This window comes from Corythoichthys intestinalis, chromosome 1 (assembly GCF_030265065.1).
Source record: "Corythoichthys intestinalis isolate RoL2023-P3 chromosome 1, ASM3026506v1, whole genome shotgun sequence".
Taxonomy (NCBI): Eukaryota; Metazoa; Chordata; class Actinopteri; order Syngnathiformes; family Syngnathidae; genus Corythoichthys; species Corythoichthys intestinalis.
Window position 1 is genome coordinate 57,297,800 of NC_080395.1, and position 144,179 is coordinate 57,441,978.

General features: G+C 39.2%; 4 protein-coding genes and 1 long non-coding RNA gene across 11 annotated transcripts; 3 read left to right on the forward strand and 2 right to left on the reverse strand.

Annotated features, from left to right (window-relative positions):
• The first annotated feature begins 3,614 nt into the window (after positions 1-3,614).
• slc35c1 (solute carrier family 35 member C1) lies at positions 3,615-19,486 on the forward strand. The gene is made up of 2 exons (XM_057849296.1): positions 3,615-4,210; positions 18,607-19,486. Exons 1-2 carry the CDS (start codon positions 3,670-3,672, stop codon positions 19,182-19,184), a joined length of 1,119 nt encoding a protein of 372 aa, XP_057705279.1. The 5' UTR covers positions 3,615-3,669; the 3' UTR covers positions 19,185-19,486.
• Positions 19,487-27,668: 8,182 nt separating this feature from the next.
• On the forward strand, positions 27,669-55,334 carry LOC130917466 (excitatory amino acid transporter 2-like). 2 transcript variants are annotated; one of them, XM_057838918.1, is made up of 12 exons: positions 27,669-27,853; positions 36,223-36,534; positions 45,353-45,492; positions 45,663-45,815; positions 46,377-46,627; positions 46,737-46,845; positions 46,952-47,078; positions 47,173-47,406; positions 48,073-48,267; positions 48,381-48,515; positions 51,931-52,141; positions 53,032-55,334. In XM_057838918.1, exons 3-12 carry the CDS (start codon positions 45,363-45,365, stop codon positions 53,101-53,103), a joined length of 1,617 nt encoding a protein of 538 aa, XP_057694901.1. In that variant the 5' UTR covers positions 27,669-27,853; positions 36,223-36,534; positions 45,353-45,362; the 3' UTR covers positions 53,104-55,334. The 2 variants fall into 2 exon arrangements, with proteins under 2 accessions (XP_057694901.1, XP_057694894.1); XM_057838911.1 differs by lacking the exon at positions 36,223-36,534 and having other exon boundaries at positions 27,670-27,853.
• A 181-nt stretch (positions 55,335-55,515) lies between these two features.
• LOC130917480 (uncharacterized) lies at positions 55,516-79,160 on the reverse strand. Of its 3 annotated transcripts, none has more exons than XM_057838945.1 (5): positions 79,073-79,160; positions 56,655-57,221; positions 56,510-56,560; positions 56,340-56,418; positions 55,516-56,240 (listed from the first exon to the last, which is right to left on the reverse strand). In XM_057838945.1, exons 2-5 carry the CDS (start codon positions 57,169-57,171, stop codon positions 56,069-56,071), a joined length of 819 nt encoding a protein of 272 aa, XP_057694928.1. In that variant the 5' UTR covers positions 57,172-57,221; positions 79,073-79,160; the 3' UTR covers positions 55,516-56,068. The 3 variants fall into 3 exon arrangements, with proteins under 3 accessions (XP_057694928.1, XP_057694913.1, XP_057694918.1); XM_057838930.1 differs by lacking the exon at positions 79,073-79,160 and adding an exon at positions 58,053-58,185; XM_057838935.1 differs by lacking the exon at positions 79,073-79,160 and adding an exon at positions 57,385-57,465.
• Positions 69,226-99,556, forward strand: apip (APAF1 interacting protein). 4 transcript variants are annotated; one of them, XM_057838966.1, is made up of 9 exons: positions 76,411-76,550; positions 77,285-77,353; positions 86,363-86,463; positions 93,247-93,295; positions 93,399-93,516; positions 94,170-94,305; positions 97,303-97,470; positions 97,565-97,698; positions 97,776-99,556. In XM_057838966.1, exons 1-8 carry the CDS (start codon positions 76,503-76,505, stop codon positions 97,662-97,664), a joined length of 789 nt encoding a protein of 262 aa, XP_057694949.1. In that variant the 5' UTR covers positions 76,411-76,502; the 3' UTR covers positions 97,665-97,698; positions 97,776-99,556. The 4 variants fall into 4 exon arrangements, with proteins under 4 accessions (XP_057694964.1, XP_057694956.1, XP_057694949.1 ...); XM_057838981.1 differs by lacking the exon at positions 76,411-76,550 and adding an exon at positions 69,226-69,248 and having other exon boundaries at positions 97,565-99,556; XM_057838973.1 differs by lacking the exon at positions 76,411-76,550 and adding an exon at positions 75,289-75,366 and having other exon boundaries at positions 97,565-99,556.
• LOC130917513 (uncharacterized) lies at positions 83,649-85,830 on the reverse strand. Its single transcript, XR_009063481.1, has 4 exons — positions 85,380-85,830; positions 85,096-85,260; positions 84,867-84,956; positions 83,649-84,584 (listed from the first exon to the last, which is right to left on the reverse strand). It is a non-coding gene; the product is annotated as an uncharacterized LOC130917513 (long non-coding RNA).
• Positions 99,557-144,179: the final 44,623 nt, after the last annotated feature.

Sequence of the window (144,179 nt, forward strand, 5' to 3'; positions counted from 1 at the left end):
CTTCATGGGTTGTAGTGGAGATCTCACATGACTACTTTGTATGCTTTTACATGTGTGTGTGTTTTATTTTTTATTGTTTTATTCTCAATGCCTCTCTTGCTATAGTGCCTTTCATCTGACCTTGAAACCAGAGATGGAATGTTGCAGTTGGTGGAAAACTTCAGCATTATAATACATTTTTCCCTCTTATGCCCAGTTAAAGGTGGAGATTATCCAATGACAAATTGGTGATTCGTATCAGAAAGGTTTGAAGAAAAAAAAAAGTCTTACTTGGAATGTTTAAATTTCGTGGGAAATCATATGTACATAATCTGGAGGTTGAAGTCATAATATAGCTACAGTTAGATAAAGCTGTGTTTGAATTTTAATTAAATTACTCCTCAACATCCCACATATTGTTTCCTGAAATGATTATGAAGTTTATTTGGGTAATTTAAAGAAAAACAATCCAAAAGAAACACAAGGCGGAAAACACAAACAAGACAGAAAAAGCAGTTTCTGCTCTTGCTCCCCTCTTTAAAATAAACTGCTGTATTTTAAGCCAAAAGAACTGTTGTGTTTGATAGAACAATATGTCTATATGCTGCTGTAGCAGATTCATGGCTTACTAAGCCTCCGAACTATTTTTAATTTGTCCGTTTTACCCTGAAAACCCCCGTTTACGGATGTCGCGCAACCGCTTTTGTTTCAACCTAGCCATAAAAAGAAGCTAATACCCCTTTCCCACTGGCCAAAAAACCCATGTCAGCCCACTTACAATCGGCTTTTGGTGGCTGTGGGAAAGGTGCAGCTACCCGCCTCGACCCGTGTCAATCAACCCGCCAAGCGACCCGCGTTAAAATCACCTCGGCTCTGATCGTCATGCAGTGTGAAAGCAAAACCCCGGGTCAACATTCAACACCCTAATCTACGTGGTGACGTAGGCTCTTACTGGATGCGTCATAACAACGTGCCAGTCACCTCCCATTTAACACGCCCCACAACCGTAGTTACGTCGATGCTCACAACAAAGCTAGTAGAAGAAGAAGGAGGCAGTAATGCACCACAGTGAACAACATGTCCCAGCATTGGAAAGATGATGAGACCTGCCAGCTCCTTTCCATCCGTGGAGAAAGGAGGCTTCCATGTTGCTCTGCATTGTTTACTTTCTTGAAATGAATGAATTCGGTCGCACTTGTCGAAGCACATCTCAGCGTGGTGACGTCACGTAACCTTACGCACGGCTGAGGAGGGGTGGGGGGTTACACGGGTGAAAAAAAAAGGACGGCTTTTTTTTGTCAATGGGAAAGGTGCCAAATGCCAATTTCTAGTGGGCTGCTTGGTCGGCTTGAAAAAAATGTGCGTTGACCCACTACTTTCAGTAGGGCATAAGTATTTGTATTTATTATTTAAAATGTCTGTCATTTTTAGCTTAGAATCATTCATTGATCTCTAGTATTTAGTTTAAAAAAACAAAACAACTTGAAAAAATTATTCACTTGCATATTTTAAACTTTTAAACAAATAATGTCACAATGAAAAATTTCGCGTCTGTAAAAAAGTCACGGATATCTACCTCATAACTATCGCTTCATTGTATTTTTTTTTTGTTACTGTTGCATTTTCACAGATATGTTACATGATAAATAATCGATCCAAACAAAGAAAATTTGAAAAATAACATTTAAAAGGGTAACTATATGAAAAAGAAAATCTCAACTACTCCTTGTTGTCTGCGGTTTCTGCATCGCGACCCTTGTTATATCACCATTTTTCACCCATAAAATCCCCCCAAAATCCAACTGTGGCCATTCACAGCTGTGTCTTGACACTCGGTGATACATGTTACATGGAGTTTTTGGATTGAAACAAGGAAAGTACACAATAATATTTGCCTGGTACACCAGACTCACCGCTGTTCCAGCTATTGAGTCTGGCCACCATTCACGCGGATTCAATTTCCAGGGCGGAGCAAGCCACAGCAAACAGACAGCGGAGTGGACCAATCAGCGACGGGCAGACGTGACGTTAGTAAAATGACGAGGGCAGGACGAGGGACTTGCGCGCGGAAGTAAACATACGAAGAGAGCGGAGTTCAACATGGCTAGCGCGAGACAGACTGTTATCAATGACTCGTGTCGATGTGTTTTTGGTCATTTAAAACTGATTTTACCGTGGATTGAAACATATTCTCGGCTCTCCCGTTCACCATCTGTGTTGTTGTGGAGACGACTTTCAACGCGCAAGAGTGACGTTGCTCGTTAAGAACACGTCATGCAAATAAACCAATCTGATTTGTCAATTGATTTTGTACCTGCTCGAGAGGCCGTTAATGGGCTGGTTCCCAGACTATACTCTCAGTGTTTGAAAAATACAGGGAGAACAGTCTGGCAGAGCCAGGCAACAATAATATATTGTTGAAATCGAGGCATTTTTAATTCTGCTCTCGTGTGCTCTCACCTTCAGTTAGGGTTTTGCTGTTTTTTTTTTTTTTTTTTTTTTAATGCTCTCCTGTTCAATATTTTTCTTCCCCCAGAAAATTGAGATTTTAAGCATTGCAATTATGTAGCTATCACACATGCAAATAGGACAATTTTGAAATTTGGCCAAATTGGGGGTCTCAGAGCAGAACTTCAAGTCACCTTAGTGCTTTCCGCCATAACGATCAGATCAAGGATGGGCATGAAGGCGACGTGGGGGGAGGGAAATAAATACTTTGCTGCCATCTTGTGTTCTACAGGCAAATTAGATAGGATTCACAACATCAACAACACTACCTGGTTAAAAATACTGTAAAAGGAGAAGAAAAAAAAAGAGAGCAAACAAGATTTTTTTTTTAAATCTCAAAAGAAAAATTAATTCGTTCTTGTAACCTAATTACCATGTCATAATCTAACTGCGACAAAAAGAATACCTGTTTACAATTTCAAAACTGCATGAAGCGAGGGTGGAATTCGTTTGTAGTTACGCATAAACCCGCCGTTTATACAGTTCGAAAATTGATTAGTTCGAAGGAAGGACACCATAGCTGTGTCCGTCTCAATTCGGACAGCACTGCGTGCGCAACTTGGAGCACCCCACCTGAGAAGAAAGGACATTAAACGGAGGACACTCCTGACAGCTGGGGGAATCATTTTCTTACGTCGTTTTAAACCTTAAATCTGTAAGAATTAAATAAAATTTGAACCTCATATATTTAAAAGTCATATTTGTATTGCGTCAAGAAAACATAGCCGTGGCGTGGAGTATCATTCCAAATAGTCACATGGCTTATAGTTACATGGCTTATAAGGAGTGCATGAATAACGTGTCCTTCTGGTTTAATGTATTTGGATGCTGTGACGTCACTCCCTCAACAGACCCAAGTCGTACAACTACGACGTGTGAAAGCAAGCTCAAACAAGGAAGTCAAAAGGTTTGTTTGACTTCCGCTTGCAATACAATATTACCTTTCAAGATAAAAGTGTGGAAATAAATGCTTTGCATTTACCGTAGAATGGCCTTTCGAATAAAAGGCGTGGTGTTTAAAAGTTTTTTTTAATCCTTATTTTTGTAGAATATTGTGCAGATCATTTTACATAAATGACATATTACAAAAATGAGGGTTTTATTTTGCTTTCAAACCGACAGTGACGTTCCTGTTGCCACTTCTGAGTCTAATAGTCGCAAACTACTTTTTGTTTCATTTAAATGAGCGGCCAGACTTCATTTTCAATGATGAACAGGACCCAGCTGAAAAGGTCCAGTATTTTGAGGATGGCTGGTGTTGAAATGGTTGACCGAGATGGGATCGGAGAAACCTTTATTCTGCGGGCTGCAAAGATAGCAGCTGTAGTAGTGCTGTACTGGTTCGTCTCCATAACAATGGTGTTCTTAAATAATTACTTGCTGGACAACGGCGACCTGAACGCGCCACTGTTTGTGACTTTCTACCAATGTCTTGTGACAGTGGGGTTGTGCTGGCTGATGCAGCTGTTTTCTGCAGCGTTCCCACAATTGATTGACTTCCCGTCAGTCAAATTTGATTTGAAGACGTCCCGTGAAGTTCTGCCTCTTTCAGTGGTCTTTATTGGCATGATATCCTTCAACAATCTATGCCTGAAAGAAGTTGGAGTGGCCTTCTACACCGTGGGACGTTCGCTCAGCACTGTCTTTAATGTTTTTCTGTCATATATCATCCTGAAACAGACCACTTCTTTCAAAGCCATGTTATGCTGTGGGATCATTATAGGTAAGTGGGTGCATCTATTCTATTCTATTCTATTCTATTCTATTCTATTCTATTCTATTCTATTCTATTCTATTCTATTCTATTCTATTCTATTCTAAAGACCTGTCAATTCGCCACTCTGGTTGTTCTTGTGCAGTAACAGTTCATTTTTTAAATGACCCTGGTTCGCAGGGGCGTCACTAGGTTTTAAGAACAGAGGAGGCTTAGCCCCCAGGAGTTACATAGGATTTAAGTGAATGTAGCGTACAAGCACAAAACTTCACAAAGGCTAACAAAGACTGATAACTTATATATATATATATATATATATATTCATTCATTCATTCATTCATTTCCCATGCCGCTTCTCCTCACGAGGGTCGCGGAGATGCTGGAGCTTATCCCAGCTAACTATGGGCAGTAGGCAGGGGACACTCTGAACTGGTTGCCAGCCAATCGCAGGGCACAAGGAGACATACAACCATTCACGCACACACTCATACCTACGGACAATTTAGAGTGTTCAATCAGCCTACCATGCATGTTTTTGGGATGTGGGAGGAAACCGGAGTTCCCGGAGGAAACCCACGCAGGCACGGGGAGAACATGCAAACTCCACACAGGAAGGCCGAAATGTATATATATATATATATATATATATTAGGGCTGTCAAAATTATTGCGTTAACAGGCGGTAATTAATGTTTTTGATTAATCACGTTAAAATATTTGACGCAATTAACGCACATACCCCGCTCAAACAGACTAAAATGACAGTACAGTGTAATGTCCGCTTGTTACTTGTTTTTTGGTGTTTGGCGCCCTCTGCTGGCGTTTGGGTCAAACTGATTTTATGGGTTAGTACCATGAGTGAGCATGGTGTAATTATTGACATCAACAATGGCGAGCTACTAGTTTATTTTTTGATTGAAAATTTTACAAATTTTAATAAAACGAAAACATTAAGAGGGGTTTTGATATAAAATTTCTATAACTTGTACTAACATTTATCTTTTAAGAACTAGAAGTCTTTCTATCCATGGATCGCTTTAAGAGAATGTTAATAATGTTAATGCTATCTTGTTGATTTATTGTTGTAATAAACAAATACAGTACTTATGTACCGTATGTTAAATGTATCTATCCGTCTTGCGTCTTATCTTTCCATTCCAACAATAATTTACAGAAAAATATGGCATATTGTATTTTAAACCAAAAGAACTTGTGTTTGATAGAACAATATGTCTATATGCTGCAATAGCAGATTCATGGCGCATTAAGCCCCCGAACTGTTTTATAATTTGTCCGTTTTACCCTGGAGACCCCCGTTTACAGACTTCACGCAACCGCTTTTGTTTCAACCAAGCCATAAAAAGAAGGTAAGTAATTATATTTATTATTCGAAATGTCTGTAATTTTTATCTTAGAATCATTAATTGATGTCTAATATTTTGTTTAAAAAAACAACTTAAAAAATTATTCATTGGCATATTTAAAACTTATAACAAATTACGTCATAAAAAAAAATAGTGTCTGTAAACTAGTCACGGATAACTACCTCATAACCATCGCCTAATTGTAAAATTTTTGTTACTGTCACATTTTCCCCGATATTTTAGATGAAAAATTTATAAATCCAAACAAAGAAAAATTGAAAAAAGAATAAAACTTTTAAAAGGGTAAATATTTGAAAATAAAAATATCGACCACTCCTTGATGTCTGCGATTTTGTGCATCGTGACCCATGTTATATTGCCATGTTTCACCCATAAAATCCCTCCAAAATCCGGCCGTGGCCATTCACAGCTGTGTCTTGACACTTGGTGATACATGCTACATGGAGTTTTTGGTTCGAAAACAGGTAAGTACACGATATCTTGTTAAACTCATGGCGTCTTTAATTATGGTCTCTCATGCTGTCCCCTCCAGTTAGGGTTTTGCTGTTTAATTTTTTTTTCTTTTTAAAAATGCCCTCCTGTTGACGTTTTTTCTTCCCAAAGAAAATTGAGATTTTAAGCTTTCCAATTATGTATCACACATGCATATCAGACAATTTTGAAATTTGGCCAAATTGGGGGTGTCAGAGCGGAACTTCAAGTCACCCAGTGTTTTCCGCCATATATATATATAATATATATAAAATCATACAGGCTAATACAATGACTTTCACTCACAACACAGTCATTTTTTGTTCCCTAATATTTGTGAGTCGCACAGATAACATTTTGGGGCCTTATGTAACAAAGATGATGTAATTTCAAACCCAGAAAAATACTACTAATTGCTTGAATTTAAGTAATTTCTGGGTCAGGCTAATTTGCTTTAAACCCCCCCCACACACACACACACACACACAAACATAGCCAAACATTATGCATAAATACAGTACAAGCCAAAACTTTGGACACGCCTCACCCAATACAACACAAGTCCCATTGATAAACCAATAAATTCCACTAATTAACCCCGAAAAGGCATAACTGTGACGTGAACAAACATTTTAGGTGACTCCTTGAAGCTCATAAAGAGAATGGCAACAGTGTGCAAAAAAAAAGTGGTCAGAGCAAAGGGTTCTACTTTGAAGGTACTAGAATATTACACATTTTTAGTTATTTCACCTTTTTTTTGCTAAGTACATAAGTACTTACTGACATACTAAGTGCTTCATAATTTTATTACCTTCAGTGACCATTTACAATGTAAATAGTCATGAAAATAAAGAAAACGCACAAATGACTAGGTGTGTCCAAACTTTTGGCTTGTACTGTATATGTGTGTAGGGGGGTGGGTGTGGGGGTGTATGTATGCTAATATATTATTCTTAGCTTTCTCCACTTTCAAATCATTACTCTCCAACTCCTCTTTTAAATAGAGATGTATCCCGTCACCCTCTTTGCTCCTCTGCTCTGACTCTTACAGGTCAGTAAAGGTGGTGGGATGATTATTATTAGTGTATTATTATGACTATCGGCTGATGATAATCATACGTGAATAATCTCAGCTCCTGTACTCATCTATGCGTAAAGTGAGAAACACAGCTGCTGCTCCAGAAGGAAGTCACCCCAAAAATAGTGGTTAAAAAGAGTGCACACTTAACTCTACTAGGACCTTCACAATGCATTTCAGACTAACTAGCTCACAGCAGCTAAGTAGCAACGTTATTTTATAGCTGGGATGCAACCTTTGACTGCAAAACTACAAATATAAGACGTGTGCAGAGATTTTCTGTAGTGTGCACGCCAGGTTTTTATTTGTCAAACATGGAGCATTTGGTTTATTAATCACATGGGACTTTCTGCTGTTAGCTTGGGGCTGGAGCCAACTAACTGTTACTAACAACAATGATAAATACTCACTTTCTTGAAAAACCTTATGTCCATCCTTTACCCATCTATTCATCTATTCTATGTGTGTCAGATGTCCACACACACATGCTGCAGGTCACATCGAAAACCTGGACTGGATTTTCAGAGATGTGTGCGTTCTTTAATAAACAAGTGGAATGGATTGGATAGTGGCGTACTGAAGGGGCTCTCCACCTTACTCTATGAAGTTAGGGAAAACTGACAGATTTATGATCATGTTTACGTAAATAATGACAGGTTTATATGATTATTGACTTAAACCAGTGTTTCTCAATTATTTTCTGTTACGCCCCCCCAGGAAGACGTAAATGTTTTGCGCCCCCCCAACTCTCTGCCGCCACTGTAAATTGTATCCTTTGTCTACAAATTACTATTATAAGTACACTGCATAACATTGTGTCCTTTTTAATATTATAAAAAAAAACTATACAGCTCAACTTACAATAAAATGTAGAAAAGACACATCCAATCTGTAAAAATAAATTGACTGTACATTTTTAGACTATTTTATACTGAAAAAAAAAATGGATAAAATCAATCAATAAATAATAATAAATTCAAATAACCGTTGACCGAAAAAAAAAAAAAAATCAAACAAAAACAACAGTGTCATTGGACAGTGAGACAATTTTTATTTTAGCTATTTTGCACTGAGCAACTTGGTATGCCACCTTTTATGATGCTAACAGCGCTCGCTTGTTTACTGATGTAACACTGCAAAACAAAGCGGGATGATTGTTGGCAATATTCGGCACGTCTTGGCTGAAAAAATATCAAGTGGCTTATCAATGTGAGTGAGGTCTAATGTTTATAAGTGACATCTTATTTGATGTGGCTTCCAGACTGTTCTTTTCTCATCTCCCACTGTATTAAAAGACAAACGCTACATACGCTTAGTCATATTTCCTCGTCTTAACGCTTCATTTCTCCGGTGCTCTTTGCTGTGTGCTCTTGTTTTGTTAAAAAATACTGCGCACACTCGGAAAATGATACATTATTCTGGTATGGCAAAAAATATGTTCTATGTTCCCCGAGGTCACATGCGCCACCCCTGGCATCACTCTGCCCCCCCAAGGGGGGCCCGCCCCACTATTTGAGAAATACTGACTTAAACTAATATTCTGCCATCTTCATAGTGAATATGGCAGCACTTTTTTTTTTTTTTTTTTTTTAATTCAATAAAACACCAAATTATTTAGTGGGGCTTCAGAATATTTTAGGGGGCTTTGGCCTAACGATGCCACCAATAGTTCGTCTGTTTCCGTCAATGGCAGCCAATGAGTAAACAGCTAATTGCATCATATGGAGGGAACATACAGAGTATTTCATCCCAGTGTTGAGAAATAATACCACACTTTAGAGCTGTTTGAGTTTGCCTCACAAGAAAATCCTGATTATTTTCAATTTTCCGATATTGTTTATGATATCATGGGAAAATAAAAATAATGACAAATAAATAATTCAGAAATATTTCCATTGAAACTTTTTTTCTTCATTAGAACTGAGTGCCACAGAATTGAACTCTGTTAATACACACAGAACTATCTCTTGGGATTAACAGCATGTTATTTATCCACCAAACTCCAGCTCTGTTCTTAATTAAAACAATAATTAAAGAAGCAAGTGCATATACAGTTGTGGTCAAAAGTTTACATACACTTGTGAAGAACATAATGTCATGGCTCTCTTGAGTTTCCAGTTATTTCTACAACTCTGATTTTTCTCGGATAGAGTGATTGGAACAGATACTTCTTTGTCACAAAAAACATTCATGAAGTTTGATTCTTTTATGACTTTATTATGGGTGAACAGAAAAAAGTGATCAAATCTGCTGGGTCAAAAATATACATACAGCAGTGCTAATATTTGGTAACATGTCCCTTGGTCATTTTCACTTCAATTAGGCGCTTTTGGTAGCCATCCACAAGCTTCTGGCAAGCTTCTGGTTGAATCTTTGACCACTCCTCTTGACAGAATTGGTGCAGTTCAGTTAAATTTGATGGCTTTCTGACATGGACTTGTTTTTCAGCATTGTCCACAAGTTCTCAAATCAAATCAAATCAAATTTATTTATATAGCCCTTTACAAAACCCGAAAGGTCCCCAAAGTGCTTTACAACAAAGACAAACATGGCACATAGTAAATAAAAGGCAGGAAAGTATTATACAATGACATTAGGAAGAAAAGAAAAGAAAAAAAGAAACGAAACATCGCATCACGATTAGTCAGACAGCAAACAAAACAATAAAACAGATAAAATCCGAAAACATTAAAAACCCTAAGGAAATAAAACCAGGCTAAACTAATCTTGGGGAAAGGCGAGTCTAAAAAGGTGTGTCTTTAAACGAGATTTAAAAAGGCCCAAATTTGTAGTGGTGCGGATCTCCGGGGGAAGACTATTCCATAACCTGGGTGCAGCAACCGCAAAAGATCGGTCTCCCCACTGTTTGAGTTTGGACCTTGGGACTTGCAAATGAAGTTGGCCGGTAGAGCGAAGAGTCCTGCCAGAGTTACGGATGGTTAAAATTTCTGATAAGTAAGAAGGAGCCTGGCCATTAATAGAATTAAAAACAAACAGTAAAAGTTTAAAATCAATTCTAAAATGGACTGGAAGCCAGTGGAGCGATGATAGCACGGGGGTAATATGTTCACGTCTAGGTGTATCTGTTAAAAATTGAGCAGCAGCATTTTGAACAAGTTGGAGACGAGAAACTGAGGACTTGGGAAGACCAACATAAAGTGCGTTGCAGTAATCCAGCCTCGAGCTTATAAAAGCGTGAATTGCTTTTTCCAAGTTGTGGCGAGTAAGAAAAGGCTTCACTTTGGCCAAGAGACGGAGCTGGAAAAAACTTGCTCTTACAACAGAACTAATCTGTTTTTCAAAGTTGAGCCTGCAATCGAATATCACTCCGAGATTTTTAACATGTGTTTTAGAAAAGGGAGCCAGAGTGCCAGGGTTGGGCTCAAGGGCATTTAACATAGAAGGTGTGCCAAAAGTAATATATTCAGTTTTGCTTTCGTTAAGATGTAAAAAGTTTTGCGCGAGCCACTGCTTCACATCGGATATGCACTCCATTAATTTAGTGAGAGCAGTTTGTTCGTTGGGTCTCAGGGGGAGATACAGCTGCAGGTCATCAGCATAAAAATGAAAAGAGATATTATGTTTTTTTATAACTGATCCTAAAGGTAGGAGATAAAGTGCAAAGAGAACAGGCCCTAAAATGGAGCCTTGTGGCACCCCACAAGACAGAGAGGTTTGTGAGGAGGAAAATTCCCCAACCATTACTGAGAAGGTCCTATGTTCCAGGTACGATTTAAACCACTGTAGAGCTTTACCATGGATACCTATAAAGTGTTCTAGACGAGATACAAGGACTGTGTGGTCGACTGTATCAAATGCTGCTGTGAGATCTAGTAAAACAAGGATTGCTGGGTTTCCATTATCTACAGAAAGGGAAATGTCGTTGTGCACTTTTAACAGTGCTGACTCAGTGCTATGTCTGGACCTGAAGCCTGATTGAAACTTGTCAAGGATGGAGTTTGTCTCTAGAAATGTTTGCAATTGAATAAAAACAACTTTTTCTAAAACTTTAGAAAGGAAAGACAAGTGGGAGACGGGTCTAAAATTGGACAGCACGGAGGAGTCGAGATGGGGTTTTTTAAGAAGGGGTCTGACTACAGCCTGTTTGAAGGCAGCTGGGACAGAACCGGTACTGAGAGAGTTATTTATAAGAGCCAGCAGACTTGGTCCGAGGCAACTAAAGACTTCCTTTAGAAGGCCAGCTGGAATTATATCTAACGGACAGTTAGTGGGTTTCATGCCACTAACTATTTCAGATAGAGATGACAATGAAAGGAGATCAAATTGTTCAAAAACAGTGAGCAGTTCTGGAGGATGTAGATTATCTGATGAGATACCCGAATTGCAGACATTTTGCCTAACCGAAGAGACTTTGTTTTGAAAGAAAGCGAGAAACTCCTCACAAGTGGCACCTGACACATCAGTTAAGACAGTGGGGTGCGGGTTTAAAACAGAGTCAATTGTGTTAAAAAGCAGTCTTGGATGGCTGGAGCTGTTATTTATAATAGAAGATAAATAATTCGACTTGGCCTGTTTTAGGGCCTCCTGATAGGCAGCCAAGGTGTCCCTCAGCAATTCCAAAGAAACATGGAGTTTGTCCTTTTTCCATTGACGTTCAGCCCGCCTGCATTTTTGCCTGAGCAGGCGGGTATAGTCATTAAACCATGGAGTGGCTTTGGGTTTGGAACTTTTTTGCCGTAGAGGGGCAATGGAGTCCAAAACAGCAGTGCAGGTGGAACAAAAAATGGAGAGAAGACTGTCTGAGCAGACAGGAGAAGGCAGAACGGCGTCAGGATGCTGCTGTAGGTCTCCAAATGCAGTCACAAACTCTCCTGCTGTGGATGGAGTGATGCGCCGGCGGTAACAAGCTGGAGAAATTTGCTTTTCTGCAGACAAAGGGGCAGCAAAGTCAAAAATGATGGGAAGGTGGTCCGAGATGGCAGTATCCACTATTTCTCTGATGGAGACTGAAAGTCCAAGCGAAATCACCAGATCCAAAGTGTGACCATGCTCATGAGTTGGTGCATTCACAGACTGGGTGAGGCCAAATGAGTCCAGAAGTCCTTTAAACTCATTCGCCAGCTGATTTGCAGAGCAGCAGACGTGAATGTTAAAATCCCCGCAAATTAAAACCCTGCCAAATGTTGGAATAAAGTCTGATAAAAACTCAGAGAACTCCTGGATAAAATCCTTGTTAAAACCAGGGGGCCGATAAATAGTGGCACAAAGCAATGGGGGAGAAAGCCCGATAGAGAATAACTGCAGTTCAAAACTTGAATAATTATGAGCAGTTATGGTCCTACATTTGAACTTGTCCTTGAATACAGCAGCCAGGCCGCCACCACGGCCAGACGCTCGCGGGGTGCTGAAAAAACAGCAGCCAGATGGGAGGAGCTCCGAAAAGGCGCTGCATTCACCTGGTTTCAGCCAGGTCTCCGTTAGAAAAAGGAAATCCAAATGATGTGTCGAAAAGAAGTCGTTCAAAATAAACGTCTTATTCGTAAGGGACCTTGTGTTAATTAGCGCTGAGTGAACCAGGGAGTGCTCAGCTGTGGGGGTGAAGCCGCGGAGCGGGCGAAGGTTCCCCGGCACAGAGCCACGCAGGGAAAGCCTCACCGGCCGACAATGCGGAAGTAGCGTCCCGACGTCCCGGTTAGTCAGCCGAAGCCACCGATAACGGAACTCCAAGGAACTCCGTAGATCATATCCCTTGAAGGCAGTCAGGGGTCTAGCCGGTGGATGATAGCGATCGCAGCGATAGGACGCCAGGTAGGCTTTTAATTTGACTGCAATTCCTCCCCGCTTTCCACGTCTCCGGCGGCGGTAGGTACGAGGCAACCAACAAGGAAGACGCCGTAGATGTGGTGGTAAAAACGCCAAAAAAGGCGGCGGTGACTTTGAGTGACTATAGCCACCATACGGCAACTTTTCCAACGTGTCACGTATATTTAAAAGTGTCAGGCGATCGTACATGTGCAGCGGTGACACTGTCCGTATAACAAGTAGTAAATACAGGCAAAATAACAATACATCGAGCAGAGTGAGACGGCCAGCCAAACACAGGGGCGCCATCTTGCACTGTCACTCTTAATAGAGTCACAGTCTCAATGGGGTTTAAGTCAGGACTTTGGGAAGGCCATGCAAAAACTCTAATTCTAGCCTGATTTAGCCATTCCATTACCACTTTTGATGTGTGTTTGGGGTCATTGTCCTGTTGGAACACCCAACTGCGCCCAAGACCCAATCTTCGGGCTGATGACGTTAGGTTATCTTGAAGAATTTGAAGGTAATCCTCCTTCTTCACTATCCCATTTACTCTCTGTAAAGCACCAATTCCATTGGCAGCAAAACAGCCCCACAGCATAATACTACCACCACCGTGCTTGACGGTAGGCATGGTGTACTTGGGGTTAAAGGCCTTGCTGGGCATTGTGGCCAAACAGCTCGATTTTTGTTTCGTCTGACCACAGAATCTTCCTCCAGAAGGTCTTATCTTTGTCCATGTGATCAGCAGCAAACTTCAGTCGAGCCTTAAGGTGCCGCTTTTGGAGCAAGGGCTTCCTTCTTGCACGGCAGCCTCTCAGTCCATGGAGATGCAAAACACGCTTGACTGTGGACACTGACACCTGTGTTCCAGCTGCTTCTATTCTAATTCTTGGCAGATCTGCTTTTTGGTGATTCTCGGTTGAATCTTCACCCTTGACCAATTTTCTCTCAGCAGCAGGTGATAGCTTGTGTTTTCTTCCTGATCGTGGCAGTGACAAAACAGTGCCATGCACTTTATACTTACAATTGTTTGCACTGTTGCTCTTGGGACCTGCAGCTGCTTTGAAATGGCTCCAAGTGACTTTCCTGACTTGTTCAAGTCAATGATTCGCTTTTTCAGATCCATGTATGTATATTTTTGACCCAGCAGATTTGATCACTTTTTCTGTTAACCCATAATAAAGTCATAAAAGAACCAAACTTCATGAATGTTTTTTGTGACAAAGAAGTATCTTTTCCAATCACTCTATCGGAGAAAAATCAGAGTTGTAGAAATAACTGGAAACTCAAGAGAGCCATGACATTATGTTCTTCACAAGTGTATGTAAACTTTTGACCACAACTGTACCAGCTGAAACAAAATCATACATGAGAAAACTAGACAGTCAGTCTGTAAATCAAGTAGTCTGTCTGCAAATCAGTTTGCCAACCAGCCAGCCAGCCAGTCTATCAAGACAGTCAGGTGAAGTAGGTAGGCAGCCAGGCATGTGGTAATGTGTGACATTTCTCTCTGGTACTTACTTATATAAATCAATGATTAGCGGAAAACTGTGACTCAATAATAACAGTATGCAAGGTAGCAATCACCTTGTCTAAACAAACACAAATATGCACCCTAGTGAAGGTAACAAACAGAATGATCCCTTAGGTTAATGAGCACCTCATCATTACAAATGACATCAGATCAAACACCTTAATGGGCCAATGACACTACTATACTACTACTTCTCTGCGTAGCAACAGACTTAGTACTTTGAAACAATCGAGTATCCCAAATGCTAGACATCAAACTTATAATGACACTTTTGTTTTGAAAAAATATTCTAAACATTTGCTTTTGTATCGCTGATGTAGGCCAGCATTAAAATCGTGTTTAGCACATCTGCCTCACAGTTTCAAGGCTCAGAATTTGATTTTTAGGTTCAGCATGTTGTTGAGATGGCTCTTGAGTGTGTTTTCGCTGACTACTCCCTCTCACCCAAATTTTACACATCAGATAATTAAAGACTGAGGAATCTGTGTGTGAATATTTGTCTACAAGTTGTGTTGAATCGATATCGATTTTTTGGCTCCTGATACCGAATCTGACACCGAGCTGTGTCATTGTGTACAGCACGATTTAATTTTTATTTTAACGTTTAATTACTGCATGCTCACTTGAATGTAATGGAATTGCTATGATGGCTTGTTCAGACACTACTTAACTCATTGCCTGCCATTGATGGTGTTAGTTAGACTTTTAATGTATTGCAAGTCTGAGGGCTGCCAGCGAATGAATGAACCTTCATTTGTTGCCATTTTGGGATGTGCTGGAAAAGGCTTTGAGTAGCGCTCCGACTCTACCATAGTACCATCATCAATGCAAGGTCATGGTGTAAACATAATACAACACTGGCTGGAAATAAATCTTGTCATTGACATTGCAGAATCATATCGAAACAATGCCACTGTGAATGCATGCTGAAATCAAAGCTAAATGAGGTCCAACAAAATATTGGATTGTATCACCTTATATTTTTTTTGGGTGGTGATTTTTTGGGCGGCCAGGCATTGTAAACACATGTACTGAAATGATTGTCACATGTGAACAATTGGATAGAAATCTTTAAATGGAATGATTTCAACCTAAATGACAACAAAGTTTGCATGTATATCCGGCTACTGAAAGTGAGAAGGACTCGCTTAGCATGCAAAACACTGAGTCAGAAGAGAGTTGAAGAAGATCCAGGAGCCATTGCAGATTGCTAAGCAACTGTGAAATGTTCGAAGTAAAAGTCTTATGTGGTCTCCCTGTCACATTCTAAAATTATATCATTTTTGAGTTGTACTAGTACATTAATGTTGATTTAAGAAAAAATATTGTTATTGAAGAAAAGTAGTCGTATGAAGAACTGCCAAAAACGACTTCTGTGTCTGAGGTTCTTTTATTCTCTTGAGTGGACAAGAACTGAAGACACACAATTCTGGAGTACCAAAGAAAATACCAAGTTTACATTTATTTAGGAAAGAAGCTGGCTAACCAGGACATTCCACAGATACGTCTCGAGCAGAAGTGTCCTGACCTTCAATATCATATCGTTTATATTTGCGTAACAAGCAGTGAAGAAACTCAGTGGGCAGCCTAGTGCCGCCTCTTAGATAAGACTGAACAGACATATCAGGCTTAACTTGTGGAGGGTAGAACTCCTTGTATGACCTCAAGCAGCACAAAGTACTATGGGAGATGGCCGCTGAGTAGATAAAATACAATGTTGTTAAAGAATACTATGCGAGTGTGGGAAAAGGTTATATGCAGGCATGAAAATCTCTCACCTTTCGGCGAAATTCGCCGTTTTGAAGTCAAAAAGGGCGACCTACGTGAATTGCGTAGATCCGAGGAGAAATTATTTTTGGGAGGGGGGTGGGGGTCGGGAGGTTGTATTTAATTATTATTATCATCCTGTGATTAATTTAGTACGCAAACTGAGCACTTAAGAACACAGTCAGCAAATCCTTCTAGACGCTTCGCTGACGAGAACCAATCATCGGCCCAAGCTGCGTTCCATTATTCCGAACGCGCGCACGCCATACGTGTACATGGAGTGCTCGGAGAGCCTTTGGTTGGATTGCAAAACTGCGAAAACAAAAAGCAGGCCTTACCCACACCGGGGCAGACCAGAGCGCAGCATACACACTTGCCTGTATTTGCCAGCAGATTGAATTTGGCGAGTAATGGTTTCAATCGTTTTCACATTTTGCGATATAAAAAAGTTACTGCCATTCGTTGCAGCTTGCGTTGAACACTGCCAGAGCTAGCCAAATCTCCCATGAAAAAGAATAGCTCCCGTTAAATTGGCGTCAAGCTTGTGTATTTAGCGGTAATATAAATGAAGAAACACACTGTTGAGTCAAATTAAGCGACTGCTCTCGGATGGAGGGGGGCGCGTCGTATCGCTCCCGTTGTTCGCCTGAGACGCGTTATTTTCGGCTGGGACTTGAGCTGACGGCCGGTGTCGGCACAACACCGGCCCGACGAGTGGTAGGAATGACTCTTGCTTCTTAAAGCTTTTCAGAAATACAGGGATCCCTCGTTTTTTGCGGTTAATGGGGACCAGAACTCGCCCCAATAAGTGAAAACCGCGAAGTAGCACCCCCCCCCCCATATTTTTGTGCGTGTTCAATGTATTTATTCAGATTTTACATTGGAAAAAAGATACATGTATATAAGACATGTTTTTTCACTTTTTTCACCAAAGTATCATTTATAAATGGTTTTCAAGCACTTCAAAATGTAAGAATTATAAGTTTTAAACATGTTACTGCCCCACCGAATTATTTTTAAACAAGAATAAAGTAGTAAGAAAATGCTTGGCTTTATTAAAAGCTTCATAGTGAGTCTACTCAAACCCTTTCAGGCTTTGGTAAACGGTGATTGACACATGTGCAAAGTTTTTCTTTTTATATATATTTTTTTGTTTGAAGCAACTTATTTGATTGAATAATAAAGACACAAATGTCCTCGCCAAAATGTGGCCCAAACACAAAACAACATTACTTCAAAGGAAACATTTGTTTCAATCAAGAAAAATAGTTTTCAAATGCTTTTTTGTCTCAAATTTATTTTTGCAATCAAAAACAATTTTTTTTATTGAGGTGACTTTTTTGGGATTAAAAGTATATACTGTATTTTGATTGAAGCAACTTTGTTTTTGATAGAAGTAACTTTGTTTTTGATAGAAGTAACTTTGTTTTTTGATTGAATAATAAAAACACAAATCTACCTCCATCGTTATTGAGAGAAAGAAATTAAGAAAGCTTTAAAACTAAAAGCTTTTTTATTTATTTATTTATTTATTTATTTATTTTAATATTTATATTTCATTACATAGACATGCCTCGTAGGGAAAGGAGATTGAGGGATAAAAAAAGGAGTTGGATGAGGCTGCTAAAGGCAGTGGATACCTCATCAGCTGGGTGAATAGCAGACCTAGTAAGAACAAGTTTGCAAGGATAGTCGGGTATTAAATACAATTATAAACGCAATTACAATGTTATTTTTCTATAAGATTTTATGTCATTGCTTTATTAATCATTAGGTGCTAGAGTTGTTAAGTATGGATAATAATGAGATAATAGTTTTGAGAAAACTGTGCTGTTGGTGGCTCAGTGACCATCTGATGTGGTTTGTTTGTTCTCAGATGAACAAGTTGAGGAAGGAAATTTTGATGCAGAGGTTGAAGGAAGAAAAGAGGCAGACTGACTGAGTCACAGCCAGAAAGTGTTGATGAAAGTTATGATTTCTATTCACTGTTGCCCCCTCCCAATTAAAGTATGTCACAGTCGCAGCCAATTACTATCTAAAGCTGGTTAAAATTGAAGTTATGTTGTTTAAGGTGTATTAAATACTTGTTCATGTGCCCCTTTTGATCTACGAGCACCTGCCCCTCCACCGGTCTCTGCACGGCCCTGCTGAAACACAGTGTGGGTTGACAGAGCTCAATATTTTGTTGGGGTGTACAGTGTACTGGAACATATTTCCTCCACACCCTTCTCACCTTTTTAACCCCTGACCCATTTTCATGCCTGTATATGGCTGGTTAAATATATGGCATATATGTGAATAAATGGAAATACAGTATATACTGTATGTACATTTTCATACATAATAAATCTTGCATTTAAACAAGTATCTGAAGATCTCATTCTCCATGTGATTTTGTTTCTCAGGTGGATTCTTGCTTGGTGTGGACCAGGAAGGCATAGCGGGGTCACTATCCTGGTCTGGTGTCTTCTTTGGTGTGATGGCCAGTGCCTGTGTGTCCCTTTACGCCATATTCACTAAGAAAGTGATGCCTGCAGTGGATGGAAATATCTGGAAACTGTCCTACTATAACAATATCAATGCATCCGTCCTTTTTCTCCCACTCATTATTTTGTTTGGAGAGGTGGAGCGCATCGTCTCGTATAGTCACCTCACTGATCTGTGGTTTTGGAGCATGATGACACTTGGAGGAGCATTTGGCTTTGCCATTGGTTATGTCACTGGCCTGCAGATCAAGTATACCAGTCCGCTGACGCACAATGTCTCGGGGACTGCTAAAGCCTGTACTCAGACTGTGATAGCAGTGGTTTACAACTATCACAGCAAAAGTCATCTATGGTGGACCAGTAACATGTTGGTTCTTGGTGGTTCTTCAGCCTACTCGTGGGTCAAGAGCCATGAAATGAAGATACTGCCGTCCAAGCAGCCTAATGATTCAACTCAAGAGAAACTATTTGGGGAGAAAGGAAACATGGGGGTATAGTACACACACACACACACATTGAGGTGAAAAAAAAATCCAAAATGTTTTTATCCTTTATGTTTTGTTTCTGAATTTTTAGTGTACAGTAGTACAGTACATGATGGCAGATGTATATGTATGGTAATGTGGGATGTTATACTGTGGGTTTATGGTTTAGACAGTCATGTGATGTAGTGGTGTGAACAAATTTAAATGTGTTGCAATTAAAATGGTGCCTTGACGTTACTGTTCGAGCATTCTGTAAAAATGAGTTTGTAATTTACTGTTAACTGAAAAAAAAAAAAAAAAAAAAAAAAAAACAATATCTGTACCTTGGCAAACATGAAACTGCAAAGTTTTGGTATGACTATTTTTTATAGGGGAGGAAGTTTTGAATTGTCATTACAATGACCAGCAAAACTCGAGATGTGGCCCTTGGGTCAGACGTAATAGGTACCTTCATATAACAGTGAAATCATCAGGATGCACTGTAAATTTAGAAACCTCAGTTGTAATATTTTTGGGACATCTAACCAATAGATAAAACTAGAACATTCACAATTTATTTTTCCCCATATTGGTTTTATTTCTTTACACTTTTGCGCTTTCAACAATAGGAACATTGGCCTATACAAAGCTAGAATTCTGCTCAAAAAGTAGCGGGTATTTAAAGATAATAATCCAACAACAATTATGAACGGTTTTCAAAAGCTTTACTGGTGGATTTTCTCAAGTTAAAGCGCCACACAGAAATTAATAAATTTAATTGTTTAAGCAGGATCTGTGTATCATTCTTATTATTTAATTACAGGTGTTTTAGCTCATTTCAATTTATTTTATTTAAATGGGCTATTATTTATTTTATTATGTGTCTATATTTTACAAATGTGATGTAGTATTCATTTATAGTGTATATTTTATGTTGTATAACTTTAGTTCCTATGTGAATATTAGTTCCTACTTGTTTTGTTGTGGTAGGAGGGTTTTGTATTGAACACGGGGCCGTGTTGGTTATTATTATAGCAGAGAAGACAGCAGTGAATCAACAAAGACAAGTCGACTGTGCCCCGATCTACCACTCAAGAGATCTGATGGACTCAAAAAGTGGGTTACGATTGCATATTAGTTAGAAAATCAACCGGATCCACTGTATTTTTACACTAGTGACTTCCGGTCTTCCCAATCCTAGCTAGTAGTATTGACGCAGGAGGGCCGCCTCTTGCGTCGTATAATAAACTCTGCCATTCTTTTTGCATGCGTCGCGTAGAGCCGCTTCTGGGATGCATCTAACACGCGGCCGCACTGCGACTGGTGTGCATTGGCTGATTGACTTTAACGCCTGCGTTTCACTGCGTTCTCGTGACGGCCACGTTGTCGCACCGTTGACATTTCTGGGTTATATACTGTCCTACCGTGTTAGTCCTCATTATAGTAGAGAAGACGGAGTAAATATAATCTACACAAAGAAACTCACCCGATCGACTCACAGCCTCGAAAAGTAAGGGTTACATTATGTCAGAAACTCGTTCGGTACGCCTCCGTTCCAAACCGAGCACCCCGTACCGAAACTGTTGAATACAAATATATGTACCTTTACACCCTTAAAATATATATACATATCTATCTATCTATCTATCTATCTATCTATCTATCTATCTATCTATCTATCTATCTATCTATCTATCTATCTATCTATCTATCTATCTATCTATCTATCTATCTATCTATCTATCTATCTATCTATCTATCTATCTATCTATCTATCTATCTATCTATCTATCTATCTATCTATAATATTATTATTATTATATGTATTTATTTTAAAAACTCTCACTTCGAACCTCTGTCTAATTTTAGCTTCCAAGTAATGCTTGTCTCCTTTAAACCAAAAAACTACAGCACTGTAAATTCTTTAAACCTCTCCTTAATGAGACACACGGACTTTTCTCCCCATTAGTATCCCCCGAAAATTCTCATCTCTTATACACCCTCCACTTCTCTCGCCAGTTAGTGGTCTTCCTTTAATGTACATCAGAACAATTCAGAACATGAGCACTGAACAGTGATTTTCTAAATGTAGGTTTTTATAATCAGCCATATACAGTACATTTATATATACAGTGGTACCTCTACATACGAAGTTAATCCGTTCCAGGACCTTGTTTGTAAATCGAAATGGTCGTATGTCGAGCAGGATTTTCCCATAGGAATACATTATAATTCCATTAATTCGTTCCACAGCCCAAAAACCTGCACTAAATCCTTAAAAAATACTGCTGGTACTATTACAAATGGCAATTACATATAGCAAGACAAATAAATAAAAATCGGATTAATAATATAATAATACAGGTAATTCTCCTGTAATAGTGTAACGAAACGGGTTCTAATAAGGCGGACGTTTTTTTCTGTACCTGAAGGCACCGCGGGGCTGACGTGACAAAGAGGGAGGGGAGCGGGTGAGAGTTTACTTTCGCTTTCAATGCTTTCTTGAGAACATCGTTAATTGCGGCAGACAGCAGGCGTTTTGTGTTGAATAAGTTGTGAAAGAAATGATGAAAACGTGGCGAAGCTGGCGATTTCTCTGGAGATGTTACCACAATAAGAATTGTCAGCTTAACTCATAAAGACTGGCGAACGATGGTCGGAGGAGGACCGTGGAGATGTATTGTTGAGCCATTTCACCCCACGCTCATATTTTTCTGTCATTTTCATCTTCATTTAGAAGGTAAGCGTCAACTTTTTCCTTGTTTCACCACCTGTACCAACCTTTTCTGAAACCTGTGTTGATTTGTCACACAAGAAAATCCGCAGTGCATTCGTCTGCGGTGCTGCCATTGTCGTCGGATGTAGAAACAAATGGCGAGTCAAATTTTACGTCGGATGTCGAAAAGTTCGTGTGTCGAAGCGATCGTATGTAGAGGTACCACTGTATATATATATATATATATATATATATATATATATATATATATATATATATGCTGGACTGTCTCAGAAAATTAGAATACACAATATTCTAATTTTCTGAGACAGTCCTGTACATTAATCCACCATTTAAAGCAGGGGTGTCCAAACTTTTTGCAAAGGGGACCAGATTTGGCGTGGTAAAAATGTGGGGGGCCGACCTTGGCTGACGTCCTTTACATAGAACAATATACAGGACTGTCTCAGAAAATTAGAATATTGTGTATTCTAATTTTCTGAGACAGTCCAGTATATATATATATATATAGTATGTATATGGCGGAAAACACTCTTGGCCAAATTTAAAAATTGTCTGATATTCACATGTGATACATCTTTGGAAAGCTTAAAATCTCAATTTTTCTGGGGAAAGAAAATTTTTGAACAGGACGGCATTAAAAAAAAAAAAAAAAAAAACAGCAAAACCCTTACTGGAGGGGAGAGCATGAGAGAGCATAATTGAAGACGCCATGATTTTAGAGATATTATCACGTGCTCTTTTCGGTCCAAAAACTCCATGTAGCATGTATCACAGAGTGTCAAGACACAGTTGTGAATGGCCACAGCTGGATTTTGGGGGGATTTTATGGGTGAAACATGGTAATATAACAAGGGTCTCGATCCAGAAATCGCAGGCATTAAGGAGTGATAGAGATTTTCATATATTTACCCTTTTAAACGTTTTTTTTTTTTTTTCAATTCTTCTTTGTTTGGATCGATTATCATCTAAAATATTGGGGGAAATGAGACAGTAACGAAATAAATACAATTAATCGATAATTACGAGGTACATATCCGTGATTTATTTACAGAAGCTAATTTTTTCATTTTGACGAAATTTGTTTAAAAGTTTAAAATATGCAAGTGAATAATTTTTTTAAGTCTTTTTTTTTTTTTAACGATATTAGACATCAATTAATGATTCTGTGCTAAAAATGACAGACATTTCGAATAAAAATACGATTACTTACCTTCTTTTTATGGCTAGGTTGAAACAAAAGTGGTTGTGCGACATCTGTAAACTGGGGTTTCCAGGGTAAAATGGACAAATTAAAAATAGGGGGCTTAATGTACCATGAATCTGCAATGGCAGTAAGTCGAAATCCAGCCTAGGGCTACTGCACCTTAAAACATGTTTTGTTTTCTCCTTGAGATAACTGTTGTTGTTATTTGGTCTAAACAATTAAAAGTTGATTTTATTTTATTTGACTTAGAACACATCCATAACTGAACAATATGGACATGCAGGTGACAATGTTTTTTTTAGGTAACCTATTGTGGTTCCTCGGTGTTGTTGTTATTATTGTTGTAGGTATTCTTTGTTCCACAGCCCCTTTGAGCTCAATTTGACCCCCTTATAACGCTTCAAAATGCACCAAAATTGTCAGGCAGGTCAAGACAGGTGCAATCTTTGATACCGTGTAAAGACAAATTCCAAATAGTTGCGCCCCCTAGCAGTCATTCTTTGTCCCGCCGACGCTTTGAGCCCTACTTTGACCCCCTCAGAAGGCTTCGAAACTCAACAGCCAGGTGAACACTGGTGAAAACTTCGATAAAATGTAAAAAAAAAATCAAAATATGCGTAAATGTGTGTAGCGCCCCCTAGGAACAAAACCAACTTTTCATCATTTTTTTTTTTTAAGGTGAAAGAGGAGGTAACAACGCAAAGGTTAAAACCTAGAACACATCAGTACTATATGAATGGGATACCAGACACGGTGCCCTGACTGCCGTTAGTACTACATCCAGTTTTCTTTGGGTGGGCAGAGCGTGTCCGTGGATGGGCACTGCCCACCCCTGCCTTCCCCTTGGTAACGCCCCTGTTCTGGAAGTTTTTTTTGTTTTGTTTTGTTTTTTTTCATCTGACATTCCCGCTCTCTCTCTTGCAATGAGTGGGTAGATCCGGGTAGATCAAGAGATGGCGTACATTGCGGCGTGGTGCATTCAGGTGCATTGCAAAATGACAAATTGATTTAAAAATATATATATATTTGGTAATTTAACACTGGGTTACAAATACAAGTAATAATGACAAATGAGGTTGCTTGACCATAAAACATCGCTGCTATTAAAGGCTCTGCGAAGCATACCTTTAAATATAGCTATCCTAAAATGAGGCGTTTCCAGTGGAGTTCGTTCGAGGTGAGTCGCTGTCTTACCGGTCAACACAACTATTTTTCAACCAAAACTCCAGCTCATCCATAATTCAACAATTTTTCAATCATATTTCCCGGTCAATCATACATCAACTATTTGTCGACATTAGTTCATCAACTATAAAACAATGTTGACCCAACCATGGCCTGACATACCAAAGAACATTGTTGTTTCAATGTGATTGCCATGTGTCATCGGTATTTGCAACATTGATTCAACATTATTTATCATCGAAAATTTTGATGTCAACCATACTGATGATTTTGATGGAAAATCAACTTTTATTCAATGTCGGTCTGCTATCTTGGATATTTCCATTTATTCAAATAGCCATATGTCTGGCCAGTCATATGGCCTTTTCCCATGGTCACACAGTCTTTCTTTGTTCTTTGTGCTTCGTTAGACTAATATGGGGAGGAATTCTCTGCTCACATCCTTGACTGGCGCGGGGAGTTCTAACCTTCCCAAGTTAAGCCTGCCTGAGATGTTTATTTACTATCTTATCTAGGAGGTGGGACTCGGCTGCCCACTAGTTCTCTTCACTGTTTGTTACGCAAATATAAACTGTATGATATCGAATTTCGGGAGACTTCTACTCGAGACACCTCGGTAGACTCTCCTGGCTACCCAGTATCTTTCCTACTCCTGAATTGTGTGTCATCATCTCCTGTTCGTCAAAATTAGAATTAGAATTAAAGAACCTGTAAAAAGGAAAATCGACTGTTTTTTCCTTCAAGTTCCATCAAACATATTTTAAATTAAGATTACAGACTGTAAATTAAAAAAAAAAAAAAAAAAAAAAAACCTGCAACTGATGGGATTGTCATATTTAGCAAGTATGAAAAAATAAAACATTTGAAGGTTCAGCAGGAGATTTTTTTTTTTTTTTTTTAATTCTCTGTATTACGAGGCAGATCAAGGATGGGACATTATAAAAATAGTAATACTGTAATTTGTGTCGTCCTCACATTTTCCTTGCGGTCACTACTTAGCTGTTGTAATTCAGCATAATGACACTTGATGGCAATAACACTTCATTTCAGTCCCTGGTACGGCCAGAGCCAAATGATATCTGCTGAAAATGTAATAAAACCCTACAGTATCTTGCAGGAAATAATACATTTTGCAACCACCACTCTATAGGCAAAATGAATACTTGTATTTTATTCTAAGTTCAATAAAAAATCAGAGATGGTGAATTACTTGAAAATATTTTCAATGCAGGTCTGTTAACTGGAGAAGCGAAGACTTGTGTCTACCTTTTCCATGGCTAAAGCAGCAATTGTCACTTCGAGTAGCTGTCAGTTTGACAAACATGGAAACAATTAGAGACCTTGTGCATTTTATTCTTTTGGATAGAAAACCATACCTGTGGATGAATTGTCTGCTGTTTTTTTTCTCTTTTTTTAACTATTGTGTGGAGTAGAATCAGAATACTCTACATTTGTGGATCTTTTATATATAATTTTGTGCATTCAAAATATGCTTGTCAAATGTCATATTGTGATTTGTGATATGTGATTTTCAGCAATAGACAATAAACAATAGACAGGAATGTGAGCAAGCCTGCTGAGGCTTTATTCAGTAGTCTAGGGGTCGCTAAATGGAGAGTAGGCCATGTTTGACATAGCTGATGTGTTTTCAGTTTCCATGACAAGCATACAATTTAATCTCAACCACAGCAAGTTGCATTATTCATTATCCCTATATTTTTTTCCCAGTTGGACTTTTCTAGTCCTCTGATCATGGATGAGTTTTCTCATTTTTATGTTCTCATGGGGATTCAATCTTTCAGAGACTAGTTGTAACCGGTAATTAAAGTCTAATGATTACTTAACAGACTGCTAAACTGCTGACCACCTGCACTCAACACATTTTACTTGTTATGTTTTTTAAAGGGCTGATAAATTGGTGGATTTCAGACCAAAATTTAGGCAAATATTGTTTTTGCTTTATTATAGTTTTAAGCAAACTCATTAGTTTTCAACACACAGTTGCATTACACTGTATCTATTCTAAATGTATGATTAAAGTCTACCTTTGATGTTTAATATGAGTGGATAAATATGCTTGTCTAATCCAAATATATACAAATATATGCATTGTTGATGTTTTGCACTTGTCCCATTTTGTAGAAATTGTGTATTGTTTATCAAACAAGCACACTTACCTAATTTAAATGAATTGCAGTCGAGTGAATATAAAAGCCACAACAGAAAACAGTAAAAGAAACTGCACCTTTTTAAAATGCAGACAAAAAACTGTTTTACAGTTTTAGGGCATTACATTGATCTTAAAAAAATCTGGGAAGACTTAATTAAATTTGTCAATGATCGTCTTTGTTTATGTTGTAAAAAACAACAAAATCATTCGACTTCAATAATCAGCTGAAAAAAGGAATTCATGTCTTGCTGTTTTTATGATTTAAACACATGGTCAAAAATACCCTTCTATTAAATACAGTCAGTAGTCAGAGAAACGTACACTGCCCCTAATTTGAAACATCCGTTATGTTTTGGGGCTTCTTTGCTTGGTACATTTTGCACAGGATATTTGTTGTGAAACTAGTGTATTAAATGGCTTGAAAACAATCGACATTTTTTTTTTTTTTTTTTTTTTGGAGGGACTGTTCAAAATCTGCCAAACTAGTCAGTTTCCAACAGCAGCAGGTTATGTTATTAATACGTAACGGCTGATCACCAAGATTGGCCTCAAAAAAATATTTGATCTATGATCTTGATCTTGACATCGCCCAGGCCAACTGTCGATATTGTCTCGGACCGATGACAACATTTTAGTTTGTAAGGATAAATGTGCACAGTACCATCCTTAAAGTGTGCATCAAAGCATGCTTGCATGTGAGGTCAGGTGTTCTTGAGTTTTCCTGCAGACTGCTCAACATGTGCTGTCATTGAGGAACACACTGAGAGGATTTGCTAAACATAGTGCTTACGCCTAAGATGCAGACACCTGCCACGTTCATTTGCAACTTTGAACAGGACATAGCACAATTAAACAATAAAAAGGGCTCTTGTCAATTTCTACAACTTGGAAAGAAAAAAAAATATGTGGTAGCACACAATTTGAAGTTTATGGATACTCAACGCAAAATGGTTCAGTACTACAGATTGTACATCACTGCAACATTACAAAGACAATCACAAAACCAATGCAATTGATGTATATGTATATACTGTTTTTTTCCCCCTTATTGCGCGTGCCGAGTTGAACACTTAATATTTCCTCCTCAAATTGATTGTGAGAGAACGTTACTGGTTACACATTTGAACTCTCCACCCTTTGCCTATGCATCAGGGTTCACATAGCGCATGTGCTGGGAAAGAGTATTCACTCATTGGAGTTTGAAAATAGGGAGGAGCCAGGACCTCCTCTGCACACATTTGCAGAGGAACCTGCTCCAATATACACTATATTTCATTCTATGTAAAACAATAATAAATAACAATGTTTTCAAAAATTAGACAAAGATATTAGAAATTTACAAAGTACATTTGCAAATATATTTAAATTGAAGATAGTTTTGAAGAAAAGAAGACAACCAAAAGGTGAGCAAATTTCATTGGGAATTTTTGAATGGATATTTCTGGATTCACATAAGCAGGAATCAATCCATTTAAATCAGGGAATATATGGGTCTATATTAGCGGAGGATGGGAGTCTGGCCGTATCAATTACAACTTAGTTAAATGTTTTATAAATTCATGCTCTCTCCTTTGAATGTCATTGGTAGCACACTGATGTGCAGTTTATGTATACCTGGTCATGAATTTTGAAGTTACACAGGACTGCATGCCCTGCTAAGAGAAGGTATTACAGCAGGTCAAATGACGAAGCTGATAAATTCTTACCTTTTAGATCATTAAAGTCAAAAAATAAAACTGTGTGATCCTTATCCGGCTAGCACTCCAAAAATGTCAATGGTAAATTGCAGAGGGTAAAAGCTTTACACCTTGTAATTGTCTGTTTCTGTAAGCAGAGCAAAGAGATGTTAATTTCCATGACATTTCACAGCATTTGTCAGAAGATAGAAGTTAATTTGTATTAAAATGCCTTTGTAACTCAATGGTGATGATCAAAAAGTGCTCTTATTTTTATTTCATTAAATGCTCAACTTTATAACCTAAGATGGAGTGATGCTGACATCAGATAAACCCCAGAATAACAGTTTTATTAAGAACGTCAAAGTGTGTAATGTTTGAATTTAATCATTTCTACTACTTAAAAATATTAATTCCAAATTAAATGTCTCGCAACTGTCCTATGTGCTAAAATGCAAATAATATGTAATGCCACAATAAATGAGTATACTTTTCTCATTAATTGACTAATACGATGCAACAAGAAGGCAGTACTCAATTAGTAGTATTAAATTTAATTTTATCAATGCTAATTTGATACATGCAAATTCCAATATAGCATTCGTATCTCAGCATAAAAACATGTTTTGAGCATTTGTGAAAAAGCGTAGGAATGATTTTACATGGAGACTATGCTTCATTTCATGGTCTTCATTATCAACGCATGGACTATTTGACCTCAGTGTTTTGGTTTTGTTGCCCAGGACGGTGGACTGGGATTGGTTTTAAGCATCTATGTCAATAATGTTGATGCGACGCAGGGGCGCTGTTAGTCACTCACAGCAGTGGTGTTGAGAATCTTATTTTTTTTGTTTCCCATCCAAAAACAGCTGTTTCGGTCCAAATTTGTCGTGCTCACGCCTTTTTTTCCATACAAGGTGTGCACAACGGCAGTACACACTCATGCTGGATTGTTTACGTTATACTACTAAGCTACTACAAAGACACCGTTCTGTTTCACCTACAGTGTGTGTTAGAGTTTTTGTATAGGAAATAAAAGCGTGCATGTATTATAATGAAAATCCCCGGAGCAACGGCGCAATGACACACAAACACATTTGAAAACTAACAGGTCCAATAAACCTCAGTTTAACACCCACTTTTCACAACACTCAAATAAATTGCAAATGAATATCAAACAGCACTCTCCATGGCGGCAGCTCAACAGCAACAACAAACAATAATATGACTACAATGCAAGCTATTTGAACTTCTCTACGGTCTAAGTCTGCAGCTAACTTTTCCTCGCTGGGCACTGTTATAAACCATCATAATCGTCTTCATTTTTGACCTCGACTTGAATTTTAGAAAATTTTGCTGTTTTTGTAAAGAAAAAAATTGGTAATTCTTTTTTGAGCCATGATAACGCCTCTTCTGTCAACAGTTAACTTTTCCGTCCAGTAGCGCCTTATCCAATCTAACCTGGTTGCAAACAAGGTGTCAAGTGGTGACCATGTTATTAACAAAGAACTAACTTTTCTACATATACATTTTAATCCCAAAAGATAAACACGCTATTGTTTCAATGTTTTTATTTTTTCTAAGAAAAAAGAAAGAATCAGCCCCCCACTTCCGATGTCGCTGATGGGATGCCAGGCAATCTTGAAGCTGTAAACTCATAGAATCTGAATTCTTATTGGACGGAAATAAATTTTAAGGCGCTATATGGAGTTAGTCATTTTTTTCTTTTTTACTCGCGACTATGACCTGCGCCCTAAAGAGTAACTGCAGCCTGTGTTAAGATCATCCATGGTGCACATACTTGTACGAGCACGAACATAAAGCACAGAGCGTCTGGCCCATCAAATCAACACCAGAAACGTGAAAATAGAAAACGGGTTTGTTTACTGTTAGTGTGGGTTAGGAAAGTGTTTTGCCAAGTGAAGAGTAGGTGGAGTCTGGGTTAAACAGTGGTCCTGCCGCGGGAATGCGCATAGAGTACGAATTCGCCCAGAGTGTTATTTTCACTCTATTGAAGGTGAAAATAAGGGCTTTTAGGGAAAGTCTCAGGTTAAATTTCAGGACTCATATGGGGAATTGATGGAGCATGCATGGAGAACAAAAGTATTTTAAATTAACATTTAAATTTTTTTTTTTATAAAACCTTTAACCCAGAAACAACTGGAAGCTGCAAAATCTGTTGGAAACAAATTACCAGAATTTTTTAACGATAGAATGCATTGGACTATGAAATACAGGTGTCTATTTACATCAAAACACATGCATCTCATTTGCTTGAAAAAAAAAAAAAATAGGGCCATGTCTACACGTAGCAGGGTATTTGGCAAAAAGAAGAACTTATACGGTGTGGCCTATTATCCACACGGACACTCAAATTTAAACCAGGCTTCTTAAAAACTGTGTCTAAAGTTAAGATGTGCGAATTCTGCGTTTTTGGCGGCATCATGTAGACACTGATAACCGAAGATGTAACTGTGGAAACGTCACTGACTGCGACAAACTTTGTGCCAAAGTCACACATGAGAGAAATGTTTACATTTGGAGTTTGCTTCCATTTATTTATAAACTCTTGCAGTTCTTCATATTGAAGAACACGTAAAGAATTGGGGTACTGTGGACAGTTATTTTTTGTGCATTGTTATGAATGTACTTAAAAATGAACGAATGGGGTTGGCTGTGGAAGCTACGTGCTGATGTGGACTTAATTATTTTCCGACGTTTTTTCCACTTGGGCAGGATCCTCGGTTTAAAAAAAAAAAAAATACCTGGTAGGTGTAGACATGGCCTAGGTTTTGATGGGTCCTTAGGGGACTGCACTGATAAATTGATGAATCCACTTCTCAGGGGATTATCAGACATGTACTTTGAAGGCATGTTTTATTGTCACGATGAAAGGTCACTTCCAACTCTGTCTTTCTGTCATGCAAAATAATGCCACCAAATGCACACTATGAGGGGCATGCAACTTTCATCACCGACACAATATACCACCACAGATCATGTGTTTTTGGTCTGTTGCGTGCTCACCTTAAATATGATTAGACTTTTCATGTTATTTGGACCTCTTCAAATATGAATGAACTGGTATTGGTTTGTCTGGGCACTCTGGCAAATTACAACACAAAAGTAGTGAACTAACATGCAAAGATCTCTGCAACAACAGTCTAGAAAAGACACTTTGTCCACTTTAGAATTGGAGATACAGTATATCTTGTAGTACCTGATTTATACCGTCGCTTGGCTTTTCATGTATAGCCCTAAAATCATCATGATGCAACTTGATTTACAACTGTGAGGTGAAATGGTTGTTTTGTATATTCTGCAGAATTAATACTTTAAATTCTCTACTCGTAGCCACATTCTCTGAGTGTGTCTGATCCATCTCTATGTGTGCTGGATTAGGATGGCTCACGACGGATTAGTTAATTATAGACACCTGCTGTCTAAGCATGGTGTGTGTTGTCAGGTGTTGCAGCATGAGGTTGGCTTGGTGTTGAGTGCAGAGGGGAAAGGCTGAGTGAGGTGTGAAATTGCATGGACAAATGGTTTGCCATGTGCGTTGAGCGTGTCTGTTTTCTCACTTTCTAATCTGTGACTGCTTATCTGTCAATGCATTCACACTAATGAAATCCTGGTTTCTAACTAAGTTTTACACGTAGTGAGCTGAACATTATGACCAATGACCATAAGGTCTGATATATTATATATATATATATATATATCAAACATGTCTTTCACCTTTTGTTGTGCAAGATTGCTCACTTTATGAATGAAGAAACCAATCGAATTTATAAAATCATATTTATTTGTTTAAATGTTTTCTTTGTCTGAATTATCAATTTGAACTCGTGTTACTTCATATTTCAATCAATCATTCAGTCAGCTCTATGATTATATTGCACTTTTCATGTATACAAATTGCGGCACTTTAGCACTTTTCATAACGCATCAGAAACAAAAGCAGAACAAATGCCATGTGGGCATAAAAACACACACACACACGTTTTACACTCTGTTTTTACTCACATGCGTATTTTAGAAAGATAAAATGAAGTGAAATGTACAAATGAAATTCTCCCTTTTACAGTGGTATGGAAAACTATCTGTACCTTTTGGAATTTTTCACATTTCTGCGTAAAATCACCATCAAATGTGACTTGATCTTTGTCAAAATCACACAGATGAAAAAACAATGGCTGCTTTAACTAAAACCACCCAAACATTTATAGGTTTTCATATTTTAATTAGGATAATATGCAAACTATGACAGAAGGGGGGAAAAGCATTACATTTAATAAGTTGTGCCCCCCCCCCTCCTTTGGCAGCAATAACTTCAACCAGACACTTCCAGTGGCTGCAGATCAGTTTGGCACATCGATCAGGACTAATCCTGGCCCATTCCTCTCTAGAAAACTGGCATGAATCACTGTCATGCCACAGCATCTCAATAGGGTTCAAGTTTGGACTGGACTTGGCCACTCCAGAACAAGTGTTTTTTTCTTCTGAAACCATTCGGAAGTTGATTTGCTTCTGTATTTTTGGATCATTGTCTTGTTGCAGCATCCATCCTCTTTTTAGCTTCAACTGTCTAACAGACGGCCTCAGGTTTTCCTGCAAAACATTCTGATACACTTTTGAATTCATTCTTCCATTAATGATTTGAGTTGTCCAGGCCCTGAGGCAGAAAAACAGCCCCAAATCATGATACTCTCCCCACCATGCTTCACAGTGGGGATGAGGTGTTGACGTTGGTGAGCTGTTCCATTTTTCCTCCACACATGTCGTAGAGTATTACTCCCAAACAATTCAACTTTGGTTCAACATCAGTCCACAAAATATTTCGCCAAAACTTTTGTGGAGTGTCCAAGTGCCTTTTTGCGAACATTAAGCGAGCAACAATGCTTTTTTTTTTTTTTTTTAGACAGCAGTGGCTTCCTCCGTGAATTCCTCCCATGAACACCATTCTTTGCCATAGTTTTACATATAGTTGATGGATGCACAGAGATATTGGACTTTGCCAGTGATTTCTGTAAATCTTTAGCAGACACCCTATGGTTCTTTTTTACCTCTCTGAGTATTCTGCGCTGAACTGTCATCTTTGGTGGACGGCCATTCCCTGGAGAAAAGCAACAGTGCCAAACTTTTTCCATTTGTAAACAACTTCTTTGCCTGTCGATTGATGAACATCCGGACTTTTAGAGATAGTTTTGTAACCTTTCCCAGCTTTATACAAATCAACAATCCTTGATCACAGGTCTTTAGACAGCTCTTTTGGCCGAGCTGTGATGCACATCAGAAAATGCTTCTCATCTTGTTTCTTACCAGGTGTGTGTTTTATAGTGGGCAGGGCAGCTTTAAACCACCTATCGGTGATTTGGCACACACCTGACTTAAAATGTTTGGTAAAAATTGGTTTTAATTGCTCTTTTAAGTCTCCATAGGCAGAGGGTTCATGTACTTATTTCCCCCCTTCTGTCATTGTTTGCATGCTATCCTCATTAAAATATGAAAAGCTATAAATGTTTGGGGTGGTTTTAATTAAAGCAGACACTGTATTTTCATATGTGTGATTTTGACAAAAATCAGATCACATTTGATGGTGCTTTTATGCAGAAATGCGAGAAATTCCAAAAGGTCCGGATACTTTTTCATACCACTGTAAGTTTAAAATGAATACTGTCTCTGGTTTTGGTGACTCATGCCATAGTTGGGAGTGGGAAGACTGGATAGGTGTCCCTTTTAGATTGCAGTCACCCCAGATAACCTATATATAATCAGTTGGGTAAAAGCAAAGCATTAGTTGTGAGTTAATGACGACAGACTGCATCGCTGAAGCTGTTGTTCTATTTAAAGTGTGCACTTGATTTGTAAGCAAAGGAACTGTACATCCTATGAACAATGTGCATAAAGGGCACACCAAAAGCTTAAATTTAAAACTGCTCAAACCTTAACCGTTTGTATATGGGACATCATCTGCCATCCAGCCCTGGTCCTATGGGAAAAGTCCAGTGGCCTATAGTGCTCTCTTATTGGCCAATTTGATGCATGGTGCACGTGATGTCAGTCAAAAGTTAAGGTTTGAGCAAATACGAATGCGATGAAAAGGTACGAGTAGGAAAGGAGTTGCAGTTTTGCTTGTATCATATGTCTATGTCACATTGTGTTTTAACCCTTTTATTTTAGATTTAAGAAAAAAAGAATGCACATGTAGTCATGTTTCGCATAAAAAAACGGTGAATACAAACTTGCTTAGGAGATGGAAGTTCTAGGCACTGACTTAAAGTCACCTTAAAATGGATGTTTAGGCTTTGAAAGTCATTGTTTAAACTCGCATGTTTAGCTACAATACTGCTGACATTGATAAAATGCCAACCCACTGTTTTTCTTTCCTTCTTTCTTTCTTTCTTTCTTTCTTTCTTTGGTTTCTGTCTTTTTCATTTGTTTAACTTTCAGAAAGACCAATATGATACAAGAATGCAAAACCAAAGTTAACTATTGGAAACTCATAAGTCATATGAACTTACTACCCATACCATAGGTTATTTTGTGCACTGACTGCAAGAATTGACCAGTGTTTTCTAACCTTTTTTTAAGCCAATGCACATATTTCAAATTGAAATCAAACTGAAATAATTCTCTAAGCACTTATTACCACTTACTGAAACATTACAAAACACAGATACAGAAGATTGATTAATGTCATTGGCATAGATAGATGAACAAAAATGTTTTGTTTTTGTAAGTAATTAATAGATTTAATCCTTAATTTCATCCAAGTAAGTACTGCAGCATGCTTATGTATCTCTTATGGTACATTAATTTTGCACTGGTAGAGAATAAGTGGTCAAATATTGTTTAGTAGTTAAACAAATAATAAAGTCTTGTCTTTATTGATTCAATAAATGCCTGTGGAGAAAACAAAATTAAACTTTTCAATGTAATAAAAACATATAACACTTAAATACACTACATATTAATAGCAGATACATGGGTATTAGTAAAAAGTACATTTTATGCAAATTTAGAGAATGGTCAAGTTTCAATTTAGCCACTACATTCTTGGTACAATAGTTTGGTTCAGTCTCGGTTGTGATCTGCACCCCTTCCCATTGACCAGTACCAGGGTATAGAAAGTGGGTGGGTGGGTGGATGGATGGATGGATGGATGGATGGATGGATGGATGGATGGATGGATGGATGGATGGATGGATGGATGGATGGATGGATGGATGGATGGATGGATGGATGGATGGATGGATGGATGGATGGATGATAATCGGTCGTGGCGCAGTTGGTAGCTAGAGTTGTCCTTGAACTGAAGGGTCAGTGGTTCGATTCCCTGCTACGACTGTCCACTGTCGAAGTGCCCTTGGGCAAGGCACTGAACCCCGATTTGCCTCCAATGGGTTGACATTGACAGCGCCTTGCATGGCAGCAGCCCTATTGGTGTGTGAATGTGTGTGTGAATGGGTAAATGTGTGCTAATGTAAAGCGCTTTGGGCATGGTAACCATGCAGATAAATGTGCTATATAAGTACAGTCCATTTACCATAATGTATTAATTGTTTATATTTAAAATTTTCTTTACATTGTGGGAAAATCAAATACATTAATGTTTGGTATATTTTAATACTATTATTACATAAATATATCATTTGCGTAAATAACTGCTAATATTTTGTAAAATGTTTAAAAATGTAGATTTATTTCTATTGTACATTGTAAAATACAACTGTGCATACTGCACTAGCAGAAGTTCTAAGCTTTCGAAAAGCAGTTATTTTTTAAGGGCCAATCGTGGAAGGAATATTATTAGAAATTCAGTTTTTTTTATAGGGTGCAAACTTTACACAAAAAAACATTACTATTAACTCCAAAATGATCACTTTAGTTGCATACCTAGTTTCTTTCTCGATTATTTATGACAGCTACCTGTTCAACTACTTTGACAGCATTCATATTGACATCATCTCATAAAACAATTATAATTGTGTTTAAAAAAAAAAAAACTAACTAAAAGGGATGATGTTGATAGGGACAGAAAGGACAAAATGATAATAACAACAAGGATTTTGTTCAATGACTAATCTTTGCAGGTTGACTCCACCCTCTTTGTCTGGTTGTGATCTGTCAGACCTCTAGGAAAGCCAGTTTACCTTTTCGCAAATCACTGCAACTGCATACCCAAGCATCTGAGAGTCTGGATATATTTCACAAGCTGAACAGGATCTACAACTTTTTAAAGGCTGAAGAACATTCTGAAGCATTATTATATATATATATATATTTGGGTTCCGGGGTTCTAGTTGGATTTACCAACACACAAGCAATGACTTACTTCATTTTCACCTGACAGACAACGGTGCAGTCACCCTCACAAACAAGTCAAATTCTTAACAAATCAACAGGTAAGTCGCATTTTAAGCATTTTGAATGAATGCATTGTGCACAATAATGGAATTCAGAAGTTCCTGTGATTAGCTATAAAAAACATTACAGTCAATCTTTTTTCAAACTATTGTTGAATACTGATTTCATATTAGTCATGCAGGTGTACCTTTGTTGACATGACAACATGCATTATTTCTTATACTCCATATAATGTGCTTTTGTATACAATGGAATATGAAATCAAATCCGCTCCATCATTTTTATGATTACTTTACGAATGTTTAGGCAGGGTTTGCTCTTCACAGCAAAATCAATCTACTTACAATGAAAAATACCCCCCCCCCCCTTCTTTGTTCACAACATATGTCATTGGTTTAATGTTCATGCATTCAGTGCTGTACTTGTCCTAGCAAAACACAGAAAAAGAGCAACAAATCTCATCTTCATAATCTCTTACATTGCATTGACCAGGCCCACCTTGATGGCACCTTGACTTTTCGCGGCAAGCCCATTTTCTGTTACGTAACACAATTTACTTGTGTGCTGCTGGAGATGCTAATTTTATCCTCTTGAAAAGCCTTAAGTCTTATTAATACTGGAGCACTTCGTATCAGACTAACGTGATGGACTTGCTAGCTGTTTTCACTTTACATTAAATGTTCTTTCGATCATGTCGTGCCAAAAGTCATTATACGTCATTATACTGTAGAGTGTACAGAGAGTAGATTCAGTCAATGTTTCACATGTAATAAAATGTCTTTTCACACTTAAAAAACACATTACACTGGGTGAATGATTCTGTACTATTTTACCTTTTCAGACCAAAATTTAGAATGTCCATATATTGCTTGCTCTCAAAATTTGATAATCCAGGTGTTAAAGTCAAGAAGGTCAAGCATCTCAATGACATGAGCTTTGTTACATAACAGTAAACGTCTGTACTCTACAGTAGATTTAAAGGCCACAATGGGGAGAGATGATCTCTAAGTCCAAGAAGCTTTACACCAGACCATAACAAACCAAGATGTTGCATCAGTTGTGTGCTGAAGCAGCATGATGAAAAGCTTGCATCAGCAGTAACCTGTGAGATTTGTAAGCAACAAAATGACCATAAACAGACCCTTTAGAACTTTCGACATGGTAGAAGTAAGCTATTGTACTTATATATTTTCATTAAGTGAAGGTTTAATTACCTCCACTAGGATGTTGACTTTTTTTTCTTAGCTGGATTGTGGAAACACTTCTGAAACAAGTTCGATTAAACTTCGGGTCAGGTAGTATTTTGGGATTGAGGAGGAACTAATGAATTAATAAACACTTGTGTTCAGAATACAGTAATATGTTGTTGGAAAAAAGCAAATAAAATAACTCAAACTTACAAATGCTCATCAATTTTTAAAAAATACTGCACATTGACAATCAATGTAATGGAACGTGCTGTTCTTTTTACAAAACATTAAGAAAACGTAGTAATGTCATAGATTTATTGTATCCCAATTTGATTAAATTGCATTCTTCAATTTTCCTATGTTACATAAATACACTGATGTGAAGCCAGGCCATCAGCAAGAAACTATTGCAAAGGGTTTAAAAATGTGTTATGACCGAGCAGCTCGCTCGATGAACATGTCGGAGATCAGCCCAGACACATGAATACGACAATGCCCACTATTTTCAAACTCATAAACTAGAAGCACACAATTAAATAATTTAATTAAGCAGTCCTGAGACAAATTCATTATTAATTGTGCTCCAAGGATCAATGCATATGGCGAAAAACACTTAGGTGACTCCGCTCTGAGACCCCCAATTTGGCCAAATTTCAAAATTGTCCGATTTGCACGCGTGATACATCATTGGAAAGCTTAAAATGTCAATTTTCTGAGGAAAGAAAAACTTTGACCAGGAGGGCATTTTAAAAAATATATAAAAATTTAACAGCAAAACCCGAACTGGAGGTGAAAGCACGCGAGAGCAGAATTCAAGATGCCATGATTTTAACGAGATATCATCACGCCTTTACCTTGTTTCGATCCAAAAACTCCATTTAGCATGTATCATCAAGTGTCAAGACACAGATGTGAATGGCCACAGCTGGACTTTTTGGGGGGATTTGATGGGTGAAACATGGTCATATAACAAGGGTCGCGGTGCAGAAATTGCAGACGTCAAGGAGTAATCGAGATTTTAATTTTTTAAACTTTTTTTTTAAATTTTTTTAATTTTTCTTTGTTTGGATCAATTATTTATCATCTAAAATATTGGGGAAAATGCGACAGTAGCGAAAACAATACAATTAAGTTATAGTTATGAGGTAGATAGCCGTGACTTTTTTTACAGGCACCAATTTCTTCATTCTGACGTAATTTGTTTAAAACTTTAAAATATGTGAGTAAATAATTTTTTTAAGTCATTTTTTAGAACGGGATATTAGACATCAATTAATGATTCTAAGCCAAAAATGACAGACATTTTGAATAATAAATATAATTACTTACCTTTTTTTTATGGCTGAGTGGAAACAAAAGCGGTTGCGCGAGGTCTGTAAACGGGAGTTTTCAGGGTAAAACAGACAAATCAAAAATAGTTTGGGGACTTAATATGCCATGAATCTGCTATGGCAGCATATAGGCATATTGTTCTATCAGACACAACAGTTCCTTTGGCTTAAAATACAGCAGTTTTTTAGATAGTTATTTATTTTTTTTATTTTTTTTATTTTAAAGAGTGGTGCGAGAGCAGAAACTGCTTTTTCAGCCTTGACTGTGTTTTCCGCCATATACAACCGTAGACTTGGGGTCGGCAACCCAAAATGTTGAAAGACCAAAAAAAAAAAAAAAAAAGTCTGGAGCCGCAAAATATTAAAAGCCTTATAAAGAACACACGCTATGTATCTATATTTTGGTCAGCTATCAAAATGACTAAGTTGGCTACAAATACATAATGAGCCTTTATGATTAAATGTTTATTTTCCCTGCAGTGCATCCTATAGGGAATGACGCACCACGGGACTACTCTGTTGTACGATGCCGCCGCAAATTTAATTTCATTTACATGATAGGGATTTTTTTGTGTCAATCAGAAACCATCAGTCAGAACGAACCAAATTCACGTGTGTGGTCCCTCAAGGGTCCAATCTTGGACCACTTTTATTTAACATCTATATGCTTCCCCTAGCTCGGATCATGGAACAGTATGACATCTCCTATCACACCTATGCAGATGACACACAACTCTACATTTCTGTGTCCCGGTGTAGGTTCACTATCCCGATCCCCTCACTATCCATTCGCGGGGCCTGCGCTTGACAGTGACGTCACGCTATTCTCGCTATATGATTGGCCGATGAGTCGAAATGCTCTCCCGTGACCCTTGATGGTTGTAAAACAACCGCTCATCTATGTAACATGAAAACACAACATTAACTTAAAGTGCCCGTGTTAACACATGCATCTCAAAAACACAGGTGCCTCGTGTCTTGGAAAAAAAATGACTTCAAATTCTTACTGTTGGTTAAACTTACTTTTGATTGAGTACTTTTTGGATGCCCCACGAATGTGGGCCTTTCGGGCCTTGGGACATTTTGATGAGCGAGTCCCGCTGCTGTATTCTCCTGTCTTTAAGTAGTGGAAAATTTCCTCATAAAAGTCGTCCATGGTTATACAAAGAAAGAACACAATAGTTCGTGCAACAAGCGTTGTTGTGATGATGACCGATGTTTCGTTTTTAAACAGGCATTTCACGGGAGAGCATTTCGACTCATCGGCCAATCATATAGCGAGAATAGCGTGACGTCACTGTCAAGCGCAGGCCCCGCGAATGGATAGTGAGGGGATCGGGATAGTGAACCTACACCGGCATGATTATAGTCCCTTAGTCTCCCTGAGTAAATGCATTCATCAAATCAACGAATGAATGTGCCAGAATTTTCTCCAGCTAAATGTGGACAAGACAGAAGTGATCAATTTTGGGTCAAAAAAGAAAAGGTCAAAGATAAACACGCTTCTTGGCACAATGTCACTTACAGCTACAAATCAAGTCAGAAATCTTGGCGTAATTATTGACTCAGACCTAAAATTTGATCACCATCTAAAGTCCGTCACTGAATCTGCCACCATTACCACCTGAGAAAATATACTCAGAATTAAGGGGCTTCTGACTAAACAAGACATGGAATAACTTATGCACGCATTCATTTTCAGTAGATTGGACTATTGCAATGGTATACTGTATTTACAGGTCTTGATAAAAAAATAAGTCAGGAAGCTGCAGCTAGTACAGAATGCTGCTGCCAGAGTCCTTACAAATACAAGGTGAAGCGAGGGCGGAGCGCTGTAGAGCGCGCGACGCGGAACGCGACGGGCCAAGTGGCAAGCTGCCCGCCCGAAACCCCGTTTGATCCGCACCGCCTCCGCATGCCACTGTCACCCCCGGTCCCCCAGACGGGTTGGGTGGGCTGCCGACATCGCTCCCGACCCCTGACGCCCGTGGTGTGGGCCAGTCCTCGCCCAGGGCGGCGCGACGCATGCAGAGGCCCACTGAGGACAGGCCGCCCTGATCGGCGACAACGCCAGGGGAAATCTGAACCACATTACACCGGTTTTGAAATTAGTACACTGGCTTCCAGTGAGTCAAATGATAGACTCTGAAATACTACTGCTCACCTACAATGCACTTAATGGCCTTGGACCAAAATACATGCTTGATTTGTTGGATCCCTATGAAGCATCTAAACTCCTAAGGTCATCTGGAACCAGTCTCCTGTATGTTCCGAGAACAAAAACCAAGCAAGGAGGGCAGCATTTAGTTATTATGCTCCTCACACCTTAAACAAGTTACCTGAAGGTCTGAAGTTTGCTCCAACTGTTAGCTCCTTTAAATCACAGCATATCCATAACTGTCTATATATTTCAAATTTCAAGCTATTTGCTTTTTATTCATTTTATGTATAATATTATTTTGTTTCAATTCTTTTTGTTTTAACTTTCTTTTGATTTAATGTGATTTTTATGAATCACCTGATCTCTGCTCGTGGATCTTCATGTGATGTAAAGCACTTTGAATTGCTTTGTGTTGAATTGTGCTATGCAAATAAATTTGCCTTGCCTTAATTACAATGTTAATGAATCAGAAGACTGTTTGTGTCATGTTTGTGTACAGAAACCAGATGAAAACAAAAAATATATGTCCCTACCTATCTTACCTACTATCTTTTTCCACTTTCAAACCTTTTTTTAAAGCTCCAGGGAGCCACTAGGGCGGGGCTAAAAAGCCACATGCGGCTCTCGAGCTCTGGTTTTCTGACACCCACTCAGCTGTACCTATCAAAATTCACTGTGATCGGTCCATGAATAATGGAGTAAAATTTTAATTCCACAATCAATTCTTCCAACTAATCTTCCAACTGATACAAAAAATCGTGATCTGGGGATCGATACGCTTACATGCTAACAATATACCTATCAATTTTCATTCGGATCCGTGCATGAATAACGGAGGCGTAGCAATTTATAATTTAATTAATTAGCCGTGAGACAAAAAAAACGAACGTAAAAATCCTACCCGTAGACCGATGAGTATACATCCCTGGAACATGCACAGCAAATTTCATTGTGATCTTGTCCACTGATAATGGAGGAGTAGTAATCGTAATAGTAATTTTGATTCGTGTCCTGTCCAAGAAGAAGACCAACAAACAAATAAGCAAGGACATTAGCCCTCCGTCCGCGTGGTTTAAACAAAATAAGCCAGCTCTCCCTCTGTGTATTGCAATAATTAGACAGCTTGTCAGAAAAATTCATTTAATAAGTAGATTCAAGCTATAATACATGGCTCAGCGTAAAAAAACAGTGGCAGAAGCATCATGATATGAATATGTTTCTTCTTTGATAATAAAGACACAATTAATATTCTATTCCACAGATTGTGGCTCAGTTAGAATCCACCAACATACTTTAATAAGTTATGTTGCCTGATGCTAAAGAAAAAATGCCATTCAAATAAATATTTTAACATGACATAGAACACAAATATCTGTAAGCAAGCCACATCTTGGTTCCAGACCTAGAAGATTGACATTACAGAGTTGACAGGCCAAACCCCAGAACTTAAACCAATAGAAAATGTAAAGCATAATATTGTAAAAGTTTGTTTATGAATCTAAATTAGAAATGCAAAAGAATTGCCAGAGCAGCAGTTGACAGGTTGCATACAAAGGTCAAATGCACGGTACAGTGAGAAATAAAAAAATCATGACAATATATATATTTTTTTCTTTGCATTTACAGTGGGGCAAATAAGTATTTAGTCAACCACCAATTGTGCAAGTTCTCCTACTTGAAAAGATTAGAGAGGCCTGAAATTGTTAACATGGGTAAACCTCAACCATGAGAGACAGAATGTGGGGAAAAAAAAAAAACAGAAAATCCCATTGTATGATTTTTAAAGAATTTATTTCCAAATTAGAGTGGAAAATAAGTATTTGGTCACCTACAAACAAGCAAGATTTCTGGCTGTCAAAGACGTCTAACTTCCTCTAACGAGGTCTAATGAGGCTCCACTCGTCACCTGTATTAATGGCACCTGTTTTAACTCATTATCGGTATGAAAGACACCTGTCCACAATCTCAGTCAGTCACACGCCAAACTCCACTATGGCCAAGACCAAAGAGCTGTCGAAGGACACCAGAGACAAAATTGTAGACCTGCACTAGGCTGGGAAGACTGAATCTGCAATAGGTAAAACGCTTAATGTAAAGAAATAAACTGTAAGAGTAATTATTAGAAAAATGGAAGACATACAAGACCACTGATAATCTCCCTCGATCTGTGGCTTCATGCGAGATCTCACCCCGTGGCGTCAAAATGATAACAAGAACGGTCAGCAAAAATCCCAGAACCACACAGGGGGACCAAGTGAATGACCTACAGAGAGCTGGGACCACAGTAACAAAGGGTACTATCAATAACACAATGTGCCGCCAGGGACTCAAATCCTGCACTGCCAGACGTGTCCCCCTGCTGAAGAAAGTACACGTCCAGGCCCGTCTGCGGTTCGCTCGAGAGCATTTGGATGATCCAGAAGAGGACTGGGAGAATGTCAGATGAAAGCAAAATTGAACTTTTTGGTAGAAACACAGGTTCTCGTGTTTGGAGAACACCGTACCCACTGTAGAGCATAGGGGTGGAAACATTATTCTTTGGGGCTGTTTTTCTGCAAAGGGACCAGGACGACTGATCTGTGTAAAGGAAAGAATGAATGGGGCCATGTATCAAGAGATTTAGAGTGAAAACCTCCTTCCATCAGCAAGGGCATTGAAGATGAGACGTGGCTGGGTCTTTCAGCATAACAATGATCCCTAACACACAGCCAGGGCAACAAAGGAATGGCTTCGTAAGAAGTATTTCAAGGTCCTGCAGTGGCCTAGCCAGTCGCCAGATCTCCACCCAATAGAAAATCTGTGGAGGGAGTTGAAAGTCCGTGTTGCACAACGACAGCCCCAAAACATCACTGCTCTCTAGGAAATCTGCATGGAGGAACGGGCCAAAATACCAGCAACAATGTGTGAAAAGCTTGTGTAGAGTTACAGAAGACGTTTGGCCTCTGTTATTGCGAACAAAGGGTACATAACAAAGTATTGAGATGAACTTTTGGTATTGACTAAATACTTATTTTCCACCATAATATGCAAATAAATTCTTTGAAAAATCTAACAATGTGATTTTCTGTTTTTTTTTTTTTTTTCCACATTCTGTCTGTCATGGTTGAGGTTTACCCATGTTGACATTTAGAGGCCTCTCTAATATTTTCAAGTGGGAGAACTTGCACCATTAGTGGTTAACTAAATACTTATTTGCCCCGCTGTATGTGTATTGATTTTCAGGTTATTATACTGACTTTCAAGTTTTCTCTTTTTGTTTTAGGAAAATTGTTACTGTTCTATACAACTTTGAGTGCTGCAGATCTTTCATTGTCAATAATATACGGTATATGCAGTGTAAGGATCTTTATTTTTTAGCTATGGGATTATATAGTTAGAGGGATTTTCAGGGCCTGTGAAGGTTGAAATTGGGGGTTTGAATTGTTTCTATTGCCGTTGAATGTGTTTTTGGATTACACGTAACTTTCGGAATGTAAACTGTTACTTTTCCCCCCGCTTTGAACCCTGCGGTTTATAGTCCAATGCGGCATTTACGTAGATTTTTACAGGCTTTTGAACTGCATGTCTTTTGGTGTGAATACCACTGCGGTTTTTAATGCAGTGTGATTTTTTATATTAACAAATATTGTTTACTTGTCAAACTTGGTGGGTATGGCTAATAGTCAGGTGCTCCTTATAGTCCAAAAAAATTATTTTAGTACAGAGCAAAAAAAAATGGAATAACACAATCCGAGGAAAGTTTTTGTTTTCTTTTCTTCATAATGGTGAATGATTGGTAACTTAATTTTTCTGTGAACATTTGGAAAACTAAAGTAATTGATCAATCTTAAACTGCATTAATATTTCTTTGTTTGCGGCATTGTAGAGCCTCTGAAAAGTAAGAAAATCTTAACTGCAGTGTTTGGCACTCATATCGCAGCCCCTGAGTCTAACAAACCCACGCTATGACTTTTAAAGTTAAAAGTTGAAAGTGATTGATATTACTGTCACCAGTGACAACCTCCCTAAATTGAATGAAAACATTGGCGCATCACACTAGTGTCATTTTTGAGTGCCGCATGTAAATACTACAGTTACTGTTTTCCCATTGTAGAGCAAGACCATTTTTATTCCAGTTCTCATCACCTTTGGCTGCCCTCCTAGAAAAGGTTTTCATTGTTTTCTCCTGTCACAGTGCCAACAAGATGCAGAAGCAAGTGGAGGTCAGAATAGATGAGGGCCACTTGGAGCCCACAGTGGACACAAATGACAGTGCATGCAGCAGCGTATGTGATAAAATCATGAAAAATATGGTTCTAACACTGACAATTCTTGGTGAGTCCAATATCGTGTAACTCTTGCTTGTCTTCTAGAAAGCAAAACATAAACTGCCTTCAAAGCACTTTTTTCAGTTACAATCGCCATAGCTGTATGATTTTTCGATTTTAAATAATGGCAGTGAGGAAACAGTTTAATTGTTTATTTGTCCTTTATCATTGATTCAGGTGTGTTTCTGGGTTCCATTGCTGGAATGCTGCTGCGGCATATATCACCTCTTCCTCCTGATGTTATTATGATCATAAGCTTCCCTGGGGAGATCCTAATGAGGATGTTGAAGATGCTTATTTTGCCTCTTGTTGTTTCAAGTCTGGTAACAGGTGGGTAAAGGAACATGGCGACTGAAGATTTGCTTCTTAATTTGTGTGTTCTGTGTTCATTACCAAGTCTGAGTGTGAGTCTGGAGCCTCGAGCTGAAACATTGAACAACAGGAGCAAGAGCTTCAGTTCTTACAGTCTTCTAAGAGCTTGAACATAGCAAACCTGAAATAATGAATTAGGGATTGTGAATATTGTCATCTTAAAATGCTAATTAAAATCATTTTCCTCTAACAACCCTGTTAAAAAATGCACAAATGTGCAGGTGAACTGGTAGCTCCAGTAGAAAATTAACATTTATGAATTCATATTTTCACTGAAATATGCTACACTCACATCTAAATGTTCGGGCTATCAAAGGACTTTGAATCATAGTTTCGTAAGATCCTTAGTGAGACATAAATTCATATAACTGAATTAAAATTGAATAGATGTCTATTCTTTGATAAAAGCCAATTATAATTTCATGAAGGACATACAATCACTTCTTTTAAATGAGACCTATAAATGAAACGTGACTATGCTTTATACTCATTTTGATATTCATGTCAAACTTATAACAGGACTGGCTGGTTTGGATGCTAAATCTAGTGGGCGTTTGGGAACGAGAGCCATGGTGTACTACATGTCGACGACAGTGATTGCAGCGGTCTTGGGAGTGATCTTGGTGCTGCTCATTCATCCTGGCAACCCTAAACTAAGAGCTAATCTTGGACAAGGGAAGAAGAATGATGACGTTTCCAGCGTTGATGCTTTCTTTGATCTCATCCGAAATCTGTTTCCGGAAAACTTAGTGCAAGCCTGCTTTCAACAGGTGTGCCTGATCGTAACTGCTCAGTTTGCTGACGAGCACCCTGAAGTGAGATCATCCACTGCATAAGTAGTTTCTTGTGTTGTACTGTTATTTTCTACCTCTTGTGCAGATACAAACAGTGACCACAAAAGTACAGATTCCCACTAACAGAACCAAAGCGCCCCCACAGTTCACAATCAAGAGATCACTTCAGTTCAAGAGTGGGATGAATGTCCTTGGTAGGCTATTGATCCTTTCCCAGACAAAAAAGTACTAAGGATACGAAAGATTAGATACCGCGGGTCTGACCTAACTTTTAATTTGCACTTATGTTTTTTCTCAAAGGTTTGATTGGGTTCTTTGTTGCTTTCGGAGTCATCATGGGGAAAATGGGGGAGAAGGCCAAGCTTATGCTGGAGTTCTTTAACGTCTTGAATGAGATCATCATGAAGATTGTTAGTGCAATTATGTGGTAAGTGTACTACTCTAAGAAGCAATCAAAGGGATAGTATTCTGTTGATGTTCTTCCATTAATAAATGCAGTGGCTCTTCTCATTGGGCTTCAGGTACTCGCCTGTTGGTATTGCTTGCCTAATCTGTGGGAAAATCATCTCCATCGCTGATTTAGAGGTTGTTGCCCGACAGCTGGGAATGTACATGCTCACTGTGATAGTAGGCCTCATCATCCATGGAGGCATCTTCCTTCCTCTAATATACTTTGTGATAGTGAAAAAAAATCCTTTCAAATTCTTCATGGGATTATTCCAAGCTTGGGTCACAGCACTTGGAACAGCATCCAGGTATTACAATATTTGTGTATTTTTTTTTACTTCATGTTTATTCATGTATCATGTACCAACTAATGGTTAGTTGGATGGTAATCACGTTTTTTAATTGAAAGACAGCTTTTCATATGGCAAATAACAACAGGAACTTTTATTTAAAGCAGTAACTGAAATATTCATGCCAGAAGCAACTTCCAACTTTATTTCTACGCGAGATGTTTTCATTTACTCTGTGTTTTATTAATGACATGAGATGCCCTCATTCCCCTCCTGAGGTGAGCTCATTCCTTTTAAGTTGCTGCCAGCTCACATCTCCACCATCTACAAGAAATACTAATTGTCAAACAAAACAAACATTGCAGATGATGAGTCATAGCTGATATTTTCTCTTTATGTGCCCTTTCTTGAATTATTCAAATTTCATTTAAGTCATAGTCTATATCAGCTTTTATCTATGAAAAATAACTATAAAAAATATATATGTTTAGAGTAATATTTGTCGGAATATAGCACCTCTCACATTTGTTTCAAAATATTATAACTATGACCCATTTAGCCTACATTTTTTTCCCAATACCAAATATGAACTACAATTCTTTTAACATTAAACTGTCAGTCTGTAAATACCAATATAAACCCTAATGCCTATTTTTCTTCTTCTTTATGTCTAACTTTCTATAGTGCTGGAACCTTGCCTGTCACATTCCGATGCTTGGAAGAGAACCTGAAAATTGACAAAAGAGTAACACGTTTCGTCCTCCCTGTTGGGGCCACCATCAATATGGATGGTACAGCCCTCTATGAGGCTGTGGCTGCAATCTTCATCGCTCAGATGAACGGAATTGTTCTCGACTGGGGCCAAATTGTCACTGTCAGGTGAGGATACACTACATGTCATCAACATCAAATTCAGTAAAATTTGGTAACACTTAAACACATTGTCATTAAAAGTATCCAAAATGGGTCTGCAAAATATATTTCTTCTCCAGTATGACAGCAACCTTGGCTAGTGTTGGAGCAGCCAGTATCCCCAGTGCTGGACTCGTAACCATGCTGTTAATCTTAACGGCAGTGGGGCTACCCACTCAGGACATCAGCCTTCTTGTAGCTGTTGACTGGCTCCTGTGAGTAAAGCGGTCAAAATGTTATTATACAAGCGTCATCATCACTTTTTTTTTTTAGAGTCCATTCATGAACACTTCTTTCATACCAAACCCACTGTTTATTAAGTCTGTTTACTTCTCCAAAGTTTACTTATATTGTATTGAATGTTTCAAACTACAGTTAACAAAAGTTGTGAATTCCCCATAGACATCATTAAAATGTGTGTCATCATCCTCCAAAAATGTGTTAAAGCAAAGGTTTTATACACTTCCCACTGAAAACTACAAGCATTAGTCTTTCAAATGTCCTATGTTTTTGTGGGGGGGAGTGGTTCCCTCCAAGTTTATGGTCATTAACAGGTTTGGAATTAATCTTTTCCTGTTTTTCCTGCTGATATATACAGTTTTAAATTATGGCCAATATGTATTTTTCACTATTTACAGAGTTTATCGTTTTCTGTAAAAGGCATACAGTGGGGCAAACAAGTATTTAGTCAACCACTAATTGTGCAAGTTCTCCCACTTGAAAATATTAGAGAGGCCTGTAATTGTCAACATGGGTAAACCTCAACCATGAGAGACAGAATGTGGGGGGGGGGGGAAACAGAAAATCACATTGTTTGATTTTTAAAGAATTTATTTGCAAATCATGGTGGAAAAGAAGTATTTGGTCAATACCAAAAGTTCATCTCAATACTTTGTGATGTACCCTTTGTTGGCAATAACAGAGGCCAAACGTTTTCTGTAACTTTTCACAAGCTTTTCACACACTATTGCTGCTTTTTTGGACCATTCCTCCATGCAGATCTCCTGTAGAGCAGTGATGTTTTGGGGCTGTCGTTGGGCAACACGGACTTTCAACTCCCTCCACAGATTTTCTATGGGGTTGAGATCTGGAGACTGGCTAGGCCACTCCAGGACCTTGAAATGCTTCTTACGAAGCCACTCCTTTGTTGCCCTGGCTATGTGTTTGGGATCATTGTCATGCTGAAAGACCCTGCCACGTCTCATCTTCAATGCCCTTGCTGATGGAAGGATATTTTCACTCAAAATCTCTCGATACATGGCCCCATTCATTCTTTTCTTTACACAGATCAGTCGTCCTGGTCCCTTTGCAGACAAACAGCCCCGAAGCATGATATTTCCACCCCTATGCTTCACAGTGGGTATGGTGCAATTCAGTATTCTTTTTCCTCCAAACACGAGAACCTGTGTTCCTACCAAAAAGTTCTATTTTGGTTTCATCTGACCATAACACATTCTCCCAGTCCTCTTCTGGTTCATCCAAATGCTCTATAGCGAACCGCAGACGGTCCTGGATGTGTACTGGCTTCAGCAGGGGGACACGTCTGGCAGTGCAGAATTTGAGTCCCTGGCGGCATATTGTGTTACTAATAGTAGCCTTTGTTACTGTGATCCTAGCTCTCTTTCTCTAATCATTTCATGTAGGAGAACTTGCACAATTGTTGGTTGACTAGATACTTATTTGCCCCACTATACAATTGTTAATTGCTGTTGGCAGTTGAAAAGGCTTCGTTTTAGGAGTAAATGCAGATTGTAATTAAAAAGTTTGTCATTTGCGAATGTCCTAGATATCGCTTCCGTATTTTTTAGGCGAAACACTTTCAGTTCTCCTATTACCACATCATACTTAAATTATTGAAGAATAGGACTAAATAACCAATTGGAAACTCAAATGGTGATTTGTTGTTGTTGTTGGCTATCACTGTCATTAAGGAAAAACTTCTCCTTCCAGTTGCATACACCCCTCAGGTTACTTACTCCCTGGTGACTCCTTCTTGACTCTTCTGATACATTATGTATCTACGCAGCAATTTTACATATAATGTACTGTATATTTCAAGAGACGCATATCTAATATCATTGTGTTTCCTTTCACCAAACGCATGACCCGCATGTGCAGACAAATACTGTAACACGTTAACTACTAAACAAGTGTCCAGGTTAGGCATTGTAAAACAGGGAACTAAAAATAATAGTTCGTTATTAAATTCATGCTTTTTAGTTTGGCCTGGATTACCCCCCTCCAATTTGGTATGAATTTGGTTAATCTTAACTACACTCCAATTTTACGATTTAATGAGTTAATGACCTATCATGGACAATATCTAAATCTTGGCTTTTCCTTGAATTTATATTGACAATTACAGTATAGTATACATTATTGTGTATACTTTATCTGCACAGTTTTAATGATGTCAGACTTGCTTTGACAGAGTACCACTTATAAAATCGGTCTGCTAAAACTGCATACACATTGGGACATATAACCTGCATTTAAAAAACACTTGATTCAGATATAAGGTTATACAGCTCGCACATTTTTCTTTCTCTATCATATGTACCTTGAGCTGTGATGTTTAAATACAGTCAAAAGGTGACACCTTGCATAGAGAAGTAATTTCTGCTTCCTATGTTTGAAAGTTTGTCCTTCATATCCCTACCCAAATCTTGTCTCATGGTATTATTGTGGAAGTTGCAGCATTCTGTCCATAAATCTCTAACGTATGTGTGAACCGTTGAAAATGTAATTTTTAAATTGCTTCTTCTCGTTGAGGCATCCACACACTCAGCATAATTGAATCAGTCAATAGCAATGATGAGATCCTGATGCCACCAAATTGGACTTACTTGGTTTCACCAAGAAATTCTGTTAATTAACACAGAGATTTTAGAGCAGTGGTAATTTTTTTTTTGGTAAATTCCGGTATCCATAAAAAAAAAAAAAAAAAAAAAAAAACGCAATACCCCAAAGAGCTCGTATGCAGTAGGGCTCTGTAAGGGTACAGAGTTGGTTCCGTTTTGTCCAATGAGGAAGAAAACTATATTGTGCTTTACGATCTGCAGGGTTCGCTGACGCCTCGTAGTTGCAGATCGTCACTTCGTGCTTTTAGCTTACTGTCCTTTCTTGGGATTTTTTTGCAAAGCCTTGAATTTCACACTGACTTTATATTTGATAATGTGATCTCAGAAATATATTGGAAATCAGAAGATGTTTAGTCATTAAAAGAAGAGTTTCAGTCCTGCCAAAAAGCACCAAATTGTGTGTCAGGAAAACTTTCTGCACTCGTGTCACAAAAGATAATTTATTCCAAATAGGCTATGGACTAAAAGTTTCCCCTTTGAAGTAATACCGCTGCACTCTAACAGGGAAAGAGAACAGTTTAAAATTGATCTTCAGTGACACAAGTCATGGAGCATTTACAACACACCTAGTATGATGGACATGCTTTTCCCAAAAGATGACAGTTTACCACTAAAATGTGATATTTTAACAAATTGTTTGGACAGCAACATAAGACCCTTTAATCATTTTTTTATTTGAAACTAAAACTATAAGCATGCTTTGCCTGTACCTTGTTTTTTTCTTTCAAGCCTCTGTAACCAGGTTGTCCTCACTCATTTTGACTTGCAGGGATCGCTTCCGTACCTCAGTCAATGTGGTTGGCGACTCCTACGGAGCCGGTATCGTATACCACCTTTCAAAAGATGAGCTTGATTCCTTCGATGCCCAACAATCCCGGATGGATGATTTTGAGATGACTAAATCAAAATCTTTCTTTGATAATAACACCAACCAGAATGTATACGCTCACCACAATTCAATCCTTATAGACGACTGCAAGGTACATTTCACGTTAACGGATATAGAGACTTGTATGTAGAGGATCCCGGCTCTCTGTCTTGTCTTGTCTTTGTGATGTCCTTTAACGGTTTATCTGTACATTAAATGTCATTTTCATCAAAGAAAATGTGGCTGAGGCTAAATCATGGGAAAAAGCAGTTTTTGTGGTCCCAGGTTCACCAACGACTGAGGTTGTTTTTCGTGTAATTATTATGATTTTTTTCTTTAAACACTTGAAACACTTTGTGTATCTGACACAGATGAATGGAAAATTTGTTGCATTCCTTTTACACAATGTTATACTCAAGTATCATTGATTTGTTTGTGGTTGTCTGATATCACTCAGAAAGAAAAGTGACGATTTTGTTCCATTAATTGGACATGTATTTTTGCATTCAAGGCAGCCCCAACCAAATTTCTCATTAAATTATTATTGTATTTAAAGGGTACATCTTGGCTTATAGTATGACATAAAGACTGCTCTTTTACTATGATTGATCTAAAATAGCGAAGCCCTTTTACTAGCAGCATCAAAAATAATTGCTGTAAGTTTACCTTGTAGTGGTAATGGATTGTATATGATGCTGAAACATTCCAATTATTGGACACATAGTAATTTGGTTGGGCAGAGAATCCATTAAATACATGGCCAACTCTCAAAACGCATTGACTATGTTTTGATGTATTTTTGTGAACTTAAAACACCAACACCTACTATCTCATAACATAAGTTCAAAGACAAGTCTATGTAGAGAAACTCTATATTAATATCTCCCCTGAAGACAATGGCCTGAATGTCAAGAACTTTTGGTTTCTCTGCTCTAACCACCAATGGAATGATATGATGGTGCCTTGGGCCCTTAGTTAGAAACTGTTGATAATTGCTTTCAGGTCACCATGGGCAAAAATGGCAAGACTGCAGGGTTCTCTTTTGTTGAAGAGGAACCGTGGAAATCCGAGTAAATCAGACCAACAAGCTTCTGCGCCTTACCTTCAGTTCCACAAACTTGTAACGTCTGCTGACAAAACTCTAGAACTGACACTCAAACACCAATTAGCACATAGGTTGTATATTCGCAACAAAAAAAAATCCCAACATTTGGTTGAAAAGACTCCAGGCCTTACTTGGTGCTTCTGCAAACTTCATGTTTGGTCAGTTAGAATCAGAATTCTTCAACCTTTTGTAAAATCTTGTTTATCTTTTGTATTCAACATATTTGTATTGCATGGAGAGCTGCAAATAACAGCCAAGAAGAGCACTGAGTTGATGTAAAAAATGGGGTGAATGCTTTAGAAATATATATTTGTAAATTTGACTTGTATAGCTTGTGATGGCTTTCATGAAAGTGTTTGGATTTAGAATTGTTGACTGTTTGTTTTGAAATTTAACCGTAGTTAATTAGAGCAGATGGTAAACAGAAGTGACTATATGATATTGCAATACAAAGACAGGCGTGGTGCATTACCTTTTACTTTTCGACTAATGGGATTACACCCTCATGTCACACACACACACACACACACACACACACACACACACACACACACACACACACACACACACACACACACACCCAGTCAAACCTAAGCAGATAGCTTATGTCTTAGACCATAAAAAGGAAAAGGTGTGGCCTCTAATTGTGGCAACAACCAGTGCATGTGTTGTTGTAAAACAAGTACGTGAGGGTGACCTCTAATTAATTTTGGTTGATGATTTTGTAAATGTTTTTGTAACTTTTGAAACATTTATAGGTATTTTTTAGAAGGAGTTACAGCGTATCCCTGGAAAGATGTGTTTTTACACTATGCATAATTTCTAAATGCAGAAAGCACTAATAAACACGGCAGGCAAGCAGGGTGTCATTAAAGATAATAAATGTAGAATGGTTCCTAGCCTATTCAAACCAGTGCATTGTTTTGTGTTTCTTTTTGTCCTCCATATTTTTTGCTATATACTGTATTTAACTTGCCTTGAAGAAATCAACTTCATAGTGCAATAAGCATGTTGTTGAAATTTCAGGATACAAGTTAATATGGGTCTCCCATTAAATCAACAAATCCCTTGTATGTAACCTAATGGCTTATTGAGGATGGCTGGGCCCTCCTCATTTGCTAGATTGTGATGTAACACCATTTTCCCCCAGTTTGTAACACCACATCTTAATTAGTTTGGTTAAGTTTAACTATTAAATGCATAATTGATTTGGCTTCCAGCATTTAATGTATTATCCCTTCGATTTCACTCATCTATTTTGGTTTAAATAAAGCAACAGTTAATGTAAAACCATTCTTGCTAAAAGTGCCTCCTTGCACTTTGTGTATACAGTACATACTTTATTTAGTTTAAAATGTGTAAGGGTTATGTAGCACCTGTTTTCCTTGTTTGAATTGTTTTTACAATGATTTCTATAATTAGTTACCAACATTAAAAGTACGTTTAACATACCTCATTCTGGGCCTGTAGTTTTGTAATAGATTGTGATTAGTTATTGTGAGTAGGATTATTTTACTTCATATTCCACTGCAACCCAAATGTTCAAGGGGAAAAAAAACCTAACTAATGAATGAAAGAATGTGATTGGAATTGGATATTTTTAATTGTGTAAGGGTCATGAGCAAAGTGAAAATGAGTTGGAAAAAGTTGGCGGCAGCTATGCGTAAGCATGTAGTGTGTGAGACTTAAGTAAGATGCTTGAATGTTTGAAGGCATTTTCATCAAGCAGTACACTTCATTTCACTTCAAGTGTGTAATTTGTTGTCATTTCTATAAAATTACCACATGCACCACATTTTTGTCACCTTTTTGTTGGGTAGCAACTGCAATGTACAAGGTATAAAAATGGTCGGCGTGAGATATAAGACCCCATATGTATGTATATATTTCACTGCATATCGGCTCATATCAATGCTCAGTGAAAACACTGAGCAAATTAGGATTTACTGTTCTAAAAAAAAAAAAAAAAAACTGTGACATGCTTAACTAAACTGTATTTTATTTCAGGAACTATGGCTAGTTTCTCCACCGTTCATATGTCAATAATGATCTGAACATCAGACTCTTAATGAATGGAATATATTATCTCTGAATTCAAAATTTCATTTTGATATTTCCTTGTATCACTTCTTCTGACCAGTAATAGTTCACGGTCAATTGAACTGGAGTAGTGATTCCTTTCTTTTCTTCTTTTTTTTTTTTTAAATGAAAATGTGAACTCTTTAGTACATTTAACATAATTTTTCTATTTCTTCTCCTCCATTTATTTTTTTCTGTTTGTTATTTATTAAAATGACTGACATAATTCAAGAACAGAATAAACAACAGCAAGGAAGAGGTCTTTGTCAGGTGAAAATGACACCAAAAGTGTATGTAAATGTTTTATTATGAGTGTGTAAAAATCAAACAATGCAAATAAATTATTGATGTGGTGCTCTTGGGGCTTATTTTTCATAGTTCAGTTCACATTGTAAAGAATAGGAACATACAAAAAGTTGCATACATACTGTAAATTCAGTGCTTTCAAAAAATATTTTGTGAATTCAACGGAACATCTTAAAAAAAGTCACATACACACAATTGCATTTCTACAAAAATGTACAAAAATAATGTTATGAAAAAAAATCTGATATTTACATATTATGACTTAATCCAATATTGGTCTTTTTCTCTAACAGGTCACTCGCTAACTTTACTTTGTATCTCAATCAACATTATGTGGTGGTATTGAGTAAAGAGGGGAAAAAATCATTCATTCATTCATATATCGTGCCATTTATCCTCACGAGAGTTGCTATAGTGACAAAGTATTTACAGGTGTGCATGTCATCAGGAAAACAAGCATTTCTGGGATATTAAGTTGTATCAATGCTCTATTTTTTGCCCATTATCTGCAATGGCACAGCTCCACATACTTTAAATAAAATATTTGTGTTAGTGTGAATATTTCTCTGGAAGCTCATCCAGTGGAATAACTGTATACTCTACTGCCTTTCCATTTTCTTTGGGTGCATCTTTTTCAAGGAACACCTCATTCTCATCCTTCTGCTGCTGTGGGTACTCAACCTTGGTTTGTAAACTCAATGCTTGCCGTGGCCCATTCCACCTATAAAGAAGGAATGCTTTGTATTATGATACCTAGGAGATTAAGATTATTGTTTCTATTTTAAACAAGGTAAAAAAAAAAAGAAAAAAAAACTCTTACTTGTCTCTGGTAGCAATAGCAGCACAAAGCATCACCAAGGCTGCAACGCCAACAACGAAACCCAAGATGATTATCCAATCTAATGATAGGGGTGAGATGGATTTAATGAAATAGTTTATTTAAAATTACAGATGACAACATGAACGAATCTGAATTTATTTGGCAAATACCAGGTGTTACATGTCCTTTGTGTTGCTCTTCTGTTGGAGCGCTGTCTGTCTCTGATACAAAAAAATTAAAAAATAAAATAAAAAAATACACACACACACAAATTAGTTGATGTTATGGTATTATGGATCTTCAATGGACGTTTACCTTGCACAGATGGTAATTCAAATATCATGGCTCTTCCTTTTTTCATTGGCATTCCTGGTGCTTCCTCTTTTCCATTCTGTCTTGTGTAAATTAAAGGTGTTTTTGCAACATCACCTTCAGTATAATTCATACTTGGTGGCGTTGTAAAATATTGGTCTAGGATGTCACCATTTCCAGACCCAGAATAAAAATCTTCTGAATCATCAGTTTGGGAGGGCACACTAAGTTCTGTGGTGATGCTTGACTGGGTTACATTTGTATCTGACAAGGATGTAGTCGTTGAGTCGGAACCTGACAAATCTTTTTCACTTGTGGTTGAATACCCATTATCCCACGGCTGAAAAGGCCAGTCACCGGATGCGCTGCCCTCCATGGTCTCCTTCAGCAGGCTTTGAATATGACTATCATCTCTGTCAGAGGATGTTTGGTTGAACTGTTGAGTGGTTGTGTTTTCTTGTAGTGATTCGGATTTGAGTGGCGAAGGGGAAGAGTCTTCAACAAGGAACCCATCTTTCATAGCCTCTTGTAGCACATCTTCCTCAGGTTCAATGGAAATTAGGAGCACAGCTGAGGAAAGATATGGAAAAATACAAGGATAATGACAAATATTTACCTAGCTGGCATGACATGGAAAGTGAGCAGTAATCTATGACCTTAAAGGAGATCACGCCTGGATTCACGTATTCACTCTTGTTGTCTACTTTGTTAAGGTGTGACACTAATTATTAACCTGGGTGATTACTCATATGTGAGTGGGTTGAGAGGAAGTTTCATTGGAGCCTGCAGTCAATCAGTCTTGGCACAAGCTGGGAACATAGCTCAAAAAAATCGGAGGGGATGCAACATTACAAACTGAGATTAACTAATTAATTATTAATTTATCACTTTAAATGAACAGCACATCAGTCTTATGATTAATTATATGAAATGTTATTCTTTATTCTAACATTTAACCCAATGAGTGTACGCTTCCTCATTTAAAATAGGTTGTGCATTACCCCTTATGTTATTCCATACCATCATTTCCAATGAGATGAGATGAGATGAAGGCATTAAAAGTGTGTATTCCCTCTTGCTGTCTTCAGTTTCAGTTTCCCAAATCAAGAATGAATACATCTTATTATATCTGCACTGCGACAGTAAAACATTACGCTAAGGTCCTTGAAAAAGTAGAGTAAACGATTAAGAGCACTTCAGCTGGTAGCAACAGAAGCACTGAATCCCTAGTAACACAAAAGATACAACAGGAATAACGAAGATGTATCATCTCCAAACGAAAATGATAGTTAAAAAAAATTATGATTATATGCTCGAGCTCTGTTAAAATTAGCCACCTTTAAAGGTTAAGTAAAAAGATATGAAGAAAAAAGTGTATGGCAGAAAAGGAATTGCACTTACAATTAACCAAACTGGAAAAGATCAGGATCCAAAGTCCAAAATATATCCCTAAATCAAGAGAAGTCCTCATCCTTGTATCAAACACTGCTATTTTTTAGTTCGGCTGAAGTGTTGAGCACACAGTGATCTGTCTCTTTCAGTCTGATGAATCACACCTTAGCCTTTTATGTACAACAGGTTTTCATTGCATGAGTACAACGATGAATGGCTAAATACAGACAGAAGGGCTTGAACACCTGTGAACACACCCTCTTCCTCAGAGGTTTCCATTGAATTTCCTTCTTGTAATGCAGAGCACATTGATACATTATAGTTCTGATTTGCTGAGATGTAAAACTGCCTTCTTCATAGGGGTTCTGAAATGTTTCATTTTCTCATAAGGTACAAAATATTAGAAATATTTCTAATCAGCATTATTTTCATCATAAAGATAGACTTTTTATTGACCAAAATTTGTTCCAATTAATCTATGTAGTAACTAACAGTGGCAGTTGTGGATATTACGTAGACCTGAAGATTATACAATACTGTAACTATCCAACTTGTGAAATAGCTCTGATGCAAAAAGTTGGGACAATTGAGCTTGGCTCATCCGTCTAGTTAGGTACGCCATCATTTGTACAGCATGCAGGGTTCAACTGACAGCACGGCGGATTTCGCAATTAAAGTTTTTATAAACAACTTGGCCAAATACACTAGAAAACATATCCTGTATGAGTGCTGTAAAACAACGATAGTATTATTTGGTATTTTACAGGATTGGTACACTCAAAAAATCCACTTGTTGGATGAGCATTAAAAAAAAATCATGCATGGAAAGTATTTCCACATGATTAAATTGCTCTTTTCCTGGGTGAAGCAATTGTGTTGGACGCAATGAATTTATTGGAGTTGGGGCAATTTCTATTCCAGTTGGTAAAACTAAAAATAAATTTGATTTAATTTACGAATGTTGTTCCAAGATAACCAAGTTATGGTGGACGAAGATAATTCACTTGGGTTAACACATTTTAAGTTAGTGGTGTTGCTCCAACCTCACTTCACATTAGTTCAACCCAGTTTAGTCGCTGATTCAAATCAATTAAAATAAGCTTTCCCAACAAAATTGCTCAATGCTGAAAGGAAGCCATTTGATCAGGTGGAAAGTCTTCCATGTTTCATTAATTATTTCGCTCATTCGTCATCTGAACCGCTTATCCTCACAAGAGTTGCAGAGGTGCAAGAGGCAGGGTACAGCCTGAGCTGGTTGCCATCCAGTCGCAGGGCACATTGAGACAGAAATCCATCCACACACACACCCCGACGGACTATTTGGAGTGTTCAATCAGCTTGGGATTTGGGAGGAAGCCAGAGTACCCGGAGAGAACCCACGCAGGCACGGGTAGAACATGCAAACTTGACGTAGTGAGGCCGGGGAGACGGAATTGAACCAACGTTCTGTGAGGCGGACGGGCGAACCACTCTTCCACTGCTCCGCTTCCATGTTTCAATTAAGTTTATTCAAAGAATAAACATTTTGTCAAGATTTCAGTCATTGAAACTTCAGCTTCAACAAAGTCCATTTTGTCAAAGATAATAAATGACAAATGAGAAATAATGCAATTCACGACACGTTTAAAGTGTACACAGCCTTTGTTTTTGTGACAAATTCTTGTCGCTTTCATTGTAAACACCTTAAATATGATGTTACTTATTTGTTACTGTTGTTAACAGAGTTGTCCAATAATTACTTTTTAACCGATAACCAATATCCCCATAATGTCCAACTCCAAATATTCAATACCCTTATCAAACTGATACCAATATACAGTATGCAGTCGTGGATTTAACATACTATGGCTAATTCAGGAGTTTATAATTCATTATTTTTCAATAATTTATTGTTCATTTAATTTTTGCACCATGAATGCAAACGGTCTACTCACATAACAAATCCCAAGCATCTTAGTTTAGAGACATCTAATGGTAAATAAGCATAACTGCCTTTGCACAACTGTGACAAGCCGTTGTACAAAGGCAGAAGGGTTCTACATTTGAAGTCAACCTACGCATTGGCCCAAAACCGATAATGAAATACCAATGTTGATGCTATCTGATATCATTTTAAAATGGTTTTCTCAGCTGATAACATAGGACAACTGTAGTTGTTGGCCTACCATCAAGAAAGCTGTGTCATATTAGCTTACATGTAAAACGAGCTAAATTGTTGAAATGATTTGCATTTGAGCTGATATACGAGGGTTCCCATTAGGGAATGTGAACAATATACAATAAAGAATGTGCGCAAATATCGCTGAATGGACTAGCGACATGATGACACAGTATTTAGTTGATGACACAGTATTTAGTTTACAGTAAGCAGGATGAAAATGGCTTTTAAAGTTGACTTTTTCTGGCATGTGAACAGGTAAATTATATCACAATAACTGCAGGCTTCTTCCTCTGCCGCTCTTCTTGAGAGAACTTCTGTCTTCTCGTGAGACCGGCAGTGCCGCCCTTCTTGAGAGAACTTGTCTTCTCGTGAGACCGTGAGACTGGCAGTGCCGCCAACTAGTTACAGTGGGGCAAATAAGTATTTAGTCAACTATTAATTGTGCAAGTTCTCCCACTTGAAAATATTAGAGAGGCCTGTAATTGTCAACATGGGTAAACCTCAACAATGAGAGACAGAATATGGAAAAAAAAAAGCAGAAAATCCCATTGCTTGATTTTTAAGGAATTTATTTGCAAATCACGGTGGAACATAAGTATTTGGTCAATACCAAAAGTTCATCTCAATACTTTGTTATGTACCCTTTGTTGGCAATAACGGAGGCCAAACGTTTTCTGTAACTCTTCACAGGCGTTTCACACACTGTTGCTGCTTTTTTTTTTAGCCCATTCCTCCATGCAGATCTCCTCTAGAGCAGTGATGTTTTGGGTCTGTCGTTGGGCAACATGGACTTTCGACTCCCTCCACAGATTTTCTATGGGGTTGAGATCTGGAGACTGGCTAGGCCACTCCAGGACCTTGAAATGCTTCTTATGAAGCCACTCCTTTGTTGCCCTGGCTGTGTGTTTGGGATCATTGTCATGCTGAAAGACCCAGCCACGTCTCATCTTCAATGCCCTTGCTGATGGAAGGAGATTTTCACTCAAAATCTCTCGATACATGGACCCATTCATTCTTTCCTTTACACAGATCAGTCGTCCTGGTCCCTTTGAAGAAAAAAAGCCCCCAAAGCATGATGTTTCCACTCCCATGCTTCAAAGTGGGTATGGTGTTCTTCGGATGCAATTCAGTATTCTTTCTCCTCCAAACACAAGAACCTGTGTTTCAACCAAAAAGTTCTATTTTGGTTTCATCTGACAATAACACATTCAGCAGGGGACACGTCTGGCAGTGCAGGATTGGAGTCCCTGGCGACGCATTGTGTTACTGATTTACCTTTGTTGCTGTGGTCCCAGCTCTCTATAGGTCATTCACTAGGTCCCCCCGTGTGGTTCTGGGATTTTTGCTCACCGTTCTTGTTTTCATTTTGACGCCACGGGGTGAGATCTTGCATGGAGCCCCAGATTGAGGGAGATTATCTGTGGTCTTGTATGTCTTCCATTGTCTAATAATTGTTCCCACAGTTGATTTCTTTACAACAAGCGTTTTACCTATTGCATATTAAGTCTTCCCAGCCTGGTGCAGGTCTACAATTTCGTCTCTGGTGTTCTTCGACAGCTCTTTGGTCTTGGCCATAGTGGAGTTTGGAGTGTGACTGACTGAGGTTGTCTTCAGGTGTCTTTTATACCGATAATGAGTTAAAACAGGTGCCATTAATACAGGTGATGAGTGGAGCTTCGTTAGACCTCGTTAGAAGAAGTTAGACCTCTTTGACAGCCAGAAATCTTGCTTGTTTGTAAGTGACCAAATGCTTATTTTCCACTCTAATTTGGAAATAAATTCTTCAAAACTCAAACAATGTGATTTTCTGTTTTTTTCCCACATTCTGTCTCTCATGGTTGAGGTTTACCCATGTTAACAATTACAGGCCTCTCTAATCTTTTCAAGGAGGAGAACTGGCACAATTGGTGGTTGACGGAATACTTATTTGCCCCACTGTAAATTGATTCAGTTTATCACAACATGATTCAATTTGGTAGTTCATTGCAAGTTTGGGGATTTTAGGTTCAACGTAAATGATTTTATAGTGTTCATCTCAAAACTAGAGATTATCTAGTTAAAAAACAACTCTAGACTTTAGTAAAGGTAAAAAAATAACATTTTCCTGTTTTTTTGACTGTATGCGTTACACCACAAGCTCAAGTTACTGCACATTTCAAGAGAAGCCCTCTAAACTAAAGAAACATTTACCAGGAACAGTAGTGTATAGTCACAAGGTAATAATTCTGGTCATAAAATGTTGCTGGCCAATTTTATGAATTACAAGATAAAAGCAGCCTGCCAGACAAGGTGTTAATGTCAGCATGAGTTCATTGCATTCTTTTTCACCTTAGCAGAACACTAGAAACAAGCAACAAGAACAACAGGAGTCTATTACTTTAAATGTTATCCAATTATATTATGGATTGCTGAAATGGTGTGTTTATATGGGCTCCCTTTCCACTGCTTCAAGGCTGCCATCAAAAATGAATGGAAAAACATGTACATCCTATTTTGCCTAAATACTGTAACTTTTATTTTATAATCTTTATTCATTTAAATGATTATTTTATTTTTGCTGTACTTGGTACCTTCTTTACATTAGGTTACACGACAAGAGGCAAAGGCTGCAAAATAAACCTGACCGGCTTGAAGTGAATATGGAGGTAAATGGACAGCTCGGGAATGAAACCACTCTGCCGATCTCCCAAAACAGCGAGTGGGAGCGGACCCAAAGAATGCAAACAAACACCATCGAGACTCAACCGGACCCTGGCAGAACCCAGCACTGGCAGATTTTACGATGAAAAGGAATGGCCACCTCTGCAGAAGACTGCGTCATCTACTCCGGCACCAGAAAGAAAATTATCACAGATCAAGGCAACAACAAAGGCTCAAAACAAAGTGCCTCAAGCTGCTGGAATTCTACTGGAAAATAGATTTACGCCACTCTCCGAGACTCCTGACCCAGGGAAAGTTGGAACACCCAGCTCGAAAGAGAGGTACGATGCTAATGCATGTGCTAGCAGGCTACAGAGAAAGCGACCCAATGGGCCCCGCACTCTGATAGTGGGCGACTTTGCTGTGAATGGGATGAAACACTTTTGTAGCAACAATACCAGAGTATGTTGTTTTAACAAAGCTACTGTTTCTGATATCTCAGGGAAAATCCTGAGCATTGCTGCTCAGCATCCAACAGCCACTACTCTGATAATACACACAGGAGCCCTCGATATTGCGAAGCAAAAATCAGAGCTTTTAAAGCAAGACTTCACTGAACTGATAAACAAAGTCGGAACTTTAAATACTGAGGTGTTTTTCAGTGGACCCTTACCCGCGCCCAGGCTGGGGGATGAAAGTTTCAGCAGAGTGATGATGCTCAACAAATGGCTCAAAGCAACATGCGCTGGACAATCGATGTACTTCATTGACAATTTCAACATATTTTCAGGGTGCAGGCATCTTTTTAAGAACAATGGCCTTCACCTAAATAAGTCAGGAGTGCGGTTACTAAGCAGCAGCATGTTTTATCTCTTGAGGCACAGACAGTCTGCTTATCTCGAGGAAAGGAGGCAAGCTGTCCCAAAACATCTGATAAACATGGAGGCTGGGATGAGTGCTGAATCAGACAGTGTGCACGCAGGATCAACGTCTCCTCCAAAAATGGAGCCTACAGTCGCTGAAGGGGAAATGACTAAGCCAGCCCTGCCAGGCTGTGACCAACCCTCCTCTGCTAAGGCTCCACTGCCTCAACGGGAGGAAACCCTGGTAGCAGGTGATCAACCCCCTTCAGACGAGATCCAAGAAGCGGCTCCATCAGCTCAACAGAAGGAGATCCACCCGACCGTGCAATCCTCTGCTGACGAGGCCCCATCCAGCCCCAAATCCTCACACTCCAGGACGCCACCACGCCGCCAACTCCAGGCTAAGGCCCCATCCAGCCCCAAATCCTCACACTCCAAGACGCCACCACACCGCCGACTCCAGGATAAGGCCCCATCCAGCCCCAAATCCTCACACTCCAAGACGCCACCACGCCGCCGACTCAGTCAGGCTAAGGCCTCATCAAGGCCTAAATCCCCACAGTCCCGGAAGCCACCCCGCCGACGACTTAGTTTGGATGGAATAATGAGTCAACCTGATTGGGACTCCATGGATCTAGATAGCAAGGTTAACCAGTCTCTTGATCTACTCAAGTTCATGTCTTCGCTTCCACCCTGTACCTGCCACACCCGACAGGTGCCAGGGGAAGATGGCAACAAACCAACCAGCCTCCCCTGGAATTCTCTCGGGGCAAAGCCAAAGCACTACAACTCTGGAACTACACGGTATTATCCTTCTATGGAGGAAGCCATGTTTGCGACACCAATATGATGTGCACCGGGTCCAGGCTGTGACAACATTACAAAGACTGTTCTGTCCCAGCAAAAGCCGGGGCCCTATGGAGTACAGTATGTATGCTCAACAATCCCAGTGGTGATAAACAACAAAAAAAGGGCTAGACTGGTGAGAAATAAAAAGCGTTCAATCAACTCTGCCAACCTGTTAAGCATAGTATGTCATTCCCAAAACTCACCAGTGAATCCAGTCTGGCATCTCCAATTGGCTCTGCTAAATATCAGATCTTTAGCTGGCAAATCTTTCTTAATTAATGATTTTATCAGCAAACATAACCTTGACATGATGTTCCTAACAGAAACTTGGTTAGATCGAAGAGTTCGACAGTTCTGATTGAGGCAACCCCCACAAACTTCAATTTCTTTAGTGCGCCAAGAACCCATAAGAACGGAGGTGGGGTTGCCAGTCTGATCGGGGACAGTTTTCAATGCACGAATATTTCATGTGGTCAGTTTGATTCCTTTCAATATATTGTCATTCAGCTAAAAAGCCCTTGCAGAGCTGCCTTGGTAACAATTTACAGACCACCGAAGTATAACACAATGTTTTTTGATGAGTTTACCAAAACACTGTCTTCCGTCTGCATGGACTTTGATTGTGTTGTTTTAGTGGGTGACTTTAACATTCATGTTGATAATCCTGAAGACGGATGTGCTAGAGAGCTTTTAAATATTTTGGATACATTTGGTTTATCTCAGCATGTCACAGTTCCAACACATAACAGAGGGCACATACTGGACTTAATAATATCCAAAGGTCTTAACATCTCTGAGGTCACAGTGAATGATGTTGCTCTGTCTGATCACTACTGCATTATGTTTAAAATGACCACCCCTGTCCATCCTCTGAAAAGGGAAACCGAGGTGATTAGGAAGCGTTACGTAAATTCTTTACACACAAAGTACTACAGATTAGACAGACTGTGTGCAACTCCAGATTAACAAATGTTACACTAAACGCCTCCCAAAATGTCCCCCACGTCAATCTTAGACAGTTTAGCCTCTTGGACTATGCCACTTTAACAGAAATTGTGTCGAAATTAAAGCCCACAACATGCTGCCTTGACATCCTTCCTTCAAACTTTTTCAAAACTGTTTTTCATTGCATAGCCCCAGACATACTTCAGATTATAAACATTCATTCATTCATTTTCCATGCCGCTTTTCCTCACGAGGGTCGCGGAGGTGCTGGAGCCTATCCCAGCCAACTCCGGGCAGTAGGCAGGGGACACCCTGAACTGGTTGCCAGCCAATCGCAGGGCACAAGGAGACATACAACCATTCACGCACACACTCATACCTACAGACAATTTAGAGTGTTCAATCAGCCTACCATGCATGTTTTTGGGATGTGGGAGGAAACCGGAGTTCCCGGAGGAAACCCACGCAGGCACGGGGAGAACATGCAAACTCCACACAGGAAGGCCGAAGCCCGGGATTGAACCCTTGATTTCAGAACTGTGAGGCAGATGTGCTAACCACTAAGCCACCGTGCCGCCAGATTATAAACACTTTCCTCCAAACAGGAGAGTTTTAAAAACTGCAGTAATAAAACCTCTCCTAAAAAAACCTAATCTGGATGCCTCAACCATTAGTAATTACAGGCCAATATCAAATCTGACATTCCTGGGGAAAATTATCGAAAGTGTTGCGTTTGAACAGATCCAGACTTTTATGATGCAAAACAATCTTTTTAACTCATTTCAGTCTGGATTCCGGCCACAACACAGCACCGAGACCGTACTTATCAAAGTCCTAAATGATATTTGTCGGAATACCGATGCAGGCAAATCATCTGTTCTGCTACTATTGTATCTCAGCGCCGCATTTGACACGGTTGATCACAACATACTACTCAGCAGATTGGAACAGTGGGTAGGGTTTAGTGACAGTATTCTTCAGTGGTTCACATCCTATTTACATGATAGGGATTTCTTTGTGTCGATCGGAAACTATCAGTCAGAACGAACCAAATTCACGTGTGGAGTCCCTCAAGGGTCAATTCTTGGACCACTCTTATTTAACATCTATATGCTTCCGTTAGCTCAGATAATGGAACAGTGTGACATCTCATATCACGCCTATGCAGATGACACACAACTGTACATTTCTGTGTCCCCACATGATTATAGTCTCTTAGTCTCCCTGAGCAAATGCATTCATCAAATCAATGAATGGATGTGCCAGAATTTTCTCCAGTTAAATGTGGAGAAGACAGAGGTGATCATTTTTGGGCCAAAAAAGGAAAGGTCAAAGATAAGCGGCCAACTTAGCACAATGTCACTTACAGCTACAAATCAAGTCAGAAACCTTGGCGTAATTATTGACTCAGACCTAAAATTTGATAGCCATCTAAAGTCCGTCACTAAATCCGCTTATTACCACCTAAAAAATATAACCAGAATTAAGGGGCTTCTGACTCAACAAGACATGGAAAAACTTATGCATGCATTCATTTTCAGCAGATTGGACTACTGCAACGGTATATTTACAGGTCTTGATAAATAATCAGTCAGGAAGCTGCAGCTAGTACAGAATGCTGCAGCCAGAGTCCTCACAAATACAAGGAAGCTGGACCACATTACACCGGTTTTGAAATCGCTACACTGGCTTCCAGTGAGTCAAAGGATAGACTATAAAATACTACTGCTCGTCTACAAAACACTTAATGGCCTTGGACCAAAATACATGCTTGACTTGTTAGATTCCTATGAGACATCTAGACCCCTAAGGTCGTCTGGAACCGGTCTTCTCCATGTTCCAAGAACAAGAACCAAGCAGGGTGAGGCAGCATTTAGTTATTATGCTCCTCACCTCTGGAACAAGTTACCAGAACGTCTGAAGTATGCTCCAACTTTTAGCTCCTTTAAATCAGGGCTAAAAACGCTTTTGTTTAGCACTGCATATCCGTAACTGTCTATATAATTCAATCTATCTGCTTTCTATTCCTCTTGTGCTTATCTCCATTGCTGATTTCAATTATTATTATTAGTAGTAGTTTTTGTTTTATTTTTATTTATTTATTTTTATTCTGTGATTAAATGCGATCTTTTGTCTTGGTTTTTACGTTGTGTTGATTTAAATGTGATTTTTATGGTCTTCATGTGATGTAAAGCACTTTGAATTGCCTTGTGTTGAATTGTGCTATATAAATAAATTTGCCTTGCCTTGCCTTGCCTGACAATATAGTGCAGTATATGTGTCACCTGTTTCCATGTTATATTTATTTGAATGCAATCTTGAGCCCTCACTCTCAGGATATTCAACTGTCACTCATTCCTGCTATTTGTCCTCTCTCAGATAAACTACTGTCACCAATGCCCTCTGTCTCCACCACGTTGCTCTGCTCTTGAGCTTTCGAAACACTATTATCTGGCTCCGTCTCAATGTCTGCCCTATTTGTTGTTACGGTGCAGAAATAATATGTAAAAACCTATTTTCTCTTCATTCTGAACTATTGACAAAAAGCAATGAAATAGCAACATTTCAGTAACCGTGTTTGTAACGGTTGCTTCATATTGTGATAAGGTTCACCCACATTAGCTAGTATAGGGTTGAATGTGTCATTTGCCAAAACAACCAAGCTGGCCCTAGTAATAAAAATGCCACTATGAACAAATGTTATCAAATAACACCATAATTTATTGTTGTAAATTTCTATTAATAATTACATCCTAAATGTTGAAACTGAACTGTTGTAATGCAAAATAACGTGGCCAAATGGATAGTGCTTAAATTAAGTTAGTGTAACTGTGGTTCTGACAAACAAAACACTTCAGAAAACAACAAACATATTTTCCTATCTGCGCCATCATTCAAGGGAACTTCTACCAGAGAAGAACTTTACCACGATATTATAAAAACTGAAATGTTTTTTGTTCCCGAGGCAATGTGGATAAGGTGAGTCAGTAGTGTGATCTAAAGGTGACTTACGTGCATCATAAGTGCGCAGCCTTGGGCTGTAAGGCATAATGAAGAACTAAGGTAAGTTTATTTGAATTGCTCAACATGTGTGGGTGAGTACTTGTCTAGTCTTGCAAATCTAACAACACAGTTTCACCATGTAAAATTAAAAAATGAAATGTAATGGCTCTAGATACACTTATAAAAGCATTAAATCCTGAGTATTATTTGAATAATGATGTTATAAGATAATGAATGAAGTCACATAAGAGGTAAATATCTTTACCTTTATCTTTTGTTTAAGCTGCCATCAACTTTGTGTTTTTGACATTATATTTCATAACCTCTGAGGCCATTTTACCAGGTTTGCACAACATTTGGCTTTGAAATGCCCAGACTGTCATTTTATAAGCCATTGTAGTTTATCCTTTTTTTAGCCCCTCTGGAAAATCATGTCCCTCATTAATGTGCTTCCTTTTTGCTCTGATTGGCCATCAGTTGAGTGGGTGTGTTGAGGGAACCTCAGGGGCATTGGTAATGAGTGTTGTGATTGACACATGACAGAGACGTGGTCTACAATTTTCATAAAAATGACACCAAGATTGTCTCACTGTGCATGTTTCAACAATTCAGCGCTCTTGGCACAAAGAGAATCTACACTTGAGAGTGATACGGGAGAAGCCTTTTCTGCTTACATGATGTAAACAGACTTGCTTGATATATGCAAAAGCACTTTTGGAAAAGCCAGCTTCATTTTGGAACAAGGTACTGCGTATTGATTAATCAGACTGAATTATTTGGGGATATGAAGGAGTGTTTTGCACACTGACGAAAGAGCACTAAATTCCAAGAAAAGCACTTGCCACCCACAATCATCCCTCATGCTGTGGGGCTGTTGGCCAGTCCTGGTAGTGTAAATCTTGTTAAAAATGAGGGTCGAATGGATTCTATGTAATATCAACAGATTCTTGTGAGTAATGTCCACAATCACTCACAATGTTGAAATAACGATATTTCACCAATGCTACGACTGATGAGATAATTATTCTGATGTTTATTTATTATTTGCTCGAATCAATGATTGCATACAATTAAGATATGCTTTGATGATTGCTTACAATAAGAATATATAAATATGCTTAACTTCCAATAAAACTCCATTGGTAAATGGTGAGTACATTTATAGCGCATTTAACAACTGGTTACCATGCCCAAAGCGCTTTACATTAGCACACATTTACCCTTTCACGCACACATTCACACACCAATGATGCTGCTGCCATGCAAGGCGCTGTCAACACATTGGGGGCAAAATAGGGTTCAGTGCCTTGCCCAAGGGCACTTCAACAGTGGGTAGTGGTAGCCTTGAATCAAACCGCTGAACCTTCGGTCACAGGACAACTTCAGCTACCAACTGTGCCACGGCTGCCCGCATTTTCACAGCACCGGGTCAATCCGGGCTTCATTCCACAAGTCAACCTCGAGACAAGCGGCAGACATTAAGAAATCCATTGCCATTTAATCTGTTGCTAAACGCATATTGCTAAACAAAAATGTTTTGACACATATGAACTAATTCCAGTGGTGGATAGTACGCATTACTTGTACTCTGTTACATTTACTTGAGTAACTTTTTGAGAACAATATACTTCTAAGTGTAGTTTTACAAAGCCATACCTTTTACTTTTACTTGAATAGAGTTGTGCAGAAAAAACACTACTCCTACTCCACTACTTTGGGCTACACAAGAGTGGTTAATTTTTTTCTCTTTATTCATGGTCTTCGCTTTATTTATATATTTTTTTGCCAGCGATGCCAAGAATAGCACTACCTATTTCACCAATGAGACATTGCAACAATAATCACATGACTCCCTTACACCAATCAGACCCAAGCTTGCAGTTCTATGACCACGTCAGCCTGTTCAATCACCTGCCGTCTTTGAAGCACCATAAAAAATGAAGTATTTTATATAGAGCGCTGTCCTACACATGACTCAAAAGTGTATATTTTAACCTCCCTCCCAGTCTTTATTTGGCACCGATTGACCGCGGAAAACGGGAGATATCATCCTTTCAATTTCACAATAGTAACTATGACGGAACTATTCACGATTCAAACTAGGAACTATTTTCTCCTCTAGAGGGCACTCATGCTCTTTGGAATAATAATACTTCGTTACTGTCATTTTCTTCTATTTTTTTTTTGTATTTCTTTGGCTTATGGTGGTTATGTAATGGGTTATTGTACAGTATCACTGTAACAACAGTTCATATAGGGCGGAAAACAAAGACAAGGCTGAAAAAACAGTGTCTGCTTTTGCACCCCTCTTTAAAATAAATTGCTGTATTTTAAGCCAAAAGAACTGTTGTGTTTGATAGAACAATATGTCTAGATGCCGCCATAGCAAATTCATTGCGCATTAAGTCCCCAAACTATTTTTAATTTGTCCGTTTTACCCTGGAAACCCCAGTTTACAGACATCGCGCAACCGCTTTTGTTTCAACCTAGCCATAAATAGAAGTTAAGTAATCGTACTTATTATTCGAAATGTCTGTCATTTTTAGCTTAGAATCATTAATTAATGTATAATATTCAGCTGGGATAGGCTCCAGCACCTCCGCGACCCTCGTGAGGAAAAAGGGGCATGGAAAATGAATGAATGAAAAAAGACTTAAAAAAATTATTCACTTACATAATTTAAACTTTTAAACAAATTACGTCACAATGAAAAAATTAGCGTCTGTAAAAGAGTCACAGATATCTACCTCATTACTATCGCTTAATTGTATTTTTTTCATTAGTGTCGCATTTCCCCCAATATTTTAGATAATAAATAATCGATCTAAACAAAGAAAAATTTAAAAAATAAAAACATTTAAAAAGGTAAATATATGAAAATTAAAATCTCGACCACTCCTTGATGTCTGCGATTTCTGCATCACAAACCTAGTTATATTACCATGTTTCACCCATAAAATCCCCCAAAAATCCGGCTGTGGCCATTCACAGCTGTGTCTTGACACTCGGTGATACATGCTACATGGAGTTTTTGGATCGAAAAGAGGTAAGTACGCTCTCGCGTGCTCTCACCTCCAGTTAGGGTTTTGCTGTTTAAAATTTTTTTTTTTTTGTTTTTTTAAATACCCTCCTTTTCAAAAGTTTTCCCCCAGAAAATTGAGATTTTAAGCTTTCCGATGATGTATCACACACTGTAAAAAATTGCTGTAAATTTACGGCCAATTTTGAACACTAAAATACTGTTTTTATGTTAAACAGTTTATTACCGTAGTTAGCAATGCATTGTCGGTAGTTAGCAATGCATTGTGGGTTACCAACATTAAAGCAACAAGACAAATGCTGTAAACGGTATGTTAATGTTTCAATTACATGACACTACCGTATTTTTTGGAAACTGAGTTTTGACTGGAAATTTGGAGCATTGTGGCAATATAGACTATGTTTTTTGCCAATTTAAATTAAAATAACTAGACACCACAAATAATTTGCCATCAAATCCCGGAGGACTTATTTACCCATAATTTGGATGTTGGAGACTCTTCAGAGAATGACTTTAGATGACATTTGCTGCTCCTCATTGCTTGTTGTTCAACTTATATTGGGATTTATATGTACCAATTTATAAACGGTAAGTTAATTAAGTCTTACTCATATTACCTAAAGATGTTTATATTAAACTAAAGTTCTGAGGATGCTGGATGGCGATATATAATATTGATGTTAATTCCTCTGGAGTGCCAGTAGAGGGCAGTTTTCTATTGTTTTGCAAAAGATGCAGCTGAGAGAATTTTTGGGGGAAATAAATAAAAGTGTCTCATATGTATCCAACAGTGGAGTTACAATACGATACAATTTATTTTTAATTATTTCTCTATTTATATTAATATTTATTTAATAAATTTATATGTTTATATTTTGATTGTTAGTAGTTTTAAATTTTGATGTTGCAAATGTTAGCTAAATGCATTAGCGTTAGCTGTACCGGATGATGTATGGGTGTTGAGCCTCAGACTACAACACAATCACATCGACGCAAACACCAGACTGGATGTTTGGTTGGCCTATACGCCATATTATTATTGTATTATTTGACGTCGCCTCCATTCTATTCTACTCATATGTTGTGTTTCTTGTTGTATCCCCACTCTGATCTAAACTGACCCATCTCCAAAAATGGTAGCATTCCATCACTATGAAGGTTGATTTATGCTTCTGCATAGCGGTGATGGCAGACCTACGCCATTAAGCCACACCAATCTAGTGGTATGGCAGTGAATTACTGTGGAAACGTCACTGGCTGCGACAAACTTTGTCCCCACGTCACACATGTGACCAATGTTTACATTTGGAGTAAATTAGACAGGTGCTTTTTTGCTTCAATTTTTTTTTACAAACTCTTACTTCTTCATATTGAAGAACAACATGGACAATTATTTTTCAACCATTGTAAAGTCAAACCCTGATAAACATCAACAAAAAAGCATTGAGCAGACAACCAGGGGTGTGAACTGGAAAATCACCGGCATGCAAGCACTATGGAAACGATGCACAGCTGGAAGAGATTGGCCAATCAACCCATAAGCAACCCAGAGCTATAAAAGCAGGAAAGGAAGACGACACCCTGGTTTGGCTATTGAAACTTGCAGTCCTGTGCAGCTGGAGACGTTGGCAAAAGATAACCAGAGAGGCAGCCGGTAAGCAGCAGAATTAAAAGATGAAATGTGCCAGCAGCGGCCATTACCACATTGCTTGACTCACCGGTGGAAATGTTTGGACAATTGTAGTATATATTTTAGGGGTAATTTGGGATTTGAGACACTGTTTTAATATTGACATTGACATTTAATGTATTCTAGCTTTCACTTTTTGTTGTTGTGTTAATTAAAACAATGTAATGAATTTGTCCTTTTATGGTATAAAAGTTTAAATATTTAAAAATGAGAGATTTAAACACTGGAATTTGAAATTATTTATTGACTGTGTGCAATTTAAAGAGTTAATTGACTGTTCTAAAATAGTTAAGTGCTAGAGATTCAATGTTAATGTTGAATTTAGTCAAATGCAACTGTTGACATTTTCTTTTTGTATTGTTTATTGAAGGTTTTCACCTAATGGAGAAAGGTTTCCACATTGCTCAAATAAAAAAAAAAAAAAAAAAGGCACGGCCTCCCAAAGTCGGTATCAGTTCGTCAACGATTCAGCACACTCCTGCTCGTCGTTTGTCCTTGACCGATCACCACTTCTGACCCAGCCTGTCCTGCTTGACCCGATTACGCCAGATCTCCAGCCTGACCTACAAGACCCGACTGCACCATCTCTCTAGTTCCTGTCAGTTTTCACTGCCTGCCAACACGATGAAATAAAACCTGTTCTGTTTCAAACCTGACATCCGCATTTTTTTCTGTACTAGACGGAAATATATGCATTCATGGACTGTAAAGTCATTTTCCCAAATAATACTGTTAAAACACAGTATATCGTTAAAAATGCAGCATACTGCAGCTCCTCAGTTGCCTGCTCTTTACTGTGAATTCTGGTGATACAGGAATATACAGTTTTTCCTGGATTACAGACTATTAAAAATTTTTACATTACCAAGACTAAGTCTGGTAATGGCAATCCTGCTGACGGACTTTTACTGTGTTTTCTATAAATACAGGAATCAACAGTTTTTCTAGATTACGGACTATTACTGTGAAACATGTTTACCAAGACTGTAAAATAAGTCTGGCAATGGCAATCCTGCTGACGGACTTATACTGTTTTCTATAAATACAGGAATCAACAGTTTTTCTGGATTACGGACTATTACTGAGAAACATTTTTACATTACCAAGACTGTAGAAGAACAGTATATAAATGGCAACCCTGCTGCCAGCTCTTTACCGTTGTTTTACGCTGAATTTTTTTACAGTGCACATACATATTGGACAATTTTGAAATTTGGCCAAATTGGGGGTCTCAGAGTGGAACTTCAAGTCACCTGAGTGTTTTTCCCGCCATAGATAACTTTGTGCTGGGAAAAAAACAAAAATCGAATTTGTAAGCTGTTACTCACCTTGTTACTCATTACTTGAGTATTCCTTTCACCAAATACTTTGTTACTTGAGTTTTTTATTTTTTATTTTTTTTTATGACTACTTTTACTTGTACTTGAGTAATAATGTTTTGAAGTAACGCTACTCCTACTTGAGTACAGTTTTTGGCTACCCTACCCACCTCGGATGCACATACAAAGCAGAACAAAATCACTGGGTGCCGCCCTCGCTTGTTAAGGCAAGACACCCTTCTTGCTGCAGGGCCATCCCAAATAAAAAGATAGGACACGGAAGGTTTAGAACAATTTTGGAGACTGTATTATGTAGTGTAGTATCGCATTGTATGCCCTTCCGTTCTCCTTGCATATTTCTGAAAAATTTGAGTGCCTTCTCTCCTTATTTTGTGTAGTGTTCATAAATGTCCTCCTCCTAAGGATTTGTATTTAAACTTGACAACGACCCACATTACTCAGACTCTACTTTGGATTTAATACATTAGGGCAGTACTTCTCAAATGGTGGGGCGCGCCCCCCCAGGGGGGCGCAGAGCGATGCCAGGGGGGGCGCGAGTGACCTCGGGGAACATGCTTTTTTTTTTTTTTTTTTTGCCGTACTAGAATAAAGTGTACTTGCACATCCACTCCGTGGGTGGCAGTGGCGCTCTCATTTTCAAAGTGCGTGCAGTATTTTTGAAGTAAACAAGAGCACACGGAAGAGACTCATGCAGAGCTGGACTCACGCAGCGACCCACTGTCTTTCTCACGTGTCCGGCTGAGAAGTGCCGTTTTCGGCTTGGGATCGTCACGAGCACCGCCCTCACCTACGGTTCTCCCTCGGCCGCCGAGAATGCGCCTTTTTTCGGGCCGTTTGCCTTTGACTTTTAATATAGTGGGAAATGAGGAAAGACCACTGTTTACTGAGTCTAAAAATGATTATAGCGGAGAAGCCAAATCAGTTAAGACGCCACTTAAAGACATTAGACCTCAATCTCATTGATAAGCTGCTTGATTGTTTTTCAGCGAAAATGTGCCGAATATTGCCAATTGTCACAATCGTCCCGCCTTGTCAGTGTTATATCAGTAAACCAGTGAGCACTGTGGTGAATCAGCGAAAATAAAAACTTTCCTTCTGTCCAGAGACCTTTTTCCCCCCTTCTATTCAGTTTTGTTTTTTTTCGGTCAAATTTTTTGGCATGTTGTCCTGAAGAGTAAATGTTTCTAATCAATTTGAATTTGTTATTATTTACTGATTTTATTACATTTTATTTTTCAGTATCAAATGGTCAAAAATGTACATTGAGTGTATTTTTACAGTTTGGATGTGACTTTTTTTTTTTTTTTTTTTTTAACTTCAGGCAAATTGATGCGCGTTAAGTCTTTTCTGTTACAAGCAACACAATGTTAAAAAAGTTATACTTTATTATAAGTTGATCTATGTTACTTTTTTTCTTTAATAGAAAAAAAAAAGGACACAATGTTAGGCTGAGGCGTACTTATAATAGTAATATAGACGAATGATACTATTTACAGTGGCGGCAGAGAGTTGGGGGGTCGCGAAACATTTACGTCTTCCTTGGGGGGGCGTGACAGAAAATAATTGAGAAGCACTGCATTAGGGCAAGCACAATTTTCTGAGATGGCCATCCGAGGCCTGAATATTGTTGAAAATAAATTATCTCGAAAGGCTAATAAAGTGGCAACAGTTATTGAGTTATTTATTTTAGTTTTAATCCAGTAATAAATATTAGTTTTTGATTGACTTTAACAAAAACAGAGTTATCATTTAGAACCGTAGATTTGAGGAAAACCTTGGATTTTGGACGTGATTTTGGACGTGATTTTGGATTCATCCCATTGAGATTGAAGAGCATTCTTTACACTGTCCTGCAGAGGGCAGGACTGTGCCGTAAGGAATCCAAAGCTCCCTGAAACAATCAAGAAGAAGCAGATTGAATAGGACGCATGCGCTCTTCGACGAGATATTATTTTAATTTTGTCGATTACAAACTGGTAAGAGCTACAATTAATGATTTTCGAGCGATTAAAGACAACTCGCCGGTTTATTTTAGCCTTAGTGACGCTGAGGTGCTGCTGATTTTATTCAGCATTTATAACCCGAGAGAAAGTGACCTCACGTCATCATGTTGTCAAAACTTGCTCGTATAAAATATTACACCGTCCCAAATGAGTAGGGTAATGACGATTGCTGTTCGCTGTATGTTTTCATATGCTGCTGTTCTCTCACAGGAACGGTTTTAAATGTGCAAACGCCGCACATTAAAAACGATCCCGAACTGTGAGACAGAAGGTTTTACATGTGGGCGCGTATTGTTTTTTTATTTTATTTTATTTTTATTTATTTTTTGAGAACTTGTCCCAACTTCACAGAATAATTTGCTCCATTACCTCTTGATAACTGAAGTGACAGACTAACTGGATTTGAGATCATGGAGTATTTTGAAGAAGACAAAAAAGGAAGACTAGACAGGGAAGGAAATGCGTTATTTAGAACTGTGTGATCTCAATCTGAAACGTGCATTTTTGGGTAAAATGTTTTGGACAAATTGCAGAAATTGCACACTGTATGAGGGCTACAAGTGTATTCAATGTCGTGTTACTGTAACGACAGAGCTTGCGTTTTTCAAAAATATTAAACTGCCATTTGAATCAACTGTTTTTATTTTCATATATTTTATTGTGCATTAGAATCACGTGTAAACCTTCACTGTGACTATTTCCCACAGGAAATGACATCTCTGTGTGGAATCAACAATGGTGACCAAGATGCAAGTCAACACTCGGCAGAAAAAGAGGTAGCCTAACTGTCTTTTGAATGAATGATCTAAATCAGGGGTCAGCAACCTTTTTGGTGTGGCGTGCCACTTTCAAATTTTCTTGTCAATCAGTGTGCCACACCAAGATTAATGACGCACATCCGAATTTTTATATCCAACAGAGCTCCAAAGAAAACAACATGAACATACGTTGAAATCTTACAACTACCATTCTTCTTTATCAAATAACTAAAAAATAAAAGTATATTGTAGAAAATATCAAAACTTGAGCATCATCTTATGTAAACATATCACACACACACAACCCAGCAAGAAAAGGGGAACAAGCGTGATTCTCAGTGCAGGTCTCTCACAGTACAGAGCGGGCTGTTTTAACCTTCAAAGTTAGGCGACTACTTTGTTTTTTTCACTAACAGTGAATTCTATGCACAATTTTAGATTTTATATGACAAATACAAAAGATGACTACCTTAATGTGATTCCTGGCCCTGTTTCCATGAATTTCATGTTTCGTCTCATAGTTGCGTTTGACACTTGTTGTGCGACACACACACAACGCTCCCGAGGCATAATGCACAGAGCAGGCGGAAGTAACCAGCCAACCAGTTGTTACCGGCACCCCCAAGGGGCCGCTGTCCCCTACAGTATGACCACCTTAATAGTTAAGCGTAAGAAAAAGAGAGGCAGGGAGCAAGGTGTTGAGAGAGAGTTGTGCGAAGAGCGCCATGAAAAGTGGCTGTGTCCCATGCTGGTTTTAGTTTTGTTAATAAAAGTCTCCAGCAAAATACCATCCAACGTGTCACTGTGTTTTTATACACATCACCACCTCTCTGAAGTAATAAGCACCGGGCGAATCGACGACAACAAGCCACGTTAATCGCCTGTCCACTACACCCGACGGTGCAGAGTTGCAATTACCAAAAAGTGCAGTTGGTAACACAGTGTACTTCCGCCAGCTCTCTGATTGGTCAGCTTCGTAACATGTTAGTAGCGTGGGCTGAATTAAACGCGCAGAAAAAAAAAATCTGACAAGCGCAGGAGTCAAGAAATTGGGGAAGAGCTGGAGGTGTGCTCAAAATCCATTATTGCTCGCATATAACGCCACAGGCAGAGTGGGTGAGAGGGGCGGTCCCGTAAAGCCCCTAAATCAGGGGTCTCCAACCCAGTCCTCAAGGCCCACTGTGGGTCCTGGTTTTTGTTCCAGGCGATCCAGCAGAGACAGTTGAACCAATGAGGCTTCTGCTAAAACAAGCCACACCTGACTGCAATCAACTGATTGCACTTGTAAAACACCAGATTGGGGGAAAAGTGTTGTCATCTTGTTTGGTAGGAATGAAATCCTGCACCCACAGTGGGCCTTTGTGGAATAGGTTGGGGACCCCTGCCCTAAATAACAGGGCGCGCAACTGAAAATGCCTTAATTTCCGGTAAAAAGGCACATTGTAAATGGGCTCGCTTCCGCTATCCAAACAGCTAAACATGAAAAGGTTCACACTCCGGATGTTTTCAGTAATCCTTTATGTGTCTGTTTTGTTTTTTATGAAACTAAAACAATGAAAAAATACATGCAATCAGCAACAATGCTGCAAATAACAAAAATGCCATCCATATATGCAAACACAATTAGCCTGTATTCAGTAGTTCTTAATTAGAAATATCAAACACATTTCCCCTCAAACATGCAACCTAAAGACAATATAAAGAGTGTAATTCTCAATTTGACAACAAAATACTCACAGACGTTGCTCTAAAGAACACAAATGCCACTCAAGTTGTGAGAGTGGAGCTGCCACGTAACACACTGAATCCCATTTGAAGAACTTCCTATTTGCATTTTTCTTCTACTGTTTTAGAACCAATAAGTAAAACGGCCACAAGATGGGGCGCTTGAACAAGTGATAAAGATACAACCGACAATAAACATAACACGCATTTTTTTTTTTTTTTTTTTTTTTTTTGCCATGCCCTCGCGTGTCACTGGTTAACCCTTCGCGTGCCAGTGCTGACACGCGTGTCATAGGTTGCCGACCTCTGATCTAAATGAATGAATGTCCCTCCATCTAAGGACAGACAAAAGACAATTTTGTTATACACCAACTCTCTTTTTTGTATTTTAGAAAAAGAAAGTTGCAATTACGGAATGTTATTGTAATATAGCTCAAACATTCTTTGTAAAACTTTATTATTATATATATATATTATAACATTGCTGGTGAGAATGTTGGAAAGAAAGTGGTCACTTATGTCCTTTTTGCCGTTGTTCGCAAATGCTGTCATTTTCCCGCTACCTCAATGGCGTACCGCACGCAACACGTCACTTTAAAAGATATAAATGCAATTTTTTATTCCACACAAGAAAAAATGTTTCAGTGCAACAAGAGAATTTATTGCTACTTTTTCCACATCAAATGTGAACAAGTAGTATATTCCAACATCTAAACAATGTATATTAATTAATATTAATAATACTTACAAAGTAAATACTTAATTGCACAATAATGACTTTGGGAGGGGTGGAGGCACCGGTGCAGAATTGGACAAATATGCGTCGATTGTACACATTTGGTTGCCTAGCACGGCCAGACTGTTCTCCCTGTACTTTTCAAACACTGAGAGAAAAGTCTGGGACCCAGCCCATTAACGGCCTCTCGAGCAGGTACAAAATCAATCGACAAATCAGATTCGTTTATTTGCGTGATGTGTTCTTAACGAGCAACGTCACTCTTGCGCGTCGAAAGTTGTCTCCACAACAATACAGATGGTGAACAGGAGAGCCGAGAACATGTTCCAATGCACGGTAAAATCAGTTTTAAATTACCAAAAACACATCGACACGAGTCATTGACAACAGTCTGTCTAGCGCTAGCCATGTTGAATAAACTCCGCTCTCCTCGTATGTTTACTTCCACGTGCAAGTCCCTCGTCCTGCCCTCGTCGTTTTACTCATGTCACGTCTGCTCGTCGCTTATTGGTCCACTCCGCTGTCTGTTTGCTGTGGCTTGCTCCGCCCTGGAAATTGTATCCGCTGAATGGTGGCCAGACTCAATAGCTGGAACAGCGGTTAGCCTAGTGTACCAGGCAACACATTTGGAGGCTAAATCAAGTGTATGATTATCGGAATGCATTATCGGTTGACTCTTTTAAAATCTGGATTATCGGTGTGATGTCATAATTGCCATTATCGGACGATAATTATCGGTAACGATATTATTGTGCGTCTTTATTATTATTATTCATGACATTAGCAACTGTTGCTAGGCGGGTCAAGCTCGTCTTTGTCCCTAATGCTAAATGCATGTAAATAGTGTATGAATGAGATGTTTACTGAGCTAAACCTACCAAGTCTGTCCAGAAATGATCTCCCTAGTGCCAAACTCACTGGTAAAAATGTTCAGTTAAAGAGATGGCTTGAGTGTCAAGGGCTGAAAAAGACGGGAAAAAGAGCCGACCTGATCCAGAGGAATTTTTTTATCGACACCTTTTTCTTGTGTGCATTGCCATAGGCCATGACAATGACATTCTCCTGTTTTTAACAATCTATCCTTTACCACCCTATGTTCTGTCTTTCTTAAATATTATATCCTCTGGTTGTCTTACATCTCTGATCGTTGTTGGGGGTAATTTACGTTGCTATTTTTGTGTAGTGATCGCAAATGCTACTCAGTGACAGCCAACGAACACTTAATTTTTTCATAACTAACAAATCTTAAGTCTATAATTTATTTACACTTCTCCTTTGCTAAAGTTTTTTTTTTTTTTTTTTTTTTTAACAACAGAAAAGGTAACAACAGTGGCAGTCAGATACCATTTTAATTTTTTTTAGGTCATTCATTGTCAGACTCATTCATTGTCAAACAGAAGCAGCATGGCAAAACACTACGCTAAAAAATAAGTAAAAATATAAAAATGGCTTATCTCTTTTTCCTCTGTGGGACCATAGCCCCCAACAAAATGTTTACTGCATATGAAGATGAATGGCTTCACCTTGCTGGCGTCAAAATGGTCTTTTGGACGTCCGCACAAGTTGATCCATTGTTCACATTTTTTCCTCTTTTTTTTGGCTTCGGGAAATGTAGGAAGAAAACATCCTTCATATGTCGTAATGGCTAGAGTTGTTTCTACAAGTTCCATAGCAGCAGTGTTTACTCGGCATGTTGTTTTTTGAAAGATTACCGGCAGAAAACAAGCAGTACTAACATGGCTTGTATGCAAGGGCGCTTCTATGTTGACCTACTTCAGGTTTACGATGGTGACGTAATGGTATAAAAATAGCATTCGCGCAGTACTCTATTATAACCCGATCCACACATTGCCCACCTCCGCCTTCTTTTTTCTTCTGTTGTATTTTGCCTTGGCAAACCAGCTCGTTACAGCCGATCAATCGGGTCCGATCACGTCATTTTCAAAGTATCGGAATCGGCAAAAAAATATCGGCCATGCCTTTTTTTAAATATATATATATATATATATTTTTTTTTTAATTAAATCGTTTTCTAATTGTATTTAACGTTACAGACATAATATGTTACACTCATCCAGAGTCTTTAGTTAAGGCTTAAGGTAGGGTTATCAAATTTAACTCGATAACTGCGGTAATTAATTTTTTTTTAAATGTATCACGTTAAAACATTTAACGCAATTAATGAGGGCGCTGCACGACCCACTCACGCATTGTCGCGCTCGATCTGTAATGGCGCCGTTTTACCTATACAGTGCCCTGCAAAAGTATTCGGCCCCCTTGAACCTTGCAACCTTTCGCCACATTTCAGGCTTCAAACATAAAGATATACAATTTTAATTTTTTGTCAAGAATCAACAACAAGTGGGACACAATCGTGAAGTGGAAGAAAATTTATTGGATAATTTAAACTTTTTTAACAAATGAAAAACTTAAAAGTGGGGCGTGCAATATTATTCGGCCCCCTTGCGTTAAGACTTTGTAGCGCCACCTTTTGCTCCAATTACAGCTGCAAGTCGCTTGGGGTATGTTTCTATCAGTTTTGCACATCGAGAGACTGACATTCTTGCCCATTCTTCCTTGCAAAACAGCTCGAGCTCAGTGAGGTTGGATGGAGAGTGTTTGTGAACAGCAGTCTTCAGCTCTTTCCACAGATTCTTCGATTGGATTCAGGTCTGGACTTTGACTTGGCCATTCTAACACCTGGATACATTTATTTTTTAGCCATTCCATTGTAGATTTGGCTTTATGTTTTGGATCATTGTCCTGTTGAAAGATAAATCTCCGTCCCAGTCTCAGGTCTTGTGCAGATACCAACAGGTTTTCTTCCAGAATGTTCCTGTATTTGGCTGCATCCATCTTCCCATCAATTTTAACCATCTTCCCTGTCCCTGCTGAAGAAAAGCAGGCCCAAACCATGATGCTGCCACCACCATGTTTGACAGTGGGGATGGTGTGGTCAGGGTGATCAGCTGTGTTGCTTTTACGCCAAACATATCGTTTTGCATTGTGGCCAAAAAGTTCAATTTTGGTTTCATCTGACCAGAGCACCTTCTTCCACATGTTTGGTGTGTCTCCCAGGTGGCTTGTGGCAAACTTTAAATGAGACTTTTTATGGATATCTTTGAGAAATGGCTTTCTTCTTGCCACTCTTCCATAAAGGCCAGATTTGTGCAGTGTATGACTGATTGTTGTCCTATGGACAGACTCTCCCACCTCAGCTGTAGATCTCTGCAGTTCATCCAGAGTGATCATGGGCCTCTTGGCTGCATCTCTGATCAGTTTTCTCCTTGTTTGAGAAGAAAGTTTGGAAGGACTTGGTAGATTTGCAGTGGTCTGATGCTCCTTCCATTTCAATATGATGGCTTGCACAGTGCTCCTTGAGATGTTTAAAGCTTGGGAAATCTTTTTGTATCCAAATCCGGCGTTAAACTTCTCCACAACATTATCTCGGACCTGCCTGGTGTGTTCTTTGTTTTTCATAATACTCTCTGCACTTTAAACAGAACCCTGAGACTATCACAGAGCAGGTGCATTTATACGGAGACTTGATTACACACAGGTGGATTCTATTTATCATCATCGGTCATTTAGGACAACATTGGATCATTCAGAGATCCTCACTGAACTTCTGGAGTGAGTTTGCTGCACTGAAAGTAAAGGGGCCGAATAATATTGCACGCCCCACTTTTCAGTTTTTTATTTGTTAAAAAAGTTTAAATTATCCAATAAATGTTGTTCCACTTCACGATAGTGTCCCACTTGTTGTTGATTCTTGACAAAAAAATTAAATTTCATATCTTTATGTTTGAAGCCTGAAATGTGGCGAAAGGTTGCAAGATTCAAGGGGGGCGAATACTTTTGCAAGGCACTGTATAGAGAGATAAAAGGCAGTGTAAAATGAGTAGAGTGAATTTTGGCAGCCTTTGGAGCCTTTTTTAATTGGCTAAAGCCTTACAATCCCTCTCCCTATGATTAGAAATATCATGGGAAGCAATGTGGGGAAGCAAGGTAGCAACTCATCTTTTTCTTAACACCTTGTGTTATTTCCCAACGCAGAGAAGATATATCAATTGATAGCACTACACACAGTCATGGTTCCACTTCCCATCATGCATTTGGACATGGCTACAGTATCATTTACTGAAAGCTCAACAAATACACTAGATGGCAATATTTAGTCACAATATACAAAGTCACATGTCTTTCTATCCATGGATCCCTCTCACAGAAAGAATGTTAATAATGTAAATGCCATCTTGATTTATTGTCATAATAAACAAATACAGTACTTATGTACTGTATGTTGAACGTATATATTCGTCCGAGTTTTATTCATTTTTTTCTTAATGCATTGCCAAAATGTATATGATCGGGAAAAATGATCAGGAATGATTGGAATTAAATCAGGAGCAAAAAACAAGCTGTCGGATCGGGAAATATCGGGATTGGCAGATACTCAAACTAAAACAATCGGGATCGGATCGGGAGCAAAAAAAAAACATGATCAGAACAACCCTAATTACAGCCAACTAGTGGATTTAACCGCAAGGGAGTTTGTCAGCAAAACTACACAAAAAATGCAATGTTACTGGTTGCACATGTGCGAGTAGATGAAAAAAATACTCGCACTGGCTGTAATTTTAGATGCAAAACGCGACCAGTTGATCGCAGTCTGGAGCCCTGTGCAACTTCTGGCTGTGTAAACGTCCGGGCTAGCTCTGCATCAGACACAGTGACACCGTCTGGGTTGTGAGGTCCTGTCCTGTCTACACCATAATCATCACCAACCTGAAAAGAAATCAAAATTTGAAGTATGATTTATGCATGTAAGTAAGTATTTTTATGAGAAGTATGAATACCCTAACTTACATTACTAAGCAATTCTTTATTACAAAGTACACGAAAGGATCTGGCTATTTGACTTGAGGGTGATACTTTTTCATCCAAAAACTAACAAGTATTGCATATACCACAACAGACAGCAAAAGTGTTAATAAATGTGGAATTGTATAACGTTGCATACAACACCCAATTCAGTGACAAGAGTAAATGTATTGTTTGAAAACATACCATTATTTATGTATTTTCTAAGCAATCCAGTGATGTGGCACTTTTCCTCCAAACCCGGGTTGTCAGTTTCATCATCACTGTATGACTTCACTAGCAGAGTCATGCGTTCCAGAAGTAGATGTACAATTAGATTAAAAAAAAATCAGTAGTGTAATATAGCAAGTATTAAGGTAATAGTGTAATATAGCAAGTATTAAGGTTACAAAAAAAAAAAAAAAAAAAAAAACACCTTTAGCTTAATAACAGACAGGCCTCTGGTGAGTGCAACTTAGTACACCTTCTTCGAAACAATGACGGCTGGAGTTTGTCTGTTTTTTTGGTTACCAGATCCAAAACGTGTTGCTTTCAGTCCTTTTTGTTGCAATTTTACTTGAGTCTTTGACCTGGAAAGTAGCTATGAAAAGAAAAAAAACCCATACAAAATATTTCATATTTTTTATGCTTTACTTCACAAGCACATTAATAGTTTTATGTTGACTAATTTTAATTTTGTGAGGGGGCTTGTCAACTTACTGGCGAATATGACGTCGCAACAGTTCCTCTGCTCTCAAAATTATGAGGTATTGGCCTGTGATGTGGCGTCAGAGACCTTGATGTGCTTTGATAAGGCATGAATAGTCTTGTCACTCAGCCATGAGAAACAGGAAAGAAGGTTTTAGTTGAATATTGTAGTTGTATGCTTCAACTCTTTTTCAAAATAAATTTTGCAAAGCCCTCAAAAGGTTCAGATTTACGGTGGAAAACAGTTCTTTTTTCTAGGCTGTCACACCAAAAATGTTTACCGCACAGGGCACACCCCACACACACACACACACACACACACACACACACACACAAAGTCTGTACCAGGTCGTTTCAACTTGAATTGCGCCATACAAATGCTTTTTTTTTTTTTTCATTTACGTATTTACAAGTAAGGACTCATTGCAGCTCCAATCAGGTCAATTTGCGAGAGTTTGGGAAAACACTGCGTGACTTACCATTCACGAGATCTCTTTGCGACGCAGCTGGTACAGTTGACTGTGTTTGAGATGTTTCCAATAAATCCAGTTCGTCAGCCGCTTCTCATAACGGCTTTGCTAGGCTCGACTCCACTGTAACTTTCAGACGTCGCGTGAAGCGTTTGCCTGTTGGTGGAATAAACAAAGGCAAAATGGGGAAAGCATTTGTAAATGTTGTTTTTTACTGATTTTCTTCATATGACCATATTTGTAAATGTTGTCTTTTGTTGATTGTCTTTAAATGACTACATTTTTAAATGTTGTCTTTTATCAAATGTCTTTATATATCTGCATTTGTAAATATTCTCTTTAATTGATTGTCTTCATATTACCTTGGTCTTTCTGAAAGAAAGAACAAGGTATTGTTATTGTGCAACTTTTTCATATTAATATTGGCACTCCTGGAACTCCAAATTACGATGTCCCAGGAGTTCACTACAGGTACTTACAAATATAATTTTTAAACTTGAACATAGTCATCTGTTTCGCTTGTAGGACAAGGAGCATCCTCGTGTACTTATTCCTGAACTCTGCCGGCTTTTCTACCAGCTTGGATGGGTTACAGGGACAGGCGGAGGAATCAGTTTGAGAAGAGGGTTAGTATGTTACGAGCTTGTGTTATGACTGTGATGTTATTCTACGACTGTGATGTTATTCTACTTTCTTGTAATTGTGATGGTTATACAGTACTGTTTACATTATTTATTTTCTCTCTGACATGCTTGCCCAAAAGTGAAAACTGGTATAACACGAGCTGCCGTAGTGCTAAATCATGCAAATACAGTATAGACCTTTTTTTTTTTTTTTTTTTTTAAATAAAGTCTATTATGAGTTAGAGATTCTAAACATCACTTTGCAATTCACAAATCACTTTGCAATTTGCACTCCCACTTAACCCTTTTTTGTTGCCATTTACACAGTTCTTGCATAATTTTAGCAAGATAGTTCACACACTGGCCACTTTATTTGACATACCTGTCTCATGGCTCGCTAATACACATTTCTAATCAGCCAATCAAGTGGCAGCAACTCAATTTAACTCAACATGCAGGCATGTAAACATGGTCAAGACAATCCGTTGTTCAAACCAAATGTCAGAATGGCAAAGAAAGATGGTTTAAGTTACTGAATATGGCATGGTTGTTGGTGCTAAAGAGGCTGGTCTGAGTATTTCAGACACTGCTAATGTCCTGGGATTTTCACGCACAACCATGTCTAGAGTTTACGTAAAATGGTCCGAAAAAGAGGAAAAATCCATTGAGCGACAGTTCTGTGGGTGAAATTGCCTTGTTATCGCCAGAGGTCAGAGGAGAATGGCCAAACTGGTTCAGGCGTAGAGAAAGGCAAGTCTCTCAAATAACCACTTGTCACAACAAAGGAATACAGACGAGCATCTCTGAACGTACAATACGTACAATAAACCCTTGAGGAAGATGAGCTACAGCAACACGATTCCTCACCAGGTGCCACTCCTATCAGCTAAGAATAGGAAACTGAGGGCACAATTTGTAAAGACTCACCAAAATTAGGCTACGTTCTAGCGCTGCAACGATTAATCGATTAACTCGAGTATTCGATTAGAAAAAAATATTCAAATTAAATGTTATTGCTTCGAGTATTCGTTTAATTAGAGTGGCGTTGTAATGGTTTATTTTGAAAGTGTTTGCATTTAGTTTTATTGATTTGGGTGGATACACTGCCCTCTGGTCTGCCTCATTTCACATGGCTGAATCCAACTGCTCCCTGTTAAGACCAATGTAAGCTAAGTTTTTGTTTGAGCTAATGTTTTTTTATGCATTCATAATTTACAAGTCGCATAGAAGTGGACCATTTCAAATCCGATCTGGGTCACTTTCGTATGTGGTTTAAATCCGATCTGGACCACATTTTTCCAGAACGTTGCGGCGGTCTGAACTGGGAAGTCTCCCAAATCGGAATTCATGCAGCAATTACGGCATCAAAGAGCGAGAGAGACGACGCGCTACGGTAGCGGTGCGGCTGTCCGTTAGCGCCTAGCTTGCCTTTAACACGGCTTTTGGGGAAGGGTCGGGCTTGGCAACAGTCATAAAAAAATAAAAATCGGTTGAGGTTAAGCCTGAGAATGATCGGTTTTCTCTCTGCTTTTTATGAGCAATATTTCAAGATATCTTACACGGCCATGAGTCGGGGCAAACTGCCCGTATATGTGTGTGACATGCACGGACAGTGCGTGCATGCTATCGATCCACAGAAACTTTGGATATAACCCTAAACGGGGATTATTTATGTCTGTTATTTGTGTCCTCTTTTTGAAAATCAAAATATGATCACTCTGGAATGACGGATGACAGCCAACATGTGTAGTCATTTGTTTTGATGCTTCTGCACATGCAGGTCTTCTTGCTCAGCGCGTGTCAGACTGTGAATTAGTGCGCATGTGTAATACTTGAACGGTCTCAATGGAAGAAGGCAGTCTGAACGGGCACGCAAAAAAACAGATATCACAAAAAAATCAGATGTGTGCATTATGACCTGCAGTATGAACGTAGCCTTAGACAATAGAAGATTGTAAAAAGTTGCTCGTCTGATGAGTCTCAATTTTTGGTGCGACTTTCGGATTGTAGGGCGAGAAGTTTTCTCATATATTGATTCCAAGTTTAGAGGAAATGGAGGACCCTTCATTTCCCTCTGTGTATTTTTGTTCTCAGCTTAATAAACTGGGTGAGATGCCTGTGTTTGAAATGGGTTTTTAGGTTTGTTGTGTTGCCAGTTTCTGTCGCGATGCCATACAAATAAAGTAGACAGTCCATTGATGGCTATATGACATTAGATTTAGGAACAAATTCCATATATGCCACAAAACTTTCTCTGTACAACTGTACAACTACAGATTTGGAAAACTTAGCTTTGCACAAGTTAATTCTGTCTTTGTCAATGTTTTACCTGCCTGTACCTGCCCATGCCCACAGAGCTCAAGTTGACTCGTAGGAGTGGCAATCTAGCGATGTGACTGAATTTTGATAATGTATTGAAACAAACATGCATCTCAATGAAAGTTTATTGATTCCAGGTGGATAAAGTGTACACCTTACATACCAAACCATACGCCAATATTATGATTTAATCGACAGGTTTTGCATCTTAGAAATCAGTTTCATCCTGCAAACATGGAAAAGAAAAAAAACACCCTTTTTTCTCTCTCATAACACACAAATTTCTTAATTTTCATTACCATTGTGCTTGTCTCAAAATCAAATTTTGAGTTTCAAAATAACAATTCATAATCTATATGCATAAAAGAGATAAAACTTGCCTGAGAGGCAGAACAATCCCCGCAGGCTGGATTTTAATTCTGGACTATGCGCCATACATTTGACACAAATGGTCCACATCTAAATAATAAAACTTAATACTGAATTTACCTTTTTTTTTTTCGGATAGAAAGGAAATGCTTTGAATACAAATAACTTCTGAATTCAAACAGCTGCCTTTTTCCCCCCAATGTTTGTTCTCTGGTGTAACGAACCACCTATTAAATGGGCAAGTACTGTTAGTCTGATATGTAAAATCATCACACAGCTATAGTATGAAACCTGTGTCTCTTATGGGTAAAAAATTCTTACTCTAAATATAGATGTACTGGGGTACTTTGTGGTCCATGCCTCTTACATCTATTGTACATTCCATTTCTGCTTCTACGCTAAACAAGAAGTAATACAGGTATCAGGAAATAGACCACTTTTATCACTGAGCCTGGTGGTTTTTGCATCACAAAGGAGGACCGTTTTGATTTCTTTACAACTCCTAAATTGGTTGCTGTTCTTTTTGCGGTTGGTTTTATTTAATGAAAGCTTTAAATATGTATTCACACTCTAACCATTATGCTGAGCATAATGTTGTGGTAATGGCAAAACACATTATCAGATGAAAAAAAGAGTGAGTGAGTAAAGGAAAAACAATATTTGTACCAAATGTTTTAATGGCTAATTTTAATTTTGCATGAATAAATCAGAGGAATATAATGAACAGAAAATATATCATTTTATTGATATATTTGTATGTACCACGTATGCATATTTGGCTCACTTATGCTACACTTACAGTGGGGCAAATAAGTATTTAGTCAACCACTAATTGAAGTTCTCCCACTTGAAAATATTAGAGAGGCCTGTAATTGTCAACATGGGTAAACCTCAACCATGAGAGACAGAATGTGGGGAAAAAAAAAAACAGAAAATCACAGTGTTTAATTTTTAAATAATTTATTTGCAAATCCTGGTGGAAAATAAGTATTTGGTCATTACCAAAAGTTCATCTCAATACTTTGTTATGTACCCTTTGTTGGCAATAACGGAGGCCAAACTTTTTCTGTTACTCTTCACAGACTTTTCACACACTGTTGCTGGTATTTTGGCCCACTCCTCCATGCAGATCTCCGCTAGAGCAGTAATGTTTTGGGGCTGTCATTGGACAACACGGACTTTCAACTCCCTCTGCAGATTTTCTATGGGGTTGAGACCTGAAACTGGCTAGGCCACTCCAGGACCTTGAAATGCTTCTTACGAAGCCACTCCTTTGTTGCCCTGGCTGTGTGTTTGGGATCATGGTCATGCTGAAAGACCCAGCCACGTCTCATCTTCAATGCCCTTGATGATGGAAGGAGATTTTCACTCAAAATATCTCGATACATGGCCCCATTCATTCTTTCCTTTACAAAGATCAGTCGTCCTGGTCCCTTTGCAGAAAAAAGCCCCAAAGCATGATGTTTCCACTTCCATGCTTCACAGTGGGTATGGTGCAATTCAGTTTTCTTTTTCCTCCAAACAAGAGAACCTGTGTTTCTACCAAAAAGTTCTATTTTGGTTTCATCTGACCATAACACATTCTCCCAGTCCTCTTCTGGATCATCCAAATGCTCTCTAGCGAACCGCAGACGGGCCTGGACGTGTGCTTTCTTCAGCAGGGGGACACGTCTGGCAGTGCAGGATTTGAGTCTCTGGTGGCGCATTGTGTCACTGATAGTAGCCTTTGTTACTGTGGTCCCAGCTCTCTGTAGGTCATTCACTAGGTCCCCCCCGTGTGGTTCTGGGATTTTTGCTGACTGCTCTTGTTATCATTTTGACGCCACGGGGTGAGGAGGGAGTTGAAAGTCCGTGTTGCCCAACGACAGCCCCTAAACATCACTGCTCTAGAGGAGATCTGCATGGAGGAATGGGCCAAAATACGAGCAACAGTGTGTGAAAAGCTTGTGAAGAGTTACAGAAAACGTTTGGCCTCCGTTATTGCCAACATAGGGTACATAACATGGACCAAATACTTATTTTCCACCATGATTTGCAATTAAATTATTTAAAAATCAAAGAATGTGATTTTTTTTTTTTTTTTTTTTTTTTCACGTTCTGTTTCTCATGGTTGAGGTTTACCCATGTTGACAATTAAAGGCCTCTTTAATATTTTCAAGTGGGAGAACTTGTGCAATTGACTAAATACTTATTTGCCCCACTGTACATTACACTTACTCATTATACTAGAGCAGTTATTAAGAATCGCAACATGACATACAGAATTTTACATAAAAAAATGTAGATGCCTTCCCAAGTTTGACCAAAAACATTAAAACAAAAGTTCACATCAGACAGCCATTCAACTGCATTGCACAAATTAACTGTACGTTTTCACGTGGAAGAAAATTAAAAAAACAAAAAGTGAATTGCATGTATGCAAATTTTTTCCAATGCAACTTACGTACCTTCTGTCGACAATCAATTTGCTCAATGACTTCACAGCAATCAGTTGTTTTGCAGGTGGTGAACTCTCTGGGTGAGATGGTGAACTCTCTTCATGTTTTTTAATGGCATATTTAATGGCAGTTCATTATCATATTATTCAACGCATGCGTTGACTCAGGGAGCCTCTACGCGTGACTGTGAAGGCAAACTGAGCGCAGGCTCTCCGCTGTGCCACCATTCACTTGCATTGGCTTGGTTGTATAAAAAAAGCCTTTAAGCGTGTTTCCATTGAAAGCTGTTTTTCCAAAACAAAATAGAAAAAAAAGGCTCATAACGCTCGCAAAGTCGCATCCCGCAAGATGCTGCAAACCATACTTACCGCATACTAACAGCACCATGTTTAATTTGGGGGAATTTAGGAGAAGTGATCATGTGACTAGGTTCATCACATCCTGTGGTGTATAACTTGGAAAAAATGTCAATTGCACTCTTGCAATATATTTATTATCGAAATGTATAAAAATGTGGTTTTGCGAATTACTAGGGGTAACAGATAGACAACTAAAGTTTTACAAATCTCAAATACCATAAAACACACAAACACCCTAAGGAGGTTGTATTTTGGGAGTGCCGTAACTGAGGGAAAGCTTGATGGCAAAGTTTTAAATAAGTGCCCCATAGCCAATGACAACGCATATATAGTTGGAGGAAACACAAGCAAGAAACACAGGTTTTTACCTTGTCGAGGCCCACCCAAATATCCTGCAGGCTGATAAGAAGAACAAGCGTTTATTGCTATAACTAACTCAGCAATCTGACACATATTTTTTCTTAGTCTATGCACATGTTCTCAAACTTCAAACATATTGCATATATTTAGGGGCCGTTTAAACAGCAACGGGTGTGTTTACATGGCGATGGCGTTTTGGGAGGCTGAAAACGCAATAGTTTGAAAGCGCCTTCCAGGCTGGAAGTCTTGACAGTGTTCCTCCTTCACTGCCGTCGAAACAGTTGAGAACACAAAAGTGAATTTTGGGTGACAATTGACATCTGTACTCTTGAACAGTAGGTGGCGATAATGCTCCAATATTTGTCGACACATCATGATTATGTAAACGCGGAATTAAAATAACGCCAAAATGCCACTTTTGCGTTATTGCTTAAGAGCGTTGTCGCATAAACGTGGCCTTAGAAACAATAACAAAACCATCTTTGTAGGATCTTTAAAGAACATATTTAAGAATTTTTATTCTTACATTTGCGGGGGCTGTCTAACAGATTTATGGAATTCCCATTAATTTTGAGTTACAAGCCTGGTCACAAAAGTAATTAAACTAGTATCTATAGGCACCACTGTTTCATTATGCCATTGCGCATCGACTATGAACGCATACTTGGAACATAGCAGTGTCTCGCTTGGGGGAGTTCTGGTAGAAATAGACAGTTGAATAAATCCTCAACTGTTAACACCTCTGATGGGCCCATTTACTAGAAAGCCATTGTGAGTGTCTAGTTTTTCACACACCATGAAACATATTTTAAAGCAGGGAGAATAGTAGCTCATGGTGTGTGAGGGTTTCAGGAGTGACACTCATTGTGGAACACCCCAAAATGTTTAATTTGCCCTGTATTCAATATGAACACATTTCGTGTTTGTTCTGTTACTTACAGAAAACACATCTACATTGCACCTTCAGGGGTCCAGAAAGAGAGAATACAGGTCAGTGAAAATTATGCTGTAGTACAGTGCATTGACATGTTCGGTGTAAATGGATTCATTACTAATAATTGGACATGCGTGGGTGTGTGGGTGCATTACGCAGCCAGAAGACATGTTCGTTTGTGATGTGGAGGAGCGCGACATCAGCTGTCCGCCTGCCTGGAAGAAGTTAAAGAAGAGCCAATGCACTCCACTCTTTATGAACGCCTATAGAATGAGAGGTAAAATTGTGTTGGTAAGCAGACCGTATTACATGAGGATATTGGGGGCTTCTTATTTATTTATTTTTTAAACTCCACTGTCTACTGATTGCTTGCTTGTATTTGTTCAGATTTATAGTTCAGCAACACCAATGTTAGTCAAACCTACCTACATTTCTACATTATTTGTCGGAATGTACAGTATTTGTATGTGTTTGATGGAATACCCCACCTGTCTGTAGCGCTATTCTTGAGCTACAGAATTAGAGAGCACACACACACAAATTAATATTAAGGTAAATATCATTTTCTACTGATAAGTAATATAATGTTACATGCATTTATAATTTTGAAAAATGTACTCTTAAATTGTACTCAATTTGCCAATATGTGTGTGTTTTATGTGTATTTATTATTATTTTTTTTTTGGACGTATCGGTTCAAAAACCGTTTGGTTAAGTCTTGACTGGTACCGTAAAAATCCCAAACGATACCCAAACCTACTAAGGAGTAAGTTATTGTGTTCATTTACAATGATGGGGAATTTCTGTGGAAAACTTTATTTATAGTTGTTCTTATTCACTAAGTTTTAGCATCCTTTACCATGGAATATTCACAGACAACTAAGATTGTTTTTGACTTGTTTTTTTGGGGGGGGGGGGGGGGGGATCCAGGTGCACAGGCAGTGATTCACACACACTCCAAAGCTGCTGTCATAGCAACCCTGCTCTATCCTGGTAAGGAGTTCAGGATAACACACCAGGAGATGATTAAGGGGATCCGTAAAGGCACCAGCGGCACCAACTATTGGTATGGACACACACAGTTTGTTCAAAGAAGTTCTAATAAAATTTCTCAGAAAAGTAAGCTTGTAGTGCTGTGTTACAAATCAGTACAAATTCAAGTACAGTACATTAATCAAGGACAGCACCAGCACATGTCCTAACATGATCTTATAAAAACACTATCCTGCAAGCTATTAGAAGTTCTTGAACTTTTGTACTTACTGTAGGTCAGTGCCTCACCTCGATTTATTGGCGTTGGCTAACCATAAATATTCCATTTAGGTGGGGTTCATGCTCTAGTTAAGTCACCTTTCTTACAGGGAATTTTCCAGTAAGAAATGGGTAAACAGTTATTTCCCCTAATTTGGTTCTCTTATATCACAAACTAAAAACGCTTTGAGGCATTGATAAGTATGGTTGACAAGCAGAGGTGGGTAGTAACGCGTTATATTTACTTTATTACCTTTACTTGAGTAACTTTTTTAGAAAATGTACCTTTTAAAGTAGTTTCACCACAAAATATTGGAGTAGATTTGTAAAGAAAAAACACGACTCTTACTCTGCTACTTGGGGCTACATTAGTCGTTACATTTTTGGAAATAATGAATAATTTGTTAACGACCGCAATCCGGCCTATGCCTCGACTAATCTGAATAGAGATTTGTGTACAACACCCTCCAGTGGTTGGCTGCCATTACTGGGGTGTTTGCGCACTTATAGCAGCACAGCGTCAGTCAATGTAAACAGTATTGTTAGCTGCTGCGGCTGTGTGCTGCTGGTTGCGACGTTTTTGGACAGCTTTTTTACGGGAAAAGGCCACCTACTGAGCCAGAAGAGGAGCCTATAACCAAGTCCATTCTGCATAATATGTGACTAAAAGCAAGCAAATGAGGCAACAAAAGCGAATGGACTGAGAGCATCATTCCTCATGGCGAACTGTATTGCTAAAGCCAAAAAACCTTTCACGATTGGAGAAGAAATCATTATGCCTGCGAGCAAGGATATTTGCTGTCATGCTGTTAATAAAGGTTGAGTCAGCGTATGGTAATTTACATTTCCCATGGCCTAAATGTTTGTTTTTAACCCTGTCATGTTATTTTATATTTACTGTAATGTTTTGCCACACATTGCCGGTCCGTGGTGCAAAAAAGGTTGGGGACCACTGGCCTACAGTTTACTATGATTACAACAGTTTATAAAGACATTGTGCTGAGAAAAAAAAAATAATTATTTGAAATAAATCTGACCCTGTAAACAGTTACTCACAATGTTACTCATTACTTGAGTTTTTTTTTTTTTTTTTTTTTTAGTTCGAATCTCACAAATAATACACTGTATATTGTACTTACAATAGTGAACGAAGATAGTCTATTTCTCGATTCATTGAGTTTTTCTTTTGAAGGGAAAGAAGAAAAGGAAATTAAAAATATAAATAAAAAATAAAAAACACACACACAACAACCTAAAACATTTGGGAGCACATCAGGTATTGTTTTCTTACCCAACAAAATTAGGAGGTACTTTCCCTTTTAAGCGTCAATTGAAATCCATTCTAATTGGTTTCACGTACTATGTCCACTTGTACCATATCAAATAAAATGTATCAATCTCATTTAAATGAAAATGACAGCGTCTCCATGACTTAAATTTCATGTACAATATCTGTCCATTGTTCAATAGTAGGTTATTCTTTTTTAAGCCATTTTCTAGTAAAACATTTCTTAGCGACTGCTAATAGAATCTTCAATTTTTTTATCATTGATTTTCCAATTTTCCAGCCTAAAATCACCCAGATATGCAAATGTGCATGAATTTCAGTCCAGTAGGGTGTAATAACGTTGCATTTTCAAAATACAGCAGTACTTCGACATTCAATCGCTTTGACACACGATCTTTTTGACATCCAACGTAAAATTGGACTCGCCATTTGTTTCTATATCCGACGACATGCTTGAAATACGACAATTTATGACAACAGTTTCGGTGTTCTACGGGAAGACGGACACACGGCGGATTTTCTTGTGAGAGAAATCAACACTGGTTCTAAGAAGGTTATTGCAAGTGGTGAAAAAAAGGAAAAGGTGACACTTACCATTGAAATGAAGATGGAAATGATAGAAAAATATGAGCATGGTGTGCGTATCCGTGAACTGGCTCGACAAGACGGCTGTAGAATGTCGATCTCGACGGTCCTCCGCCGACCTCCGTTCGCTAGTCTGTATAAGTTAAGGTGACAATTATTGTCGTGGTAACATCGCCAAAGAAATCGCCAGCTTCATCAGGTCTCTAATCATTTATTCCATCAATAATAATAATAATAACTTGTGCAACACAACACGCTTACTGTCCGCTACAGTTGATACCAGCAACAAAACATTAAAAGAGAAAATAAAATAGAACCGCACTCTCAGCAAAAACATTACGTTACATTATTATAGGAATTATTAATATTACAAGATTATTCCGATTTTTATTTATACTTTATTTGTTTTGCTGTGTGTAATTGCCATTTTTAATAGTACCACCAGTATTTACAGTACTAAAGATTTAGTGTAGGTTTTCGGGCTGTGCAACGAATTAATGGAATTATAATGTATTCTTGTGGGGAAATCCTGCTCGACATACGACCATTTCGACTTACAAACAAGGTCCTGGAGCGGATTAACTTCATATGTAGCGGTACCACTGTACATGTACATGTGCTTGGTCCGCTCCATTTGTTCCACAGTCTCTCCAGCGGGCGTCTCCTTAACCCAGGTGTCGTTTTTGGACTGGGGTTATAAAATACATAATGTTTTTCAAGCAGAATTCATGCCATACATTTGAGTTTACTTTTCAATTAATACTTTTTTACTTGTACTTGAGTAAATCTTGGATAACTACTTTTACTTGTGTAATATTATTTAGAAGTAACGCTAGTCTTACTTGAGTATTTATTTTTTTTTGGCTACTCTACGCACCTATGTTGACAAGCATGTCATTGTCATGATTGATTGATGAAATGTGTCGTTTCATAACGCAGCTATGATGACACTTTGATCGTTCCTATCATCGAGAATACCCCAGAAGAAAAAGACTTGAAAGATCGCATGGCACGGGCTATGGAGGAATACCCCGACTCGTGTGCTGTCCTTGTTCGCAGGCATGGAGTGTACGTGTGGGGCGAGTCATGGGAAAAAGCCAAGACTATGTGAGCATTTACAGTACTTCTTAGACTACAACAGTGGTGAATTTTATTACAAATGGAAGTTTAAACAATGTTTGTTTCTTCACACTATATGTAGGTGCGAATGCTATGACTACTTGTTTGACATCGCTGTTCAGATGAAGCAATGTGGACTGGACCCTTCAAGTTTACCAGTAGAAGAGAAAGGAATCGTTTGAGGCACCTTTTAAAGAGACGCTTGTTACTAGGGAGGTCAGGAAAGTTCAATCAGCAGATTTTAATCATTTTCCTTTCATGGCATCCCTCCACAATTTTGACCGTGATTGCAGATTCAGAGTTGAAGGCCTCTGATCCGGAAGGACCTTGAGAGTACAGCTCCAAGCACTGTGGGGAAAATCACAGTCTTTAGCATTAAAATATCATTCAGTTAATCTGCAATTGTGATTTTGTGCATTTACATAAATGGACTTGAAAGCAAAAAAATGATATACTGTGTGATGTATTGTGTTTAAAATCAGCATATTACTAAATGATGTATGTTACACTGAATGAATTGAACTGAACTAACACTACTTTGTTTCAAGACCTATTGACACTGCATAATAAAGAAATGACACAAATTATTTATTTTTTCTTGGTTACACACTTGCAGGTGAGTGTCTGCTTTGGCATCAGACAGTGCTACAGTAGTATACACTTGCACTCCATGCTTCTAATCCTCTGCATACTCAAACATTGTGGAAATGAGAGTTGTCCCTTCAATAAGCTCCCTCTTCTGTCCCATTTCCTCAACCACTGTATCTGCTCCAAACAGACTGCAGCCAAATAAGTCACAAGCTTATTTAAATTTAAATTGTGAGTATCCTGAAATGTTCCCATCACGTCTTCTCACTGATGAGGAACTCATGCAAACTAATTCATGAAAGAAATTTAACACTCACCCATAAATTGAAATGACATTGTGAAGCCCACAATGTCAACGAATCTGATGTCATAATGAGACAAAAATGAAGTGTTGTTACAGTTTTGTTTACTTTGATATTGTGTCGCCCGTGGGTGACTTGCGGAGGAATTATCTTTAAAATGCACATGACAATGTTTAAGGGAGGGGGAAATATATCCCTCAAATATAACCCTCAAGCCTGCAGATACGACAAAGTCAGGCTTTTCTTGCACTTATTATTTGAATTTTAATATGAACATTTACCACTTGACATTTGTATGTATTTTATTAATTGTTTATTAACTCCCATATTGAGGGCAAGATGTAAACTTTTTTTTTTCCTCAGTAGCCTCGGTGGCAAGTGGATCCCTAGAGTTACGAGCCACTCAGCATTTTCACTACCCATTTCTACAGTATATTGTCAGATAATGGGGGTTGTGCTCAACCGTGTTCCACATTTGGTTAAAAAGGTCAGCGATAAAAATGAATTTAAAAAAACTAAATCAAAATAGAGAAAACAGTTGCTAAGATGCAATACTTGTAGCTTAGTGTGTCTTTTTTTAAGATTTATATTTATGATGAGAGTGCATTCTTTGTGTATTGCTACCAAAATGTACTTTTGCTAAGTGAATTTAGGTGATGTGACTTTCTACATGTCTAACATAGCATTTTTCTTATATTATGAAACTAAGAAGGTGTATACTGTTACTGTATTAATGATCAGATTGTATATTAATTAGTTTTCACAACTGACATTTACACAGTAATTCTATTTGAATTAGCATGGTATAATCACTTTCTGCATTATAGTATTTCATTGTTATACAGAAGTTTACACATTGACTTGCAGTCATCGATTAAGAATAAGGCAATTTAGTACATTGATAATGTATGTTTTTCCTCCTATGCTGTATAGACAAAATCACTAGTTTAACCTAGTTTTGCATGCTGTAACAGAGTGCTCAAATCACCTTTTGCATATGTATTTCTGATTTTGTGTAGTTATGTTTTACAGTATTTGAATTCCGCACTGACTTGGTTAAATGTCTCAAAACAGTTTTAAACTTGAAATGGATTTTTTGTTGTCGTAGTTTTTAAAGTTAAAGCTAATAAAATAAAGGATTAAGACATATGGGTTAACAGTAAAGACAGGCATTATCCATTAAAATTCAATTTTCACTGACTTTGTTGTTTGTATCTTTCATATGGCGTAAATCTAAAACACATCAGTGAATAGTTTTTTTATTATTTTTTTTTTTTTCCCTATCGTAATCATAATATAAAACAAATACAAAGTATTGTTCGGTAATGCATTCATCTTCTGAACTGCTTATCGTCAAAAGGGTCGTGTGGGTGCAGGAGCATATCACAGTGAACAACGGGCAGGAAGCAGGGTACACCCTGACCTGGTTGGCAGCCTGTCGCAGGGCACATAGAGACAAACAACCACACACAGACTCTCACCTACGGTATTGTAATATCGTTAAATGTTTTATCTGTAATTCATCTTTGTTGTTTTAAGCATTTATAGACTAGACAACAAATTATATTTAATTCATTTTTTAAAAATTGACTCATTTATCAGTTATCAGGATTTCTGTTAGGTATCAGCATTATTCTAAAGATATATTTTTTTGCTACTAATTTTTCATCAAATTAATTACTTAAACATGAACAAAATATTTGGTTAATTTCCCATACTGCACCTTAAGTAAATAAGCAAGCAACAAACCTGTATTATTGGGGGCAAAAATGTAATGTTACATCATCTGATCAACCACTATCATTGATACGTTTGTCATTCATGTAGGGTTATACAAAATTTTCCACATGCTGTGCACAAGCACATTTTTTATAATTTGAGAGCATTTGTTCAAAACCGGTGGAAAACCAGCATATGAACAGGAAAAACCTCAGGCAGGAAGGATGGAACATACTGTATATTCATATCACCAACCTCAGTACAGTCAAGCAATGTAGGGTGCTTGTTGTGTTTTGAAATTCTTATGAGACCGTGTTTATCAAGGGATAATTTCGTTTGTGATTAAAACAAACAGCTGTTCAATAAACAAATGACTATAACTTGCCCTTTCCATGGATTCAGATACATTTCCCACCACCTAACCATGATGAAATTGCTGTATTCCAACATCATGCAGTAAAGGGGATTGTAGAATGGTCATAAAACATAAGTGCCACGATTGCAAAAATGTACATTAAATAATAATTAAATATGCAGATGTAGCAAAAAGTTTGTGAAGTCATGAGTCAACTTATTTCTGTTTTCTCAAGCAAACTAAGAGAGGCCCTTCAGCCTTCAGTGGCGCAACCTGAAATGACTCTCTTCAGGTTTGCACTCCATGTGAACTCCCTGAAAAAGCTTATTTGTGTTATGTTTCTTCAACATGTTTTCAACTTCTATTTTGTTGGGGCTTAAACGTTGGTGGGCATACCATGAGTACTGAACAAATACTTCTTTTTTTCTTGTAGGTTTGTTTCGATTAAGGTAAAGCATGAATAATAAGTATGTAGTAGCGCTACTCAGCCCAAAAAATTCTCTCGAATTCACATTAATGCGTTTGGCACGGATGTCTTAGGAAAAAATGACAGCCTAGGCTACATCACATTCTCAGAGATAGTGACTGAAACGTAAATGTGTTTATGATTTTAGGTTGAGTAAAACGACTTCAGTTGATCCACGTGGTCAAATCATGGCTCACTAATAGTTCTAGTATTAAGCGATACCTGTGTACCAAAAACCAGTGCAGCAAGCAGCACCTGACTGCAGTCAACTGATTACACTTGTGAGACACCAGATTGGTGAAAAGATGTCGTCTTGTTGTGTAGGAATGAAATCCAGCACCCACTGTGGCCCTATATGGAATAGTTTGGACACCACTGCCATAGAGAACGACTTCCAGACGGCTTCGAGGAGATTTTGGTCCACTAGCTGGCGCGTTTTTTTTTTTTTTTTTCAGTGCATCACCAACACATGTACCGGTATAGTGTGGATGGGGTGCTGCTGACTTCGAGCCGGGGTGTTACAAGTCGGTGGGGCAAATACTATGAAGACCTCCTCAGCTCTACCGACATGCCTTACCATGAGGAAGCAGAGCCTGGGGACTCTGAGGTGGTTCCTCTTATCTCTGGGGTTGAAGTCCTTAGTGGCAAAGCCCTGGGGGTGGATAAGATCCGCCCAGAGTTTTGAACGGCTCTGTTTGTAGTAGGGTTGTCTCGGTTGACACAACATACAAAATCGCGTGGACAGTGCCTCAGGATTGGAAAACCGGGGTGGCAGTGCCCCTTTCTAAAAAGGGGGACCGGAGTGTGTGTTCCAATTATAGGGTGATCACACTCCTCAGCCTCCCTGGGAAGGTTCACTCAGGGATACTGAAGAGGAGGGTTCGTCGGGAAGTCGAATCCGGTGTCAGAGTTTGGTCCGCGTAGTCAGTACTAAGTCTGATCGGTTTCCAGTGAGGGTTGGGCTCTGCCAGGGCTGCCCTATTTCACCGGTTCTGTTCATAAATTTTATGGACAGGATATCTAGGCGCAGCCGAGGCATTGAGGGGGTTCGGTTTGGTGTCCTCAGTATTGCATCTCTGCGTTTTGCAGATGGTGTAGTTCTGTTTGCTTCATCAAGCCGCGACCTTCAACTGTCACTGGAACGGTTGGCAGCCGAGTGTGAAGTGGTTGGAATGAGAATCAGCACTTCCAATCTGTGACTCAGTCCTCAGTCGGGAAATAGTGGAATGCCCTCTCTGCCTCAGGGACGTCTTTCCCCAATTGGAGTAGTTAAGTATCTCAGGGTCTTGACCACGAGTGAGGGAAAAATGGAACAAGAGATCAACAGGCGGATCGGTGCTGGATCTGCAGTGATGCAGACTCTGCATCGGTCCGTGGTGAAGATGGAGCTTTAGCCGAAACGCGAAGCTCTCTATTTACCGTTCGATCTACGTTCCTACCCTCACCTATGGTCACGAGCTTTGGGTCGTGACTAAAAGAACAACATCCCGGATGGAAGCAGCCGAAATGAGTTTCCTTCTTAGGGCTCTCCGTTAGAGATAAGGTGAGAAGCTTGGTCATCTGGGAGGGGCTCGGAGTAGAGCAGCTGCTCCTCCACATTGTGAGGAGCCAGTTGAGGTGGCTTGGGCATCTGATTAGGATGCCTCGTGGATGCCTCCTTGGTGAGGTGTTCCGGGTACATCCGACTAGGAGGAGGCCGTGGGCCCGACCCAGGACACACTAGAGAGATTATATCTCCCAGCTGGCCTGGGAAGTCTTGGGGTCCTACAAGAAGAGGTGGATGAAATAGCTGGGGAGAGGGACTTTTGGGCCTCTCTGCTGAAGCTGCTGCCCCCGTGACCCGACCTCGAATAAACGGGAGAAAATGGCTGGATGGCTGGAATGTACTTATTTATAAAGGCAGCAATGTATCAATTCCTAGACAGACAGACATACAGACAAATATAAAATATGTGAACAGTTGATGTTCACTTCAACAATTGAATTTATGTGAAGGTATTGATTCAGGAAACGATTGGACGCCCATTAGTTTGATAACCAAACGGAATGACGAGCTGAGCCGAAGGCTGCAAGCACACAATTGCACTAGCCTACTTGTCATGTTGAATTAACAGGACTACTCTACAGTGCACGCTGCTACTACAGGTTTCACCTCCACACTCTTGATGCATCGTTTGCTTGCATTTGCTTATGTCCTCTGCAAGCAGGAATGGTTTGATGTCTGCCAACTTCTAATGTGAATCAGCCTCTTATGCATGCTTATCACACTAGCTGCAGCACTTTGCTCTAGGCCTTCTTCTTCCTTTAATCCCTTCACCCAGACCATACTTTGTTTTCTTGCTTGCTCTGACTTTGCTGATAGAAATTTTAAAGCAAAAGAGAGGGAAAGCAGAAGATATATAGAGAAAGAAGCTATGTCAACTTATCCCAAGAATGACAGTGCACACTAGCGTTCAATTATTTTTCTTTAAATGTTTGTTTTATTCAATCTGTTTATATAGTCAGTTGTCTGAAAAACAAAAACAATAAGCAAAAATAACAAACCCAAGTTTGTTGTGTCTTTTACTTTTCTATCAAATGTATGTTTTAAACACTTACATGCAGCGGTCTAAAACGAAACCAGTTAGTATGCAAATCTTTCATAAGAATGGTTCACTTTGAACCCTGTTGTTCTCACAGATGCCAGCCCTCACGGATCACTCAACTCTCCACCACTAAGACGGTGGCGACATGTGTTTTAAGTCAAGGTGTGGCGGCTACAGTGCAAAACCACCATTATTACATTGTTATGGTGATACGGATTGGCAGTAAGGATTTTTCTGTTTCACCTATAACCATTATTTCAAATAGAATCACAACAACTTGTTATGCATCAACCGCGAGAAGCTTCCTAAAACCACATATATCCAGAACCACAATGTTTCTGTAGAATTACTTTAAATTATGTCCTTAGGAAAGTAAAACTCATGTTAGTCGTGTGACTGGTTTCCCTTGCAAAATTTGAAACATAATGTAAGCTATGTAGCCGACATACTGTAGATACACTAAAGCTTGCTGGAGTGTGTTAAAGTGTATACTGGACAGTGCTATTTCCATGTGTGTTGTAAAATATTGAAACCCGTTTAATATATATTTTATATTATTTGTCCCAGAATTTCCATTAAGTGGATTTCCATTTTGACCAAATTGTAAAAATGGTAATGGATCTCCTTGAAATCTACACCAATTGGTCGGCTGAATTAGCTTCACTGCTTGTTTAATCCTAGCATGAATAGAGCTCCTGGCTGGCATCTCATGCAAGGTGTCACTGTAGCCTACTTGTACTCTTGGACACAAGATCTAAAATGATAGGCTTATGATCATGGACAAAAAAGTCCTTGCATTTTCAGTGATCCAGCCTTTGATACGCTTTTCCATGTGGAATTCTTTGAAGAGATATCAGCAGGTCTGATACGGAACATCGTGGTGCTTGTACTGTACATTTGACTTGTTTTTTTTTTTCCCCCCTATGAAACAAGTATTGTGTAATTTAAATATTATAATATTAGTGTTAATATATATGCATTTTCTCATTCTTCAAGTTTTGGTCATCGACACAACATCAGTGAAGGAATTAGACTAACAATACACAATACATTAGTTGTAAAGTACAGTAAAATTACAACACAATACCCAGATTTTCGCCGCGTTCCCTTTTTTATCAACTTTCTACAGAAGTGCAACAACTAACACCCATCAGAATGAATTTCAGAACATTCCTCTTGACAAAACTGTTTTAGTTCAGCAAGATTTCTGCAAAGAACTGGTGTGAATAGCTCTCTTGAGGTCATGCTATAAACTGCCTCTTCAAAAGGAACTATTAGCTCAATTAAAGTATATTGTATGTGCTCTGGGAATCCTCTTCTCCACTCATTTAGTTTCCTTCGGCATGTGTGTTACTCTCCTCCTACCAATTACCCCTACACTCCTCCCCCGAAGTGAAGCTCAAGGTTCTGTCATGCAATATAAATTTTGCCAAATCAAATTTGAATGGATTGGAAAGATGACAACCATTCACGATGAATGGATTTGCAAGGGACTTAGTTTCTTCTTGGCAAACATTCCTGCTCTAAGATACAACCAAAAGACGCTGGCTAGGCAGCCACCCATATCTTTGCTATCACTGCTAAAATATTGCATATTCCAGCTTTGTCTTTCATGCATAACATGATTGGATACATCGAGTGGAGATCTGGCAGGCTTGTTTTTAATCGGGTTACTTGTACATCTGCATCAACGGAACTGTGAGCCAAGTTGAGGTTGGATGGTACATTGTTTTATAGGCTACATATTTTACCATCAAAGCGAGAGCCCTGTTTATTTGTAAACTGGGGAATGCTGCCTCAGATGGAACGAGAGCATGAGATTAGTCCTTCATTTGAACTTTGTAGTAAAAATAGAAATTCAACTGATGGTAAAAAGGGATCTACCATCCTTCAGAAATTAAATAAAGCAGACTACAAGAGCCTGTGTTGTATGCTCGTGGCCGTGCGAGTTGTTGAGGTTATCCTGAGCTGACAGTTGCCTAAGTGTTTCACGATGAAAACATGACAGCGATGTGTTAGCCAAACTAAGCTGTCTCATTTAGATCTCAAAAAGCATGTAGCAGCCCCACTGGATCTTTTGGGCTGTTGTTACCAAGCTACAATAGCAATGTTTTGTGTTGCCCTCTACAGCTAAATGCTCTGTGTCCTCATCCCCTGAACATACGCACAGCAATTAGCAGTTCCATTTACTGGATTGCCTTGTATTTGTATTAGCTTTTATTTTATGAATCAATTACCAAAGTAGTCTGGTTCATTTCTATCACTTCAATCATAGCATGACAGAGGAAATGATCAGGATTAATTAAATAATACTCGGGAGACCCATTCATTGCCCATTTTTATGTTTACCTTGTAAGCAGGCCGGCTGGTCGGCCCTGTAACCATCACCCTTGAGTTGTTTTTTTGTATGTGAAAGGGGATTTTTATTATTATTAGGGCCTGAGCACTAAGCGTGCGAAGGCCCTATTGTTTTGCAAAGGATTATTTTATTTTATTTTATTTATTTATTTATTTTTTTTTTTTTTTTCAGGGCAAATGAAAACGGCCAATTTGGAGGCCTGAACATGCACGAAAAGTCACCAAAATTTGCACATACGTGCGGAAAATTGTAAATTTCGATAATTTTGCAACGTTGAAAAAAAATCTAACAAAATGGCTCAGTGGCGCCCCTTGAAATTTTAAAATTGGCCTATAACATTAGGATCTGTCAGCGTGGAGCGATGAAATTTGGGGGGTCTATACCTTGTCCAAAACCGCTCCAAAAAAGCATTTACACCCATATTCCAAACCCAACAGGAAATCGGTTATTTTGGATCGAATATTAAATTTTTATCGATTTACAGGGTGCACATTTGAGACCTTGTCACAGAGGGAGTTAGTTGGATCATTTTCAAAATTGGTGAGACTATTCAGGAGACATAGGAGATCTAAAATTTTCAAAATGGTGCGTTTTCATTGATGGGTCTGACCTGGGCGTGGTGCCAAAGTTGGCCATTTTTTCGGCAAAATGACAAATTCAGTAAAACACTAATAGCTCCTTGACACAACGTTCAATCTTTTTCATATCTGGCATGTATGTGCTGGATCCCACCCTTAACATGAGTGCATTGAAACATTACCCATTAGGCTTAGCGCCCCCTAGTGGGAACAGGAAATGCTTTTTTTTACTAAACAGGCTCCTCCTCCAAGGAAAAAAATATATTTATCTGAAACCTGCATCAGGGGAGCCATAAGACATGTGTTCAGGTGCCTGATGAAAAATACTGAGGTTTGGTTGAAGCAGAAGAGTCCAACAGGAGAAGTGAAAATGACTGAAGCCATTTCGTCTCACAACAAGTTTTGAACAGTCATAACTTCTACAACATATCTGCGCCAAACATCTCGTGCTTGTTGAGTCATACTCTGAAGGGTCCTGTAGGGGTCCTTTGCATCAACCCTATAGCGCCAACTAGTGGCAATAGAAAGTCACTCATTTTTCTAATATATTTCCAGTTCTTTTCAGGTTGGTCATTGTAGTTTCAAGACCTTTTGAAATACTTATTTTATGGCCCATGTCCACATGTCTCTGTCTGTTGCCGTGATGACGCTTTATTCACTCCTTTTTTGTAGTACTCTCTCCAATAGGGTTTTTTATCTCTTAGGTGTGTGAATGTAAAGAGGCAACTTTCGAGCATGTTAGGTTCTAATGAGATGATTAGAGAGGACGATCTGCCACCACCCTGACCTGCACACTGTCCGAGTTGCGCTAGACTGCGAGGGCCCGTTCAGTCCTGCTTGCAGGCCTAGTTATTATTATTATTTGACTCCAACCTGTATTAATTTGGTGCATATTTGAGTGGTAAAAGCACATGGAAAATTAAAAATTAATTAACAACAATGTATTTTTCATATAAAATTGAAATAGTTTTTACTACTTACTTGATACGTATTTGTTTTATTAATACTTTTTTATTTTTGTCTCTTTGTAGCATGTAAAAATGTTTTAACATATCCTAGGTACCGTGCTTGGTATAATTTTTCTCAGTAGAACAATATCTTGATGAACTGTTATTATTACACTATAACCTTTTCATTCATTTATTCATTAGTGCTCCAGCAACAATAAATACATACTGTATGTACAATAAACATATATACAAAAAAATAGTCAAATTCTTAACTGAACGTACACACGTTTACAGAAATGAAGAGTCAAGACGTTCAAGAGCACGAGTGCTCTCTAGTGTCTAGTGCGCACACATGCACAGATATTTCCTGTCATCAAATTAAAACAAGCATATCTCAGGTTTTGTGCGTCTATTGGTGCCACATCAAAAATGGGAGAAAGTTTAAAGTCTGCACTTAATGTGATTTTTAATTTTTTTACGGCGCTTTAAGACACATCTTGATTCACCACGCAAGCTTGATCATAGGACTCGTAAGGTTTGATATATAAGGCAGAACATTGTTTGCGGTAAGAAAAGTGCATAATAAAAAATAATAACTTCTATGCTGCATTATTTATGGATCGTCCATGCTGCTGTGTTGTCTTTTCTATCTTCATGACAAGCGACAATACCTTGACCAATGAGTTGAGCGGGAATTTGTTTTTGTCATTGTGATACTCGTATGCTCATTGTTCACTAAGCAGGAGAGGCGGGGCAATACATTTGCCTGGCTGCATACTCTTAAAAGGTATTCGTACATTCTACAAATCAGACACTATTTTCGATTATCATGATTACTGATGCACCGATACCATTATCGGCGGGGGGTCAATCCGGCCCAAAATGGTGGTATCGGTATCCGCGAGTACCAACAAACAGGGCGGCGATACCATTTACCGGTCCAGTAACACTAAACACAGCCTTTTTTCTCCTCACACTTTCTCCCCACTACTTTGTATGCCAAGCAGCTATCGCTATTGACCTGCTCCAGACCAATAAGAGGGGGCCAATAGTTGCTCTTAACCAATGCCGGGGCAGCTTTTTCATATGGAAGAAAAACAAATTAGGAGTAGGAGAAGAAAATGTTGGCAGTTTCAGAATATTTCAGCGTTGAGTACAATGGCTGGTGATGGACCGCAGCAACAAACCCTGGGCAGTGGGACGAGAAGTGTGAAGCAGCAAGACAGATGTCCGAAAAAAATCACCGAAAGTACTGTTGTAACCTGCCCCTTGCCTTTGTTGAAAGTGTGGGAATCCTGCTTTTTATGGCTCACACAGTATCTAAGTATAAGGTCCCAAGTCACGAATTAAAGAGACGACTATCCTGCACAAAAAAAATAAAGTTAAAAAAACATGTTTTAGAAAAGCTGGAGAAGGCAGGGGCCATAAGCTTTTCGACCGACGTCTGGAGCAGCCAACTTTCCCTGCTTAGCTTGACAGCCGACTGGAAAGCAGAGTACTTCATGCGAATGAATTCAAGGGATCACACACACCGGCTAATATATTGCTGCTCAACTGGAGGATCCCGAAGTCAAAGGTCCTTTACTTTTCTTGTCTTTTACTGAAAGAAATGCCGCATATATATACCGGTCCATACTGCACAGCCAGATATTGGTATCGGGGCCAAAAATGGTTTCGGTGCAACACTAATTATGATAATACACAAAGCGCGTTCCTTGCGAGCTCAATACGAGACGCATATTTGTGTTTCTGAATACGGCACGATTCCGTTTTTCAAGGGACGGTTGGGAACCCTAACCCCAACTCACGCATGCGCCATGTTGTCAGCTTAACTTTCATAGCGCAGGACTTTTTCGGCTGTCAAATTTGCGCCACTTCAAGGAGAGAGAGGCACACGAAAAAGCTGCCTTGGGAGGCTCCACCTGTCTCCTTTACTATATATATATATACACTTCCCCGTGGTTGTAGTTTTCACTCACAGCAATGCCACACCATGCTTGTATTTGCTACTGGCCAGGTGATGAGCGCGCAACACAAAAAACTAAATATAAATGAGAGACGCTATTTCAAATCACTAATTCAGACATTCCCCTTCCTGGTAATTAACCCAATTTAGGAGAGGTACAATGGAATCTTAGCTTTCGTGTGCGCAAAATCACTCAGAGAAACGATATTGCAACATCCCACGGAACGACGTTAGGCTTCTGTTATTAAGAAAACCATGTGAATAATACGGTTCAGATAACAGATTCAGGTTGTAACTGGTGGTGTGGATTTGCCTAACTTCAGCGCAGGAGCGTGAAATATCCTTTTACTGGTGATGTGATTGCGGGTGAATGGTTGTCTTTCTCTGTGTGTGCCCAACTACTGACTAGAGACCAGTTTAGAGTGTAGTCCTCCTTTTGCCCAAGGTCAGCTGGGAAAGGCTCCAGCACCCCATGACCCTGACAAAAATAAGCGGTGTTGAAAATGGATGGAAAACAAATTAAGACAAGTTTGCTGACAGCAACAAATAATATGTAAAATATATACAGCATATATTACTTTTTGGCTCATGAAATCACATTTTTGAAATATATATGTTTTATGGGCTGGGGGGGCTGTCTCAGTCTTCATTCATTCTAACAGTTTGTGCGTGCTGTTGGTGGTTGTGCATGTGATTTGCACGGTCTGCTATCTTTTATTATGATCCCAAATAGCGGGCGCAAAATTACCGTTAAATGTTCATTTACTTTAACAGATTACGTCACATACTTTTGTATGTAAAAGTGAAACACTTGTAAAAGTGGCGGTGACCACCATTCTGTGTACAAAAGAGAGTTTTTCAGCGGGAGACATTTGAGAGAGCGCTGCGAGCGCAAAATAAAGTTTCAAGGGATGGAATTGGATATGATAATGGAGGGGAAACAATCATATTGCTGAGTTAGACAAAAGCAGTCTATCGTTCCGTTAATGTAATTTTAGGGATGAGCATTACAGCATTGTTTTGTTAACAGATCTCATCCCGATTGTGTAGCAGTTTGAAGGACATGCCCATCCATTTGCATTTAAAACTTGGAACAGCTTATTTACATAAGTGCTGTGAAAAAGACAAATACTTCTTGACGCAGTGCCCTTAATTGACCCAGATGCTAAGAAATGCAGAGTTGAAAGGTGTTTTCTCATAGAAGATTTGGCATGAATCCTTGTCATTTGTTTGAAATCAGCCTCTTTCAGTAGCTCCGAAATTGTATTGCTGCATAAACTATATGCTGCGATAATTTGTAAGTATTTCAAAAAGTTTACCAGAGAAAGTTCTCTCTCACTTCTCCTGCACTGGGACTTTGCACCTGCCAATTGGACATCTATCTGAAGATGAAAAACTCCCCATAGAAAATCATTACAGGCTTGATTTAATTTCTTCATTTATTCCTTTTGCATAAACCGCTCCCACAACATGCAAATTTATTTTTAAGGTTCCATGTTTTTTGCATGAGATATGTAGTGTGCGCCTGTTTTTGCCAATCATAAGTTTGTCAGGCCTGTAGTCTCTCCAGTGTGTTCTGGGGCCTCCTCCGAATGGGTCGTTCCACAAAACACCTCTGTGAAGTTGGCCCTCCATCAGACGCAAATTTATATAAAAATGATGTCATTAGTTTGTGCAAGGTTTGTGCTTTTTTGTGCTGAAAAAAATGTGTTTGTGCTGCTATGGTTTTTGAGATATTAACAATTCTTTATTAGGGCAATCTGAGGTCAACCAGCCCCCCATTTTGATTACACCACTTCTGGTGGGAGATATGCCTGACATTCTAGTTTTCTGGCATTGCATAATATTTTTTTTTACCTATGCTGTTTTTGACCGAATAGTCCAAATTGGAGTCTGCCTTGTATCGACTCCAGCTCTCTGTGACACTTAACATGACATGCCACATAAAAAATGGATAGATGGACTTTTAACAGTCTTGCACCTAATGCTCTTGTGAGATCATGATTTTCTTTTCCTCAACAAACTGATAAATGAGCTGGCAAAACCAAAAGTTTCGAATTTGACAAGATTGGGCTGATTGCTACAAACGCCTGCAAAGCCTATGTAATAATTTAGACTTGCCAGTAGAAGAGAGGTCTTACTGTGCTCTTAGGAAACTGCAACAGCACCTCATCCGTCATCTGTCACCGTCTGTTCAGCCTATCTCCCGGGCCCAGCTGGAGAGCATCCTCTCTCTCTCCAAGCCCACATAGACGTACACAGCCTCAAATATGATGGATGAGGGAGTGTGCCTTCCCCTTTTTAAAGAGCATGACTCCATTTACACCTACAATGTACCAGGAACACACTCTAGTTCGTGGGTCCCTGTGTTGTCCTTATCCAGACCACTTTTATGAACAAGTATAGACAGATGTAGGGCACACATGGCGCTTTTTTTTTTTTAACTTACATGACTGCAACTGCAGTATACAGTATGTATGTATTTTGAGTTGGCTACTGTAACTACATTAGTACCGACAGCCTGTCTTTGGTTCCTCAACCCATTATAATGTTTCTTATTCACCAATCTCTATATCACATCTGTTGGTTATTTTCCCCCCCAGAAGATTCTTATTCTGGCATATCTTATTTTCCATTTACAACTCAATCCCTATGGATTGCCACCTGTTTCTCAGCATAGTTCCCTTCTGGCTAGTTAAGGAAGGTTCTTCCTCCATTGCCACTTAGTTTTTGGCCCAATTGCCGTTTTATGCTTCAACTCCCAAATTAATTGCTGGTTGGTGTCCGTAACATAAACTAGTAGTTCCGCATCGCTAAATCTGTAACGTAGAGACTCACCTCCCAGGCACATGTGGTAATCCATTCAACGCAGGTTTTGTCAGAAACCACCTGTGGGCAAGTATCTCTTTTAGCATTTCAGCATGCCATGATATATACGTCATCAGTCTTCCCGCTGTAACCCGGGAATTTAACCCTTTAACACCTAAGCCTATTTTGGCCGAATTTGAATGCCTTTTATGTTGCCTTTATATTTCGAAGAAAAAAATGTTCACAATCCAGGTTGGGTCCTTTTTTTCAGGACACCATAACCTCCATGTCCAATCTGTTGTTTTCTTCTCTGACCAATTATAATCAACATTTTGGACCCAAAAAGACAGAAAAATCCCAAAATCTTTTTTCAAAATTTGTCATGTTGATGTCCCATTGACAACCAAACATGCTCGACCAACCGTTTTGAAGTTTAATAATATTTATTCAACTTGTTAGCATAAACATTCAATCGAAAAAGATAAGACTGAAAAGTTTTATTTTTGACAATTCAACACAAACAGCAGGTATGGTCATAGGCGTTTTTGGCCTTACACATACTATGGTCAAAACAGGATATATACAGTCCAGTGACTTAGTGAGAATTAAAAAAAAAAATATATATATATATCATCTAACACAAAAAGGGATATCATCTAACACAAAAAGGGTTCAGAGGATATCTCTTTGTGAGGTTAGGTATTGTACCCATCACCTTATCAAAAGTATATACATGCAATCAAGCTTCTCGAACACACATCTATATACAAATTAAAAAGATTGATAATGAAGAAAAAAATCGAATATAACCTTAAAAAAAAGTATTTTAAAGAATAATGACAAGTTATTCAGTTCAATTTTTTTCAGGCAAGCGACTCAATAAAGTATTTTTTTTTTTCTTTTTGCGACTCAATAAAGTTTCCTCTTGAGCAGGACACGGAGCTACGTCATGCACATCGCACAGCCCACTCTTCCGCCGTTTGCCCCTGTAACTTCTACTCGCTGAGACACCGACTGATCCGAGGAAAACAACAAAAAACGTTACATGCTCTTCCTTTAGTTAATGAAATAATGCATTAGCTTGCGCTAAATTTAGTTTTCGATACATTCCGAACGTTTCAAAGTTGCCCGCTCAATCCAACGGGCCGGTGATCGCTTCGCATGTCTCCCTTTCCTTAGGAGGCACCTCGCTCGGCAATTTATTAAAAATGTTCACATTAGGTTCATCATTCTTGACCTCACAATGGCTCTTGGGATATGTAATCTTTCGTGCTGCTTTCGGTTTAGAAAAAGGACAAGAAATGATGGAAATATGTAGCTAAATACATGGTCCATGCAGCGTTTTAATGCTTATTTATGAGTGCTATAAAAACTATAAAACTCAAATGACATTATCTCCTGTTTTACTTGGTCGATTGTCTTCAAATAAAAACTAGGTTGGACATCAACTTCCGCACTTTCAAATGAGAGCAACCAGTGGCACGTGGGTGACGTAATTACAGCGTGACTAGGCTTCAGAGATTATATACGTAAACATGTTGCCGCCAACACGTTCGGTGTTGAAGGGTTAACCAGCTGCTTTTACACATGCAACGTCCCGGTTAAGTCCCGGACATTATAATAGGATGTAGGGATGTTGAAAAAAAAAACTACGGAGATATATCGCGATATTACATCATGCACTTCTCAATTCAAAATTTGTCTATCAGTCTTTACACTTGTGTTTTTGGTAGAAATAAACAATTCAGTACCTGCATTCCTATTACCACCAAGTAGTTAACAGCAAGCAGCAGCGTTGCCTTGCAGTCTGCTGAAGTAACAGCAACATTAGACTAATCCGAGTAGAGATTTGTCTACGTTGCCCTACATTGGCTGGCCACCATTACTGGGGTGTTTACACACTTATAGCAGGCCAGCGTCAATCAATGTTAACATTAACATTAACTGCTGTTGGATGTGTGCTGTGGGTGGCACACCTCAGCAATGGTGGATGGGGGTACTTCCAGTCATTTTGCTTGGATTAGTCATTTTATGAGTCTAAAATTTGGGCTCATTTTTGCTTTTACTGCAAAAACAGAGGCATGTAGTATTTGGAGTCCTGGGTTGGCTAGTTCGCGCTTAAAAAGAGAAAATGTTATAATGTTGTTCAAACTGTCACATTCTGCCGGTGGTTAGATTGTGTTTTGTTGCATAGCTGGTAGTGGGGGCGTTCCTTACGTCACAGCTGAATCCAATGCAGGCTCATCAACACGGCATTTAAGCACGGGTGATCTCAGAGAAGACTGCCGAGATATTTGCCTTGCCGATTGCCATTTGACATCTCGCACTTTAGTCTCGCTACATTTGTTCGTTACACCCCTGCATTGGGATTTTTCTGTTCGTATGCTACTCTCGTTTGTAATCTCTACCTTGTGCAGGTATTTGAGTTTTTTTATTTTTGCTTTTGGCACGTTGCCGATCGTCTTAGTTAACCTTCGTGTTTGTGGTATTGAGCCTCGTCGACCTGTTGTCACTGACCCATTTTGTTGTCTCTACTCTTCCGCGATCGCGTGTTTTTTGTTTTTTTTTTGTTTGTAATCATCAGAACCTTGTACGCATTCCTCGCTTGTTGTCTGCTTCGAGGTCCAACCTTGTTTCCACATTTGCGTACGCTAACAGAAACATAAAACAACATAAAACTTGTGTGGTGAATGAGGTTTCAGGAATGAATTGATATCAATTGATTGATATCAATGATTAATATCAATGTACTTTCAATTACAATTTATTTAGATTAGTTTCAGATAAGTTTTATAACCATTTTGATTTTTTTTTTTAAAGTGATATACAAATATCGCAATAATCGTCTTCAAATGTAGTATTGGGATTAATTGGGATCGAATCGAATCGTGACTTGTGAATCGTGATACTAATTGTATCGCCAGATATGAGGCAATACCCACCCCTACTTGGACGCGACTCGGTTAATGTCCGTAGCGGTTGACCCGGGAAATTGTTTTTAGACATAAGGGCTTTGTGTCAGCTTGCAATGGTACATACACGTATATATAAGTATATACTGTATATGCTATAAGTAAAAGGAAGTGCTTGCGAAGGTTGGTTTAAGTCATGTTATTGGCAGGCCCAGACTTGATTTATGCTTCTGCGTTGACAGCGTAGCGGTGGCATAAACCCTACGTCGTCATTGAGCAAGTTCTGCGTCAAGGGAACACTTTACTCTGTAATGCACCGCCAAGCCACTAGAGGGGTATGGCTGTGTCCTTGTATGTCAAGACGCGTTGATGTGACGCATAGTTGCACGTCAGGCCACGCCGTAGAGTCGTAAATCAGGTCTGCGTTAATGGCATAGGTCCGCCGTCACCGCAACGCAGAAGCATAAATCAGCATTAAGTCTTCAACACACAAGTACCCATACACATGCACGCACTCTCACACATGCACACACAATTTTAGTTTTAGCCTGTTTTAGCTTTATTTCATTTTCATTTATTATTGATATACAGCATGATGGATTGACTCCATTTCGTTTAGAAAACATATTCAAACTATGTAACGCTTCTGACACGGCTCAGAGAACAAACGGACCCAATAATGCAGTGCTCAGAGAAGATTTATTAACAATGGTTCTGAGACGAAGAAGTCTTGGCCCTTGAAGGCTGTTCGAGCAGGGGGGGACGAGCAAGGCGAAGGCCCAGGCAGGATGCGTCTAGATCCGGTCCTGTAGCAGGGTTCAGGTCGCAGAAAAAAGGCAGAGGTACAGACGAGGAGCAGGCTAGAGGCAAAAATCCACAAGGTCAAAAAGTGTATCAAAGGCAGAGGCACAGACGAGGAGCAGGCTAGAGGCAAAAATCCACAAGGTCAAAAAGTGTATCAAAAATCCGGCAAGACAAGGTAACTAGAAACGCTCGTAAGTTGCAGTGAAGGCTAACAAACTCGCAATGGAGCAGAGGGCTGTGTGTGCTTATGTAGGGAGGCTGTGGTAATGACCAGGTGTGCAGGACAGGTGTGTGGAATGAGTGCTGATGACTGAGGGGGAAAAAAAGGAAAAAGTATACAGGCCTGCTGTGGGGCTCTAACAGAACCCCCCCCCTAGGGACGGACTCCGGACGGACCAGGCGCGTCTGGGTGGAGTCGGTGGAAGTCCCGAATGAGGTCCGGGTCCAGGATGTGAGAGGAGGGGACCCACGAACGTTCCTCGGGGCCATAGCCCTCCCAGTCAACGAGGTACTGGAAACCACGGCCCCGCGGTCTGGATTTCAGGAGTCTGGTCACGGTGTAGGCCGGGCCGCCGTCAATCAATCGAGGAGGTGGAGGAGGCGGCGTGGGGGGAACCAAAGGGCTCACACAGACCGGTTTTAGTTGTCCAACATGAAAGGTCGGATGGACCCTCATGGTCCTGGGGAGTCGCAGCCGTACAGCCACCGGGTTGATGATTTTGGAGATCGGGAAGGGGCCAACAAACCGGGGAGCTAGTTTGCGGCTCCCAACCTTAAGAGGGAGATGTTTGGTTGACAGCCACACCTTTTGACCCACCTCGTATGTCGGGTTGCTCGAGCGATGACGATCTGCCATCCTCTTCATACGGGCTGCGCTCCTGATGAGACTGGCTCTGGCTTGGCTCCACACCCTCTTCTTGCGGCGTATCCACAACAAGGCAGAGGGTACTCGTGTTGGTGTCTCTGTCTGTGGGAACAGAGGGGCCGGATACCCAAATACAACGTGAAACGGGGAAAACCCCGACGAAGAGCATGGCAGGCAGTTGTGGGCAACCTCAACCCACATGATGTTTTGGGCCCACGTAGTGGGATGTTTGGAAACCAAACAGCGCAGAGTGGTTTCCAAATCTTGATTCATTCTCTCCGCTTGCCCGTTGCTCTGAGGATGGAACCCTGAGGACAGACTGACTGTGGCACCAATGAGCCCACAGAACGCCTTCCAGAAACGAGCCACGAATTGTGGCCCTCTATCAGACACTATGTCTGACGGAAAGCCGTGGACCCTAAACACCTCGTTGAGCAGAGCACTGGCCGTCTCTTTAGCTGTGGGCAGTTTTGGGAAGGTGATGAACCTGACCATCTTCGAAAACCTGTCCACCACCGTCAGAATGGTGGTCTTCCCCTGCGAGGGTGGTAGTCCGGTGACGAAGTCCACCGAGATGTGCGACCAGGGTCGTGTCGGAACCGTCAATGGGAGCAGCTCGCCCGCAGGTGGCCTACGAGGTGTCTTGTTGGTGGAACAGACCACACACGCCGCCACATAATCCCTGACGTCTCTCCTCATGTGCGGCCACCAAAACTTCCGGGCCAGGAGAGCAAGGGTGCGTCTGGTCCCCGGATGTCCTGCAAACCGGGAAGCATGGCTCCAGTGAATGACATCCCCTCGGAGGCCCTGTGGCACAAACAGCAAACCCGCGGGGGTACCGGGCGGGTTGGTCAGTCCCTTGGTGGCCTCTTGGACCTTCTTGATGATCTGCCACTGGAATCCTCCCGCCAAGCAAGATTTTGGAAGGATTGGTTCTGGGTCCTCCACACGTCCCTCTGAGGGAAACACCCGGGAAAGGGCATCGGGTTTGGCATTCTTGGCACCGGGTCTGTAAGACACAACGAAATCAAAGCGGGTGAAAAACAAGGACCACCTGGCTTGTCGGGCGTTGAGCCTCTTAGCGGTTCTGAGGTGCTCCAAATTCCGGTGGTCGGTCCACACCATAAACGGCTGTTCAGCCCCCTCTAGCCAGTGTCTCCATTCTTCAAGGGCCACCTTAATTGCCAAAAGTTCACGGTTTCCAACGTCGTAGTTTCTTTCTGCGGCTGTGAGTTTCTTTGATAGGAACGCACATGGGTGCATCTTACCGGTGAGGGGTGAGCATTGGGATAAGACTGCGCCGACTCCCGAGTCTGAAGCATCGACCTCGACTATAAACTGGATAGTCGGATCAGGGAATCTGAGGATTGGAGCGGAGGTGAAAAGGTGTTTGAGCCTGCAGAAGGCCGCCTCAGCCTTGGGGTCCCACTGAAAGCGACACTTGAGTGACGTCAAGGAGTGTAGCGGTGACGCCACCGAACTGAATCCTCTTATGAATTTTCGGTAGAAATTTGCGAATCCCAAAAAACGCTGTACCTCTTTACGTGAACTGGGCCTGGGCCATTCATGGACGGCTCGAACCTTTTCTGGGTCCATGCGTATTTCCCCTTCAGCGATGACAAAACCTAGGAACTGAACAGATGGCTGGTGAAAAACACATTTCTCTGCTTTGACGAACAGGTCGTTTTGTAGCAGCTTTTCCAGGACTGAGCGGACATGAATGATGTGGGTCTCCAGGTCAGAGGAATAAATCAGAATGTCATCCAAATAGACGAAAACAAACACGTTCAGAAACTCCCTCAAAACGTCGTTGACTAATGCTTGGAAGACAGCTGGGGCATTAGTCAGTCCGAAAGGCATGACCAAATATTCGAAATGGCCTATGGGAGTGTTAAATGCGGTTTTCCACTCATCTCCCTCCCTTATGCGGATAAGGTGGTACGCGTTGCGTAAGTCAAGCTTTGTGAAGACCCGCGCACCCTGAAGCATTTCAAAAGCAGAGGACATTAATGGTAGCGGGTACCGATCCCGGACAGTTATGTCGTTAAGCCCTCTATAATCAATGCATGGACGGAGGGACTTGTCCTTCTTCTCGACAAAGAAGAATCCTGCGCCTGCAGGAGAGGAGGATCTCCTGATGAGCCCTGATGCCAATGACTCATTTACATACTTTGTCATTGCCTGGGTTTCCGGGCCTGATAAAGAGTACAGGCGACCCCTGGGTGGTATTGAGCCCGGGTGTAGGTTTATGGCGCAATCGTGTGGGCGGTGAGGAGGGAGGCTAGTGGCTTTGGATTTGTTGAACACCTGTTTGAGGTCATGGTAGCAGGTGGGAACCTTATCGAGGGCCGGGAACTCTGCTTGTTCGTCTTTTTGCGCGATAAGTGTGGTAGAAGCAATCTGGGTCTTTGCCAAGCCATGTGTTATGCAAGTTCTGTCACATGATGGACTCCAGGAGATCACCGTCCCGGTGTCCCAGTCAATGTGGGGGTTGTGTTTCTTCAGCCATGGCAAGCCGAGAACAAGTGGTTCGTGGGGTGAAGTGTAGACATGAAAACTGATATTCTCGACATGACTAGGGAATTCCATCTGAATAATGGGTGTGCGGTGCGTTACCCGCCGTAATGGGCTTCCATCCAGAGCCACGGCTTCTAGAGGTGAAGACATCCTGATGAGCTGCAATCCAAGTCGATTGGCCAGGTCCATGTGTAACAGATTGGTGTCTGACCCTGAGTCGATCAGGGCTTTCTGCCGGAGAGAGAAGACAGGTGAGCTTAAGACCACAGTGGGTTGGACCCGAGAGGTTATGCCTAAAGAAACAGTGCGACTGATGGACACTTTATGTGCATAATCTTGCCTCTTGTTGGGGCATTTGACAGCAAAGTGCCCAGGTTCCCCACAGTAAAGGCAGAGCCTAGCCGAAAGACGACGACTGCGCTCTGCAGCGGACAGCCTAGCTCTGCCAATCTGCATTGGTTCTCCCTGTGTGGGGGATGCGGCCTCCGCGATACCTCGGTTAGCTGTGGGTCCAACAGATGGACTGACGGGATGGGGCATCCACTGGGTATATTGGTCCGACACTTCTATGGCGGTGCCAATGACCTCGTCCAGCGTCGAAAAACGGCACCTGAGCGCTATCTCCCTGCCGATCTCTGGGTTAAGCCCAGTCTTGAATGACGAAATTAGGGCTTTGTTGTCCCAGCCGCATTCCACCGCCAGGGAGCGAAACCGGCTGACATACTCCCTGATGGGTTCTCCGCCTTGCCTCATCTGAAGGAGGAGAGCGCCAGCTTCCTGTTCGCGGAGAGGGTGGTCATAGATTTTTTTCAGTTCGGCTGCCACATGTTCATATGAGGCCAGCAGCGGGGAATTCTGTTCCATTAGGGCATTGAAATAGCCCAATGGTGCCCCCTCCAGGAGATTGGCTAGGAAGGCAATCTTGGCCGTTTCCCGGGAAAAGCGACGGGGCTGAGACACAAAAATTAGCTTCAACTGGTTAAAAAACATTCTGCATGTTGCCGGGTCACCTGAGTATTTCGTAGGTGGTGGGATGTTGGGTTCTGGCCACACTGGTGTTTCCTCTTCGGCAGCGGGTCGGTTGTGGAATGAAGCAGCCATGTGGGAAAGCTGAGACACGCTCTGGGCCAGAAGAGACAGGAGCTGCTCATGCTTGTTTAAACGCTGGCCTTGGTTGTTGACGGCCTGTTCATACAGGGAAGAGCCTGCTGGGTCCATGTTATGGCGAGTTTGTTCTGACACGGCTCAGAGAACAAACGGACCCAATAATGCAGTGCTCAGAGAAGATTTATTAACAATGGTTCTGAGACGAAGAAGTCTTGGCCCTTGAAGGCTGTTCGAGCAGGGGGGGACGAGCAAGGCGAAGGCCCAGGCAGGATGCGTCTAGATCCGGTCCTGTAGCAGGGTTCAGGTCGCAGAAAAAAGGCAGAGGTACAGACGAGGAGCAGGCTAGAGGCAAAAATCCACAAGGTCAAAAAGTGTATCAAAGGCAGAGGCACAGACGAGGAGCAGGCTAGAGGCAAAAATCCACAAGGTCAAAAAGTGTATCAAAAATCCGGCAAGACAAGGTAACTAGAAACGCTCGTAAGTTGCAGTGAAGGCTAACAAACTCGCAATGGAGCAGAGGGCTGTGTGTGCTTATGTAGGGAGGCTGTGGTAATGACCAGGTGTGCAGGACAGGTGTGTGGAATGAGTGCTGATGACTGAGGGGGAAAAAAAGGAAAAAGTATACAGGCCTGCTGTGGGGCTCTAACAGCTTCTGTGTTTGGATTAGTTTCCCATGGTTATCTCATAGAAAAACCGGACAATTAGCGACGCCTGTAAATTACTACCGGTACTGCGTTAGTATCCCTTGGTGCTAGTTCATTGATTTATTGCTCCTTGAATTTCTTTTGTATGCTCCATCCCGTTCTTTTAACGGAATGGAACGGCCAAGGTAAAGTCAAGAACTGCATTTTTGATTTACACGCACATTATTTCATTCTATAACGCGCAAAAGGAAACATAAACTGTACGTTCTGAACCTCGCATCTCGTCACAGCTGCTGTAATGTGGCAAGTGATGTGGAGAACAACTAGAGAGAGACAGGACTCACGTTTCACACATTTTCTTGTTTATTGCATATAATAAACAGTAAGTCATTGAACCGAACACCACTCTCAGTCATGGTTTTCACAAACACCCATCAACCTCCGCAGGGGAATAGATAAGTCACTACATAGCCCCCACCCAAGGGGTCAGTCTTCCCCGACAACCCTATCATCCAATACAAAATCTATTAAATGTTGCTGATCAGGGCGAACAGGCCTCCCAGTGACCTCAGGAGACACAACTGGAGGTGGAACAAGCTTCACCTGTCGGCGTGAGGGGGCCAACATGGAAAAGTTGTCTTGGTGGAGCACCACCAAACGCCCTGTTATAATAAAATAATAACTAAGTTGCTAAGGTAACTCAAAAACGTTTGCAGTGGAACCACAAATAAATGCCCCAGAGCTGCAAAAAAAATACCTAATTGGGGCTAAAATGTAAAAGACAAATGAACACATGAAAGATAATATGAAAGGCAGAAGGTACACAGAATTTGATACTTTTTGTCGGTGGTTGGTAACCTGGCAAGCGACACTGATTGTTCCATATATCTGCTCCGAATAAATTTCACATATCAAATCTAGGATAGATCCACTTGAGACCTTTTTCATGGTAGGAACCTTCAAAAAATATTTGGCTGCTGATTGGACAATGGCTTTTCTTGTCACACTCCCAAAAACATATTTTCTCTTCAAAAAACTTTTGAGTGACATACTTTGCTCCTCTTTTAATGAGGAAATTAAATTATTTCAGACAAAACTTTGACATATTGACATATCTACATGAACCGCTTTGCAGTCCACCATAGTATTTAACCAGATAATGTCTTCCTGGTCATGTCTGCAGTTCCGGCTTCTTTCCACTGATTGGCAAGCCTATATTAAGCCACAGTATGACATACTGGTTTGCGGAAGAGCAAAAACATTTTTTACCTGACAAACTTTTCGTGACATTCTGCATGTGTTACGTGTCGCGGAACGGACGGGATCCCAGCGCGGACACACAATGGCATGATGGTTGTGATTTCTAAAAGTGTTTTTTTCAAATGAGATGGATGAAGGCTGGTCAAGCGAGAGGCGGACGGCACTCAGGGGAAATACCGGGTCTCGACGTGAGCACTTAAATGGGACAAGAGAAAAGTTCATAAGCCGGGGATCAAAGCAGCGAATACTCATGGAAGGCGAGAAGCAGCTGACGGTGAAACCAGATGAGTTGATCGGATGACGAGGTGGGGCGTCCACTGGGTTTTAATTGTGGCTGATGAAGATTGCGTGCACCTGTGGCCACTCCATCCGTCTGACGTCCAACCTGCAACTAGATGAAAACATGCACACCTGCCCAAGGTGCGCCAGGTCTCTGAAGGGAGGGGCAGAGGCCTGAACAGCATGCTCTTCTTTTCATGAGGAAATTAAGTGTTTTTCTTTCTAAACTTCAGAAATTTAATCTATCTTCAACAACCGCTTTGCACTCTGACATTGTGTCCAATCAGATAGTTGCTTCCTAGTCACGTCTGCAGCTCCCGCCTCTTCCTCATGTTTGGCTCGGTTATCAGATGGCCGCATCATTTTGGTGCATCTCTTATATTTTTACAGGCAGTATTGTGCAGTCTAAATTTCTTTTTGTTTTAAGATGTATAGGAGGCTGTAAAAACTTGGAGAAGGAAGGAATGCTGGACTAGTGTTGTTGAAGGGCTCAAGCTGGCAAGTGGAAATTTCTGCTTTATGGATGATAACTGAGGTTTCTGTGGAAGAGGAAAGCTAGAAAGTGGAATATGTCGGAGGAAAGTGTTGAATGTCACAGTGGGAGTGAAGAGAGCTGTTTCAAAGTTGTTGGTGAATCATAAAGATTTCCTCATTAAAATATGCCATGAGTGAATTGCGGTAGGCAGTGTAGTGTAGTTGGAGTGGTGGAGAATCCAGGGGGTCTTGATGAGTAATGAGTGTAGGGCTCTGGAGAAGTAGGGAGTTCTTGTTTGGTTGATGATCCTGATTGAGAGTTACAGTGTCTCAGAGCTGTATGCAGTACAGTATTTTGTTGTTGATGATTAGGCTAATTTGGAAAGTTGGACACGCTGTTTTCCTTAGATTTTCACGAGACAGTGCTCAGTTGTAACAGGAGTGCTAGATAGGGGAAGTAAGCACATTTAGATTTTACCGGAGCTATGGAGTTGAAGATGTGCCAAATACAGAGGTGGTGCAGCTACAGTAAATAAAGGGAAAAATCCCACTGCAAAAGATACTTTGTAGTTACAACTTTCCTAACTGCATTTTATTTATTTATTATTATTATTATTTTATTTAACATTTCTAAAACATGGCAATGTGTTCACTTTGATGCGGACACCTATGCCTGAATATTTGTAATGGAGTTCCTCAGTATGCTACTGGACTAACAATTTTTCAGCATTAGTTCACCACCATATACAGAGGTGGATATTCAAAATTCAATTTACATTGTGGAAGGAGCTAAATGTCATTTTTATTCAGATGTTACCACAACTTATTGTGCTGGGTCTCCACATCAAAAGTTATGAAGGGTATTTTTGACATTTTCTTGAACCAGCTTTCACAGCCTAAGTTGACTGTAGAAAAAAAAACAACAAAACAAAGATGATGATTTCCTGCCTCGCAAAGAAGAGAATCGTGAATCCCCTGGAGATTCTTACTGTACTGGGTAGGAAATAGAATATTCTCTTATTATAAAAAGTATTTTAGTGTCAGGCATGACAATTCTCTCTTTTAAACCTCATGTCAATTATCTCCTTAAAACTATGTTAGCCATTAATATGTTACTCCAGAAATAGTATTGTTTTTCATTTGAAGCCAGATAACATCTGATCTGTCTGACGTATTGATCGATACTTCATTTTTGTGACCTTTCCTACATGAATACATGTGCCCATTGTCTCCATGTTAGAATTTACATATCACAGCCACTCTTAATCTTATCACAAAACATTTTCGTATTTAGGTACAGTATGCTCTCTGCTTATATCTGCTCTCAGATTGTACAGATCTGTTAAAAATTATAGTTCAGAGATACAGTATGAAGAAGTAACATTTAAACCACAGTTTCTTTGTTTTAATGTATGGCTTTTGAATTTTGCCACTTTAGCGTGTGCAGTTGCAGAGTTCTAGTTCTTCTAGTCCTTTTATATGTCAATGATTTGGCAGAATTCAATCACTAGTTTTTGTTCTCCTCTTTGCAGATGATACTATCTTTTCCACATGAGGATTTCCCTGTTGTTAATTAGCTTTTAGTGATTTGAAATAAATCTAGTTTCATTATATTTATTTAAAAAAAAAACAAAAACAAAAAAACATATTTAGTTCCTATTTAACCATAGGCATGAACCTATTCTCCAGGTCTCATCAAATAGGCCTTTAAAGTAACACATTATTTAACTACAAATGAAAACAATTTGCCTATTGGCAATATATGGAACTTACAAAGCATGGTTAGTCAGAACCCTAACCCTCAAAACACTTTTATTATAGTTTAATTCCTCCATAGCTTATAACTTGTAACATAATTTGGGGCGGGACTAAAGCTAAGGAGGTTGTGAAGGATTTCTTATTACGCAAAAAAAAAACAATTCTGCAGGATTACCACTTTTATTGATACAGTGGTATGAAAAAGTATCTGAACCTTTTGGAATTTCTCACATTTCTGCATAAAATCACCATCAAATGTGATCTGATCTTTGTCAAAATCACAGAAAAACACAGTGTCTGCTTTAACTAAAACCACCCAAACATTTATAGGCTTTCATATTTTAATGAGGATAGCATACAAACAATGACAGAAGGGGGGAAATAAGTAAGGGAACCATCACATTTAATATTTTGTGGCCCCATCCTTTGGCAGCAATAACTTCAACCAGACGCTTCTTGTAGTTGCAGATCAGTCTGGCACATCAATCAGGACTAATCATGGCTCATTCCTCTCTACAAAACTGCTGGGATATCTGGCATGAATCGCTGTCTTTAGGTCATGCCACAGCATCTCAATGGGGTTCAAGTCTGGACTTTGACTTGGCCACTCCAGAACGTGTACTTTGTTCTTCTGAAACCATTCTGAAGTTGATTTACTTCTGTGTTTTGGATCATTGTCTTGTTGCAGCATCCCTCCTCTTTTTAGCTTCAACAGTCTGACACACGGCTTCAGATTTTCCGGCAAAACATCCTGATAAACTTTTGAATTCATTCTTCCATTAATGATTGCAAGTTGTCCAGGGCCCGAGGCAGCAAAACAGCCCCAAATCATGATGCTCCCTCCACCATGCTTCACAGTGGGGATTTTATTTTTATTTTTTTAAGAAATAATATATCGAATCTCCCATTTGACTTTTAATATGGCTGAAAAGTGTTAATCGGTTTATGCTGTTTTTTTCCCCCCATGCTTTGTATTATTACATTTTAGTGAAACTGCAGCGTTTACTGCGGCTCTTAACTAAGTCGTTTTAGGAACAATTAACTTAGTTCCAAAATTTCAATTGTGAACATGGAGTTTAATTATTTCCTTTTTAAAATGTGTCTACAAAAATGGGAAACAAAAATGTGCAAAATATTGAGACTCACTTGGCTTTTAATACAGTAAAATAAATACTAAACAACTTCCTTCAGAATTTTATGTCACTAGCTAAAATCTTTCAAAAATAATCAGCCGAAGAGGGAAAACTACAAAACTGCCTGCACTGGTCTTAAACTGTCATTAAAGTGTGTATGACACCAAAAAGCACCTTTATTTCATATTTCTCGTGGTGTTTTATGCTCCTGAATGAAATTGACCACTTGGATGTGTGTGGAAGCGATCGTTTTATAAATTCAATTTTTGAATCCCGCGCCATGAAAATGAGTGACTTCCTGCTTCAGTCTCAGGTTTAGGATGAATGCGAGTGTGACGTCACCCGGGTCAGCATCTCATAATACAGCATTGCTTTATAGCATGTAGATGGACTGGGGATTCAGCTGATTTTGCGGATTAATTCATTTATTTTTTGCATCACGCCAGCCAAACGGCGTCAGAAAATTGTTGCTGCACCAGGGAGAGGCATTTGAGCCTTTTTGAGTTTCAAAAGGTTCTTGTTCACCACGGGTATTGGCCAAAACAAGCTCTACTACTGTGGGACCATTGGACTTACGATGAAGTGAATAAACACCTATAACGTAGGCATGGCTAACCGGCGGATTAAAAGTCTATTTTCTCGTCATCAGCGCTTTGTCAAATTGTTGTATATAGTCGAATCATCTCAAAATATGATTTTAATTCACATAATAATGCTATTTAAGACTTTTTTTTGTAAATCCTTTCGTACGCACTTCAAATTATCTGACAAATCATGGAGGATAATATTTTCGTATGTAGTAGCAATGCGCCCAAGCCCTCATTGAGGAAAGTGGTCCCAAATCAGATTCATCCTGCACCCTCTCTAAAATTGTAATCCGTTTTTATTTGTGTGTGCTTGAGACGTGTTCCTTCCGAATAAGTGTGTCCGAATAAGTGAATAACTGTGGTTTCATCTAGTCACTCAAAACTTTGCTGGTGCCATGCACTGTCAATCAATTATTTTAATAATGTTGCTTCACTGAGGCCTGGAGCAATTGTAAAAGTAATATGCCTTTCAATCTTGACGAAAATGCAGAAGACATGGAATAGACTAGTGTTGATAGTGGCAACCAGAAGTTTAATAGGGAATCACAGGAGTGCCAAAATTAAAAAATGAATAAATAAATAAATTTAAAGAGAAATTAAAAATGAAAATATAGACTCTATTTTACCATTTACTTTAAATTTGTGTCATTGAAAATCCAAAAGGAAAAAACAATGACAATGATTGAATTTTTGTCATCGACTTTTACTTTTAGTCATTGAAAAACACAACGGACAACACAATGGCACATTTTTTTTATGCATATGCATTTTGTATTTTGCTTTTCATTGTCTTTGCCTTTCTCTTTTGCAATTGCCGTTTGCCTTTTCTTTTACCAAAAGGAATGGTCTGTCAATCAAATGGCGTCGGAAGGCCTTCCGTTTTTGTTTCTTTTGAAAAGCTACTCTCAACGATAATCGAAATAAAAAAAGGCAACTGGAAAGAAAAAAAATTGCCATTGTTTTTTCCGTTTGTGATTTTCAATGACAAAATGTAAAAGTCAATGACAAAACATACTTTTTTGTCATGGTTTGAGTTTGGTTCTGTGCCTTAGTGCAGTGGTCTCCAACCCAGTCCTCAAGGGCCTGCTGGCTGTGGGTGCAGGATTTCATTCCAACCAGACAAATGACAACACTTTTTTACCAATCTGGTGTTTTTCAAGTGCAAATCAGTTGATTGCTGTCAGGTGCTGCTTGTTTTAGCGGAAACCTCATTGGTTCAAGTATCTCTGCTGGTTCGGCAGGAGCGAAAACCACGACCCATAGCGGGCCTTTGAGGACCGGGTTGGAGACCACTGTCCTAGTGTGTCTTGTCCATGTGATTACCAATTGATTTCCCCTGTTGTGGTCTGCTCTTTGTGTGTTGACCAATCTGCAACCTCTTGTGTCATCCACCTATGTCTCATTGTCTAGTTACCCCATGTCTGTATTTAAGATCCCCATGTGCTGTCTGGTCTTGTTGCATCATTGTGCTCCTCATGTTCTGCGTCCATGCCTGGTATGTCTTTTGTTTAATCTCCACAGCTTTTGTTTGTACTTAGTATTTTTGTTAACTATCATTGAAACATTTTTGAGTTTTCCACTACCCTGCCTCGCCTCCCCGGCATTTGGGTCCACTTTGATTCCGCTGCTTCACATATTTGTATTTTCATTTATTTATTCATTCATTTATTAATTTTGCCACTCCTGTAATTCCATAGTTTATTTGGTACCTTACCTCGAATGCAAAGGTGCGGCGTTCATACAGTTAATTGGTGATTTAGCTATTTTAATACAACCAAGCCATTATACAGCCAATTCCGCCTGTTTTCATACAGATTATTTTTTAAATGTAACTTTTCAAACCTTTAGTTTGTATTTTTGCTATTGTTTACTTGGATTTAGTCTTTCATTCACTATTTATTCATTATTTTTCTGCTGATCCTATTCCTATTGATTGGCCGCACTCTGGTGCTGCTAAAAACGATGGGTAGGTGGTGTGTAGGCGTTTTATGACCTGTCCTCATCCTCTCTCCATCCTGTAAAGTGCTTAACGACAATCAATCTTAACTCCTCTCTTAAGGAGATAGCATCGACCACAAGCATAGTATTGATTCGTAAAATGCCCTCAAGGTGGTCTTTCTACAAGCCTTACCTGCCTGCAGTTAGAGAAAAATAGTGATTTATGAATAATTGTGCATAGGAGCATTAATAGTAACATGCTATTTACTGGATAAAAAAATTATCTGATAAGACAATGTGATAACCTCGCTTGATTAATCTTTGTCATTATTAATTTAAATCTGACCAATTTACAACTTTTTACACCATAATTACAATACATATATTTCATTTTACTTTCCTGAAGGCCTTGTGATATCCTACACACCATACATTTTATATCACTGCCCCTGGACTAATTTTCTGAGAAATCTAGCGAGCTGAGTAATTTTTGACATTCAAATGTGCTTTTTTTTTTTTTTTACAAGTTTATTTATAGGCACTAATATTACAGTTCATTCTTAAAGTGCCTGAGACACAATTAAAAAAAAAATGTTAAATAGCATTATTATTGGAATTAAAATCATATTTTGAGTCGATTCGACTATAAAAGTACAACAATTTGGCAAAGTGCAGCTGATGAGAAATGAGTCTTTAATCTGCTCTGCTCCTTTTAAGCTTTTTGTCATTATAGCCCTCTGGCGCCTCCATCTGGATGATGATTTCAGCTGATTTATTATTCAGCCCAATGGAGGAGGAAGCGTTTTTCAGTGATTCTGGTTCAAGTGTGGATCTTTCAAGTGATATTGTCGATCCAGAGGACGCCAGTGGCATACAGCTATATATGTTTGAGTTGTATTTGGAGGAGGAAAAAAATTCAGAACGACAGCAAACACGAGGCTGATGACTAGAGCATGCTGTAAAATGTCATCAATGTTTTTTTCTCTCGACTCCAATATTTTTACAGGATGTTCTTTGTATTGCAGTATTTTTCCCCGATTGCTAAATAAATTGGATGGTCATGACAGATAACAGTCTTGGGCTAAATGGGATATAAAGTATCAAAAATGCATTTATTCAGGACGACAAGGCTAAATTACTGCATCATGGTCAAAAGTGCCGAGTTGTTAAACCTCCCAGACGGTATTTTATGCCACCGGAGTTAGTCCGGCTCTTGTTATTTCCCTGCGGGGACTTGGTGACAAAGAGCAAGGTACATGCTAACCCGAACCGAGTGGCTCTTCCAAGTCTCTTCACAAAATCACACAAAACTACCCCGACTGTCACACATGGCATCAAGGGTGATTGTCTTCACCGATCAGCCAGCCCGAGCAGCGAGCAAGTTTCTGCTCGTCGTTCCCCTGCTGCAACCCTGGTAGGCAGGCAGTGCTTTTCCCCTGGGATGCATAAGAGGAATGAACCATGAAAAATGGCACATTCTCAGTGGACAGACCGGCCGACGTCAGAGCATGCGGTTGCCCGAGCCCAAGCCGAGGATAGCGATCTCTTGGCGGGCCACCTCCTTATCAAAACGTGTGCCATGATCCCAGTATTTGACTTGATATGAAACACTTACAAGCTTACTTACTTCCTCGTCCAGTCAATGGTCCCACGATTGTCAGACTTATTTTACCCAATTTTTGTGGTGAACAGGATCTTTTTTAAACCTAAAAAGGCTCACACGCCTCTCCCTGATGCAGCAACAAGGGCCTGCAGCACACTGGGCTGGCGTGATGCGAAAAATAAATGAATTAATCTGCAATATCAACTGAATCCCCAGTCCTTCTGTAGACGATAGAATGGTTTGTAGTGTAGATGACTAGTCAGTCCACTGACGTCACATTCGCCTTCTTCCTCAATTCAGACTGTGGCCAGAAGTCACTCATTTTCATGGCGTGGGATTAAAAAAATGGAATAAATATATTGATCGCTTCCACACACATCCAAGTGGTCCATTTCATTCAGGAGCATAAAATAATGCATGAAATATTAAATAAGCATGCTTGTTGCTGTCATAGGCTTGAACACAAAAGATATTCATTCATTTTACATGCCGTTTTTCCTCACAAGGGTCACTCACGGAAGTGCTGGAGCCTATCCCAGCTAACTCCAGGCAGTAGGCGGGGTCCACCCTGAATTGGTTGCCAGACAATCGCATCACTTAAAAGATCCACAAAAAAGTTGCCATGCGTTTTTTCCTATTTCTGCATAATTTCTGTATGTGTGTGTGTGTGTGTGTGTGTGTGGGGGGGGTCTAATTTAACAAATGCTTGAATTTAGACTCTTCTAAAAGAAATGATTTTTTTTTTTTTAATCATTGTTATTGTCACCTTAATTTACTGGAGACAGCGGGTGTGGAAGGGAGATATTGTGGCCGTATTGTCTAGCTAGTTCACTCACAAGCACACCACGCTCATATTTTTTTATGATTTCTTCATTTCAATAGGAAGCATCACTTTTTTTTCACCACTTCGACTACTGACACTTACCTTGTTGGGACCCATGATTTCTCTCACAAGAAAATCCGACGTTTTGTCATCTTGCAGGAAAACAAGGAAATTGCAGCGCTAATGTTAAATCGTCGTATTTCAAGCATGTCATGTCAAGACAGATGACAAGTCAAATTTTACATTGGATGTCAAAAGGATCGTATGTATATCAACCCGGGTGCACTCCCATTTCCCAACCCTGGCGCACAACCCATTTTATGCATGAAACAGTTTAAAATATTGGAAAAGGACTTTAATGCCTCTTTAAGTGATTTCTGGTTTGAACAAGTCCACAGATAATTGAGTATATGTGCGGTCAATAAAAATTAATTCAGCGTTCTGAAAAATGTGATAAGCCACTGTTAGTTTATGACTTATAACAAGGGCTGGGGCAAAGAGCCAGGTAGTATTGATTAGGTATGTTTTTCCCCCTGAATAGATAAAATCATCAATTAAAAACAGCATTTTATGTTTAATATGTTATTTACTGTACATTGTTTGATGATATCGAACAATACCATAATTTCCCGAATATAAGGCGCACCAGTGTATAACGCGCACCCCAAATTTACTTGTAAAATCTAGGGAAGTTTATTGTACCCGTTTATAACACACACCCTAATTTTAGCACCAATAAATAGAAGAATACAAGAAAACAGAGCTCATGTACAGAGACAGAAATGTCATTTTACTGACTGGTGAAACACAGCACAAGCATAGCACATTGGTAGTTCAAAACATTACCGTAAACTGACAATATGTGCAGTAATAATATGATTTGACAACTTCTCCAAATTACCAGAATCCAGAAGAAAACAAAACAGATGTGACTTTTCTTTTAAAGGCTGCTGTATAACTTGCTCGTTTCAGCATGATGAGTAAATGTTTCTTCCATGGAATGATACGGTAAAATAAAAGTGGGGACTGAAGTCGGAAAACGGAAAAAGCGCATCGCTGTGTGTAACAAGAGGAACTATTGTTATTTGGGTTTGAGTTTCCCGAGGGACAAATATAGTTGACGGACACAGGAAGTCTGTGTTGTGTTACGTTTGTTATGGTCCGAGTTGCAAGAAACGTTGACTCAAATGAGTTCAAGAAGCTAAATTCTGTGCTTTATGAAGAGTGAAAAAAACAGAATTTAACACAGACGAAATCATTCGACCGACAAGAGTGGTATTACCGAAACAAAATGGTGACGTCATGTACCGTAATGGTCGGCAACTGATCTCCACATACGTTTTCTGTAACACAACATGGCCGTGTCAATAAAAAAAAAAATAATCTGTCTTTAGATATATATAATGTATATATATATATATATATATATATATTTCTGTCTCCATCCATGTACCCATGTATAATGCGCATCCATGATTTTACAAGTTGATTTTGGGAAAAAAAGTGCGCGTTATATTCGGGAAATTACGGTACATTGGGAACCCTTTTAAAACTATTTAGCGGCTTGTGAGTGGAAATTATTATTTGCCTCTTAGTGCCCCGAGATTGGCTGGCAACCAGTCCAAGGTGTATCCCACTTCCTGCCCATAACCAGCTGGGATAGGCTCCATCACCCCCAGCATGCTCATGAGGGTAAGCATTACAGATAGTAATTTAATGTATGATGAAAGACCATATTATTTGATTGTGTCCACTGATTAATACAAGCACATGTTGTTCTCCTAGCACGCTGCAAGGGTTCTCAAGCACTGGGCCACAGTTAAAGAGGCACTCTACTCAATTCCCAATGTTTTGAACTGTTTCATGCATAAAATAGGTTGAAGTGGAAGTGTGCCCTTGGTTGAAGTGTGTTATCCAATTGTTTTTTTATTGTATTTTTTTGTTTTTATCTGACTGCAATCGTGTTTGAAAGTAGAATACCTCTAAGATTTGAAATTGTGCCCTCAGGGATGTCACACGCCACTTTTTGCATCTAAAATTGTGCCACATGTGTGTCACACAAGGGTGGGAGGGTTCTTTTAAATACCGATCTGGTTCCACCATTTGAAAAGGACTTCAAATTATTAACTTTAATCATTATTTTTTAAAATCTAAAAATGATTAAAAACAAAATTTAAAGCTATTATAAATGTAAAATTATACCCGGTCCAAAAGTCTCCTTTGCCTTCTTGGTGCAAGAGCCACGCCTGTCTCTGCATGTGTGCGTGTTTGCTGTCGCTGGTGATCGCCACGCTTGCCGTGCCAGCGTGCTGCCGTCACTTGCCATTGCTTGCGTGGCAGCATCCGTGCTGGCGTCTGTGCTGCTTTTGGTGCGCACGAGCGCGCTGCTTGCCTCTGTCCTCCTTCGTTCTCGTGTCCTTCTTCCTTCCACCTGTCTGGCTGCTCTTTAAAAACAAGATTCCAGCCAATCATTATATCGGGGGCTGGGGGCTCAATCCTGATTTCATTCAGCTGCAAAAAATTGAGTACAGGTAGTCCCCGGGTTACGACATACCCGACCTTTGGACTTTACACTGCAAAAAAAATAACTTGCATTTTTTGGCCTAAAACAGTAATTTATACTGGTAAAACTTGAAAATACATGTTATTGACATTTAAGACAATAATCTAAGTTAGCACAACAAAGCAAAAGAGTTGTATGCTCCAAAATAATGTGGTGAGTTGTTAATACTTAAGTCTTTACGTTGTGGTTCAATACAAAGGACGAAAGTTCTGCCAATTCATTTTTCTTTATTGTGAAATGCGGGAAAGTCAACTTTCCAAGTTGGCATTTTTCACTTTCTTGTTGGCTGTGTGCTGCTGCTGCGAGGAGCTGGAGTGCTGCTGTCTAGGACTGAAGTCTGCACAGGTAAGTTCTAAACAACGTTTAATTTATTTTAACGTTAAATCATTCGCGAATTTTATTTTGAGTTGTGTCGTAATGGAGAAAGCGACCTACACATTTTCAACATTTAAACACAAGGCTTTTCGGTCCTTAGCAATTAGCGGCTACCTGATAAACGTTGAAATGCATGTATTTGGCTCGATTTTATACTGACTGCTGACGTATGTGACTGTCCTGTCCTGTATTAAAAATTAAAAATGGGACAGAATATTATATTGTTAGTCTTGTCAACTATAGTCTCTAGTCTTTAGTTTACAGTGTTGACATGATTGTCATTAAATTGGTCAAATGTTTAAAATTCTTGCTGACTGCTTTATTAATCCCCAGCAAATTGTCATTTTTGTTTTTTCAGATTGAAATTAGTGCAGTGCAAGTTGTGCAAGTTCACCCACGCCATTGATGCTGTTCTGCTGAAACACTATCGACTACATCACAGAGGTTCAACCTGGCCTTGCATCTACAGGGACTGCTGTTGCATGTTTGATTATACTACTACTACTATATGGCACAATTTGCTCTCATTTATTAGTTTGCAGTGCATGCCCTGTTGGAAGAGATTTGATGCTCGTAGAGTTTTAATAAAACACTTGTTTTGAATGTATATATTACATCTCTACTTATTTCAACATTTGATTTATGCATTTGATAAAACATTATTGGTTATATTATTGGTTAGCTATAGTATATACTTACTTAACCCAACTACTTGGTTTAAGTGCACTTCTTACACAGAAGTGCATTCTGTGTAAGAACTTACAGATGAGTCATTACAATATTATAAATTAGTACAATTTGTAGGACAGTAGAAGTAAGGATTATATGTTATTACAATGTCAAAATTATAAGTCACTCAAATTTAGGAGAGAGTTGAAGTAAGGATTAAAAGTTATTACAATGTAAAATTATGATTTAGTAGAATTTTGGAGCGAGTTAGTGCAAATAACAAAAAAATAGTACAATGTAAAATTGTGAATAAGTCCAATTTAGGGGAAAGTTAGCTAAAGTGCGGATTACAAGTTATTACAATGTAAAATTGTAAGTTAGTAGAACTCACAGTTGAGTTGATAAAAATCAAAACTCAGAGTTAAGCAATCTCAAATGCAAAACTTAAAATATTTAGTTTAATTTTCCAATTTATAATTGTATCGAAGTTTGTTGCCTTGAAATTTTGAGTTGACGCTGGAGTATCATCCGCCGTTTTAACCAGGGTTGACTGACATGGAGATGACACAGACATGAACCGGGTCGCATCTTAGGATAATGTCCGGGACGTAATAGGGCACGGCATGTGTGAAAGCAACCGACTAATTCCCGGGTCACAGTGCGAAGGCTGATGACGTAAATATCATAGCGGCCCGATCTTCATTTCTTCTTTCGTAGCAAAAAGACGAAAAATGTTAAACATCGCAATTATCAACATGCCAAACTGGAAAGATAACAAAATTAAACTGAAAACACAACACAATTAAATTGCTACTGGATCTTAGAGTCGAGGAAGAGACAGTCCATTGTCCATCTTTGGAAATGTGTGATTTATGTTGCTGTCGTTGCTGACCAAAAATGACATAATATCCAGGTTATAAAATCCCTTCCCCTGCCCTCCATGCACAGAGAGGGCCAAGTCGTCAACATGTCTGAAAGTGTCCAACCCGGGTAATTCCCAGTACACCCCCCACCCATGTCTGAAAGCCATGACACAGGTAAATCCTGCGTCACATTTCACGGGTATTCAGTGGGAAGTCTGAATGGGGCTTTGGTCTCCAGTCTTTTTTTTCCCCACGTTACAGTAAAACCTCTCAGCATTGTTGGTAGGTACAGTATCTTATTTTTTCTTTATTTTATTAATATTATGTATAACTTTTTTGGACAGTTATTTTGAGATTAGGGGCATTTAAAGGGTTAATTCTGATTTACGTAGAAATTCAGATTACCGTGACTAACTGTACACCACTAAAAACCATGCAAAAATAAATATTTATAAAAAACACAAAAAATGGCTAAAACAAATAAAACCAAGCAAATAACGCACAGTTAAACACACCTATATATATAAATATATACAATGGGGCAAATAAGTATTTAGTCAACCACCAATTGTGCAAGTTCTCCTACTTGAAAAGATTAGAGAGGCCTGTAATTGTCAACATGGGTAAACCTCAACCATGAGAGAGAATGTGAAAAAAACAGAAAATCTCATTTTTTGATTTTTAAAGAATTTATTTCCAAATTAGAGTGGAAAATAAGTATTTGGTCATCTACAAACAAGCAAGATTTCTGGCTGTCAAAGAGGTCTAACTTCTTCTAACGAGGTCTAACGAGGCTCCACTCGTTACCTGTATTAATGGCACGTGTTTTAACTCATTATCGGTATAAAAGACACCTGTTGACAATCTCAGTCAGTCACACTTCAAACTCCACTATGGCCAAGACCAAAGAGCTGTCGAAGGACACCAGATACAAAATTGTCGACCTGCATCAGGCTGGGAAGACTGAATCTGCTATCGGTAAAACACTTGGTGTAAAGAAATCAACTGTGGGAGCAATTATTAGAAACTGGAAGACATACAAGACCACTGATAATCTCCCTCGATCTGGGGCTCCATGCAAGCTCTCACCCCATGGCGTCAAAATGATAACAAGAACGGGGAGCAAAAATCCCAGAACCAGACCTACAGAGAGCTGGGACCACAGTAACAAAGGCTACTAACAGTAACACAATAATAATAATAATAATAATGCATTTTACAATGCGCCGCCAGGGACTCAAATCCTGCACTGCCAGACGTGTCCCCCTGCTGAAGAAAGTACACGTCCAGGCCCGTCTGCGGTTCGCTAGAGAGCATTTGGATGATCCAGAAGAGGACTATTTGCCCCACTGTAAATAAAATAAAATAGCAGCTAAGACAAATATTAAACAGAAGGTACTACTGTGACATGTGCATTAGGTGTGTTTTTTTTTTTACTATACCTTCGTCTCAAGATCAGGTCCTGTCTTTGTCGCTTTTTTCCCCCACGACCTCCATCCCGCAACGCTCTCTGACGTTCACCCGACTAATAGTCACCTATGCCAGCTTTTTTTTCACCACAAAAGTTGCTGTCCTCGTTCAACGTTTTTTTCCCCTCCTGCTTAAAAACCTAAACGATGCCATTACTCATTTCAACACTCCACAAAATTGCATTTTTACTTTATAAACTGGGGGGGGGGGGGGGGTGTGTATATATATATATATATATATTTTTTTTTTTTTTTTTTTTAAAGTCAACGTGCTGCGTTTCACTTGTTTTCTCAAGTTATGATAGAAAACCTGGAAATGCAATTTATTGCCAGCAACTCAAAATTTTAAGTAAACAAAACTTATTTAAGTAAGGAGAACTCAACATTAATGGTAAGTAAGTAATGTGAGCCAAACTTAGGGTAAATTAACAGGGTTAACTAAGAAGACAAGGTACAAATACTTAAAATTAGTTACTCATGAAAACCTGAAAATTTCAGTTGTGCTTACTTTCCCAACATCTAGTACGCTAATACGCTTCCTGTGATGGAAGACATCATTGTCCAGAAGGTGGACGATTACTCACAATTTTGTCAAATCCCTTTTTCACCTGTTATAGTCTCTCACAACCATCAGCAAGCCTTATCACTAAAATAAGCTTTTCTTTGGCATTACACTGGTGCCTCTAAATTTCCACTTAAGAATCTCGGAGTTGTCGAAGGACCTTGATGGAGGATTGTCATGCTGACAGTGTGGTTGTGTACAGCAGAGACAGAAAACTGCACTGCAAAATGTGCTCCTAAAGGATGGCCTCAGACTTGCAAGCTCATGCCACACACGCAGTAACATCTATAATAACACGACGTAAGGAGCTGTTAAAAAAAAGACAAGTGGAAACGGCTGGTGACACAAAAAATAGCATTCCAGAAAGCAAAGGAGATCCTACACTGTCCTGAAGCGCCTTCTCTTTACTTCAACATAGCAGACACGAGAGTTGCTGCAGATGCATTGCCATATGGTATCGTACTCACGAAGCAGCAGTCAGACAGCCTATGGCAACCAATGACCCACATTTTAAAAGGGCTGACTGACACTGCAAGCAATGAGTGAATAGAAAAGGAGATGCTTGTGGTCAAATGGGCGTGTGAAAGACTTTCATCCTAACTTGTGGGACCACAACTCATCCTGATCAGGGACCACAAACCCCTACTTACTCTCTGCTGAATGCAAGCGGGTCGAGTGACCCTTGTCTGAGAACCTACAGTAAATTTTGTTGTACATTTTGGCTTAGAATGCTGCAATTCTCATTTAAAAATCATCCTTGTTCAGCTAAAAACCTTGTTCTCAGCCAACGCTTTGTTACAGGCTACAGTTGCTACATACCAATAGGTTGACCAGAGAAATGCAAACTTTCTCCAACCAACAGGGCATTCCAATTTCCATAGAAAAAACATCCAACAGAAAGCACTTTGAAACGAACAAACAAGCTTTTACAGTGGTACCTCGACATACGATCGCTTCGACACACGATCTTTTCGACATCCGATGTAAAATTTGACTCGCCATTTGTTTCTACATCCGACGACATGCTCGAAATACGACAATATGACAGCACCGCAAACGAACGCACAACGGATTTTCTAGTGTAAGAAATCGACACAGGTTTCTAAAAAGTGATGCTTACCTTTGAAATGAAGATGCAAATTATAGAAAAGTATGAGCGTGGGGTGCGCAACCGTGAGCTGGCTCAACAATACAGCTCCATGGTCCTCTTCCGACCACCGTTCGCCAGTCTTTATAAGTTAAGGTGACAATTATTATTGTGGCAACATCGCCAAGGAAATCGCCAGCTTCGTCACGTTTTTATCATTTATTTAAGAACTTATTCAACACAAAACCCCCATTGACTCTGCTGTCAAGAAAACGAAAATATTATCTCTACCGCACTGACCTACAGTGGGGAAAACAAGTATTTGATACACATGGGAAAACCCATTGGCAGTGTATCAAATACTTGAGACTGCCGTCTCACTGTGACGTCAGCCCCGCAGTGCGTTCAGGCACAGCAAAAAGTGTCTGCCTCATTAGAATCCAATTCATTACATTATTTACAGGAATCATTATTAATTATTATTATTATTATTATATTATTCTGATTTTTATTCATAACTTATTTGTCTTGCTATGTTTAATTGCCATTTGTAATTGTACCAGCATTATTTATTAAGGATTTAGTGTAGGTTTTGGGGCTGTGGAATGAATTAATGGAATTCTAATGTATTCCTATGGGAAAATCCTACTCGACATACGACCATTTCAACTTACAAACAAGGTCCTGGAACAAATTAACTTTGTATGTAGATGTACCACTGTATTATTATTATTGCCTTCGGAGTCACCAAAAGACACACGTTGGGAATGTACTGTAAGATAAAGAAAGGAACATACATTGCTATTAAGTCAACAAGGTGTACATGTTCTGGTAACATACGTGTGAAAACCTAGAAATTCCAATGTAAATGAACAAATGCAAATCTGATTTATGATGATGAAGTCTCAGACTATGTTCTAGGTGGCAGTCGCCCACCTGGAAATCCAAATGAAAAAGATCAATTTTTACTGCCTCTCCATCACCCAGCATCTGTTTGACTATTTCAACTGTTTGTTTGTTTGTTTGTTTGTTTGTTTGAACATGTTTATTTCGAATATTCAGTACATAAGTACTTTTACTGTTTGTTACAAGTCCTGTTACAAGTACTGTTACTGTTTGTTTTTAATCCTATTAATGGCCAGGCTCAATCTTATTTATTGGAAATTTTAACCTTCCGTAACTCTTGCAGGACTCTTCGTTCGACCGGGCAGCTTCTTTTATATATTCCGAGGTCAAAACTTAAACAGTGGGGAGACCGATCTTTTGTGGTTGCTGCCCGTAGACTGTGGAATACCCTTCCCCCTGAAATCCGCACCACTACGGATCTCAATCTCTTTAAGTCTCGGTTAAAAACACACTTTTTAGACTCGCCTTTGATACAGACTAGGATAGCCTGGTTTTATTTGCTTTAGGGTTTTTAATGTTTTTTTAATTTATCGGTTTTATTGTTTTATTTGCTGGACTTCTATCGCGGTGCGCTATTTTTTTTGTTTCATTTATTTGTTTTTCTTAATGTCATTGTAAAATACTTTACTGCCTTTTATTTATCTTGGGTAATGTTTTGTTGTAAAGCACTTTGAGGGCCTTTCGGGTTTTGTAAAGGGCTATATAAATAAATGTGATTGATTGATTGATTGATTGATTGATTGATTGATTGATTGATTGATTGATTGACTGGTTGATCGATCGATTGACTGGTTGATCGATTGATTTATTGATTGATTGATTGTTTGATTGATTGATTGATTGATTGATTGATTGATTGATTGATAAGTACCAATCAGTAACGATAATCAAATATAAGAAAAAGGAAAAAACAAAATATGAGTATTCGAAAAAAGAATGAGAAGTAAAACTTATTTACTCCCACTCCTTGTTTTTAAGATCTGACGTATCAGTTTCTGTCCATACATTTAAAGATATACTGTACATTTTTGTTAACACATATACAATCCCACCATATAACTCTACATGTTACCTATACACAAATGTCGCAAAAGCCTAGTCCATAAGTCAAACCCGGAAAAACATAAACAAATTAATAACATGAATATTCCATATCACAGTATTTGTCACAATTGTCACAGCACACCTAGTTATTATCCACTTCTCGGTCATTCTTATATTTTTTGAAAATCGTAAGTATTATTTTGAATCCAAACTAAATTTCTTCAGTAGTCTCACCCCACATACACACCCCAGCCCACATGATAAGCAAAAACGTTTTCTTGTTGTCCGATATCTGGGTTCTTTGAAGCCCCAACGTCCTCATAAGCTAGCTTTGAACATTATTTGTGCTGTTTGGTATTGTACGATATCAGGAAACTTGAACAATTTTGACTTAAAAATTGTGTTGGTCTGAGCTTGATAACTAGCTTTGTGAATGATCTGTAATGCACTTTTCTGCAGTACATTTACAGAATATAGCAAAGTTTTGTAATTATTGCCCCAAACCTCGGCACTGTATTGCAAATAAGGAAAGACTAGTGAAATGTATAGAGTGTGGAGTGATTTGCAATATGGTACGCTCTTTGCTTTACTTATTATAGCAATGTTTCGTGAGATTTTGCCGTGCATGTTTCATATGCTGTCTCCAGTTAAGTTTTTCATCAATAATTACCCCCAAAAGCCTGATTTAATGAACTCGCTCAATGTCAATCCTTTTTATTATCTTCAACCGTGCATTCTTTTTACAGTTCCCAAATAAGATTTTTTGTCGTCTCTAAATTTAATGATAATTTATCATTACGGAACCATATTTTTGATTTGTTCGTTTCTGTTATTATTTCCTCCTGCAATTGTAATTTGTTGTCCCCTGAGTGAAAAATATCAGTGTCATCAGCAAACAACACAAAGTACAATAGCTTAGAAACCTTACACACCATTTATATGGCGGAAAACATTCAGGTGACTTGAAGTTCCACTCTGAGACCCCAATTTGGCCAAATTTCAAAATTGTCTTATATGCATGTGTGATACATCATTGGAAAGTTTAAAATCTCAATTTGCTGGGGGAAGACTTTTTTTTTTGAAAAGGAGTGCATTATATAAAAATAAGTTTTTTAAACCCCTGAAACCTAACTCGAAGTGAGAGTATGAGAGGGCATAATTAAAGACACCATGATTTTTAACAAGATATTATCGCGTACTTACCTTGTTTCGATCCAAAAACTCATAGTTGTACTTACTGTAGCATGTCTCCCTGAGTGTCAAGACACAGCTATGAATGGCCACAGCCGGACTTTTTCAGGATTTAATGGGTGAAACACGGTAATATAACAACAGTCGCAATGCAGAAATCGCAGACATCAAGGAGTGGTCAAGATTTTCTTTTTCAAATATTCACCCTTTATAACTTTTTTTTTTTTTTTTTTTCTCAATCTTTGTTTGGATCAATTATTTATCATCTAAAATATTGGGGAAAATGTGACAGTAACAAAACAAATACAATAAAGCGATAGTTATGAACAGTGTTGGGAATAACACCGTTATAAATAACGCCGTTACGTAACGGCGTTATTTTTTCAGTAACGGGGTAATCTTACTAATTACTTTTTCCGCCGTTACAACGCCGTTACCGTTACTGACGGTCAAAAGCGGTCCGTTACTTACTCTGAATAAATTGAAGAAACTCCCAGCCGTGTCGAGTCGTTTCTCTGCTCTGTTGATTTGTCATCCAAGACTTGGGGTGCGTTCAGGTTCGAGAATAGCGCACGTACTTCTGACTCCAAGCTGTTTGTCCCTGCTCATTCAATTAGACAATGCTTTCCGAAGTTTGGTAACGTTTCTCTGTTTGCTACACCTGATGCTAGCCTCGTTCCCATCTCCCGCTGTCAGCCAGCAATAATTCTGCTTCCATCTTGAGGACGGCAGACGCTTTGAAGGTGACGTGAATTGTCGGGAAACGAGCCTACCTAAATGCAGCCCCTCGAGAGAAGCGATGGAAGTGATTGTGATTGGCTGAGGGTTAGTCATGTGTCGTAGTAAGCCAATCAGAGCCGGTGATTTCATAAGCAAATCGGAACAGCGCGTGCGGCAAACACACACACGCAAAACAGATGCACAGGGTCAGGATGGCAGAGCATTCAGAAGAAAAATTGTCCTTTAAGAGGTGGAGATATAGACACTACTTCAAGTTTGTCAAAATTAAAGGAAAGAACCTGCATGTAATGTGTAATTTATGTCCCGGGGCAAAGCTTTTGTCGACATCTGTGGTAAGCAATTCAAATCTGCTGAAGCACCTAACAAGTTAACTACCTGTCTGTTCTTCTCTATTCCACTGACTCGAATACTGCTCAGGAAAATTTCAAATTCTTTGACATACAACAAGTTCTTTTTAAAGTAACGGAAATAGTTACTTTCCCTGGTAACTAGTTACTTTTACTATAGAGTAATTCAGTTACTAACTCAGTTACTTTTTGGAAGAAGTAGTGAGTAATGTAACTAATTTCTTTTTTAAAGTAACGTGCCCAACACTGGTTATGAAGCAGATATCCTTTTTTTTTTAGTATTAGACATCAAGTAATGATTCTAAGCTAAAAATGATAGAAATTTCGAATAATAAATATAATTACTGACCTTTTTATGGCTTGGTTAAAACAAAAGCGGTTGCGCGATGTCTGTAAATGGGGGTCTCCAGAGTAAAACGGACAAATTAATAATAGTTCAGGGTCTTAATGTGCCATGAAACTGCTATGGCAGCATATAGACAAATTGTTCTAGCAAACATTACAGTTCTTTTGGCTTAAAATACAGCAGTTTATTTTTTGTGCTGGAGCAGAAACTGCTTTTTCAGCCTTATCTATGTTTTCCACCATATACAAAATAAAGAATTTGGGGCCTAATACTGACCTCTGCGGGACACCACACACAACATCCAAACATGATGAGGAATATTCACCCAATTTGACAAACAGCTGCCTCCCCCTAAAATAACTTTTTACCCATTCAAGCACTATTCCTCTAATACTATATCGGTGGACTGTGTCAACCAGTAGCCATGACACCTTGGAGATAACAGAAACAAAGAGAAGAGGAATCGCTCTGTCCATTTAGCATAAAATGTCATTAAGACCTACCTACAAAAAGCAAAGGACATTTATGATAGTCTTTGTGGTCAACAGGTAATATATTCCTGACAGCAGCAGTTGATAAAAATCACATTTTCACATTGAGTTCCATAGAAAATTTATGCGGGTCATTTTTGACCCACTTATGGAAGAGAGTGGAGTCGCTTGCTAATCTCAGGGCTATAATCATAAGACTCACCCTTTTTTTTAATTGATGGACCTCATGAGTTCAGTTAAAAGCAAAGTATTGCTTATGAATGGAGCACTGGGCGCACATTAACAGCAGTGCACAGATCATGAAGTATCCACTTTGGGTGATCATATTTTTCCAAATCGATTTCTTATGGTACTCACATGTTCTCCAAAAAAACTCCACTCTGCTGCAAATAAACAGTAGTACTCCACAGTTTTGAATGAGTCATGCCTCTTGTGTTGCTGTGTGCACTTTGCCTGTGCACTTGTGTTGGATTCGTCACAAGTCTGGATGAGAGAATCGGAGAACTTTAAAAGTAGCCTATGAAACAGACAAAAAAAGGTCATTGCAAACAGCTGAATTTGACCTATATGTGCTCGATTATCATTTTCAACAGCGATCCCTCACTTATGACATTTAATGGGGACTACAACTGACTGCATAAAGTAAAAAATATAAAACACAAA

Excerpts from the sequence above, each read along its gene's own strand:
- slc35c1 (XM_057849296.1), top strand. The coding sequence starts at position 3,670 with ATGAGCGGCCAGACTTCATTTTCAATGATGAACAGGACCCAGCTGAAA. Across the intron at positions 4,211-18,606 it reads ATGCTGTGGGATCATTATAG|GTGGATTCTTGCTTGGTGTG; the intron begins GTAAGTGGGTGC and ends TTTGTTTCTCAG.
- LOC130917466 (XM_057838918.1), top strand. The coding sequence starts at position 45,363 with ATGCAGAAGCAAGTGGAGGTCAGAATAGATGAGGGCCACTTGGAGCCC. Across the intron at positions 46,846-46,951 it reads GAGTGGGATGAATGTCCTTG|GTTTGATTGGGTTCTTTGTT; the intron begins GTAGGCTATTGA and ends TTTTTCTCAAAG. Across the intron at positions 47,407-48,072 it reads GCACTTGGAACAGCATCCAG|TGCTGGAACCTTGCCTGTCA; the intron begins GTATTACAATAT and ends AACTTTCTATAG.
- LOC130917480 (XM_057838930.1), bottom strand. The coding sequence starts at position 58,122 with ATGAGGACTTCTCTTGATTTAGGGATATATTTTGGACTTTGGATCCTG. Across the intron at positions 56,419-56,509 it reads CAAAGGACATGTAACACCTG|ATTGGATAATCATCTTGGGT; the intron begins GTATTTGCCAAA and ends CCCTATCATTAG. Across the intron at positions 56,241-56,339 it reads GCTATTGCTACCAGAGACAA|GTGGAATGGGCCACGGCAAG; the intron begins GTAAGAGTTTTT and ends CCTTCTTTATAG.
- apip (XM_057838966.1), top strand. The coding sequence starts at position 76,503 with ATGCGCTCTTCGACGAGATATTATTTTAATTTTGTCGATTACAAACTG. Across the intron at positions 77,354-86,362 it reads AACACTCGGCAGAAAAAGAG|GACAAGGAGCATCCTCGTGT; the intron begins GTAGCCTAACTG and ends TTTCGCTTGTAG. Across the intron at positions 86,464-93,246 it reads GGAATCAGTTTGAGAAGAGG|AAAACACATCTACATTGCAC; the intron begins GTTAGTATGTTA and ends TGTTACTTACAG.